The 144,179-nt window shown below is 44.7% G+C and overlaps 3 protein-coding genes and 1 long non-coding RNA gene across 7 annotated transcripts; 2 read left to right on the top strand and 2 right to left on the bottom strand.

Moving 5' to 3' along the window:
* Window positions 1-6,353: 6,353 nt before the first annotated feature.
* TWNK (twinkle mtDNA helicase) lies at window positions 6,354-12,599 on the bottom strand. Its single transcript, XM_079977436.1, has 5 exons — window positions 10,833-12,599; window positions 9,980-10,220; window positions 9,659-9,766; window positions 8,946-9,087; window positions 6,354-8,057 (listed from the first exon to the last, which is right to left on the bottom strand). Exons 1-5 carry the CDS (start codon window positions 12,037-12,039, stop codon window positions 7,716-7,718), a joined length of 2,040 nt encoding a protein of 679 aa, XP_079833562.1. The 5' UTR covers window positions 12,040-12,599; the 3' UTR covers window positions 6,354-7,715.
* Window positions 12,600-12,898: 299 nt separating this feature from the next.
* Window positions 12,899-16,109, top strand: MRPL43 (mitochondrial ribosomal protein L43). The gene is made up of 3 exons (XM_079977522.1): window positions 12,899-13,094; window positions 14,994-15,100; window positions 15,460-16,109. Exons 1-3 carry the CDS (start codon window positions 12,964-12,966, stop codon window positions 15,687-15,689), a joined length of 468 nt encoding a protein of 155 aa, XP_079833648.1. The 5' UTR covers window positions 12,899-12,963; the 3' UTR covers window positions 15,690-16,109.
* A 6,713-nt stretch (window positions 16,110-22,822) lies between these two features.
* Window positions 22,823-125,575, bottom strand: SEMA4G (semaphorin 4G). Of its 4 annotated transcripts, none has more exons than XM_079977424.1 (17): window positions 125,426-125,575; window positions 111,731-111,838; window positions 111,433-111,495; window positions 75,546-75,792; window positions 49,303-49,451; window positions 48,131-48,193; window positions 47,902-48,000; window positions 41,713-41,806; window positions 40,958-41,071; window positions 40,452-40,618; window positions 35,982-36,151; window positions 31,140-31,284; window positions 30,128-30,350; window positions 29,071-29,186; window positions 26,615-26,769; window positions 24,957-25,018; window positions 22,823-23,834 (listed from the first exon to the last, which is right to left on the bottom strand). In XM_079977424.1, the coding sequence occupies exons 4-17, from the start codon at window positions 75,664-75,666 to the stop codon at window positions 22,981-22,983; spliced, it is 2,532 nt and encodes an 843-aa protein (XP_079833550.1). In that variant the 5' UTR covers window positions 75,667-75,792; window positions 111,433-111,495; window positions 111,731-111,838; window positions 125,426-125,575; the 3' UTR covers window positions 22,823-22,980. The 4 variants fall into 4 exon arrangements, with proteins under 4 accessions (XP_079833550.1, XP_079833552.1, XP_079833551.1 ...); XM_079977426.1 differs by lacking the exon at window positions 125,426-125,575 and adding an exon at window positions 124,861-124,936; XM_079977425.1 differs by lacking the exon at window positions 125,426-125,575 and adding an exon at window positions 123,933-124,049.
* LOC307216864 lies at window positions 115,076-141,905 on the top strand. Its single transcript, XR_013839349.1, has 4 exons — window positions 115,076-115,321; window positions 115,825-115,907; window positions 130,590-130,705; window positions 141,729-141,905. It is a non-coding gene; the product is annotated as an uncharacterized lncRNA (long non-coding RNA).
* Window positions 141,906-144,179: the final 2,274 nt, after the last annotated feature.

The raw sequence follows: 144,179 nt of genomic DNA, 5'->3' as shown, positions 1-144,179 counted from the left end.
GTGAACAGACTCTGTCCAGTTGCCTGCACCACCCATTCATTCACACAGTGCCTTCCTCAACTGCTAAGCACTCTTCCCCTACTTCCACAGACCAGTACATGGGCTTGGCAGGAGAGACTTCTCAACGGCTTTGATAGAGGGGAGCAGAGAAGGAAGGGTGGCAAGCTGTCCTTTAAATCAACCCCTCCCTAATAAACCTTTCAATGAGTGGTTAAAGAAAGGATGGAGGTGAGGGGGGAGGGATGATGTTTGGAGTGTGGGAATTAGGGGTGAGAAGAGGAGAAGTGGCGAGGAGAAAGCCAGGCCCAGCTGCTGGGAATATGATCCCCATTCTTAAGCCTCCCACCCGCCCACTCTCTTCTTCTTCCACCCGCCTGGAGATGGACTGCTTGGAACTCAGCTGCCAGTTTTCTGTGAGAAAGGTCCCCATGTATGTGGCTTTGACAACTGGGCAAAGATACAGCTGCTGATTTCTCCCTGCCCAGCGTCTCCCTTTCCCTTCTCTTCCCTCGCAGCAGAGTTTTCTCAGGAAGGAGGGGGACGCAGCAAGCTAAGGATTCCTCCTTTGCCAGAGTAATCCCCCAATCTCTTGGGAAGTAAGGTGGGGAAAACTCCGGCATCAAATGGTTCCACCCTGATTATCTCAGAAGTCCATTTCTGAACCAAAACCAGGGTGCCATTTCTTTATCCAGTGCCATTTGCCTTGGGCAGACCACGCCTGGAGTACTGTGCCCAGTTCTGGAAACCACAATTTAAGAAAGATATTGACGAGCTGGAACATGTGCAGAGGAGGGTGACCAAGATGATCAAGGATCTGGAAACCAAGCCTTATGAGGAAGAGTTGAGGGAATTGGGTATGTTTAGCCTGGAAAAGAGGAGACTGAGAGGAAATATGGTAGCCATCTTCAAATATCTGAAGGACTGTCGCATGGAAGATGGAGCAAGCTTCTTTTCGCCTGCTCCAAAGGGTAGGATCCGAACCAATGGCTTCAAGTTACAGGAAAGGAGATTCTGAGTAAACATCGGGAAGAACTTTCTGATGGTAACAGCTGTTTGACAGTGGAACAGACTCCCTCAGAAGGTGGTTGACTCTCCTTCCTTGGAGGTTTTTAAGCAGAGGTTGGATGGTCATCTGTCATGGATGCTTTAGTTGAGATTCCTGCATTGCAAGGGGTTGGACCAGGTGACCCTTGGGGTCCTTTCCAACTCTGATTCTGTGATTTTATGATTCAGTCCTAAATTCCCAGTAGCCTGACTACCAAGCATCTAGGCACATGGAGATTCTAAAACCCTAAGGCTGGCAACCATGCGCACATCAGTGATCAAATTAAGAAACTTTATAAGGTATAAAGGACGAGGGGGAACAGGCAGAAAGTCAAAACAAAATACAAAATAAACCTGAGCACAGTCTGAACTAACTGTAGCCTAAAAACAACCCTTGTTCAAGTTTACTCTCAAAGAAACAGCAGGGCTGGTCAGCTTGATAAGATTGTCTTGGAACCCTAAAGCTGAAAAGGGAATGGGATTCTCTGGTGTTGAGGGGAACAAGCTGCAGAAAGCAGTCCAGCTTTTTGAAGGGTTTTTTTTTTTGTCAGATAGGCCTCTTTTTTGCATATGAGAAAGCATAACAGGAGACACATGACAATTGTTTAGGGAAATGGTGGGCAGCTCAGGCCCTTTCTTCACATATGTGTCCTGACCTTCTCACATACATATTTTATTAAGAGCTAGAATTCTATGTACATGAGATAATCTGTCCCACATAACTCAGTACTGTTTAAGATTGGACTGCACATTGAGCCATAGGCTTTATAATACTTCAGTTCAAGTTTACATACTAATCAGAACCAAGTCACATCTGGTATCTTGCAAAATTGGTATTGCTTAATCAATGCCTTTAGTAAGGAATTCTGGCTTGATCTAATGCTCAGATCTTGCTTTAAATGCAAAAACAAACCCATGGCTGGGTCAGAATTCTAGAAATGCCTCTACTGGGAAGGTAGCTGTGCTTTAGTGAAACAAACCACCTCATTAACAAGCTGGTTACTGGGAACACTTAACTGTAATCTCCTTGGGATCAAAGGGACTCAAGCAGCATTAATCCAAGGACTCTAGTTTAACTGGTTTGCAGATCAAGCTGCTAGCAGCTATGGCAGATGTGTTTTGGTGTGCTCTTGCTTGTTGTGCAGAAATCTTTGTAGTTTCTGGAGTCCTTCCCATATCTCCCTAAGGACAAGATCCAAGAAACACAAACATTGCACCATCTTATCAACCCATTTTTCACACATTTAACAACCATCACAGTCTGTGACCAGGATAACACCTTTCCTTTCCCCACCATTCTGTTTTCCCAGCAGTTTCTATTGAAGTTAGGTGTCGATAGTCACTGGTGCCTGATCTAAACAGCATGTCTTAAGCTCAGACATTGGACTGGAATGAGATACTTGGGGTGTGTTCACACTTCTGTTTACTGCGGCTCCAGTGCTGGCTTTTTAACACATGTTCACACCGCAATATCCAGAATGTGTTGTGATCCTGGACTTCTTCATGGAATGCTTCCATTTGATGCATTGCTTCTCAAAGCAGCTTCATGCTGGCTTTTCCCCTCAGCATGTGCCTGATCCGTTTCCTTTAAGGGCATGAACACCTCTACAAAAGACTACACATCAGCCAGGCACTGTGCCTAGATGGCACCAAACCTATAAACACACCTGTTTATGGATGAGGTAAGAAATCACACACACTTCCCAATGTGAGCATTTGCAGAAATGAATTAGGCACTGACCAGTGCTGGTGTGAACAGACAGCAAGGGAATGTGTAGCGAAAAAGAACCAACAAAAAAGCATTCACTGCTCTTTAAGGTGTGAATGTGGAGATAGGATTCAAATCCCCACTGAGGCACATAAGCCAAGCCCTGGGTAACCTTGGGTTCTCTCAGCCAAATAAACCTCATAGGGGTACATGGGTGAGGGGCTCCTTGAAGGGTGTGAAAAACATGTTGTAATACAGATGGTCCAATGTTGCACAAATCACTTATTTCCTGACAGATGCAAATGTCTGGTTTGCCCACAGCTTTTGGTTAGGGAGGGTGGAAGCCTGTGATTGAATCATGCTTCAAGAGCAGCTAGCCATAGCAAAGGAAATAGCTTCCAGGCACAGCTCAGCTTCCGATGAGCCCCGTTTGAATTCCAGGCTCCAGCCTTGGTTTCAACTCAAACCACAAATCAAGAGGCAGAAGAGTTTGAAACACACTCAGAGTCTGGTGTGCCGCTCTGTCCAGACTCTTGCAATGTGCAATGTTTGGATTCAAAATATCCCTTGCTGCCAAGTTGAAGGCTAACTGGGAACCGGGCTATTGGGTCATCCTCTCAGAGGAATAGGCCCTGCCCATGGCTCAGTGTCCAGACCCGATTCTCAGCCAGCCCTGGGCCCTTGTTCCTCTGCCTCCTTCCAGTTCCCATCATTCAGTGGCCAAGTTCTTTTCATCCTGCCCTGGTGCTGCCAGAAGCTAATTATTAAAAGCTGCAGTTGCCCAGGTCCCTTTCCATCCCTCTACAGAACAGAGGGGAATGCTCTGACTAGAACTAGGTTGAGGTATGTAGTAAAGAGTCCTTCCAGGATCAGCCACCCTCTGCTGTGGGATAAAACTTTGGAACCTGCAATTGTACAGTCTACTTCATTTCACCAAGATGGCACCCACCATACATTCTGGTCTACAATTCCCATCAGGCCCGGACAGCCTGGTGTTGGCTGGGGCTGATGGGAGTTGTTGTCCAAAACTGCTGTCAGGTACTAGGTTGATAAAGGCCAGTATGGAGGAAGGGAACAAAACCAGCACTTAAAGTTATAGGGAGGAAGCTGGAAGAGTCCCATAATAAAATCCACAAGCCCCCTTCTTCTCCCCGCTGGCCTGTTTTAGACAACCATGTCCTCCCTGTAGCCTTTCTAAGCAGGGGCCATCGCAAAAGATTAGGGACTGGTTCCCTCCTGCAATTCAAACATTGGCATGGAGGGGAAAGAATTGCTGCTAAGGGGAGGGGAGGAACAGTCTAAAACAACCTAGCCACAGAGAAAAAGCATATTACTAGAGAAAGGTTGCACCTTCTCTCTTCACCTGACCTGATCATACCCCCAGGCATGTAGCTTTCTGACACAAATGAGGGCAAGTGTGAGAAAACAGAGGTCTGTGTCAGACCATGAAAACAGACCCGGCACAGCTGTTTGGCAGGGTCTTTGTGCCACCAGGCCCTCGCAGAGAGCCCTAAAGGAAGTTAACTTTCCTCTCATAGCAGTTAGGCCTCGTGCCAGAGACTTGACGGTGCTGATCTGGAGAGGTGCAGGACTGTCCGGCTCCAGCAACGCTTTCCAGGCTTGGCAAAGCAGAGCAACAAAATGGCACAAGAGGCCTTGGGCGCCAGACATTCAACAAAATGCCAAGACTTCCTCTCCAGACCCCACGTAGCTCTACACAAGAAGCGACTGCACCCTTTTATATTTCAGCAACCAGATTGACAGGGATGCCGTTTAATTCAGCAACTCTTCAGTTCAGTCAGTTTATAGTTCTCTTTGGGCTTATGCCTCGAGCAGGGGGGTTCACTGCCACTCATGATAGCCCTGGGATGGGGAATGCGTGATTCTCCTGCTGCTCTTAGAAGGCAACTTCAACCATCCCTGACCATTGGCCAGGCTTCAACAACAACAACAACTGTCCTTTCTGCAGCCTCTTGAATCTTCCACTTGACTGCTCCCTTGAGCAAGCAAGTAGTGAGAGGAGCAAGGAGAAAGAACAATGGTTTGCACACTTCTTATTCTTTTCCTCTGGGAGGCGGTACCAATTGGACCCAAGGGGAAAGGTAAGCAAATAGGCAGTGGCAACCATGCTCATGAATGAGGCACACTGACAGCACTTCGTCCAAACCCACTCACCCACCCCAAAAAGCTAGAATTGGCACTGCTTGGACCCATGAGACAGAACTGAGAGGAAGGGGTAGAGATCACACATTGCATGCATAAGGTCCCAGCTTCAGTCCCCAGGTTCTGCAGGGAGGGCTGGGAAATATTCCTGTCAGTCAGTGCAACAGATCTCTGTTCTCCAGTGCTGGGCCCCAGAGGTTGTTGGGACTACATCAAAGGCAGTGGTCAGCAATGCTGGGAGTTGTAGTCCAACACAACATCTGGGGAACCATGGTTGAAGAAGACTGTAGACCGTACTGAATTATATAGGCTGGAGGTCTGATGCAGTGTAAGGCAGATTCCTAATGTTCCTACAAAGTGCAGGATGGAACTCTTAAATTTCCCCATGCATTTTACCAAAATGATGTCCAACTCAGAGTAGGCAAAAGAGATTAAAGATACAACACAGCCACGTTCATGCAAAAGGAAGTATACTTTTAAAGGTTGATGAAAGTCCATCTAAGAAACACTTGCCTGCCATCCCATTAGTGGGTAATTATGAGCTCTGCATTATAACAAACTATGTGTGGACCTGCTGCTCTTTTCTATTGGCAATGGCATAAATCATCACCTTAACTAACCCTTGATTCACCCTGGTGTCCTCCAGACATTTTGGGCTACAATTCACATCAGCCGCAGTTAGCATAGCCAATGTCAAGGAGTGCTTATAGCCTACAAATTAAGCCCTGAAACACTAAGATCAGATGAAAAGGGTTGCTCTCGCCACTCCCCTACATGTTGTCTCACAAAAACTATTATTCCCAAACACCTCCTGCATCACTTCTGCTGGTCCTTCTATGCTTTCTGAGGTCTGCTCTTATTCAGTGGTTGCTTAAATACAAGGTCAGGTTACTGGAATGGAAAACATGTGAGTAAAGGCTGAAGTAAGCATTTTCATTTGCAGGCAATGCTGATAATTACAGAAGTTCTTAACTAGCTAAAATGCAGGCCCAAAGAAAAAGGGTAGCAGCTGCTGAGCAACATCAGAACAGGACAACCAGGAAAGAGGCTCATGGTGGATTAATATATATATATTTGGGTTGAGTGAGGGATCCTCTTAATTGCAAGAATAAGAACTTGGAAGGTTATGGAAGTTAGTTACCTGTAGATTATAATGATGATGATGATGATGATGATGATGATGATGAAGAGTAGTTGAGCATCTTCAGGGACATTAAATCTAGGGAATCTTAGGCTAGATGATACTGCTAGTAACACCACAAATCGCCTGTTTTAGTGAACTTGCTGCTATACTCTTGTGTCTGCAATTTCAGAGCTCAAAGAAGCATGCCAGTGCTTGGCACGTGATGGAGGTAGTGTGGGTTAGCATGGGAATATTATATAAATCTTCCATTTGAACAGGCTGGCCTCTTGTGGACAGTATAAGGAACAGCACACATTAAGTACAAACTGTACTGTTTTTAATTTAAATAAATGACACAACATCCAACACAATGTCGATTAACCCGTAATTTCTAGAATGCATAGATTATTTCAAATACTGTTAAAAGACAGTGTGTGCATGGCCAAACCAAATCACAGTCAGAATTAGTTTGGATTCCTGCCCCTCCGCCCCGTAAGAGTCATTCAGTTTATTAAAGTCATAAAGGTTGAGGGAACACACTTTTACTTCCATAAGCATTTCAGCTTATGCACTGATCAGAGTCAGTTGTGAGATAGGTTTTCAAAAAGCAGCATTTCTACATGTTTATATCCTAAACAGAGGTATCTCTTGGTGCTAAAACTGAAGTGGACAAAACCCAAACCCACTCAGCCTCAAAACCAGGGAGATCGATCCAAAAGTTTGATAGAACCATGAATGCTTTAGAAAAGGCTTTTTCAACAAAGTTGCTACTTTTCTTAATGACAGCATTTCAACAGCCCCCTTTGGAATACATTAATAGTGTGGTTTTTCCTTCAAGTAATCTCCTCTCCTGAACTCACATTAGGCTAGAACAGTAAAGTCCAGAGCCAGTATGGAACAGGCATATAAGAAATAATTTGAAGGAAGGAAGGGCATTTCAGAGCGATTTACCTTTGTGCCAACCGTTTACTCAACCTCCACAGCTAAGTGCTTTGTCAATCCCCTTTGCCGAACCCATGGCTCATTTAAATCTCAGGATTTGCTGACTCCTCCTCGGCTCAATTTAACCATTCTCACTTTAATTCAAGCCCTGAGATTAGGAGAGAAAGCACAGCTCCTGTTGTAACATTCGCAATTTTAACCAGTGATTTTTGCAATGCATATGGATACAGCATGTCCCCTCTGATCCCATGCCAGGGATCTAACACTTTACTAGGCTGCAGCAAACCATTTTTCTGTATGCATACTAGTGCAAGAAATACACAAAACAACTTGGAAGTACTTTCAATGTTCCTTTTGATATAGTCTTCACTCTTTGAAGCTACTGAGTCCAGGCCAAGGCTAAGCCGAAGATGGCAAAACAAAGCTACTTCCCTGCACTAACAGCACAATCTCCTCTGTGCTGCACAAATGGAGCCACCCAATAGTTGCCTCGGGTGGAACGAGGCCGGTATTAAAGTTTCCTCTCCAAATTATTGCTTGATTAGTAAAATGATACTGGAAATCCTGTGACAACCCCACAGATTTGTCATACATATTTCCAGCACATTATCCCAACGGAAAACAGGCAACCAAGCAGGAAATATCCCACCAGTGCCTTTCTTTGCAGTCCAATGATTATTCCTATGATCAGATGTGAGGCAGTGATTTTGCTGGCTTCCAACCCTTTTCCAAGTCCTACACTCCTCCTCCTCCTCCTCCTGGTTTGATGGGCTCATCAGGAGAGGTCCCTGGGGCAGGAGCTGTGCTGCTGGGGGATTGAGACCTCTGCTTCTTCGAAGCTCCACCGGCACCTGCTGGTTTCTTGGCAGGCACACCATTGTCATCCTTTACCTTCTTCAGCTTGGCTTTGCCTTTGACGGGGGTAGAAAAGGTGAGGGATGCTTTGCTGAACTCCAGGGGAAAGACTCCCACATCCCCATCAAAGCGATTCTTGGAGACCTGTAGATAGCGCTTTCCTGGGCCTGTCACCAGCTTCCTGTCCTGCAGGATCAGCACATTGTCGGCTTCCTGGCTGGCCTGCGCAAGAGACGCAGAAGGAAACTTATTGTTTGAGGGGAGAAGGGGCGGCCATTTTGTACAGCATGGAATGTAACTCAGCAGTATGAGGAGGAGCAGCCTGCAGCTAAAAAAAAGCAGATTTAGAGTACATGCAATATGAATGCAATTGTACTGAATGTGGTGGGTCTTAGGCCAGTCAGGTGATCTTACTACACTTTCCCCAGGTTATCTGCACAGTTTTCCCCGCAAACAATTTGCAACAACTTGAGACATGCAGTATTTTTCTCAGATCCTCCAGCCAGCTAAGGATCAAGAACCACAATGTAGGTATCTTCATTGGATCAAAAATAATGGCACTTCTCTTTAAAAGTGAGAACGATACAATTTAATAAACGAGTAAGCACTTTAATCCCACTGACTGTAACGGGAGAAAATTAAGCACAAGTACATCAAAGGGTGCCAGCTGAAGCCGTCCTACTTCTGTCACTAGGAGTTGCTAGGCAGAAGATGGTTAAATCATCTGACTATGGGTTGTCTAGTTAGAGCACCCCAAATATGCAGAAAAAATGGATTCTTATGGGCCAGACATGGGGAACCTGTGGTTCTCAAGATGCTGTTGGCCACCAACTCCTATCAGCCCCATCCAGGATAACCAGGGGTGATGGAAGTGGTAGCCCAACAACATCTGAAGGTCCACAGGTTACCCATACCCACTATTGCCAGAAGGGATCAAAGGGACAGAGAATTGCATACCAGACTTAGCAATTCCAACAGCCACTATGTTAGGGATACAGAGTGGTGCAATGAACTCTTGATTGTTAAGGATAAAGTACACACACTTTGAACTAAGCTGGAAATATAAGCTCTCCAAAGACCAAATTTGCCCACTTCCACACAAATTCTCACCTTTGCAGACCCAAAAATCGAGGCCGTCTGCAACTCCCTCTCTTCATCTTCTTTCCGGGGGTGAATGACCACGGTGACGTGGCAGCTGTTTTCTGTGGCAAACTTCCGGAAGGCACCCACTATGTAGTCTTGCACAGCTAGCCTAGAATGGCAACATGGTGGAATAAATATACCTTGTAGCAAAAGTAATTACATTAGACACATGAATAGTGAAGTACAAAGAACAAAATTTGAAAAGAAAGGTTACTTGATGTTTACCTGCTAGAGAGGGGAAATGAATATTAGAAGAAGATGAAAAGAAGAACTGCACATTTTCATAGTGAGAGACACTATTTTCCTCTTGAACATGTTCCTATTTATTTATTATGTTTACTGCTTTTTATAAAAAGTCTCAAGGTGACTTACAAGACACTTAAAACACAGTACAACTTTTAAAATCCAAATACAGTACCATAAAATGACCACAAAAAATAAAACATAAAAATGACTAGAAGGCCTAACTGTAGTTACTGTCACTACCAAAAGAATGCTTATCTATGGTTAAGGAAGAAATTCACTCTCAGTCAGGACTACTGTTTGCATGATTACAATTATTTTCATGTCACTATAAATAAGTGACACACTGAGTCATTTTTTAAAGAAGGTAGAGGAGAAATACAGTGTTGTAAAAAAAGAGTCTAGGCCAAAGGATGAATGCATGGGGGAGAGCTTACCTGTCCACATTGAGCTGTTCCTGGCCCATCATGAACTGAAGATTGTCGATGATCACATGACTGATATCATACATGTACACAGCATGCAGCATGGTGTCTATCACTGTCCTGCATGGAAGAGACCATCACAATTACACACACATCTTTCATCATCAGTCCTGAAAAAGGAATGATTGAAATAAGGGTCACACATGGAAATATGAACAGGAATGCGGCCTTAGCATCTGAACAACTAGAACATTGCTTCATGCCCACCACTGCATCACATCAAGAACATTAAGCCATGACATGCAGGAGGGAAGCTGCCACCCTGAACCTTACTTGATATTCTGATGCCCGTGGAAAGTCATGAAGTAGAGCGGAAGATCCTCAAACTTGTCTGCCCACTCGTCATACTTTTCCAGCCGCTCTTCCAGCCTCCCCATGGCAAACTGGGTAAGCATGATCTTGGCCAAGCGCACATTGTTGATCTCAAAGCTGCCCCACAAAGTGTTCACTCCCTGTGTGCAGAGGTCCAAGGCATATTCACTGATGAAGGTTGTCTTCCCACTGCCCGTTGGGCCTGTTCCACAGACAGGATAAAATTAATATGAGGACAGGCTGTTGCAACCTACAGGATAGATGGTTTTCACCTTCCTTGAGTTTTCATGTGTAGACCAACACGCCCTTTCTTCTGAAAGACCACCCACTTCAGATGTAAACAAAAAAAAAAAAAAAAAAAAAAAACAGTTATTTGGTGGGAATAATGGCAATCAGAATTCATGGCAAGTAGTGACATGAAAATTGGCCCAAGGCAGAAAATAGCAAAATATAGGTTAGACTCCTTACATTCCTGAAGGAAAAAATGGACAGCTCAAGAGCCACCAGATTGAGGTAGCCCAACTCTGCAACAAGTCATTGAGCTGGCAAGCAAGCATTACAACAAAAAAGCCAAGAACCACACGGTACTAAAGCATACTGTGATGGCTCAATAAGCCTTTGATTGTAAATGACTTGTGAATGAAAAGTCAGTCAGCTACTGGCAGTATCCTTTGGAGAGACCCCAAGGAAGACATCCAGCTGAGATTTACAAATGAACACTCTTTCTCTCTCACACACACACAAACACATACACACACACACAGAGTGAATGGAGAATGAGAGTTAAAGTGCCACAAACCACATAGCTACTCACCTGTGAATACAGTGAGCTCCCCTTTTCGATGGCCCTTAAGGAGTTTGTTCAGTTCTGGGAAACGAGCCCACTTGACACCTGCCACCTGCTCCACATTGGCCAGCTCCCCGAGCACCTCTTCCCGCAGCTGGCGAAATGAAATGATGGACTTGTGGCCAGCTGGTAGAGCGGAGCGCAGAATCTTGGTGAGGTTCATGCCCTGGGTGAAAGCTTCCAGGGGCTGTAGTTGTTGGTCACTTGGCCGCACCAAAGAACAACGCTTCGGGTTCAGCTTGCGGGCAAAGAGTTTGGCAGCTTCCCAGGAGCGGAGGTCCTCCCCTAACCACAGGGTGATCCGCTTGAACTGTTCTAAGTAGGGGAGAAGGGCTGGTGGGAGGCAGGAAATCCCCCGGGGCAGGGCCAAAGTGGGTAGCCCAGTCACCTGGTGCAGCACCAATGTGTCAAGCTCACGGCCAGTCAGTACAACTTCTGTATCTCGTCGGCTGATCAGAGGCAATCCAAATAGGTTGTGATAGGCCGCAGGGCGAGGTAGGGTGTTCTCCACATAGTGCACCATTTCCCCTTGGCGCTCAACTCCCAGAAGCTTTAACCCCTTCAGGCTGGTGCCACGGGGGCTGAACCAAGGGAAGACCAAGGCCCGCGCTGTCCGCAAGTAACGTACCCCAAACCGTTTGAGTGTGGCATTTGAGACATTGGAAATGCCGAACATAGCCTTGGCCTCCTGCGTCTCCTGCTCATCCAGCAGTTCCCAGAGAGGGAGGGCTCGTTCCCATATATGCATAGCATCTTTCCCATCTTGGTCTCTTTGCCCACTGGCCTCTTCCAGGCCACCCACAGCCATCCCTTTATGTCGCAACTCTACACTGGCCTGGAAGTCTTGCCAGTTACCTTCAGCCAATGAGGCTGTGCACACAAAGCGGCCAGTGGTCTTGTCAATAAAGAGGCTGTAGCTATGGCGGACCTGCTGCTGCTCCTCCACAAAAATACTGGGCACGTGAAGACAACTATAGCCATCATGAAAGGGGATGCCCTGCGCCCTCAGATACTGGCGAATCTCTGTGACTGAAACAGGGGGGATTGGCCCTTCTGGGGACGGAAGCGTCTCTTTCTTGTAAGATCTGCAGGATTTGCTCCCTGCAAGGATCAGCCTGCCCCTAAGGGGCCAGTGGCTTGAAAGACTGAACAAGGAGCGGGTGAGGAACCACATTTTTTCTGTACCAGTGGCAGAAAGATGCCTGCCAAGAGCATCCTCTCAAGACAGTAACCTTCCAGACTGGCACACTAAAAACCTCTGCTGGGAAACCTTCCCCCAAGAGCAACCTCTCCCATATCGAGACTGCCTTATTTCACCTTGCTGTAATACCTCTCCCTCCTAATCACACGAGCGCGCACACTTGCCTTCATTAGAGAAGCAACCCCGTCCTCAACCATCCCCTCCTCTGCCTCGCCGCTTCCCTCCCGGCCACCCCAACCACCTCGCAGGAACTCGCTCGCGGCGCGAGTCCTGCCGCATAACCCCGCTCTGCCTTGCGATGGGCAAAGAGGCGCCAGCCCCAGATTTCAGCCCCCGGCAACCGGCCGCTTTGAAGGAAGCCCCGATCCGATGCAACAAGCAGCACCTGCCCCCAAACTCGACCTCCCCGCCCTCCCTCCCTCCTGTCACCGCGCGATCGGAGAGCTCCGCGCCTGTCTCGGATCGAGCATCATCCTCCCCCCCCCCCACGTGCGGCTGCAGGGAGCGCGCGATCGCCGCGCCCCGGAACAACAACACAACATGAAAACGTCACTTCCGCGCGAGGATCCTGGCCTCAAACGTCGAGCCAGGTATATAGAGATAGGAAACTATAGAGGCGTCATTTCCACGTTAGCACTTGGCGAGTGTATAATAGGGCGGCCGTGGCAAGTTAGGCGCTTCTAAGTGCTCAGACTAACGGTGACCTTTGCTATTTCTACCGGGCAGGCAAAAAAAAGACGGGCGTAAAAAGTGACCGTCAGAGCCTTCGTAGGACTTTCCCATCAGAGTAGCTCTAGGGCGCTAGCGGCCTCCCTGCGTCACTTCCTCCGCTGCTTCTCCTTCCGGTGAGGAGGAGAGGGAGGCGGCCAACCTGCTCCCATCCCGCTTTCATCTGCCATGACCAGCCGAGGCACCCCGAGCCGCTTCCTGGCCAGTGTCTTGAGGAACGGGGTGGGCCGCTACGTGGGGCAGCTGCAGCGCCTCACCTTGACGGTCAGCCGGGATGCGCCGAGCTCGCGGGGCGCCAGGTGGGCTGCTTCCCCCCTCCCCGCAAAGAGGTGCCGGGGCTCTGCCTTCACCGGAGCGCCCTTTGCTGGTCTCCTCCATAGAAGGGCTTCGAGCGGGGCTTGACTCTTCGGCTCTGGGCAACGCGGACGCTGCAGCCTCTCTTTGCAGTCGTGGGCCGTTTTCACCCTGCCCTTCAGCCGAGAGGCTCCCAAAAACTTTTTTTTTTCCCCTGGGGTGACGCAGGGGCACGCATATTCCTAAACATTTGTGAATCTTCGTACAGTACTTTTGTCCGCTTAATGTAGTATTTATTAACCCCGATTTGAACTATAAAAGGGTGATTTGCTTGAGTCAAAATGAGAGTGCCCCTAAACATTTTTTAAAGAAAAAAAAGCACTGTGTAGCACTATTGAGTTCTTATTGACTGACTGATAAGTAAAAATTTATATTGCACATTTATGATAAAGTAAGTATGGTTCAATTTAAAAAGAGACAGTCCCCGCCCCCGCCCCCCCCCATTAAAAGGTAAAATACATGGTGCAAAAAAAGAAAGAGGGAGGAGGAGGGAAGAGGAATAGCCACTGGAATACTGTATTGACTTTCATATCTGAGCCAAGGGGGTCACTGAATTCTTACTTTTTAGGGCCTTGAAATTCAGTTTGAAGTTTCCAGATTAGGATGGGGGGGGGGAATACATGTGTGTCAGTCAGTCGGTCAAGTTTATTGCTTATAGCCAAAGGCTGCTGCAATGTATTCAATGTCATTCAATAAAATATATACTAGTTTGATACAAAACTTTAAACATTTGTATAGTCAAAACATGACCTAATCTGCACAAAACTATAAAAACTCCTTAATATAGAAATCAAAACATTAGACATTTAGTTTTATAGCTCAGAATCAAATAGGTTTTCAAGGCATATGAGAAATTGTGTGTTTTGTGGAAGAGGGTCTTTATACATCAGGTGGCTGGTACAGTGGTACCTTGGGTTACATACTCCACTAACCCAGAAATAGTACCTCGGGTTAAGAACTTTGTTTCAGGATGAGAACAGAAATCACGCCACCACAGCATGGCGGCAGCGGTAGGCCCCATTAGCTAAAGCGGTGCTTCAGGTTAAGAACAGTTTCAGGTTAAGAACGGACCTCCAGAACGAATTAAGTTCTTAACCCCAGGTACCACTGTATTCAGGTAGAAATATTACTGACTCATATTAATAAAGTAATGTCCAAGAGCAATAAAGATTTGACTTGGTTGATGGCTTTGAATATTTTTTTCATTCTTTTGGGTTGTGATTCGCTTGCTTATTAAGAGTATATATTTATGAAACTGAAGTCTTTGGCCTTCATGCATCTCTAGAAAGTGCCCCACTTGCTTTCTATTTCTGGCATACTATAATCTGGTAGTTTTCATCTGTTTTGAAAAATGTTTAAACTGCTTAATGGGGGGGGGACCCTCTAAGCCATGTACATAAAACAATTATCAGTAAAACACAGATAAAATTAGCGAACATTAAAATCGTATATCCCAACTATGTTTTGGGATAGGCCTGTTGAAATAATATTTTTAGCAGGCATTTAAAACACTATAACTAGGGTGCCTGCCTAGTACCATATATTTATGCTACTAATATTTTAAATATTTGGGCTAACTGTTTTAGGTGTGTAGGTGGCTGCCAAAAGGGGATTGCCTGTCCTTTCTGTTCTGAATAATTTTGTATAGAATCACAGAATAGTTAATGAAGAAATATTTACCTGGCCTGCAGTTTATGTAGATTGCAATGCTGCCCAATGGGAATTACTGCAGTTGAAGTCCCCCAATTGCAGGTGGTGGTGGCAGCTTTTCCTGAGCTCTCCTTCAATTGTTCATAAGAACAGTTATTTAAATACCTCAGTGACTCCTTTCTTTTTTGTTCTAGAGAATACATTGAAGAAAAGGTGGTGGACTTTGCCAGGCAGAACCCTGGGATTGTGTTCTACGTTGCTCCAAAGCAGTGCAGGGTCCCTACATTGACTGCTGAATACAGTAAGTATAGAAAATGCAGCTTTGCATTAGAGCCATGTTAACGAGAGATTGGTGTTGGCATTTCCTGTGAAACTTGCTCCTAAAAATCAGCAGGGAGGGTGCACCCTGTCTCAACAAGGCTTCTAAGGCAACCCTCAGCAGCAATTGATGTGTGCTATCTGCTGAAAGAATTACACACCAAGGAGCTGTAAATCAAGCCTTAGTTTGTAACATTCAGGAGTAAGAGGGTGGATGTGTGGATTTATTGAGGTTCATCAACAAAAAATCCTTGGGATTTGGGTATAACTGCCCAGGGAATCTTATTACTCCAAACAGAAAAAGAATTGGTCCACATTTTATCTACCTAATTTTCTTTCTAGTGAATGGAACCGTGAAGGTAGAGTGTTTAACCAGCAAGACAGTGGATGAGATTGCAAAGGTCATCCAGAAGCTGGCAGGCCAGTCTGGCCTGGAGATCATCCATATCCGAAAGCCTTTCCATACAGATAATCCCAGTATCCAAGGCCAGTGGCACCCATTCACAAATAAGCCCAGCAAGCTCAATGTGGAAGCTGTGGGTCAGCAGCTTCTGCAGCCCCCCAAAAACTAAATCTACAATGGTACAAGCTGCCCGGGGCTTTTGTGAGTGGGAATTTCTTGTATCCAGGCCAAGATCATAAAGCTACATTGATATAATTCATCTGGAGGAAGAATATCATCCCTCTCCTGAAAGAAATGGGCTTTGAAAGGATTCCAAACTACTGTATGTTGACATGGGACAGTTTCCTACCTGATTTTTTATCAGCTAAGTCACAGGCCAGCCCAGGTCAATGGTGAACAAGGCCTAGAACTGGATGGGACTGGCTCCTCCTCCTCCTCCTCAAGAGAGTGGCAGAGACTTTAGAGGCAACTGTTCTCTACACCACCAGCTACTTGTGCTGGTAGCTTGTCTTATCCATGTTTTGTGCTGAATGTTATCCTTGGCTAATGCTACTCTTGCTGGAATTGGAAATAAATGGATGGAACTACCTGTAAGGTTCTCTGAGGGCTTTCTTGCTAATGAACATGCCTTGAGTTGCAAATGCTTAAGTCAGTAGAGTACTAATTGTGAATTCCTCTCTTCACTGGAAGCTGCGTTGCCCATGATAATTGTTTCCTAAGCCCTGTTTTAGTGTTCAGCTCAAGCATGGAGGGCTAAATGTTTGTAGATGGCCAAGCCTGCATGTGGCACCTTAACCCGTGGTGTGCCCTGCATGTCAGGCACTCACTCTCCTTCCTCCCCCTGACTTTTGCATGTTTAGTACAAAGGTCTGGAGAGGGCTTCTGATTCCAGTTATAAAATATTTTACAGAAACAGGGACCCTGCCTTGTTAGGAGTTTTGATCTTGCGGAGGCTTCTAGCAATGCTCAGCTGAACATGCCTAGAAGTCCTCTTGAGGTTTTTGAGCTCAGTGAGTGAAGGTCTGAAGGGGTCTTTGAAGGTGGTGCTTGCATTTGTTCAACCTTCCCTCCTCCCTCTACATACCCTGTAGAGGATGGTGCTGAGTTGCTCAGCAAGTCTGAGTACCTTGTCCTTGGCTGCTCCAGATGGAAGGAGGCAAGATGATAGAGGTGTTGATTCCCTACTCTGCTAGCTTTCCTTGGTGCAACATAGTAAGGTTTGGCTCCTCATGCCTTCAGAGGTAGCATCTACACAACTTTAAAAGGAGAGTCATGTACTGTTCTGCTGGAAAGAGTCAGTGTTTCCTGTGCATACAGTACAGAAAGGATTAATTTGTGCTGAAGTAGTGTTACCTTTGACATTCAGCCTGTGGGAACACTACCAAACTTCATTGGCCAGCACAGAAAGAAACAATGAGTTATCTACCCTTCCTTTGAATTAGCAAATGTATAAAAATCTCCCTGTTCACTGGAATTTCATAAGAGTCTGGGCTAGAGGTCTTTTTTGTTGTTGTTCAGATGTAGTGCCAGATATCATCTTATTTGGAGATGCTAGAAATCAAACATCATTTAGCACTGAGCTGCAGTTTGGCTAGGATATTGGAGTTGAAATTCTCATACCTGGTTTCCAAACCATTCCGAAAACACACACACACACACACACACACAGAGAGAGAGAGAGAGAGAGAATTCAGGCAAGTAGAAATCAGCTGGAACTTTTCTCTAAACAAGTCTACATACCATTGTCTACATTGAGTGGCTCAATGTACCATTGTCTACATTGAGTGGCTCCTCCCTTCTATTAAATATAAATTAAAGAGAACCCTTCCTCCTTGTAAAACCCCTGCCATCTCTTAATGGAAAGCACTGGGGAATCTGAATCAATTAATTAGCAATGTTGGCAGCAAAAGAAAAAAAGCATCCGGCAGCTTGGCAGAAGCAAGTTCTCATCTGGTTCCTTTCAGAGATTTTGTCATAGATTATCAACATGCGCCAGAGTCTTGGCAGAAGAAACTACATACATGAAATGGGATTTTTACCTTGGTATAAGGGTAAGAATATGAAGCTGCTTTAAACTGAGTTAGGTCCTTGCTCTGTCTAGCCAAGTTCTGCCTATTGTGATTGCCAGGGGCTTTTGAGAATCCCAGGCAGAGGTATTTTCCGGCCCTTCTACCCCCGATCCAACTGGAGGTGATGAGGATTGAATTCGAGTTTCCCTACACACAAAGCATTTGATTCGTCGTAGAGCTGTGACCTGGCTTCCATAAAGGCCATACCACTAAAAAGAAGAGTTTGCCATCACTTCAGCTCAGTATATTAAACTAGTGTGTAATATGGCCCTACGTACGGCCAGGTCATAATTTTGGGCATGTGCTGCCTTTGTTTACATTCCTTTTGCAGTTTGCTTGCAAAGTATGGGCCTTTTGCAACAGTTCAAGGTGTCTTGGCATTTTCAGCTTCACCAGGTTGTGCAGCGATGGGAAGGATATAACGCTTCTTTGATTAGCAAGGGGAGGAAGCAACCAGCATCTAACTTTTGCTTCCCAGGGACATTGTGGACTTTTGTAACATGCCAGCAAGTGATACTTCTATTTCAGGAACGCCAGTCCAACAGATCTTAAGACTTTGAGTAAAAATTCCTTTTATCGCATTCTGATCAGTTTGAATTTTACATTTCTGTTAAACTGTGTATCAGTCAGGAGGTTTGAGCTGTGCTCTTAAATGCTTTAAACAAGAACTTAAAATGTTTTTTAGAAGAACTTACGTTTCATTAACAGGAGTGGAGATTGGAGCAGGAAAGTGCTTTCAGTTTGGCATGAGCTGCAGTTAATGAGAAAGCTAGGGCAAGAAGCAGACAGAGCAGCATGTAGGCAGACCAGGAATGTTGTTTTGTAAGAACAAATTCTTTTTGCACTTAATGGGTTGGTTCTAGACATTCCCTTCCATGAATGTCTTCTATTAATGGAAGAAATTTGGATCCAGTGGAGCATCCCCTAGTGCAGTTTCCCATGCTGTTCTGGGGGGATCCCTCAACCCTCTAGAACAGATTATGAGAGAGGGTGCAGGGAGAAGGCAGTTAGTAAAAACTGCCTCCCAACTTGCTTTCTCCAGTGCAAGCAGAATTCCACTGAGCGCAAGATTGAACCCAACCTAGATTCTTCATATGCCATGTTTTCAGTCTTCATAAGATGTATGGCAGTGGCAGGACTCTGAACTAGCAGCAAAAAGAAACTGATTGAAAGGGATGAAAATAACTCCTGGATTTTCATTTCTGTTACATTACACTAGTAGATACAGCTTGTATATTTTTTATGTTGTGAACCACACACACACACACACACACACACACACACACATATATGCACGTTCCGTATGCAGGTTTACTTATCAGGTAGTCCTACACTCTTCAATGGGACTTATTTCCAGGATTACATTAGTATTCAAGATTCTGAACAGTGATCAGTAAATTCCTGGCTTGCTTCCTTCTCCTGTTTGAGCCTTGTTTTAATGCCGTTTGCTACTGTCAACAGGCTGGTGCTTGCACAATGGAATTTTCTATTCATCAGCAGCCCTTGTCCCCTGCCCCATGCTCAGAATCTGCCCCCAGAGGGTTGGAAGACCACCTTGGATTTTGAGGGCGTGCAGAGATAGGAAGGGGACATCCCACTGCATGAGCAGAACTCCATACAAGAAGCATTGTCTACAACCCTTACTATATCAAGGGGATTGTCCCTATGCTTGTCTTCTGTCTTGCATGTGGTTTGGTTTCTTTTGATTGGAGAGAAGATTCTTTGTATTGGATGTTTTGACTATAACTATTAAAAATCTCATGCTCGGGTTAAGTAATGAAGGTGTAGAAGAAGTGTGTACCAAACTGTAGCTTTGTATTGTGTGAGAAACATTAATGTAATTAGCAGTCACAAAGACTAGAAACTTGCTTTTATTAAAACTAAAGCAGTTTCTGAAGATGCTGAAACTTTCACTCATAAATTTCTGTTCTTGTATAATCTGAGTGCATTGAAAATGCTCTTGAAACCTTCCTAATAATCACCAGATGGCTTTTTCAGTACCCCCCCCCCCAGTTTGCAAATGACATCAGGTTATTTAGAGTGGTGAAAACCCAAGTAGACTGCAAAGAGCCCTGCAAGGGATCTCTCTAAAAAGGGTGTGATTTGACATCAAAACAGTAAAAAGAGGGTCAATGTACAAGTGTAAAAACAGCTTTTCCCAGCCTGGTGCCGCCAGATGCTGGGTCTCGCAGACCCAACTGAAAATAAAAGTATCTTAATGCCCTTAACACAAAACAGTAGTGTGCACGTACAGTATTTAGAATATTGTGTATAATTTGCATGTCTCACCAAAAAGGATGCTACAAAGCTGGGAAAGGGCAACTCTGAGGATTGAAGGTGGAGAGTTTCCCCCAATCCCATCAGATATGTAAATGAAAACCTTATCATAGATTTCTGCATTGCAGGGGGTAGGACTAGATGACCCTCAAGGTCCCTTCCAACTATAATTCTACGATAGAACCCAAGGCAGAGAAGAGCAGCAACTGTGTTAAGCGTCCATTGGGTTGAAAGCAAGGCTGTGTAAGATGTCATAAATGACATTGCAGCCTGTGGCACTCTCCCTCTAGGTCTGAAATGCATGATATATTTATATTGAGGTCTCCAGTATCAATGCTATGTGAATGACACATAAATTAGATTTCCTAAAGGCTCATAGAAGATCATGAGAAACGATGACAGTGACAAGAACTTCCTTAAGTGCACCACAAATATACCCTTACAAGACTAAACTCTGTGGTATGTAAACTAGTGGTTTTTTTACCCTGTATTGCAGGTGGATTGGGCTAAGAGATTCTACTCCTGCTTCCCTGTCATTTCTCACCCACGGGTCACTCAGACACCAGTGCTTGCCCATGGCAGTGCACAGCCAGACATTGCTGGTTCTTTTGATTAGTCCTTAGGGTACCATTATGAGCTCTATGAAAGAGATTTCTCTAGTCACCCATTAGGAATGGTGCTGCCTTACACAACTGTGAATACAGTGGTACCTCGGTTTTTGAACGTAATCCATTCCAGACAGTTCGACCTCTGAAATGTTTGAAAACCAGGTTTGACTTTAGTGAAGAAAGTGAAATATTTGGGCATTAATATGACAGCAAAAAATGTGAACCTATTTAAAGATAACTATGAAAAAGGTTGGTCAGAAGTGAAAAGAGACTTAGAAACTTGGTCAAATTTGAAGCTTTCCTTGTTGGGTCGAATTGCAGTTATAAAAATGAATGTATTGCCTAGAATGTTGTTTTTGTTTCAAACATTGCAAATTGTGGACAAGATGGATTGTTTCAAGAAGTGGGAGAAAGATATCTCTAGATTTGTCTGGCAGGGCAAGAAGCCCAGAATAAAATTTAAAATATTAACTGATGTAAAGGAAAGGGGGGGACTTGCCCTGCCAGACTTCAAACTTTATTATGAATCAGCAGCATTCTGCTGGTTGAAAGACTGGCTGCTTCTTGAAAACACAGACATTTTGGATTTAGAAGGATTTAACAATGCTTTTGGATGGCATGCATATTTGTGGTACGACAAGGTTAAAGTACATAAAGCATTTAAAAACCATATTGTCAGGAAAGCACTGTTTAATGTTTGGATAAGATATAAAGACCTATTGGAAAATAAAACCCCAAGGTGGTTGTCACCAATGGAAGCGAAAGCTTATAAAAGACTTAATATGGAGTCCAAATGGCCAAAATATTGGGAAATTTTGGTGCAAGAAGGAGACAAATGGAAATTGCAGAGTTTTGAAAAATTAAAAGATAAAGTGCGAGACTGGCTTCATTATCATCAGATAATGGAGGCTTTTAAATTAGATAAGAAAATTGGTTTCCAGGTGGAAAAATCGAAATTAGAAACAGAATTGCTAGAACCTAAAACTAAGATTTTGTCAAAGATGTATAACCTGCTGCTGAAATGGAATACGCAGGATGAAACGGTGAAGTCTGTTATGATTAAATGGGCACAGGATGTTGGACATAATATTATGTTTGCTGACTGGGAACAGTTATGGACCACCGGTTTGACCATGTGGCATGTTCGACTTCTGAGGAGTGTTCAAAAACCGAAGCATTTACTTCCGGGTTTATGGTGTTCGTAAACTGAAATGTTCGTCAATGGAGACATTTGAAAACTGAGGTACCACTGTATAAGGGGATGTCACTCTTACCCCTTACTCCAGTTTGACAAAGCAATAATAATTTCAGATGGGAGAAACCATGATCTAGATTTAGCAAGAGACTCGTGCTAGTTCAGACCAGGAGCAAAACAACTATTCTTGTACATTGGAGAAGGCAAGACTAAACTTTCTAAAGACTATTAAGGTTGTACTGAAACCTGCCCTCTCACCCACTACTCTTGCAGGAGGCCTGTTGCCAGACAGGTGAAATGACAGTGAGACAAACACTTTGCTCTCAGGGCAACAGGAGAGAGTATGGACAAATTGCAATTCAACCTCAGCAGAGGGCACTGTTTTCCTGCAGGTTCACATAAGCAAACAGCAAAGTTTGGATGAAACAGCTCAGTTATTTTGCACCAGCAAGGTGTCATTCAAAAGCTCATGGGCTGTAAGCCATAGTTTAATTTGTTTTTAAAGAAGCTATTGGGCATTAGTTGTGATATACTAAGGTTTCTCCATTCAGCTGCCTAGCCCCTCTAATACCATAACAGAAAGACCATTTGCTATGGGCCAACACTAACAAGTTGTGGACTGTGATTGTGCCCCAAAAACCCCCAAAGGAACTGAAAGCATCTCCTAATGTCATCTAAGGAAAACCCAAACTCTGAAGGATTAACCAATAGCCATCATTTATATCTGATGCTCAGAAAAAAATACCCTTAATTCTATTTATATAGATGTATTTGAAACGTGATTTGAATTTGATGTAATTCGGGTGTAACAAAGAAGTTTTGTTACCTACCTCTTGAAATGGCAGCTGCACTTCCTGTCCCCTCATTATGACTGCTGATGCCCTTCTGGCCGTTGCAACTACTGGTAGGAAACCACCCTCTAACCACCCCACTGTCCAGCCCGACAGCATCATTCCCCACACAAGCCAAGGGCACATTCCGATATACCCCACCCAGACAAACCCAACAGATCGCTGTGGCTCCTGTTTATCGATCATTGTTTTTATATATAAATATAATTCCATTTAAATAAGATCTTTTTTTACAGCAATTGGAAAACAAACCATCAACGCCAACGGAAAAAACAACCACCAAAGAGAGAGAGAGAGAAGGAAATGAGCATGGAGCCTGTGGCTGCTCCGGAGGGCCGGCCGGAGGTAGTTGCTGAGTCGTAACACTGTTTCTCTGCTGGGCTGGGGAGGAGGAATCACAGAGGGCAGTTAGGGGGTTTAGTTCACAGCAAAGTGGGCTCCCTGTGCCCTCCACCCTGCCCTACACGGAGCTCTCGTCCAGCTTTTCTACCAGCTGTGTGTGTTTCCGCTTCTCCAGGATCTTGCTCAGCTCCTCTGTGAAGGAGTTGTAGAGCGGAGAGGTGCACGGCTCCTCATTCTGCCGCAGGAGCATGTAGCTGTTCCCGTTCATCTTGCGCAGCATGCTGGGCAAAGTGGTGATGCCGTTGGTGAACTCGGCAGGGAGCGGAGGAGGGGGCGGTGGTGGTATGGGGAGCGTTTCCTTGGAGGGCGATGGCACGGTGGGGGCTTCCCCGGGGATGATTTGCAGGCAGCCGTCCAGGTAGGTGCCCGGGTCCTCCTCCTCGTCCTCCTCCCCTCCTTTGCCCAGGCAATTGGAAGAGACCGTCTGCAGCTCCACGCTGGGCGCCTGGGGGACCCCCAGGCTGTACTTGCCCCTGCGCTTCTGCAGGCAGGAGACATAGAGCAGCACGACGCTAAGCACTAGGCACAGCCCCCCCAGCAGCGTGATGACGGCAATGTAGATGAACCTCACGTCCCCGTAAGTGGCACTGGCGGCGTGCCAGTACGGGTGTGACACGGTGGATGCCTGCTGTGGCACTCGTTGCTCAGGGAGCACGTTCAGGGTGTAAGCAGCCACCAGGGCCTGGAGGCCGTTCTCCTCCGCGTAGCAGCGGTATTCCCCGCTGTGCTCCGGCTGGGTGTCCGTCACCAGCAGCCCATCTACCCCGAGGCGGAAGCGGCCCTGTCCGTCCTCCGCCAGCACTTTGGTGCCGTTCACCAGCCAGGTCGCCCGGGCCAGGTTGGACATCTGCTCGCAAGGCAGGAGTACGTCATCACCACACAGCACTGTCCGGTTCTTCTGCATGGGTGTGGCTGCAGGAGACACAAACACACATAGTAAGCACCAAATTGCTGCCCTACCTGAGCCGCAACAATTCAGGTGTCAAACTGGAGTGCCAGTTAATACTCTGGAAGAAGCACTCTGGGCTCTCCAGCTGAGGGGGATGGGACACCCAAAGGGTTTGGTGAGGGTTGTTTTATTTTTAAAAGCGAAAGCGCTCCTTAAAAGTACAGATAATAAAGGGAATCTGAGGCCAGGCTCTAAAAAGTTTAGATCCCTTAGTTGGGATAGGCACAGCCCCTATAGTGAGTGGTTAGTATACAGAACTGTCCCATAAAACACCCCTCATTCATGGCTTTCTCTTCCCCCTTTCCCTTACTCCACCCTACTGCAAAAACAATGAGTGTAAGAATAATTTTGATTAAAGAAAAACCCACAATGCAAAGAAATGTATGTTGTCCTACTTAATTTGCACTACTTTGTGTCCATAATCTTGTGGTTTTTCTGTTGTTGTTTTACATAATCCTGTGCTGGAAATATTCTATTACCGTATTTTTCACTCTATAGGACGCACCTTGTTTTAGAGGGGGAGAACGGGGGGGGGGGGATTTCCCCCTCTCTGCGCAGCGCCCCTTCAGCGAAGCGGCAGGAGAAACGGAGCCCCTTCCATTTCTCCTGCCGCTTCGCTGAAGGGGCGCTGCGCAGAGAGGGGAAGAATTTTTTTTTCTTGTTCTCCCCCTCTAAAACAAAGTGCATTCAGTCGCCTTCAGTAAAGGCAACCCGAAGCCTCCGGAGCGCAGCCTTCCCACTGCTCCCAGAGCTTGTTGGGGCTGGCGGGGGAAGCCCGGGTTCTTCTCCCCCCCCCCCCCCGCAGCCCCAGGGACCACACATTCGCTCCAGACATTTCCCCTTAGATTTTAAGAGGAAAAAAGTGTGTCTTATGGAGCGAAAAATACGGTAATTAAGGAAAACAAACTTTTGAGTCTGGATGGGAAGAAGGGAAGCTTGCTCCTCTTGCAAGCAAAGGTTGGAAACAGATGAACAATTCCCCTTAGGAAGGAATCATCATCCATTCTCTCAACCCAAAGCACCAGACCAAGGTAGCAGAGGCAAGGCTCCGTTGGCTTCCAGAAGGGGCAGTATCAGAATCTTACCCTGGGCAGAGTCGTTCGAGCAGCCCACATTGCCATGCACAATGTCCTGGATCAGCAGACTCCTAAGCCAATATAAGCAAAACCTTGATCAGCTGGGAAAAGGCAGCAGCGCAAAGATACTCAATCTCACCGGCATGCAGCACACACCTGATGAAATCTGTGGGCATTAATACACTTGTGGGCAGAATCTTACATGCTCCAGCAGGCACCCCTCCCCAGCATAAGCACCCCAATATGCACAGCTGCACAATATCTAAAACACAAACTGCAGGCTTTGCTGAAACCTCCCGAGTCACCTGCATATGTCACCTCACACAAGGGCACATGCACAGCCAGCAGACAATTCCAGCGACAAAATACAGAGCTCTTCAGCGTGATCCCTTTAATTAGAGTATGGAACTATGGCTGCTCAGCTGTAGCCCAGGTCTTAAAGAGAAGGTATTACTAAGGAAGACCCAATCTGAGTCCAAGTTTGCAGGGGGTTTTTTTTTTTTTGGGGGGGGGGGGACAATGTAAAGCATGTTTATTTAAATAGGCTTTCAGTGAGTTCCTATGGGATTTAGCAACCTATAGGATTTAACTGCCTGCCCTATCTATACATTTATGCTGTGATTCTTGCAATGGATTTATATTTTAGTGTGCACACACTCAAAACTTTCATGGTTGTAAGGCATGTAAATTTTCTGGAATATATTCTTATTACTGTCCGCTGACTACAGCTTCTTAGATATCCTGCAAAATCAGAATCCACTAAACCTAACCCGTTTTGTATGAGACAGAGAGACGCCCTGATATGTTTAAAGCCAAATAACAGGGGTGTCCTGTCAAATGCCCACTTTCAATAGGGAGGGATAGAGTGAAGGAATGTTGTTAAGTCTCAAACAAGCACAAACTAATACTCCATTGATCCAATAAACCTCAATGTAGGATAGGTCTCAATGCAGAAGCACATTAGTGGTGCCTTAACAGAGCCCTGGCTTCACCAAGTATTGGCGAACATTGGTCTTGGATGCAAGCTGTATGCATGCATTACTCATATGTAGGACGTGCCTGAGTACAGACCAGAGTGGGGAGCACATGTTTAACCCACCTCAAGTCTTCTTTAATAGCAGCATTGAGCATGGTCAATGTATGAGCTCCTCCTTGCCTGCAGGGCATCTGCCTGACTGGGACATCCAGGCAACTTGATGTCCCAGTCATGTGGAGTTCCAGCAGGAGCTCACACATTGGCTGCCTTAGTCAGACAAACACACCCAATGGGAAGTTGTTTAAAAACAACAACCAAATATCCAGCATTTGGGGAATGAGCAGGGTAGGTTTAAAAGTATCGCCCTGCTCCAGTTTGTGCACAAGTATACTCCACATGCAAGTACAGTGGTACCTCGGGTTACAGACGCTTCAGATTACAGACTCTGGTAACCCAGTAATAGTACCTCGGGTTAAGAACTTTGCTTCAGGATGAGAACAGAAATCGTGCTCTGGCGGCGCAGCAGCAGCAGCAGGAGGCCCCATTAGCTAAAGTGGTACCTCAGGTTAAGAACCGTTTCAGGTTAAGAACAGACCTCCGGAACGAATTAAGTTCTTAACCCAAGGTACCACTGTAACACGTACACAGTGTTATATACACTTCCAGGTCTTTGTAGTCAGTTTTCAATTACCTGTCCAGCATCTCGGCTACTTCTCTGCAGGTCTCACCATCCCAGCCACAGTATGGGTCTCGGGCCAGGATACAATCAAAGCAGGAGACATAGCGCTTGCAGGAGGAAAATGGTAACTGCAGGATTCCACTCTGAGCCCCCACATAAAGACTCCTCTGCAAAGAGAGAAAAGACAGGACATGCACTCAGGGAAAGGCAGGGAACTGAAACATCCAATTAACTGTTGAAAGGCAATGTAAGGTGCAATGCTTCAAGGCCCAGGTTAATTACTGTATTTTTCCATGTAGAAGACTAGGTTTTTTAACCAAAAAATGAGGTTTAAAATTGGAGATCGTCTAATACATGGGTAGTGCTGAGGGGTGTTTTCTTAATTTGGAGTTCCCAAAAACAGGGAGTGTCTTCTACATGGGGGCATCTTATACACGGAAAAACACAGTATTATTTTTCTTACATTCATATCTTGCCTTTCTTCTGCCATTGTTCCCAGGTAGCCAGTCTTCCAGGTGCTGACTGGACCTACTTCACTTCAGCAAGGTGGTGGCTTTCAGACCATACCTTGGAATAACTTAAAAGGCAGAACTGGAAGCCAGGATTTTTATAGAAGCTGGGCTCAGCTATAGCTGGTACATTCAATATCATGTGTTGGTAACAGGTAGCCTCAGCACCAGTGTTTGACCAGCAGAGGGAAGCAGGGTACCAGAGTAAATCACTGGGGTCACCCTGCAGCCATTTATCCTTCCCAGCTCAAGGCTATCCTACTGCTGTACGTGTTCATCACCTGGTGCGTAGATTTGCTGCCTCTCCAAAGCCACCCTAACATCAGAAAAAGTCTGAGGGCAGAGTTGCATTCCCTGCTGACCACTCAGAGGGAGATGCTTGAAATGAAAGAGAAAGAACAAAGGCCAGGAAAAGTCCCTCCTTGAGTCCCATCTACATTATTTCCCTTTAACAGCAGCATGACATGCAGGCGTTTGCCTGGCTAAGCTTTCCCCACCCTTTTTATCTCCAAGCCAGGAAAAACACAACCATCTAAATATTTGCATGTCTGGCTGATGGTTAATGCAAGGAACTGGGGCAGAGCCAGTAAAAAACAAAAAAGTGGCAGTCCTAGAAAAAGAGCCCACAGAGAAAGCAGGAAGGGTGTTAGCCCATGTGGTACCCTCCATATGTAGCTGCACTGCAACTCCTGTGACCCCCAGCACACGGTCAGTGGTCAAGGATGATGGGAATTGTAGTCTTAACAAGATCCAGAGGAGCCTGCAGAACCACACATGACTGCACATATTATAGTACTAAAATATCATCCCACCTGCGGTACATCGCACAAGTTCCCCTGACAGCTGTACCAGGGAGGCATAAACCTTCACTGTCACACTGAGAAAGGAACTAGGGACTGAGCTACAAATAGGGCTGCTGCTGTTTTGCCTGACGGGAACGGAAGAATTCAACAGATGCAGCATTTGCTAGGATGGAGGTTCTTATCTAGTAATTTTCCCCCCTCCTGCTTGTCATCATAGAGGCACAAAGCATATTGGCTGGAAGACCTGCTCCCTGCCTTGCAAGCCTTTTCCCACCTGGCCTGTGAGGGTGGGGTCTGGATCAGTTGAGACTGCTGAACAGACTCTTGGGCTGGGGTGTTTTGTTGCTGGGGGGGTTGTTGCTGTTGATTTTTGTGTATCTTTATTTTAGACCTTGTGATTTATGTGGAAATTGTTCAGCTTGGTTGTGTATTTTTTGATGTTTTGTTTATTTATGACTTCTTTCATTATGCTGAATTTATGTCGTAAGCCGCCTTGAGCATGGTTTGGATGGTGAAAAGACGGCATGCAAATTATGCATACAGAATTGAATCTGTTAAGTCACAAAAAATGGCAGTCCTTCCTGGGAGCTGGAAAGGGAAGCTTTTAAACTTGTGCAGCTTTGCAAGGAATGTGGAGGAACAAGCTCCAGACTGCTGAGCAAAGGGCTCCAACGAGGCAGGACAGCGCATTACAGGGCCTTTGGACACTGGGTGGGAACCACCTTAGCTACAGGCAAAGCCAAATAAACACCCTCAAGGCATAGTTTTATTGAGGGCTGCCTATTGGCAGAGACAGCACAGAGTCAGAATACATAAGAAAAACACCACCCACGTTCCACAAGCTTATGATTTTTTTTTCCTTCCAAGGTGAAAGGTATAAAGGGGAACCACACCTTGACAGAGCGTTTGCTAATATGGATAGTTCTTTCCTGTTACAGTGGTATGAAGAAAAGGTGACTATCTTACAACTTTGGTAGAGAGAAGTGTGCAGGACATAGGTTAGCAATGAAGTCCAGGCTATCCTGAATTGGTTCCCCAGCTGACATAGGCCTGTTCCCAACATTTGTTTACTGCACCCTTGTTGGTGCTTTGCTTTTTCACAGTGCATGTGTGCCTTCACCAAAAGCATTTGGGTGGGGTCCGAAGCCACATGTACCTGCTTTTTAGAGATGACAAGGTTCTCCACAGGCTGGAGGGCTTTGAAGACCTGGATCTCCTCGATGATGTGGACCATGGAACCAATGACCACAGCCTTGTGAATCCAGCCATTACCTGTTAAAGGGGAGTAAACATTAAAAAGGCAATTTCGAACACAGTCTCATTCTTGACATCAGTCATGCAGGCAAAATTCAATGTGCTAGCCCTGTGTAGGGTCTGGTTGGCAAGTGAGAGGATCTGTCTACTTCCAGATTTACAAGAAGCAGAAATGTGCCTGAACACTGTAGAGCTGGTCTGTGCTGCAAGACAACAGTTTTGTCACTTTTCCTGCTCTTTTCCTCTCCCCAGAATAATGGGATTTGTAGTTCTGAGAGGAGTTCAACTGAATTCTAAACAGGCACATAGTTGTAACTGCCCAAGTTCCATAGTGGAACTTCACTGGTAATCATGAAGCCACCTCTCCCTTTCTCAGAGCAATTTTCCAGAACTGATTTGATGCTGGGGTTTTGTCATCAAAAAAGCATCACTTGGAGTAGAACTTAAGAGGAATATAACCTTTTATGTTCGAGAGAGACAAAAACCTGCAAAGCCTGCCTAAGTGATGGAAAAGGGGCATAGAAGAAGAAATAATCAACCTTTGATTCTCTGTGTCCTTTGAAGAGCAAAAGCCAGAAAAAGCAAGGCTTACCTTGGGGGGCGGGGAGGAAAGCAACCATACCTGTTTACAGGTATGTCTGTTTGCAGCTTAGTAGTGTTAAGCACAACATAGTAGCTGTCAATTAGAACTGAGTGGCACTGGAACAGCTTAGGAAAAGGGAGGCTCTGCAGCATACAGAAACCCCAACTGTTTCGCCTTAAAAAAAACACAGATTCAGCTACACAGGTTTGGAAGGCTTAGAAAGCATAATAGGGTTGCACTCTTTGTCTCCTCTACATTCCGATATAAGGTTGAGAGGGGTGAGAACAACAAGTAACCTCCCTAGATGTGTGTTCTGTCCTAACAGATGAGGACACACAGACACTTAGATATGCACGGGGAATGCAAACGCACCTACCTGTTCCCAAGAAGAGCATGTCATACACTCGCCCATCCAGGGCTCGAACTCTGTCTACAGCTACTTGGGTATAAACCGCATTTTTCTTCACCAACAGGGGGACTCCATCCGCAGGCTTCACCTCTTCATACATCAGTGGATGGAGCTTGATAAAATCCAGCACACCATTGGGCAGGTCCTGGGAGGTGTTGTAGCCATTCTTGCGAGCCCGATTGGTGATGCACTGCAGAGGAGAAATGGGCGTTATTTGCACGCCTAGCTTCAAGATGCTTCTGGTCTTCAGCTCCCATTATCCTTGACCTTTGGCCATGCTAGCTGAGGCTGATGGAAGCTGGGGTCCAACAACAGCTGGAGGACCACAGGTTCTCCACCCCTGCTCTAACAGCTAAAGCATACAAACAAATACCCCTTCTGATACACCAGTTGCCAGGCTTGTTGTATTTCACTCTGCAGGTAACAGACTGAACACAACCCTACATGCAATATACCCTATTCACTCAAACCTAGAATGCCTGTGAAAAGCCTGATTGAAGCATCTTCTACTTTTCTGCTGGTATGGATTATTTTGGGTAGGGGAGCCCTCAGCCTTCACCCGCAATACGAAATGGTGCATATTAGGGATTCTACTTGTCTGTTTTAGTTATGAGCACTCTTGTGTTCCTTAGGAGGAAGAGAGTGCCTCCTGCCTCCTTTATCTGAGACAAGAGGCAAAATACGATGTTATTTATTTATGCTATTCTGTGCATGAGTCACCTAATAAAAAACTGTTCTCTAGGTGACATGCATCCAGACAAATAGATAAAATTAAAATGAACAGTAAAACCATAAATCAGAAAAACCAACACAGCAGTAGATAAAATCTAGCCATAAAGTCTGACGCTGATTAAAACCTCCAGCACCAACCCAACAAAACTCAGGTTCAAAAACCAAAAGCCAGCCATTATTCTGAACTGACTTAAATAGAATATTATCAATGATGTTTAAGGGCTATTAAGTTGGGTAAGTAACTTACTGATCCTGGCCGGGGCACTGGCACCTCCCCAGTGTACTGGGACCACTTGCGGGAGGAGTCCTGGTATTCCATGTAGGTCCCTTCGAAGGCTGCCCGCACTTCAGAGATGTTGTATCGGCAGATGGCAGACACCTCCATGCTCCTCCTGAAAGGCATGGTGACATGGTCATAGCACAGGACCAGAGCCTTCCACTTCTTGCTAATTCCTCTGGGTCCACAGAAACCAGGCATGGGAAACCTGTGGTGCTCCAGATATTGCTGTACTCTTTAACTCTCATCAGCCCCAAGCAGCATGGCCAGTGGGCAGTGATGATGGGAGTTATTCCTTGGGCCACAAGGAATCTGAAGATCATCTGGTTTGACCAACAGGGAACAGGTTTCATGAACTAAACCCAGATGGCTCAACAAAGTCTATGACGCTGCATGTTGGAGGAGAATGTGATAAATCCTGGGTATTGTCACTAGCCCACTTGACTTACAGGAAAATTATTCTCCTGTCCCAGATAAATGGATTAGATAGCACCTAAGATTGGATACGCAGGTGGCGCTGTGGGTTAAAGCCTCAGCGCCTAGGACTTGCCGATCGAAAGGTCGGCGGTTCGAATCCCTGCGGCGGGGTGCGCTCCCGCTGCTCGGTCCCAGCGCCTGCCAACCTAGCAGTTCGAAAGCACCTCCGGGTGCAAGTAGATAAATAGGGACCGCTTACCAGCGGGAAGGTAAACGGCGTTTCCGTGTGCGGCTCTGGCTCGCCAGAGCAGCGATGTCACGCTGGCCACGTGACCCGGAAGTGTCTCCGGACAGCGCTGGCCCCTGGCCTCTTGAGTGAGATGGGCGCACAACCCCAGAGTCTGTCAAGACTGGCCCGTATGGGCAGGGGTACCTTTACCTTTACCTTTAAGATTGGATAAAACCTGGCCCATGAATGAAGCACCCCTGCCCTTCTCTGCAGGAAACATTTCTTGTTTCAGGGACAGGCAGTAGCCTTGAAAAAAAAAGAAAAGGCCACAAGATCACCTGCAAGATCTATCTTGGCTGTGGAGAGTTAGGTCATGACTACAGGGTTCTTAAGTCTAGCAGTTAGCAGCAGTTGTTTCTACTAGTAAGGCAGCATTCTAGCAACCTTTTTCCCAAGTAGTTGGCTGCCCAGGCACTGCCCCTTTATAGCGACTATGCCTAGAACTTTCTAATGCAGGGTTAGACAACCCAAGGCCCGTGGGCTGGATGCGGCCCAATCGCCTTCTCAATCTGGCCTGCAGATGCTCCGGGAATCAGCATGTTTTTACATGAGTAAAATGTGTGCTTTTATTTAAAATTTATCTCTGGGTTATTTGTGGGGCATAGGAATTCATTCATTTCCCCCCCAAAAATATAGTCTGGCCCACCACATGGTCTGAAGGACGGTGGACTGGCCCACAGCTGAAAAAGGTTGCTGACCCCTGCTCTGTTTTGGCAGAATGTGGGTGGAACCAGACTAGCAGCCTTTGGTAAGGGAGAACAAAAGAAGCAGTTCAGGAGGGAGTAGCTGCTAGGCGACGAGTGGAGATAGAGAAACACGCATATGTAAAAGTTTTAAAATGTTTTACACATTTATATTAAAAGTAATTGAACAAGTTATTTTAAAAAGCAGGAGCAGCTGCTGGTACAAACAGTTCTTATATGCCTCACTATAGATCTGGAGTGTCCAGATCCACAAGAGGATGGGGCTCCTGTAAGTTTAATGGTTGTATGGAAGAGGGAGTTTCAGCAGCTACACCTCCTGAATTTCCCTCTTCTAAAGGTAAAGGTAAAGGTACCCCTGCCCGTACGGGCCAGTCTTGACAGACTCTGGGGTTGTGCGCCCATCTCACTTAAGAGGCCAGGGGCCAGCGCTGTCCGGAGACACTTCCGGGTCACGTGGCCAGCGTGACATCGCTGCTCTGGCGAGCCAGAGCCGCACACGGAAACGCCGTTTACCTTCCCGCTGGTAAGCGGTCCCTATTTATCTACTTGCACCCGGAGGTGCTTTCGAACTGCTAGGTTGGCAGGCGCTGGGACCGAGCAGCGGGAGCGCACCCCGCCACAGGGATTCGAACCGCCGACCTTTCGATCGGCAAGTCCTAGGCGCTGAGGCTTTAACCCACAGCGCCAACTGCGTCCCTCTTCTACTCAACAGTTAAAAGCGCAGTTGCTCTGTCCTTCTGTGCATCTGGCCAGCTGATATGCAAGGCACTGTCATCCGCTACCCAAGACTCCACTTGCCTCTGAGAACCTTTGCTTGAGGCAGCCAAAAGCTCTGGTGCCATAAACTGTGCAAAGGTCTGAGTGACAGGGCAACACCTTTAATCCCTTTCACTCTCTGCTGCCAGGCGGAGTTTGGAAGAGTAATCAGTCCCTGCACCAAGATGAAATGGCTCACTTGAGTTCCCTATGCAGAAGGCTTGTGCAGCTCACCCCTTTGTTGGGAGGCTGTATCTGAGCTGCTATTTGACATTTTCTGCAATGCCCCCCAATGCAGTACTGCTCTGAATCATTATGGGCCCAGCTGCTCAGCACTGCATTGCAGTGGTGCTGCCTGGTACTTGCTACCCCATTGCCACTGCTGGGTAGGTCTGCTGGGGCCTGCCAGCTGGCACTCTCACCTTTAAAACCTGGAGCCAGTCCTGGTATTCTGCCTGATTCTGTATCTGAACAAGACTCTCTCTCAGGGTCCCTGCCCTCTCTCTGCAGCTGTATCCCCAGCACTGTTTTATCCTCTCTATAAACCACTTTGAGTATTTTTTAAAAACAATCTAGTGATGTATACATATTATGAAATAAATAAATAACAAATAATTCACACCTGTCCTTGCTACCACTTACTGGCTATCATTGCATCTGTCTTCCTGCTATCCCTCCATGAACTTCCAGCCAGTATTTGGAAAATATTACTTTGCACCTGTGTGGCCTTTCTGCACAAGAGATACTGGACTTGGGGAGTCTGGATTCACCATTAGACAGGGGAAGTCCGCCTGCCCCAGGCAGCAGATTTTGGAGGTACCATTAAACAACAGCAAATTGCTGTCACAATAGCAACATTTTTATCTTCATTCTCAAACACCAAAATATTTTGGGCCATCTCCAACTGGACTCCTTTATCCCTGTCGTGTTAATTCATGCTGATCCTTGCAAATGCTTGCTTCTCCTGCTGGACTTTGTGCTGTATGGTGAGTTCTTAGTTTTGCACTCCTCCCTGGATTTGGCAGTGGTCTCCTTCACACACCCTGCTCTCTGAAATTCTTCTCAGTGCAAAGCCAGATCAAGAGAATAGATTCCGAGTAAGTGGTAGCTTTCGCTTCTCTGACAAATGAGTCAAATGACTTTCTGTCACGAGCAGGATATTCCTGTGTAATCCTGGAGGTTTCCTCATTTCCTGTCATTCTGTGGGGAAGACTGTCTGCCCTGCAAAGCCCCCTGGTTTTCCTTCACCGTCACATAATAGCAACAACCAGCTGCCACTTCTGCCCCAGTTCTGTCTCTTTAACCATTCCCCTGACATCCCCGAAAAGGCCACGTGCAAAATACCCTGTACATTCTCAATAGCCTTTGAGATGTAACGGCCAGTGCTCATTAATAAATGCCTCTGATGTTCAGCTCCCCTCTCATGAGGATGGTAGCTCAGTGGGTGCCATCTTGCTGCCAGTGTGAACCTTCCACTTGATAAATGTTACAAGCACAAAGCTACTAATTAGCTGAGGACAACTTGTTAAAATTCATACTACCATTAAAAACTAACAGGAAATGCAAAAGGCTGGCTATGACTTCAGACTGGGCTCAGTCCACAAGCAGTGAAGTCGCACAGCACCTATTGCTGTGGTTAAAATCCATATGGCGAACAGTTTGGCCCTTGCTCCCAATTAAGCCAAAGTGAGCCCTTCCAGAATGCTAAGCTGACTCCCCTTCCCATCCCACACCACCTCCTGCATATGCAGCTATTATTAATCTATTCTACGGATGCTCACCAATAGGACTTTTGTCTCACAAAGTGCTCAGAGTGTCCCATCTGTTCCTTGCCCTCAGCAAGAAACACTCAGGCAAACTGAATCTGTCACAAGTGCCAAAATACTTACAAGGGCAAGGAGGATTTTGCTGGCAACCAAACTGAAAGCCTCCATCCACCATCACACCACTGACTGGAGCTCAAGTGGGATGAAAGCATCAGTGGACCCCGTCCAGCTTAAAAGCACAGGCAGGCCAGCCTTGGAAACAGAGGGGCGAGCCTCCTGCCTCACTCAGAAGCAGAGGGCAAAAGTATCTGAGAATATAGCAGGTGGTACTAGCAGAGCCAGCACAGTCTTAGCAGCTGAAAGCCTCTTTACTCTGAGGACCAACTGACAATAGCATTCTTTCCATTCAATGCAAGTTGACTTTCCTTTGGTGTCTTTTATGAGGCTTTGAACAGTGTGGCGTATGCTTGCATTGTGCCGCAACAGGCACTGAAAACCTTTCAGAGGTGGGGTGAATCCATACCTGTTGCCTTGGAATACAGAGACTGAACCAATTTGCCCAAGTGAATGCAGATGCTCCCTGGAATGCTGAAATGCACAAGGCCAGGTTCCCTTGCTTGAACAGCCTATCTGCTCTGTTTGTGTCCTGCACCATACTGCAAGTCAAGTTCTGCAATGCAGCAGGCAGGAGATTGAGAACCACATTCAGTACTCAAGGGTACCATGACACGTCCTGCGCTGTGTTCTGTACCATTACCTAATAATCCCTAGCATTTAGTTTGTCTTTTTTGCTGGTGGCAGCACATGGAACTCCATGTATCTTTTCGGAACAGTTACAGTTACTCGAGTACCCAACACACAGTTAGCATGCTTGGCTTACCACTGTGCTGATAAAGTGAATGTTGCATAGAAGACGGTGCTCCTCCAGTCGCCACCATCCAGACTGAAAACATCCTTCAGTACCTCATAGTAAGGAACATAGCAGGCCAACCTTGCTTTCATGAAGGATGTCCATTTCCTCTGGAGAATCTTCTTGCCACCAATATCATTCTGGAATGCAGAAAAAGAAAGAGAGGCAGAGGCTAAAGCCAAGTCCCATTTCAGTTTATATCTGTTAGGCAAAGCCAAGCACAAGGCCAACTCTGATTCCAATACAATGGAAAGGTCCCATTTGAACAGTTTCACCGTGCATGAAAAGCCCATGGACAGTGGGGGAGGGAAGCACAAATGAGCAATCAATAGTTTTGTGGCTCCTTGAAGACCAACTATTTCATTATGGTACAAGTTTTCATGGACTATGTTCTGCTTCATATATTTTATGAAGCGGACTATAGGTCCACAAAAGCTTATGTCATAATAAATGTGTTTGTCTTTGATGTGCCTCAAGGCTCTTTGTTGGTTTTGCTGCAAGAGGTCTACCCCTCTGGAAACTGTGGTCATAAACAAAGGGAATTCTATATGTGAACAGAACGTTCTGCACTAATGTTGGTTTGCTCCAAGCTGGGACCAAGGTCTTCTAGGATGGCTCCAACTCATCTTCAGTTGGAGCTTTACTGAAACAGATCAGCAGCTTCTAAACATTTACATCAAAATCATTTAAATGCACATCACTTGGGAAACTACATGGGTCTGCTTATGGCATCTGAAAACAACCGCCTATTAACAAACCAGGATTGACAACTTAGTTCACTCTAGGAAAGGCTCAATATTTTTTCAAAATTACTGTAAAACGAGCCCCCTGAACATCTCTCAGTGCTATAATAGGGTAACTAATCTGGGCTGATCTTTCTGAAAGCAAGTGTTTCTGCCTCCCTGTGAGTCAAACACAGCAAGACCAGCGTTTGGAGGAGGATTGAGGCTTGATCACCCCTCCCCCCCCCCCGTAGTGACAAAACCCAGCGATCAGAGCACAATGCCAAGGGAGCTTGTGTATTCCGGATAAGACCGTTCTCCTTCCAAGATGCAACTGAAGCCTCAGGCCCTGGAGAAAACAAGCAACACCTGATGCCAAAGACACAGGGCTCTGGGTGTAATGGCGCACATCCCTTTCACAAACGGTTGGCACTAATCTCCCTTGTTGCTTTGTTTCTGTTCGTAAGAACCTGGTTTCCAATTTGATTGTACATAGTTTTAACATCCTGCTGCTGACTCTTGTTTCTGCCTCCCTCCCAGCGCTTTCTCCCTGGGAACATACTTATGTGCAGTAATCAAATAGCCTCTTAACCTTGTGATCAGGCACACATCTCAAGCTCCTTAAATCTCTCGTGGCCAAGCTCACTCTCCAATTCCTCTCTCTCTCTCTCTCTCCCTGCCTGCTCCAATTTGCTGCTGCTGCTGCCCTGGTTACAAGGACTGAGGTATAACCGGCCAAGGTGACTGATGCATAAATTCAGAGCCACAAGCAGAGTCCTGGATGCTCCCAGGGCCCAGAACCATCTGTCAGAACAGCTGAAAGATGGATCCCATGCAGCCTTGTTGACTCTGCCCTGCCCTCACTTAGATGCACTTGGAATACTCTGGCTTTCAAGCCACCGAGGCTTGCATTCATAAGAGGTTGGGGGTGGGCAGCATAGCCTCCGTGGGAACGTGGGTTTCACTGCAGAGCTGGCAGCACCCAGAGGAGAATCAGTGGAAGGACTTCTGCTTTGACAAGCCTCTCTCTCAAAAACCTTGTGAGCACCAACTCCAGTGCTAACTGCCGCAGTCACTAGAGTGATAGGGCTCATTCTGGGGCCAAGGGCACCTTGCCATGAGCACATACAGAAGCCTGTATCACCTCTATCTGAGCTATTTGTGCTCTGGCATCACATGCAGAAGAGATTCAGTGCTCGTCCTTGCAGTATACTGCAGTTGGTTTGGTTAGCCCTTTTCATTTATCACATTTGCATCCCTCCCCCCCCCCAGCCTGCCACCACCCTCAAGGCAAGGGCAAAACTAGGTTTTCTTTCACCCGGGTTTAAGACCCAGTTTGGCACTCCCCATGTGCATTTGTGTATACACACACACACACAAACAAACACACATGCTGAGATCCTCAATGGTGCCCCTCTGGAGGTTTCACCCGGGATAAAAAAATCTAGCTAGCTTCCCCCGCACTGGAGCTATAGCTCTTCTCAAGGAGTGCCCAAGGGACTATTTGGCATTATCCTTGCAACAGCCCTGTGAGATAGGCCAGGTTCAGAGTCAGGGACTCTAAAGTTTTCTGGCTGAGCAGGAAACCTAGGTTTTCTATCCCAAGCACGTGTGTTTCCTCCTAAGTCCCACTGAACTTGGTGAGGCTTATTTCTGGGTAAACATGTTGGGGTTGCTGTATTTTGAAGGGGGGGAGAGACACATTTGCCGACATCTGCTTTTAACTATGGATCGCTATGACGACTCTACCCATGAAAAAGAGGACGTGTCCTGGAAAAAGAGGACATATGGCAACCCTAGTTAGGATCATACTGCAAATCTCCCTGGTCCAAACTCAGCCCTCTGTACAACACTGTCTCTTCCTTTCATTTTGGATGCTTTGTGGCACCTAAGCACCAGTAGCTAGTTTTGCTACAGCAGTGAACAACACAAAGGGGCCATGGACACTACCCATCTCAAGAGACGCAACAGGGTAATCAGGATAGAACAGTAATAGGCTAACAGGGATAATCATGGTTATATTTGCCACAGATAAAACTTGTGAATAAGGCTTTGCAATCTAGAACTTGAGCAATAAAGGGCTTGGCAGCGTGCAAAGGGAATCTACAGGTGGCTGAAGCAAAGCACCAGGTCCTTGCAGGGCTAAAGCTGAGGCTCAAGCCTCCACAGCTACATACTGGGCTGACCAAACTGCACTTCAGCCTGCACCTCTCAAGTTGCTCTCTGCACTGCACCCCATCAGGATCTTGCTTAAGAAGTGGCCCTGCTCCCTTCAGTCAAATATTCAACTCTAGTTTTAACTGAAGATACACACCAGGCCTGAGCATCACCTGCCAGCACATGCAGCATTCAGGTGCAAAAGCAAGCTGCACCTGCTGAATTTCTCTCTTGCGCACAACTATTAAATGTGCAGGAGCCATCTGGTCACCCTACCAGGAAAAAGGGCCTTTGGGTCTTCATTCATTCATTCATAACTTGGATGAGTTACTACCTCTCCCTATAGCCTTTCTTGGGGTACTGATTCATATATATGAGTTGCCTGAGCCTCTTTATACATAATGTCAGAGATGTGGGTTGTGTGCGTAATTCAGATTTTAAATTTTTAACATTTGAGGTAGTCTGTCCCATGCAAGGCTGGCTCTATGTTCAAGATCCCCAGGTGCTATTATCCAATGTTTGGGCACTTGGGCAGCCAAGCACCTGGGATTTTTCTAGTGTTGCTTGATGATACTTATCTGCATAGCTGTCAGGGAACTGCCATCGGAGCCAGAGGGAGAGGGAGGGCTCCAGAGGGATTACGGAGAGCATCCCAGGAGGGAGAGAAGCAGCCCATCTTTTGGGGAAGGAAATCAGTGGAGAAGGAGGGCAGATGGGGGAATCAGCGAGGTGGCTCCATGACTCCTCGCCGGAGACCAGCGGGGAGAGCACGGGTCCTCCGCTGCCCACACGCTCCCTGCGCAGAAGGCTTCCGCGCAGGGAGAGTAGGCGGAGACTAGGCGTCAAAGAGCTTCTTTGCTGGAAGAAGTTCAAGAAACGCCCACTGACGGATTCTGCCAGCGACTGAGACAGCCACGGGTGAGTGGCTGTCCGGACAGAATAGGGTTCACCCAGGTAACCCAGCCAGGTGTGGCGACGACTTACGCACAAGCAACCCCTAGAACCACAGCCTAGTTCTTTTTCTTTGAATGTAGAAAGTCAGCCATGTGTCCCTAAAGGTCCAGTGTATAAACACCACTTCAAGAGTAATGTTTTTGTTTGACCTTTCTGAACTGTTATTTTTTTTAAAGACTGGAAATGACTTGTTCAAAAATTGTTTAGATTTCTATATTGCCAAGCCATGGGAGAGAAGAAAAAGAAAAGACGGGAGGGGGGGAACCTACATATACTTTTGCAAGGGATAAAGCTGTCAAAATAGAACAGGGAGAAACAGCTGGGGGGGAAACCCTTGCCTAGGACTACATCCTTGATACAAAGCTTACCCCCACAATTCCTTTTAACCCAAGATATCAGGATGTCCTGCAAGAGATCTTCCATGACACATCTCATTTGATCCCAAGCTCCCTTTTAAATTAATGACACCATAACTTAGAGGGGCATTTTTAAATGAGGAGAAAGAGTCTCCCCACTACCACCAAGCACTCCTAGATAAAATTCTGAATTAATCCTCCTGGTGCCCTTCAGCACACTCAAGCTTTTTCCAACACACCAATCTCTTTACCTTGCACACTCGAGCCACCCTGGCTACTCTGGGCACTTGTGCCTTGTCAAATACAGAAGTGCTCTCCTCTCCTGCTCTCTCGGTGAAGAAGTAGTAGATCTTGTCATCATCGCCCACAGGGTTGCGCACACTCTCCCTGACCAGCACGGAGGCCACAAACTCAGCATCTGAAAACACCAAGGAGAGAGGGAAAGGGTTGGCACAATATTTAGGGGAGAGCTACCAAAGGAGGCACTAGATGGTGTTCACACAGCAACTCTAAATGATCTCAAGCCTGGGTCTCATGGCTATGGGATAGGCAACAGAGAGGGGAACTAGGAACAAACTGGGTTCAGATCTATCCAGGAGTCAGTTAGGCTCCTTTCTGCAGTGGAATAGGACACGCTCTGGCTTCAGAGTTGGGAAGAGTACTACCACTATCTTACAAACACAAGACTCCCTCCACCTCCAGTGTGGGAAAAGACAAGAGATCCCAGAGGTACTGCTCTGGGATTAGTGGGGCTTACCATTCAACCAGTGCAAGGGGGATTCTTCAGTCTTCAGAATCCTCTGGTGCCTGTTGCGTCGGATGTCTGGCAGGCTGCGGAATTCGTAGCGTGTCGCCGTATATAAACTGCCATCTGCGAGACAATGCAGCAAAAGTAGTAAGGAAAGGCCAGTTTTCTGAATGGTTTTGCTCACGGATGTGTCTGATCAATATCCCTCTAACAAAGCTTGGCCTGAAAGGCTTCTTTCCTTGTTAAGCTAACCCTTCTGCACCTGCTCTAAGCAGGAAGAGCACACCCTTGATAACAACCACACACCCGCTCCCGAGATTTATTGACTTTGGCCATTGTGTGTGCCGGTGCATAATAACTCCCTTACAGAGCTAGGTACCAAGAGAGCATTCGAGGAATAACCAGAGCATCACCTACCCATGACTTCCCTGTCATTTTGTCATGCAGCAGCACCTGGTTGGTTTATGACTCCGGCCACATTTAGAGTGGAAGAGAAGCAACCGCACCATGTGGCTAGAGAGGCCGAGGTGCTGCACAGGCAGGGAGATTACAGCTGCTCTGACATCAAAAAGAGCAAGGAAACTTAAGTGCTGGAAGGGATGGGGGAGATGGAGATGCAGTGGGCCCTCAGGTGATGGATGACGAGCGAGCATGGCCTTCCTCTGGAGCACCACACCTCCACTCAAAGGAGGCACTGCCTGCTTTTCCCACTCCAGCTGGATTCCAAGCCGAACTGTTATATGGAGGAGAAAGCACATACATACCCACAATGAGACCTGTGTAGCCCCGGGCAGGGTCGTAAGGGCATTTTTCCTTCCCTTCCTCAAAGTGAGAGGGCAGTGTGAACTTGTTGGTATCCTGCAGAACACAAAGAGAAGAAACAGATCAACCTCTGGGCAGGGGAGCACAGGATTTGCTTGCATCCATTAAAGTAATCAATACCTCTGATGATCCTTAAGACCAAAGGCCTTCACTTGGAAACAAACAAGTAGGACAGTTCTTTCAGAGGGAAGAGAAGAGACAGGCCTTCAGGACCCGTCAGATCCTGCTCTCCAAAGGTAACAATGGGATGCTCTTTGTGGCAAAGACTCTCATTCCTTCACAACCCTCATTGCCCAAGGGTCTCCCACTGAGCTGAAGTTCCAGTAGTGCTGATTGCTAGGTCTAGGCCACATCCACACCGTACACTTAAAAGCACAGTTGTTTTTTCTCAGCACTTAGTTGACAATTCCGCAGTAATCTTCAGCAGCTTGTCATATAGGTTGGTGGTATTATGCCCAATGTTCAGACGAGAGGTCAAGGTTCAGAGAACAACGGCTTAGCTCAGATGAGCCAACAAACTCAAGGATGAGCTGAGATGTGAATCAGGGACTGCCAGCTCGTAACTCATGCTCTGGGCATTACAACTTGTTGCCATTTTTATATCATTATCTTCACAACAATCTCTTGAGATCACCCACTGGGCTGCCACAGGCATGGAAGTTCAAGGCTTAGCACAGATCTAAAACCGACATCTGCCACTTCCAAAACTTAACGCTGTGCTCTGCATCACACTGATTTAGAAACCTGCATGCGTACCATCACAATGTACACAACAGAATCTGGATGTTTGGTGAAATATTTATTTATATGCCACCTTTCCACAGTGAGCTGTGTCTAAAGTGGCTTACCACAAATACACACTTATCTTAATTCAAAGCACTGAGGTGGTGATAAACTGTGTCCAGTTGCTTCAGTTTCTATTTTGGGCAATCAAACCATCCAATTCTCCACTGAGAATATAAACAGTCCTTTGTTTTATGTGTGTTTCTTTCGTGTTTGATTCCTCCCCCCACCCCATCCCATTTAAGCTGGTGTCAGTGAAGGAAGTGTGTTTACACTGAAACGCAAACACTGATGGGAATGCATCATAGCTTTATTCCAACTTCATGGAAATGTTTTCACTGATCTCTGCCTTTCCTAACTTTCCTAAAATAACTCCAGTAACTCCCTCTGATTATAAAAGGAATCCAAATACCAAGCGCCAAAGAAGAAGCCTGATCCTATGTATGCTTGTTCAGATTTAAAGTCTTGATATCTATGTGACCAATGGAGCAAGTTAAGTGTGCATGTCAGACAACTCCAATTACTGAATCGCCAACTGGCTGCCAGGCGCAATTCAAGGCACTGGTTTTCACCATAAAGCCCTAAATAGATGGGACCAAGATAACTTAAGCACTGCCGCCTCCCACCTGAACCTGCTCAATTTCATCAGTCTTTGGAGGAGATCCTGTTCAATTTTCCATTTGTAGGGTAGCCCTCTGTTGTACAAAACAAGCCAGGGATCAGGTCCAAATCTTATTTCATTTTTTAGTGATTCAGGAGCTTCAGTCAGTTGGATCTGAACTTTTAGCTAAAAGAAGCAGGACCATTTCTTGGATAGGATTCTGATTATACCGTAATTCTTGGCTCTGGGTGTGGTGTGCAGTTCAAAGTGCAAACTAACCTGGGAGAGCAGTCTATACAAACATGGATCCCAATATATAGATGCTGAACTCTGAGCCTCAGCTTAGCGCTGACCCGAGATAAGGCAGGTGAGCACGTAGAACTTCTTGCCTTTCACCAGTCCATGAAGACCTACAGGTTTTGACAGACTGTGTTTGTGTGTGTTTTAGCATCAGTCTGAATCTAATGTTGTTACTGGGTTTTCTTTCTTTTTGGTCTTTCCACTGGCTTTACATTTTGCTGCTGCTTTGGTTTTCTCTTACGTTGTTTTCTTGTTAGAGTTAATCTTTATTTTATTTTTGCTTCTCTGTTGGTCACCATTTGATATTTTTTGAAAAGCAAGATAGATAGCAAAAGAGGATTGTGGTTGATTGTAGCATTCCAACAGCAGAGAGTAGCAGAACCTGCTGCTGGCTAACAAATGGCAACTTTTCCTGCTGTTCATAGAATCCATAGATCAGTCAAAAATGCTGGGCTCTTTTCCAAACAACTTATTTCCAGCAGGAGACTAATGCATTGGAGGGTGCTCAGATGAGAGCACCAGGCACTTGTGGAGGGTTTGTTTGTAAAGAAAAGAGCAGGAATGCAAGGAATTCTTTAACAGTTTTGAGAACAGGTATTATAAAGAAAACCCGTGCTCGGGGAGGGGGGGCGCGGAACAGAGGAAATTATTAAACCATCAGTGATGTATGGTACTGGTGGCTTTTTTAAAAAGTGAACAACTCTACTGGTAAAGCAAAGAACAAGAAAGAAGAGGTGGATGAAGGGGCTGCTAAACAGCAAAGTCTGTGAAGGTAGCTATCCTTCAGGAGCCTCTTATGGCCCAATCAGTATCATAACCGGTAGGCTTTGGGTATGATTCAGAGATAATGGATATAAAAAGGAGGCAGCTTGTGTGGAAAATGTCTTGGCCAGAGCAGATTTTCAACCCTAACTGTTGGATTTAAGCCTTTAGTTAGGCAGAGATGAGGCTAATGCTATCAATGTGTTCTCTTTCAAGCTGCCCGGCTTTGGAAAGGAGACCTCTGGGACAAGCTTCACAAAGCCCAGCTACTTTGAAGAAGCTATTCAAAGGTCACACATGTATCACAGTTTAAGCTGAGGCTGGGGTAGCGCCACTGTAACTGATTCTAACCCAAGTGTATTTTACACAGAGATGCAGGAAGAGAGGCAATTGGGAAGTGAAGCTAAAAATGGCATGCAGAAATGTGGCAAGGCACAAAGATGAGCACAAGATAGATGAGGCTGTCCAGGGCAAGCTCTGGATTATAGAAAATGTTATTAAAATAGAAGATGATCCATCTAAATGACTGTTTGAACAGGTGGCAGGTATCTAGAGGCTGCAAATTGAGGGGGGAGGGGGAACAGCATCTTTGTTAGCCAGTATAGATGATTAGTTCAATGAAGGATGTTACCTCCTTGTTTCTATGACTGCTGCGACTCTGGGGAGCAACATGTTTCGAAGAATGAGGGCTGGTGGGACTCTGACATCCTGCATAAACATGCTGAGGAACTAGTACAGAGAGGTTCTCTAGCCAATGTGATCAATCTAAAGGTGGAATGCTCTCTGCAGAACGGCCAAATTAGACTACAGAATCAATCACAATGTTCTTTGACCAGCATGACCAATAGTTGATGCCACTGGTTTTATAATCTCTCTTCCTGAAAATATGGCCACTCTTTAACTCTGGAAGAGCTAACACTTTATTTCCCAGAGAGATGTTCAATTATCATTTGACAAATTTATCTAAAATATCATGTGTTGGTGTCAATGACAAAAGACTACATTCTTGCTTTCTGATCTTTGACCCTAACACTCAAAACATCACAATAATAGCTACCTGCTGCATTATTGGAATTCTAAGGCTGCATCCTTAAATAAATTTACTTAGGAGTGAGCAGCATTGATCTGTACAAGACTTTGTTCTGAGTAAACTTACAAAGAATTGCATTGTTAAGTGTGGAACGTGAATCAATAATTAAATAAAAAATAAACTCTGGGTGAAAAACAATCATTGGCAAAGCCAAACCTGGACATTCTCCTATTGGTGGTCCAGCCCTGGAAAGTGAAATTTCACTAGGCTCCAACAATTAGTTTTGGAACAAAATAGTAAGCCTTAGCTTTTTGACTCTGCTGCTTTAAGCATGATGCAGGAAACACTATTGGGTGGTAGAGGAAAGTTCAAATAAGTCACTTGCAGTACTGGCAACAGAGCAGAGGTATGAGTTTAAAGTCCTCGATCATCAGAATAAAGTGTTCTGGTGAGTTGCCTAAACTGACAAGGTTCTCCCCACATACATCACTAGTAGGGCGATGTGCCTCAGGTAGGAGGCCTTGCCATCACTGAAAGGGTACAGTTTGCCCCTCTGTTCTTTTTTATTGCTTTCCTTTTATTAATGTCTGTCTTCATAAAATGAGAGGCAAATGCTTGTACACAAATTAACAAACTGCAGACACTTTTTACTAAAGTCCATTCTTGCCCCAAATCCAAAAAAAGGGAGGCAGAAGGAGGAGGCCCGTCATACAGCTCCAAAGCTGTGTGCTTTTGGGTCTGAACATACATAAAGAACCATTTAAAAAAGCTAAAGGATCCCTGACAGTTAAGTCCAGTCACAAACGACTCTGGGGTTGTGGTGCTCCCAAGGCTCAGTGGTTTAGACCACAGCACTACCCGCGTCCCTAAAGAACCATTAAGGTAAAGGTAAAGGTACCCCTGCCCGTACGGGCCAGTCATGTCCGACTCTAGGGTTGCGTGCTCATCTCGCTCTAGAGGCCGTGAGCCGGCGCCGTCCAAAGACACTTCCGGGTCACGGGGCCAGCGTGACGAAGCTGCAGCTGGCGAGCCAGCACCAGCGCAGCACACAGAAATGCCGTTTACCTTCTCGCTATAAAGAGGTCCCTATTTATCTACTTGCACTTAAAAGTGCTTTCAAACTGCTAGGTGGGCAGGAGCTGGGACCGAACGATGGGAGCTCACCCCACCGCGGGGATTCGAACCGCCTACCATACGATCGGCAAGTCCTAGGCACTGAGGTTTTACCCACCCGTGTCCCCAAACCAAAAAACCATTGCATTGCAACAAAAACAAATGCTTCAGGAAAGATGGGTTCTGCTAACTGAGAAACAGCTTCATAATAACACCTCCATTATCACCCCAAATTGCCTGCAAAGCTCTTTAAATGGCTTGCTTATCAAAGCTCCTTTGTGTATCCAGCCGCTAGCTTACATTGATGATGATTTTCTATTATATCTCTAGTATGAATGTGTATCTAGTACAAGTGTGTATTCTTACCCTCCCACCAAGGAGCTCACGATGGTGTATACAAGGAGCCCAGGGTGACCTTTAATCCCTCACAACACTGCCACGAGATCATTAATGAACCACATGGCTGAGTAGGGATTTTAACCCTGGGGCAGGAGTCACCTAACCAGCACTATAAGTGGAAGCCCTGCACAAGGACTTCTGCTTGCACAACAGGGCTTTCTCCCCCACCTCCCTCCATGTGCCCCCAATTGACTCTGGGTCAGGAGAACCCCCACAGCAGCACGCAGGGGGCGGGGCGGTTGTCATTGGCAAAGCTTGCACAGATGAAACAACTGGAAGAGTGCAATGCAGAATTCCACCTGATTTCCCAGGTTCCAGTCCAATATTCTATCCACTATGCCAAACAGCAGGAAAGCATCCCAATGTTAACACATTGAATGTGAATTTAAAGGAAAGAAAGAAAGGGATGCTTATGCTTCTCAGGGTCTGCCTATGATGAAAGACAAGTTGCCACCCCCTTCCCATGTAGAGAAGCAGAGTCGAATGATAGTTGAATCTTATTTCCAGACTTGCGCAGGGCACACACAGTTCTGTCCTCCACAGAGGGGAACAGGGGGAAGGGGCTGCTGTCATAGAAATTTGTATGATTATATATTAAAAACTAATATAGAAATTTAATTAATAAAAAAATAATCAGTGCCCCCACACTAGGCCACCTGAGATGGTTGTCTCATTGCTAATGGTAGGGTTGGCCATTTCCTTTGGTTCTTTATGCGGACAGTATGTTAGCAAACCCATGGGCAAGGCACCTTAAAGGATCAGTCCAGGTTCTTAGGCTTCCCAGAAATCAACAGCCAGCCTTGGAGAACAAAACACCAGGAAAAGAGAGCCTTCCCACAGACCTCCCTCCTTCTGGCAGGCAGTAAAAATTAGTTCTGGTCTTCATGACCTTTCCATTCCTTGGCAGGAATTACTGACACAGGAGCCAGGATTTGGGATTGGTTTGTTGTCCTGGATACCTACCAGTTCCATGTGCAGAAAAGTTAATCTGAGTGATTTTCAGTTGGTTTCTGACTGGCTAATAATATTGCACAGCTTCTGGAACCAAAGGGCATGGCTGACATCTGGCTGTCAGTCAGTTTCAGTGCAAAGAGGGACTCCCAACAAGGCAGTGGAGGAGATTCTTTTGCTTCTTTTACTCACAATGTATGTGCAGAGCGGGTGGAAGGCATATGTGCCACAGGCATACAGGTGGGTTGTGTTCAGCCGTTGCAAAAGCTTGACATGGTTGTAACACTCTGTCTGCAAAAGAGGAAGGGAGGGTGTCATTTGCACAAGAGTCCTGACAATGGCCTGTTCATCAGCTACAGGCACAAACAGGTCAGTAGCAAAGGAACAGAGACAAAAAGGCAGAGACTTATGGAGCACATACCTTGTTGTTTTTGCCCTTTTTTAGGCAGTCTCCCCGCTTCTCAGGAGAGGCTTCCCAATCAATCTACAAAGTTAAACACAAAGCAGGATCATTATTCACTGGGGCATCCCAGCCCAGGAAATAGTGGTGGAGCGTGACATTAAGAAGCAAGCCCCATGAAACTCACAAGAGCTCTTCAAAGTTCACACTTCGCCTTCCCCCAGAATAAGTGGATTTATTTAAGTGCAAAGCGGGGGAGCGCTGCAGATTTTTGTAAACCATTTGCTTTTAAAGGTCCTTGGCTGAAATGAGAACCTGGCTGTTACAAATACCATAAGGAAGCAGCAGGGAGAAAGGGAGAGGGAAGGAGACCAAAAAAGCAAGTGGTTTTCAGTAGAGGGTGGCTGCTGTTTTCATTTTTACATGGCTCGAGAGCTCCCTTCTCATTTTGCATAAAAAACAAGGGCACAGAAAAGAAACTGTACTGAGAATGTTATACCTGGTAAGAGGCACCAGAGACTTCCAGGTACTTTAAAGGACCTTTGTGTACTTCAGCAAAGGCAACCAATATGGTGCCCTCAAGGTGTTGTTAGACTCTAACTCCTAGCAGCCCCAGCCAGTATGACCAAAGGTCAAGGGTAGTGGGAGCTGTAGTTCAGGAACCCATTGGCTACCAGTGAGGGTTGGCCCCAGCCCATTCCACTAACATGGGAGGCAGACAAAAGGGTCCATATCTGTCTATATCTGTTGTGGAAACTAGATTTGATGACAGATGCATCCATTTTTAATGAGGAGGCATTTATCAGTTTTTCAGAACAGATTGTTTTCAGTGTATCTCTTGGTGACTCTAATGTAACAAAGGCTGCATGCAGGCATACATTATTCCAGCAGTGAGTCTGCTGTGGAAATGCACTCATCACATATTTTACACATATGCAATAAGATTCGGGGTGAAATCTAGTCTTCTACTTTAGAGCAGAAATTTTATATGCACAGCACTGATTGGCCATTTGCTGACTCAGTCATGAAGCCATGGTCCCTCCCCAATCAAACCAGATTCTAAAGTTTAAATAAAGAGAAAGCTGTACTTGTTCTTCCTTGAAGGTACATATGTAGCCCTAAATGGCTTTGGAAACCAAAATTTGCAAAGGGAATTAACTGTGAACATGCCAGTGGGATAAAGCTGCACTTACTGTCCGATGGGAGCCATCAGAAACGTTGCTGGAATTTAAGGAGAATATGGCCCCCCTGGCCCCAACATAAAGAATTCCCTTCTCATCCTCTAGCAGGAGGGTAGTGTAGTTCTGGGCATGGCTGCTAAAACGTCTTACAGTGGTCAAATCTACGGAAAGAAACACAGGCTGTTTAAAAAGCAAGACCACAGAGGTTTCTTGGGCACTCCAGATACCCTGGAAGAGGCAGCTGAACTGAAGGCTCACTATTGTGCTGTCCGACATCTGAAAGATTGGAACAGAAAAATGCAAAAGTAAACCAAAATGTGAATCAGGACAGAGTGTGGAAGTTGATCACTTTCAAGGGCGTCCAAAAATGATTTTCAAATATTATCCAATATATGCAGCAACTTTGGAAGGGGGGAAAGCCTTTAAACCTTTCCATGGATCAACATTTAACCCAGAGATTCAAAAGATACAGAGCCTGCTCTTCAGCTCAATTACAGTAAATCAGAGCACTTGGATCTTAAAATGAAGTGCAGAGCCTACTGCATGCTTAATTGGTGGAAAGTCTCGCTGCATACACTGGGGCTTATCCCCAAGTAAGAATGCAAAGGTTTGTAGCCTTAGTCCCACTATTGACGTTAAGAGGGATATGTAGAGGGATCAGCCCATATGTTCTAACTTAACTAGTTTGTGCACCAGGTTGATAATGTTCTTCATTGGGCCAGAAAGGAAAAGATATTGTGAAGCCTCTTGTCATGTAGGCAATTGAAAGCATGGGTGGAGAACACATAGTAATTAATTTGAAATAGTGAAGCTGTCTGATATGGCTCTGAGCTGTTGCTTTAGGAGGATGCAGACCTGCAAGGCACACCAACAGGCAGCACACTTTTAAAAAATATCTCTAGACAGTATACATATTGAAAAGATAGGTACTGTTATGAACCAGTCCCCTATTAGCATTGCAAGCTTTCCCCAGGAGTTCCTTGTCAGATAAGGCAGTTCTCGGTTTTCCCACAGATCCTGAGGTTGCCATAAGAACATAAGAAAAGCCTGCTGGATCAGGCCAATGACCCATCTAGTACAACATCCCAGTCTCACAGTGGCTGATCAGATGCCTGAAGGCACCAGCATTCCTCCTCCACCCACTGCCCGTGGTTTCTAGCAACTGGTATTCAGAAGCATACTGGAAGATAAGGGGGGCATGACCTGCTACTTGGTGTTTCCTCTTCTCTTCATAGAGAAGGTGAATTTTGTTAGCAGAATATTACATTTCTCAAACCCAATGCATTTCAAAATAAGCCAAACAGAATTTTTATAATGCAATGGTTTGAAATTTTAAATGGATTATTACAAAGAAATATATATATACACATATAGGATTATGACAAAGGGATATTGTGGGGGGCCCAAAATCTTAAAACAACATTTAAAGAAACAAACATAACTAACTACCAAAAAGATGTCAGGTTTGAGGTGTTTTTACAGACTTAACAGCTCATTCCCACGCATGCTGACTCAGAAATCCCATTGTGTTTAATGGTGCTTACTCCCCTGGGAGTGTATTTAGGGTTGGCGCCTTGAGCTTACTTGGGAGTCAGTCCTAATCAACTCCATGAGCCTTACATTAGGATAAGCTTGACTAGGATCATGCCATTAACCACAAAAACAAATTAAACAGAGGTTCTAGCTAGCTGCTTAATATAAATCCCTCATATGTTTCAAGTTGTAAATCAAGCTGCCCAAAACTGCACAGCTCTCAATGTTGCCTATGCGGTAGTCATTCCTTTGGCTGGGTCAAAAATTACTGAATGGCTATTCCCTGGATCAACATTATAAATTAATGGATAAAACTGCAAATTGGGCAGTAAATATTTTGAGTACGAGTTCACCTTGCTTAAATTGGAAGTATACTGGCCCAAACCTATTTACAGTACTAGCTTTTTTTTTTAAAAAAAAATACTATTTTATTAAAGCTTTTTCATAATATAGTAAGATAGAAGAAACTAAGGGAAACAAAAACAAAAACAGAGAAAGGAGAAAGAAAAAAGAAAATGCAGAGTCCTCTCTCAAAGGAAGTTAATCCTTGTCTCACCCAGGAAGTGGTGGACCCTCTCACCTCTCACCTGGGAGCTGTCCTTTCTTCTCCCAGTCTTTCACCTGAGGAAGTCTTCCCTTCCCTGCCTCTCACTAAGTAGCCTTCCATCAACCATCTACCCCGTGTGTGTGTGTGTGTGTGTGTGTGTGTGCGCGCGTGCACGCATGCACGCACGCGTGCATGTGTAATCTTTGGACACCAATAACAGCCCAGATCAGAGGACACCGGAGGGGGGGGGGAGGGGGGGAGAGAAGCTGCACCTTTGCTCAAAAACTAAACTCTAATTTTCCTCCATGTTGATTATGGGCATCCTTACTAGATCTCAATGCCTTCAACATGAATCTTTTTTAAAAAACAAAACAAAACAAAACCCGACTGCTGGCTTTTTGTCATCATTGATCCAGTATCTGCTGCATCTCAAGTTCCCATTAAAACTGTTTTAGTGTGCGTGTGATGACATCTGAAACTGCTTTTCATTTGAAAGATTGATTATGCTTATATATCCAGTTCTTACGAACAGCTTCTACTGGTTTCCCATCCGAAGGACACTAGCAATTCTGCAGCCTCAGGTGTTCCCAGGCCACTCACTGGACCCCTGAAGCTGCTCCCTTTTGCATAAGTATGTTTTCTCCCTTGAAGGTGGACTACAAATTCTAAGGTCAATCCTTAGAGCCTTCACAGCCAAAGCAACCCACAAAATAGCAGCACAGCTATCCCTAAGTGGCAGCATATCCTATGCCTATCTACACAGTCCAGTTGAGTTCTGTGGGATTTACTTCTAGGTGAGTAGGCACAGCATTGCAGCCTAGATGTCTTAGCCCACACTATCTGGTCCCTTAGTTTAGACCCCAGAAAACACAAGCATCAAGCTGTCATGTTCTGGGATCCCGGGAGCTGGCCGTCCACCCAAATACCCCAAGTGTAGTCTAAAGCAGGCGAGAACCAAGGTTCAGAGCAGCAAACAAGAACCAAAGATAGGGTTGCCATATTTCAAAAAGTGAAGATCCGGACAGGAACGTTGTTGACGTATGGCAACCCTACCAAAGAGGCAACTATATAGTCCAGGTAAGGCACTTTACACTAGAGTCAAGTGGCTAAACTAAGGAGCTAGTTCTGAGGATAGGGTATTAAAAGGCCTGGTGCTCTGAGACTGACCCATAGAGTCAGCTGACTGGATGTCCAGATTAGCGCTGCAGCCTTGAACTCGAGTCTGCCAGGCTCATTAAAGGAATTGAGCAATGGGGAGCAGGAGGTAAGCTGGAAGCCCTGGTTTGACACACACACACACACGCACACGCACACACACACACACACACACACCTAGACTTCAACTTTATTGCTTGCACACCGTGACCTATTCTGGTTTTTCGTCTCTCTCTGGCTACCTCATGTCCCAAACTCTTCTGTTGTGGGTATCAATCAAGAGTTTGAACAGGCCACGCAGAAGAAATGCTGTCAGAAGTTATGCTCTGTATAACAGTGAAAACTGATTATGGAAGATTCCTTCCAACTTACAAAAGCCCATATTTTTCAAAGGGAATTTCAAGTATACCATGGAAATGCATGTTTTCAGGAGCCGACGTGTGTGGGCGAGTGAATGAAAGGGAAGGTGGATAAACTGAATCAGTATCTGACTGCTTGAGAATGCGAGTCCTCATTCCCTATGGGAGCACTGAAGGAAGCAGAAAACCATATATAAATATACCGAGGCAAACCGTAATACACCCAGAGGAATTTAACCCTAGCCTTGTCCAAGCTGCAGTGAAAAACCAATTGAATTTCCTCCAGTTGTTATTAGAGCACCACGTTTTTATAGCAAAAGCACCCCTTTCAGACAAGTGCCTAAACTCCTACTGAAAACTGATCAATATTGTGTTCCAACCCTTCATATATAGCCTATTAAGTGAAAATTAGAAAGGGGCACATCCACACTATACATTCACAGCACATGGCTTCCCCAAAGCATCTTGGGAATTGTAGTTTACACCTCACAGAGCTCCAGCCCCCTGCACCCTGCATTACAATTCTCAGGGAGTATTTGGGGGAAGCCATGAGCTGTAAATGTCTGGTGTGGACGCTGTGAGCAAATAGTGTTATACACTTTGCCTCGTAACATGTAAGAAAATGCTTCCATACATTCATACAGCCATATCCAGTCATGTCTTCTTCCACACAATCACACTGAGCTAAGGGAGGTAAGACTTGCTTTCCAAACCACAGTCCCTTGAGGGAAGTCAGGGACAAACCAACAATCTTGATTGGGACACAAATGCCTGAGGCAGATAGCTGCCTCGATAGTAAGTGCTATTTATATCCCTTACCTAGAACTGCTCAGGCTGAGTCACCAGAAGGCCAGTTCTGAGCAGGGATGGCAGGCTGGGAGACAGTTTGAGGTCAGGCAGAGTCCTGAGCCCTCCCGCTTTCACAACCATGATTTCCCCTCCCCACTCCTGGTCATTTAAATGCCTGTGGCAGAAGAAGGTGAAAGGCACTTCTGGCTTATCAGTGTTTTCTCTCCCTTGCAAAATGCCAGTGTTTGCTCCTGATTATTAACTAGGCTGCTGTAAAAAGAAGTCACAGCTGTTTGGAGGTTAGAAGGTACCATGTCAAAATAAGAATAATACCACTCAAAATTCAGCTCAGTTGGAGAGGTGCAGCTGGAAAATTGTGTTTATTGTTGTTTATGATGTGAGTGTAGTAAAAATCTGCGAGGGATCACAGGAGCGTGACAATGACAATGCTGTTAGAATGCAAGATCTGCGAGAAGAAAGTGACAGAAATTGAGCATTTTTTTAAAAAAAAATGAAACCCAATTAACATGCAATAACAAGGAGCCAAAGAATCTTATTTGCTGGTTCACATCTGCATAGATATAATTTAATTCTTTTCTATCACTTGATGACTTGCAACCAAATATGTGAACTGATTCCCTTTGAAAACTTCCGTATTGAAGTACTATCTGGGATGGCTCATTCACATAGCTTCATCATCAAATGACACATGTACACATGTGAACTGGCCCTTTGATATTGGTTGGTTTATTACACAAACTTTACTTTTTGTGTGATCTGATTCATAACCCGGGAGGGAAGGGAGCTCAGCAGGAGAAAACAATGTCTTCCAAAAAGTCATCTTGATGCAAAGCATGGGCTTGTGAGCTCCACTTCTTAACATCATTCTTCTATTTGCCAGTATGTTAACAAAGGGCATGCCCCACCCCGCTCCAATTCATTTTGCTGAACTATTTCAGCATTGGTGGAAAGAATCCTTAGCATATGCTGGAAACTGAAAGCAACAGGAGGAGAGGATGAGTATTTGAGCAAAAAATAGCAAATTGTAACAGAGACCACTGCAATATTTGCATTTTCATTCTATATACTATATTCTAGTTTCTTCTGTTAGTCAGCAAACTTTGTCAATCTGTGTCTGCAACTGTTATCTGGAACCTCTAACTTGAACCCACTCCATTCTTTGCTTTGGAAGCCTTATCAGAAGCTGCTGCAGGAGAGGGACTGTGGGCAACACTATGAGAGGAGTGCTTCTAGGACTAAGGTGAACCTGTGAAACTCCCTTCTTACTTTTTCTATTGGATGCAGCATGTTGTTTAAGCAATCTTGTTATACTGATAGTTTTTTATTTTGTATGTTTTTGTTTTGCCATGTTATTCCATCCCATTCCAGGGGTGGAGTTCACTGATCCTCCAGATGTTGTTAGATCTCAACTCCCAACAGCCCCGATCATCATGGCCAATAAGCAGGAATGATGGGAGCTGTAGTCCAGCAACAGGTTTGCCACCCCCGGTGCTCCCAATTATTCAAACAGTGCTCCCAATTATTCAAACTGTGTGATGTTTCTGCCATGTAATCCTAAAGCAGTTCAGGGCCATGTAACTGCAGCTGATCCACTCTTATCTGATGCGTCAGCCGGTGTTTACCACAAAAGGAATTCACAATAGATAAGATTGCACCAGTGTCTTAGTAGTGTTGGTGTGACTCTGGCTTATGTAAAGATTTGTACAATTGTACACTCCCATACTTTTCTCTGTGTATAACTGTACCACCTGAAATTTAGCATTTCACAAATAAAAAAGGGGGGTATTAGAAAAGGAAAACATGACCATAGTTCATCAGATACAGCAGCTTTGAACACTTATTGTTATCAGCATGGGAAGTGTTCGGCCCAAGATTTATTATTTATTTATTTGAATTCTATATTGCCATTCATCTGATAATAGGGCAGTTTACAATATAAAAACACAAAAATATACAGCATAACAAAAAATACACCCCTCGGGTTTAAAAGACCATACAGACAACCCCCCCATTTATGAGTTCAATATGTGCATGAATGTGCACAACCACATCGTGCCAAATCCAGAAATGACCCGAAAATTCACAAAAAGGGGCAGGGTGTTTGCAGGCTTTCTCAATGGTGTTTCAAATATACACGATTCACTGACACACACGATGTAGCTACCACCTGTAATTTATTTAAACCATAAAGATCAGGATTGCAGAACCTATGGTCCTGTAGATGTTGTTGAACTATATCTTCCATCATCCATGATCACAGATTATGTTGACTGCGGCTGATGGGAGTTGGAATCCAATAACATCTGGAGGACCACAGATCCTGATGGATATGTACCCTTTGTGCTGCATCATAGACCATACACTGACACGATTTCCCTTATTACAGGTAATACTCAGTAGATGAAGGGATGAATGTATGTGCAGTATAGACCTGGCCAGCTTGACATGAATCATATACACAGCAAGCAATGACCTCAACTATACAGCAAGTGCGGGCATAACCTAAACTGCCATAGAAAGTATATTTATAAATACTTCATCTCTTCTTGGAAAAAGATGATTTTGCAGAAAGAAAAATAGAGCTTGAGATGTATGGACATATCTCTAGTTTGTCCCATCAAAAGAATGGGCAATTTTCCCAAAAGGTACAGTGGTACCTCGGGTTACAGATGATTCAGGTTACATACGCTTCAGGTTACAGATTCCGCTAACCCAGAAATAGTACCTTGGGTTAAGAACTTTGCTTCAGGAGAACAGAAATCATGTTCTGGCAGTGCAGCAGCAGCAGGAGGCCCATTAGCTAAAGTGGTACCTCAGATTAAGAACAGTTTCAGGTTAAGAATGGACCTCTGGAATGAATTAAGTTCTTAACCCAAGGTACCACCGTAGATGATTGGGAGGGCGGGGGAGAGATAGATTCGAAACTCTCTGAGCTCATCCTGGAACTTTAAGCAAACAATCATTTTATTCAAATAGTATACAACTTATGAAAACACCAGCTCTGTTGATGGGCATGAACAATGGCAGTGAAATTGTACATGAATGAGGCACAAGACAGGGAAGGCAGACCAATCACTTCAAATTGTAAGGTGTTTGCAGAGTTATAAGCCTTAATGACTAAACCTGCCTACGTAGAGCAAATAAATTCCCTGAGCAAAGCTTAAATGTTGGAGTCACCTTCTTGGTGTTGCGGCAGCCCTACCTTGAGGGGGATCAGATCAGTGACAGATGGCAGGTACCTGCCTTTGAAGTGTCATTGCTGTGCCAAAATGCAGAACTGCAGGGTGAGCCTCAGTGGGGGGAACCACAGCCTCCCTACCTTTGAGAGAGAGTTAGCTCCAGCTTTGAGGGAGAATGTGATATTCCCCCCCCCCACCTGTGCTGCCACGAGGAAAGGTGACACTCAAAGCGCTTTGCAAGTGGGAAGCGTTCTGCTAGATGCCCTTTCCAGCCTGTTTCTCAGTCATTTCACACAGTTCTCCTTTCCAAGGTTGCCTGAACTGATCAAATCTGTAGCTCCGGATCATCAGTTCCAGGCCTCTGCAAGACACTCAGGTTGTTAATATTCTTTGAAGGACTTTGTATGCACATAAAGGAGCCCCTCGCAAGAATAGCAGGGTTTTCTAGGAAAATAATCTCCCACTTCTAGGGAGAACAGAAAACCACACAGACTGCATGGAGTCAGTGCCGATTAGAGTTCACACGTGAATGTCAGGATCTGCCCCACAATGAGCATTTGACAGGCAACATTTGTATGGGCATCAGAAAATCTGTACAGAATATACATGCCTGAAAGCATAATGAATAACACTACACATGTACACAGAAAGAATTGCATTTGCTTTGATAACCTTGATCAATTTGTGGGATTTTGCATATTAGTATCTTTGCTACAGAGAACCAGCCATACTGTTGCTGCAACTGTAATATTTATTTATGAATGGATAAAGATTTAAATTGCTTATATGAAATTATTTATAAACAGCAGAAGAGCTATGTGTCGTACTAAAATGTCACTACAGAAGCACTCTTAAAAGATCCAGCTTTATTTTAAGGAGAGAATAAGGAAAGGCAAATGGTCACATGAAAAGTGGTGGTTTTCCTGTCTCCTGAAGCATCTCCCCAAAAGCTGAACAAACTGGGATTTTTTTTATGTACCCAGTTTTAGGAAAAACTGATCCAGTTAACTTTCCCTGATTCTGAAAGGGCTTTTTTTACAAAGGGTCCAGGCTCAGACATAAATGACATTACATAACAAAGGACATTGGTGGAGACTTCATGGTGCATCCCAAGTTCAGTTAATTTAGTGTCGTGCCAAAGGTTGAAACATAGGAGACATAGGGATATCTCTGCCAATACAGATATTTATGGCAAGGTGCTCTCATCCTTGCTGAAATGGGACTTCTTAGGGAATGCAAAAAGGCATTAGATGTATTAGCTATTGGACTGGATTTTGGAATTAATTGGGTCACAGTGTAACCACCTCCTTGTGACTGGATGTACCTCCAGTTTATACCAGCGCAGCCTCACACAATAAGGGCTTCCTGTGATGATCACATGGTATTCTCTCATTATTAGAACAAAGCAAAACCATACACACAATTCTGGACATGTGCAGAGCTCCAGTTGAACCAACCTCCTCTGTAAGAAAGGACAGGCAGAAGCAGCAAAGTATGAGAAGTGGCTGGTTGAATCCGTAATTCAGCTGAACAGTCCACTTATCCTAATCAATGTTTATTCCACACTGCACAGCTAACCTATTCATCAGCATGAGGATAGGGAAGGGTGAAACTAATCCAAATGTCAAGCGGATGAGATCTCCTTAAACAGACAAATGCTGGTAAAATTTATGAGCAGAGAGCTCTGTTCTCAGTACTGGCATCAAAACACAAAGGGGAGTCTTGCCTACCATAGAATCTCTCTTTCCCATGCCCTGAATGCAAGCTTACTTTATTCTGCTGTCCAAGATGGAATGGAAGTGGCATGGAATAAGCCAGACCGGTAGTGGAGTAGCCCTCTAAACAAATGGCTCTCATCCACCTCCTTGGTTCTGGGTGAGATGTTGGGGGCAGGGGAAGATGGCTGCTAGCAGCTGTAGACTGAAAGAATGCAACAGTGTGTGACAAAACAACACCAAAGCATGTGAGCAGTCCAGTTGTCAGTAAAGAGACGTTGAGAAGGGAAACTGTGAATTTTGTGGATTTACAAATGCAAGTATGGCAGGTAAGCACAACATCTCCACTACTCCAATAAAGGCTACCTCCCTGTCCCCAACCTCTGCACTGTGCTATTCAAATGATGTCACTCTTGCCAATTTGAGAACTGCTTCAACTCAAACAGGGCTAAGGCCTCTTCTGCATGCATACAGATACAGAGGCATGCCTAAGGGTTAGATAGGTGGGCCGCCACCAAGGGCACAGACCCAGAGGGATGCAAAAATCACACTTCTCCACTCTGGCTCAGAGCGGTTAGGAGAACTCCACCCGCTTGCCCACTCCTCGGGCCGCTCCTCTGCTGTTCTGGGCAGCCAGGTGAGGTGCAATGGCTCTTCCGGGCACCTTGGCAGAGGAATCTGGTCACAGGCATGGGTCCTGCAGGGCCCCCTCCACAGTTGACTGGTGGTGCTATTAGAAGTGTGAGTGAGGCACCCAGCAGGGCTCAGAGGGAAGAAAGAGGGAGAGAGCGGGCATGAGTTGCAGGAGGAGGAAAAAAGAAAGAAGCCAGAAGGGAAAGCGGTGAGCCAAGGGAGGCAGGCAAGCAGATGGACGGATTGACCAATGGAGAAGGAGGAGGAGGAGAGGTGGAGCAGACCAAACCTGATGCCAATGGCTGCAGAGGAAGTCAATGGCAGAGCACGAAAGGCAACAAGAATAAAGTTTTTTGAGTTTCTGGTACATGGTCTCTCCTGGCTTCAGAGGTACTGATACATTTTCTTGCCAAAGGGGCAAAATGGAGAGGGGGGAGCCTAGGTACGCCTCTGTACAGATAACAAGTATCATGCAACAGATAATGTGTAAATATCAGGAAACCAAGTGCTACCTGTCCTCATATGTGCATAAGGACCACGAGAAACAGTTATTTGCTATAAAAAAGACATCTTGGTACATAAAGCATTCAGCCTGCAGCAGAAGTGAAATCCCAGTTTATCTATCCATTTGCAAATAACCTTGAGCAGGCCCAACTTGGTTTTCTCAAGTGTAAACAGGAAAAATGAACTACTACTACTTCATAAGGCAACTTTGCACATGTGTGGAATAAATATGAAAGGTTATTTGTTTCAGGTTCAGTGCTAGGGTGGAACCTTAACATATTAACTCTGAGATGCCAAAATTCTGGTGTGAGAGTAAGCTCCAAACATATTTAACTTCCACATAAAATATTTAGCACCACAGTGTAATTATTTGATCAATGAAGATTTTTTGGTATTATCTGTCTGATCCAAGAAATCAGATGCTCTGGAAACACAGGGATGGGTGGAAAGACACACACACACACACACACACACACACACACACACGAGAGAGAGAGAGAGAGAGAGAGAGAGAGAGAGAGAGAGAGCGCACCTTCTCTCTGAGGCTCAGTTAAAACTTGCAAAAGAGCAAAATGCTCTGCCCTCTGCCTGCAGCAAAGGAGGAAAATGGCTGCAGGGCAAGTTAAAAGCTCCTGCCATACTGGGAAGCAAGAACAAAGTGAATCAGAAATTACTGAGGATGATGCAGTGCTGTTGGAAAAGGAAGCTTTTAAGAGAACAATCCCAGGACATGAAAGGAGGTTAAGAGAGCTGCTTTCTCCAGTACAGTAGAACAGAGACTTGGTCCTTGATTTAACTGTTTGAACAAAATCTATCACTTATGGAAGTGAGATGCTGAAGCTAAAGCCAGGTTTGATGCAATATTAAGCAACCACAAAATGGCTTGGAGAATGAATCCTATAGGTACATTAATTAATGCAAAATATTTGTTAGATTTGTGCACATGCACAAGTTGCTGGTAAATAATCCTATCCACATATCCAGCCTCAGCTCATGAGATAACCCAGATGCATGCTGTGTCACTTGGGCAGAATATTTTTTTTACATACCTGCACACATGGGATGAGTTTCTGAAGCTTACTGGTAAAGCCAAAATGTCACAGTGGAACTAGCTCAAAGAAAACAGCTTGAAGGTTTTCTTGAAATTTAAATCAGCCCGTCAATACCCTTCTGAAATAGAAACTGTATTTTTTAGATACATAGCCAGAGTTATGAGTGGGATCCTGTTACATGTAAGTCACATTGGGTGTAGAGCCCTGCAGACAGCAGGACTGAACCCCAACTAGCTGAACCCCCCTCTTCCCACTCAATGGATTAACTCTGAGAGATGAGTGGTCCTGCCTACCTGTCAGTCATCTGATCAGCAAGAGTGACCCTGCCTACCAGCGAACATTGGCCCATGCAGTCGAGGGAAATAAAGATCTGTTCCGCCAGGCCAAAAGGAGTCCCAACCCCTCATTTACCACAAACATTTTAGCACTGGCACCTATCAAATTTGTTCTGTCTAGATCAGAAATGGGGAACCTTTCTCAGTCCAAAGGCTGCACTAACTCATGAGCAGCAATTCAGGGGCCACCTGCCAGTGACGGGTGGTGCCCAAAACAAAAGTGGGGGGAGCACCAGATCAGACTTTTACCCATGTACAACAAGCACCTTCCATGCTACACTTCCTTCCAGGTAAGTGAGAGAGTGAGAGAGATTCCATATGGGAACCAATGACTAAGAGGTGCAGCTTGAATTGTAAATATGACTCAGCTGTGCCAGCGGAATAGGATTCTATTATCAATACTTATCATCAACCATTTCTGATCCACTGCAGGGTTGCCATATGTCTGGAATTTCCAGGACATACCCGGAATACTACAGCCAGAAGCAATGTCTGGGTGAAATGTCCAGGAAATTCCCGATGTACGGCAACCAATGTTGGCACCGTCCAAAAGTTCAACAATTCTTTCGGCAAAACTACTTTGGCCCCCCAAAAGCGGTCTGGATTTTCACTTTTTGAAATATGGCAACCCTATCCACTGCATCGTTCATATTAAGCACAGTTTCCATTAAATTGGAGAACCTGTGGCCCTCCCATCAGACCCAGGCAACATGGCCAATGGCCAAGGATAATGGGACTTATAGTCCAGCAACATCCAGAGAACCACCCTCTACTAAATACTTTCCACTGTGGAGCCATGTCCAACACTGCATGTTTTTGAGCCAAAATCTTTCTAGTACTTCCTCATTTTTGTGTGATTAGAGGGAAGAGCGATTACCCACAGCAATCTCCAGTCAAACTGGTTTCATGGCCTCTTGGCTTCTACAATCACAACAATAGAGATTGAAAGAAAAATCTGCCTTTTCTGCCAAGAGCTTTCTCCGTTGGCAACCTTCAGCTTCGAAGCACCATCCTTGCACCAAATGGGAATCTCACAATGTGTTTTACACATCTTAATGTGAGGAAGCATTCTGATGTGACAGCAATTCTATACACTATGTTCCAGCAGTTCACCTTGGACCAGTTTTTCAATTTATCCTTCTCAGCCTTTGCCTCTCTCCTTGTGAAATAAGATCAGCCTTATATTTGGGTAAGGTCAAAGGTGTAGAACATCTGACCAATATAAATTCTCCTGTGCTACACAGTAGAAGAGAACAGCATTTGGATATTATTCTTGCCCCTTTTAACTGGGAAGTGTCTTTAGCCACACTGGGTTCTAGCCTCCGTAGACCAGAGAATACCCTTCTGCTCTGGGTTGGTGGGTACAGTTGTTTTGCTTTGCAGTTTTGCACAGCTCCATTGCCTTCAGCTCCACTCTCTGTCTCCTTTGGGTTGTGCTGCCTTCCCCCAACTCTTGCCAATTCCAGGAAATATGTGCTACTGAGCCCTCAGGGTGTCAGCTTCTACTTAGCATTTAAGACAACTGTGTGAATCTGTACAAGTTAAAATGCTCAGTGAAGCAAGTGTAAGTCTGCATCTGTAAGAACATGCACTTTGGAGACCTGTGTGCTTACCGCCATTTGCCTAGTACGTATGTCCCATTGATTTCTACAAACCTTAGATGCTAGTTTATGCTCTAATAATACAATTACAGTCAGCACCCCTTGTACTGCACAAAATAGGAAACTAGAGTGTGGATGACAGACTAGATTCCAGAGCCTTATAAGCCTAGTGTCTACTTTGAAGCAGCTCTGAATATTGTTTGCTTGCACAGCCTCCTGATGCTTCCATTTCAAGGGAAACAGTTTGGTGTCCAATGAAGGCTGCTTTGAAAGACAGCATAAAAGGATAAATGATTGTACAATGGAGTAAGTCCCAGCCAGGACAACCGTTTTTGTTTGTTTTGCAGGGGGAAAAGACGGGGTGCTTTCAAAAGGGAGAAAGTGGCTCTATTTTCTTGAAAAAAAAAAACAATGACAGAGGATGCTTAGGTCTCAAAGAGAGACAATTCTCTTCCTTTTATGGGAATGAGATCAACATTTAGGAGCCAGAAACAACTGCTTCACACTGCTGGACAGTTCTCCCCAATTTGGATTTTATGCACTAGGTTCACTTGGCTTTGGTTTTTATTTGAAGTGCTAAAACAAAATTAGAGCAAAAAAATCTACATGTCATTGCAAACCTGCCAGAATGTTTTAGTCCACTTCTTATATGTTGTACACAACACCTGCTCTTCTTCTAGATTAAAACCTGTCTATAAATATGGGCATGTTCACACATGAGCACCTCCAGGGGCAAGTGCCAAATACATCATCCCATAGCGGGGTGCATCCATAGCGTCTGGGGATTCAAGGCCTTAGGTCAGGCTAGATACATGGACACCAGAGAGACAATGGAACAACACAACCAGAAGCTCCATCAAGGTATGTCAGAATAAATACACGCACAGAAAGCAGCCTGTCAGCCTCTCTTCCTGCTTCTATTTCCCACAGAGATCAAACAACAAAAGATTATGGCAGAATTCACCCTCTGTACTTCTGAGCCAGCTACTTAGCTTCCATTCACTGTTTATGTTTATAGGAACATCGCTTTGACAAATGGAAGAGGGATGCATTGAAAAGCATGGCCTGTGGAGAGATTTTCCTGTTGCCGCTTCTTTAGAAACGGCAAGAAAAAATGTACTCCCTGAAGGAGGAACATCTCAGCACTAACGGTTCAGAACTCACCCACCATAACAAGGCTCCATCAGCCTTGCTGGCTGTGTTATTTTTTTAAATTTATTTCATGAAATTTACACACCACTTGATTATTTAAAAACCACAAATCAGTTTACAAAAACAAAACAAAAAAAAACGGAGAGGAACTTTTGTGGGCTTGTTTACAATGCTATCATAACTGTTTCCAAAAAGATCACAAAGAAACCAAAAGAAATCAAGGTCTGCCCTGAATCCCACTTTTCACAATGCAGCTGTCTGTCCTGAAGGCTCCAGTCTTGGCCAGGAGTTTTATCAGAGTAGTTTTCCCAAGCGCCAAGGCCTTAACAATAAGCAATGGCTAAATGCTCTGTACAATGACAGCTGTTTCTCAGTTTATCCTCAGCAAGGATGCTGCATTCATCCATCACTCCTGTCGAAAAATGAAACGTTATTTACTAGGTCTGGAGGATGCCTCCATAGCTATGCCCAGTAATCATGCTGGGGAGGTTTAAAGCAGCATGGTATTTTATAATATAGGGTTGCAGGGATACATACTTCATGCACTATTCAAGTCACTGAGAGGGAACAAGATTGTATTAACAGCTGCCTCTCCTTACCAGACCACTCAGTAGTACCAATGTGGATTAGCTCTCTTAGAGGCCCTTAAGTAATTTATTCTTCTTATGACCACAAATTCCTCCTCAAATTTCAGCCACACTAAGATAATGTGGTGGGAAGTTTTCTCAGATTTTATTAAGATAAGGCAACCGATTATGGACTGAACTGATATATCATCCCGTAAAATATGCCTGATTTCACAGTTTTGAGATGAGCATACCCCCAGCTGTTTCATTTTTGTTCCAGTGCAGGGGTAGACAACATGGTGCCCTCCAAATGTTGTGATCTACAGCTCCTATGATCCCTGCCCATTGGCCATGCTGGCCAGAGGTTAATGGGAGTTGTAGACCACAACATCTGGAGAGCACTATGGAAACTACCTGGTTCTGATGCATATCCCAGCTTTCAGTGCTAATTGGCACTCCCAGGGCAGCTTGAAGAAGCATTAAATGACACTGTACACAAACATCTAAAACATCAATAATAGTACAATACAGAACTTCATTCACACAGCTTCTTATAAGGCTCAGACGATTCCTTCCATTGCTGGTGTTACAATTCATGGCTCCCTTGAGCAGCAAAAACCCATTGCTCTCAATAATAACAGAATCAGTTTGCCCGAGACTGGGTGGGAGGCAGTTTCTAGAATCCAGAGAAACAGAATTCAATCTCATACCACAATGCAGGATTGTTTACCACTTGAAATCCCACCTGCCAGGGAATAGAGCCCTTGCTGCCTAGCCAAATTAAGCACATATTCACAGATCATTTTCACAAGCTGATGTTAAAGCAAGTTGATTTTTCCAATATATTTGCCCATCTTTTGAATGGTTCACCATATGGTCGGAGTCATGTGCTGTTTTTCATCTTTTAATTTTTGTCTGATCCTGTCATTGTTATCACTTTTTCATATAAATTATAACACGGAGGAATAATAATAAACTTTACCAAAAATTCCAGATGCTCAGATTATACATAAAGTAGCATATCTGAATTCAGCCCATTTAAAAAAGACCTTTCCAGACTTAAGACGATGCACTGCAGTGATTTGGCCTTAGGCACTCAGTTATGGAGACTAGGTAGAAGTTCACGTCTGCCAGTCTCACAGAAGTGCTGATCTTCTGCTTTTTTCTTTTCTTTTTGAGAGACAAAAACTGTGGGGAAAGGGCAGAATACTGTATAAATGTAATAAAAACTGTCACTATTTGGATTACGTTGAGTCATTCACTAGAGCGATTCAACAGGTGTAATCCACTGCAAGTCTCTCCTTACGAATTAGAATTATTATTTTGAGTAATCAGAGCTGTTTTCTCCTTTGCACCACCCATGGTCCTAATCCCTCTTCTGCTGCTGCAGTATGATTCTGTAGAAACTTAATTTGCAGGTTCCGGGAGATTGAAAAGCAAAACTACCACATTTAAGCTCTGCAATGGGAGGATGTCCTTCAAAGAAAAACATTTCTTACTCTCTCTCGCTCTCTCTCGCAAGAGTTTCAAAGTAGCGGGGGGGGGGAGGGTGATAAACTCTGGGTTAAGAAACCATAAAACAGGTTGTTTTAGAACCTTTTATAAGCTCCATCAGAAACATAAGCTTCAGGCAAGAGCTGCCTGCCACAAGAATTTCTCAAGAGCCCTCCTTCTCTTTACAAGAATGACTGCAAATACTCCAACATGTTCCTACAATTACCTTTTCTATGGCATGGCTGCGTACCTATGGCATGGCTGCGTACATCACCCAAGGACACGTAATGTTTACAAGCACCTTCCTTCTTACAGCAAATATCCGGAAGACTTGCCCCTCTGCACACGCTTCCAGTGAATACCTCGTATGCTAAAGACAGTTTGATATTTAGGCCATCATTTTTCTTGATATTGTATTTAATGCTTGTTTTGAATAGAAAATGGATGTGTACAGGTCTGGATGAGCCAAGCAGTGAGTCCTCTGGTAAAATACATTTTGTCTTCCAATGCTTTCCTCCCAGTCACATACCAACAGACATGCACTACTCAGAGGTGTTACCCCACACATTGCATGCCTGTCAATACCACTGTGAAACAATAACAAGAGGCTTTCTGCTGTGGTGACACGCTGTAGCAGATCCGATTGTAATTGCTTCCTGCATTATGAGTTTAACTGAAAGGCCTAAGGAGTTCAATTCAAACAATATTAATTTTCAATCACTCCTTTTAGCTCTCAGGGGAGTCTGCATCGTGTCTATTTCATGGATGGATGCAGTTCCAGCTGCTAAAATTCATCATTCAGTGACCAGCTACAGCCGTTTATCCTCCTACGAGATCTGAAAGGCAAAGACCCACAAAGGAGCTGTCAAACCACATCAGACTTGGAAAGGGAGCAGGCTCAACTCTCCATTGCTTCCAAAAACTCAAATGAAGAGAGCAGTCCTCTTGCCACAGTGGCTGTCAAAAATAGCAGCAGCAACAACAACAGCACCACCACCACCACCACCAACAACAACAACAGCTGGAAGCAACAAGCTTTGTCAGTATGAGAAGTCAGAAGTCAGAAATCAAAAGTACTATAGCCCTTTCAGGTAATAACTTGAAGAAAAATCATGAAAATCTGGAACACTATTTTGTAATTTGTAGATATACTAATGTTCAATAAACGGCTCCGCTGAAATATAACTTTTAAAAATACAAATATAGATGTACATCCTACAACAGCATGAGGCCACTCTCCCTCACCATCAAGTCCTTAAAAGTTCATGATCTACTATTACCTCAGGAAATTTTTACCTGAATTCATCAAATGCCTCCCTGCATACTGACTATTTATTTTATAAAAATCTAAATGCTTCTGAGAACCGAGGTCACTTTAAAATGTCTGAATTCACGGTAGCAAAACATGGGTTTTGGTGGCCAAAGGAATTTCAGCAACACTGAAATTCAAGCATGATGCAATTTATAATTCTTTATAAATCCCAACAAGTACATTGTGAAGTAATTAGCACAGAAAGCTACAGCGTGTGCTCCATAAAGCAAGAATTTGAGACTGGGCCTCCACACATCTAAAGCTAACAAATCATCCGCTGCACCAAACTTTTACAAATCAAACTGAACCTGAAACATGCAAATATTCAAATGCAAGGCCCTACATGAAACATTTAACCCATAGCAGTGTCCACCCCTGTTGGAAGTCAGTCCTTTAGAAAAGGGCTCTTTTCTCTTTGGACTGGCCATCAGAAACTAGTTAGTTAGTTAACAGATGTAAATATCAGCTAACATGGAGTAAGAAAATGGTATACAATCCAATATAAAAACACAACAAACTACTGAACAATAGTATTTGCCATGGTCAGTAATCTGTCACACTTCAGGGAATGTCCAAGTGAACAAAAAATATTTTGAGCACGTGTTTAAAAGTTGGCATTGTAAATGCTTGCCTTTATAAAATAAGTTTTTGCCAGGGGGCAGGGAGTAAATGCTTGTCTGATACTAATCAGGAGAAAGTTCTACCAAGCAGGTGCTACAGTGCTATACACCCTGCTCCTAACAACTGTGAAGCAGACAGGAGGAGTAAGAGTCACCACCAAGAGTATATCTCCCAATGATCAGAGTGTTCAGGAAGGGACATAAGGAGCAAGACAGTCCTTAACTGGTCCAGAGTCTTTTAGGGCTTCAAAATAAAATAAAATAGCATTATCAACTCATACACCCGTGTCAACACGGGTGTAAAAAAAAGACACAAACGGCACCATTATGCTACATCAGTTCACTTCTTCCCCATTATATTTATGCCACTTCTAAAGTATGCTAACCCCAAGGCTAACTTCATTACTTGTTCTGCAGTGAGCTGATTTCAGGAACAGCTCTACTCTTTGCTTCTCTAAAGCTCAGCTATGAGGCATTCATATTTTTCGGTGCTGAGCACTTCCAAAATCCTCAGCTCGTATGTGCAGATACTGAATTATCAGCTACAATCCTACACACACTTACTTGAAAGTAAGCCTCACTCAGAAGACCTGCTTCTGAATATACGTACAGTACATAGAATTGTGTCAAAAGAAATGCAAAGAGCTGGCAGAGCAGGCAGTTTACAGAGTGAAGTGAGTGGCAGACCAAAGAACCAAAGCCAAATCTCCAAAGTGATGTGTTAATGCTTCATCAGTTATTCTTGACACTGCAAGTAACAAAATCCAGCTCTTTATGCAAATTGGTAACGTATGCAAATACCCTAATCAGGCTAGCTTACTGAAAATGTTGTCCAGGCCATAAAAATATGTTAGAACACTGAAAACTACAGTCTTCAGCTGGGGGAAATGAAGAGGAGAACCTCCTTCTTTTTATGGTTGCAGAGAAAAGCACACGCTCTAACCAGGGGAAACCTCAGCAAGATCTCAGTCTTTAGATTGGAGTGGAGAATCTGTGGCCTTCCAAATGTTGCTGAACTACAGCTCTCATTATCTGTGACCAATGGCCATGCTGACTGGAGCTGATGGGAGTAGGAATTCAACATAACCTATAGGGCCACAGGTCAATCATCCATGCTTTAGATGGTATGATCTATATGCAAGGATTTGATATTAAACCCTCCCTCCACACACGAGTGGTAGAATACCTTAAAGAGGAGGGAGGGGAGAAGAGGTTGACAGAAATTTACTAAAGTTATCAAGATGTCTCAGACAGCTATATGCATGATGGGGCATACAATCCCAGCAAACTAGCTTTATAAACTAGCAGAATCACACAGCAGCAGCAGCAGCAACTACACATTTCTGCCACAACAAGGCATTTTAGATCAAACCAACTTGTTCTCAACAAAAACTAAGCTGCCCCCAGGTTGGTATTTTGATTGTACAAATAATGCCTGTGTCAGGGAAGGTTTAGCTCTTTCTACATGTAAAAAAATATTTCCATAAACAGACTCGGTTAAGCCTCTTCCATTTGGCATTAGGTAACATTTGCAAAATGTTAAACTCGCTAATCCAAATGCCACCTCTACAAGGTAAGGACTGTGGTCTTCTCAGTTTGGCTGCCAGATAGCCATAATGCAATTAGCGATGCTTTGTGGGAAAAGTCTCAGAGAAAAGCCTGCAGGCTGAGTGCCAGTTCCTACTCATGGCTCCTGCGCCAGCTGCAAGACCCCCCACACTGCACCAGGGAATCTGCAGAGAAGCTGAGGGGCCCTAGTTACACAAAGGAAGGAAGGCTGAAAATCAGGCAGTGGGTATGACTACACACCACTTAAAATGAGGGCTTGAAATTGCTGGACCTCTATACCAAACAGGCTGCTGAAGACCAGCCTCCCCAGGGTGTTTTTCATTACACACACACACACACACACACACACAACTTTGATATACACATTTGTGTGAAATGTGTAGGTACGTTCTGCTGTTCCCAGAAAGCTCTGGTGCAGTTTACAGCAAAATGACCATTTCCCATTTGAATTATTGGGATAAGGTGTACACTTTGGTGGAAGAGGGTACTTCATTCCAATTGCCCATCAAGGTAGGCCAGTCATGCAAGAGAACCTTCACATTTTGGCTCCCAAGACTCCCAACAGCCAAATCTTATGAACTTTATGAAGAATTAAAAAACAGAGAAAGGCAAAGGTAAAAACAGAACAGTACTTTAAAAGGAAAGGAAAGTCTGTCCTATTGTAGCTACTTCCAAACAGGCCTCTCATCTAACATAGCAGCATAGATGGTAAGGTTGAGGGACTAAGAACTGTTTGGCATTAGCCATCTTTTTAAACGGTTCTGGCCCAGGTGGACATTGACTGACTGATGGCTGTGGCTAACCAATCAAAAGTCAGCCACACTACTTTTGGAAGTTTGGAGATGGGCTATTGCAGCATTAACTAGCTACCTGCCAGACAGAACCCATTCTGTACTTTGTATATTCAAAGGGAGATGTGACTTCTTTGGGGGGAATGGAGAATAAGATCTTAAATGAGACCTTTGTCATAGGCCATAATTGAGGTGCAATGAATTATTTGTAGCTTAATTTTTTTTAATCATATTTCAATTGTAGCAACTTCCAGTCAAAGATGTTAATCAACAGTAACCTTGCTATCAATAATCTACAGTCCCATGAGTCAAACAATGGGTAGAAGTGAATCAATGGCATATACTGAGCACCTTGTTCAGTAGGTCTTGCTCCTCTGACACAAACAGAGGAAATACAGTGAAGCAAGGCTGCTTGGGAGAGTAGTCTGCTTTAATATGCTAAGCTATTTATTTAATTTGTCTAACAGACTGAATTAAATAAAAACAATGAACTTAAAAGCCATTAATCAGCTAACACCCTCCCACATGAAATATGTTAACAGGCTTTCAGAGCTGCATTTCTCCAAATACTGGCACGGAATGCCTTGCTGTTCCACTGATAAGTATTTCCTTTAGACAGCACTTCATTCCACAGAAATTCCAAATGCTCTCTGGACACTATGGATAGTAGAACACAGTTCATATTTTAGTTGTCCCAATCTATCACAGCAGGTAGTAGTGTGGTAAGAAGGCCCATTCTAATACCTTGACCATTATTGAGGGCACCCATAAGCAAAATATTAACATAGTCACACTACTCCACCCCCATGCTGGCCACTGAACTCCTAGAGCTGGTGGTTCAATCCGGAGCCGCAACAGAGTTCCCACCTCCTCTATGAGCTGAGCAAATCAGCCCCACCACTAATACCCCTAGTTGATACTCATCAAATCTTCTGTACCATTCTGCAAATCTTGTCAGGGCTGGGCGAGAAACTAGCAGCTCAAGCCTAATAATAAAGAGCCAGAGAACAAGCCAAGAATCAAGATCAAAGGGAACACATAAGCACAACAGAACTCGGGTTGTCTTGTTATTTAAGCTAAGTGCCACTGAGACAGGAAGCCCTTGAAAATCTGCACTCATGCAGCTCACCATCTGGAGCAGTGGTCAGCAACTCCTAACAATACAGAACCCAGTGTTCATTGGATTCTGTTTCCATAGATTATTTGTGGCCTGGTGCTTCCTTCCTTCCTTCCACAGAGCTTCAAGCCTTCATTTGCTTCTCCTCTTGTTCCTAAGCAGCAGAAGCACAAGTTTCCAAGCAGCACTAGGATGGATGGATCCCTGTCATCTCCTGGAGTACAATAACTATCCTAAACAGCCACTTGATGGATGACCAACATTGTGACTACCATTGCCGCATGTAGTTACAATAATGACAAAGAATAGCCAATAGCCAGGAACGTGTTAAAGACACCATTACAACTTTAAGAGTCAATTGCTCATCTCTGATGAAGAATGATAACTGTAAATTGTTTAATATGTAAGGCACAGAACTTACCACACCAGTGGGCTGAAAGTGGAGGGTGGAAGGAAGGAAACCATGAGAAATGGATGCTTAATGTTACATTTCCTGTATCACCAACTGTATCATTGGGAAGCGTTTCATTGGGAATGTTTCAAATATCTTTTTAAATCCGCCCCCCCCCATTATTTTATTAGAAAATTTAACAGGAAAAAGGACTCATTGTTTCCTTAAGTGCCACATCCTCTGATAAGGGTCAAAGGAACCCTAACAGCTCAGAGGAGGGATAGGGCAACAATTTTTAAAAAATCTTCAGTGTAGCAATCCTAGATTAATAACATGCTGTTTTTGGGGAAAGAGGCTGTTAATCATCCAGAGCAGCTCCTTAGAGAGGCATCCAATTCTAACTAAAAGCCATTAGAAAATCGAGAACTCACTAGCAGGATTGCCTGATGGTTCACTGCACTAAATCCATGTTTTTCAATATTCAGATCTCTTCTAGTTTGAACTTCCAACCATTTGGACCCTGTCATATGTTTAACTATGTCTTCCCAGACTAATAGCTAACTGAATTGTTATAATTTACCCATGGATCTTACGTCAAAACCTTTAAAAAATGTTTTATGGGTAGCCAGCCAACAACTGAAAAGCAGCAATTTCTGCAAACCAGCACTCTCTCAGCTGACAAATTTAATAGTTCAAATCAAGCTACATATTATAGTGCTCTCTCTCTCTCTCTCACTCACTCACACACACACACACACACACACATTCAGAATCTGAAATCTTAAGAATAACATTTTGCATTCACTGTTTCTACAAACCAGCACAGATGCGCAGAGACGCATATAAGTGCAGAGGAAATAGTCTGCTGAACACTAAGAAAGTAGACACCTCAGTGGTCATGGAATAGGTGGAACTCTGTTCTTTCGCTTTTCCTTACCCTTCTCCAGGGACCTTAGATATGATCTTCAGTTCCTCCACTATTTTAAGCCCTTGCCAAGAATTTCAAAGCCCAAACATTACCATCCCAACACAACCCGGCTGCCCATCTCTGGCAACAGCATGAAAATGTTTCCAATATCTTGGCATCGTTTAAGCTCTAGGACACTGCATGCCAGTACCATCTTGGAAGTGCTAAAGGAGGGGAAGAACGCTAAAGATAATGAGGACTGCAAGAACCGTAGACAAATGGTCCAAAAATATGCAGTCCATAAACTACGGTAAGTCTCTTATTCTTATTCAGCACCTATAGGCAGAGCTTCCTGATCAGGCTTCTGTGAGTGTTCACAGAAATCGTAATAAATTACATAACGTTTTTATTCCAAGTACATGAATTTGTGCTTCCCTTAAATCTGATTCACACACCCCTTCCCATTAAGGAGGGAGCACAGATTATACAAAGCCTTAGCTTTACTAAGCAACTCTGGTGGTGGGATTGATGAATACCACTGTAGAACTGATAAGCTACCCAAGACAGGGGATTTGAGCACAAGGTAACAAAGGCAAACAGAAGGAAATTCTTGACCCCCTTCTCCTGCACTCTCAGAAACGCTTGTGATCATGTGTTCGTAGTGCCTCAGGGTCCCCGGGAAACTGGAGCAGAGGAGATTGCTCCAAGATGCTGATGTAACCAGACATGCATGTTGAGGCGAAAGACAGCAGTGCTGACAGCACCAATCTGGCATATAATAATCAGTGGCAGCTCCCACACGGCTTTCAAAACAGGTTTTCCCTCTCTCCCTCTTCCATAATAGGAAGGCAAGGAAAGAAAGGTGGGACGAAAGGGCAGGAGCCCGGCGGAAGCCTCTCAAAAGTGATTATTTCCTTTGTTGTTCCAAGCATACCACAATGCGAAAATTGCCTGTATGCCACTGTCATCATTATGACACCAAGCTGTGCTCTTTCTACATCAGATAGCCAAGATGGTTCCCTGCAGATGTTGTTGGACTACAGCTCCCATCATCCCTAACCACAGTCTGTGCTGGCTGAAATTTGATGGAGTTGTAATCCAACAAAATCAAGAGGGCACCACTTTGGCATCCCTTGTTCTACACAGTATCAGCAGTCTTGTCATGGTTTTAATTCCACCTGATGTTAACCACCCATGGCATGTACATCTACCTATATTTGCCTTTCATCTTCAGCCTTCTAGCCAATCATAAAGTAATAGACTAAAGCACAACACAAAGTCATTTCCAATCTCCTCTAAATTTGCATTGAAGGACTGAACAGTTGTAAAACCATGGAGGTCTGGAGAGAGAGGCATCCAGTGCCAGTTCCAGGTTTTGCAGGATCCTTGGGAAAGAGGCCTTCAGTAAGACTCCTCCCTGAGTGGACCTTTCTCTTCAGCACTACAAGTGTCCTCTTCCCTGGGGATCAATTTGCACCACTACCCAGGAGATGGAAAGGCAAATGCAACCTACTGCTCCTTCCCCTTGATCCTGTCATTCTTCATACATAGAGGACAGGTCAATCAGTACGGTATCAAAGAGGAAATGGAGCAAGACCATAGGACAGTAGTGGACCTCATGCTGGGATGCGGGTTTTGGCAGGTGCCCAATGATGCCAACTTCTGATTCTAACACTGCAGGCAACCCTAGCAGCAAATCACAATTTTGTCACCTGAATGTGAGATGAGACATCTCAAATCTGATACAAAAAGTAAGAGAGAGCTGTATTATTGCAATATTTGGAAGCAGCTTTTTTAAAAATAAAAATAATCAAATGGAAAATAAAAAAGGGAGAGGTAATGCCCTGATTATTACACACAAACAACTTTTTCAAATGAACTTGAAAGAAGTTTATATAACAGAGCATTCCTTCCTCCTCTCCATCTCTCTTGTAAAGGGTTACATCATCTTCTGCAAGTCTTTAAAGCCAATAGCTTAGCTTCCTACAATCTTCATTTTGTGACAGCACAACTGACAGAAAACGTGCAAAACTACAAAGCCCTCATCACTTGAGTATTAAATCACACGTAAGGCAAATATCTCCAAGAAGCTCCACCAGCAATTCCCAGTCGGCAACATTCAGAAAGCTGTCAAAGAATCAAGAACCGATCAATAAATTCCCTTTATATGCCCACAACAGGTTTTCTCTGCCTTTTCCCAATTGTGTTTGGTTATGGAATAGATAAGCACTGGCCCTGTCAACTCCTAAATGGCCAACTTTCATCCCATTCCCATATAAGAGGAGACTACATAAGGATACCAGACAGCAGACTGCAAAATCTTTGCCACAGATTCTTTTGTATGTCACGGGCATCCACCCCTAACTTTAAGCAATTTTTCCTGCACATTACAGGCTGCACCAGTGCAGTAGAGGGATCTTTCACAGCAATATTTGAAGGCCTGTTTATGGAGAAAGCCTCTGCTAACTTACTTCACGCTAAGATTTGTTTACTAGATCAAGAGGCTCTGGATTAACAAGGGCCCCCCGCCTCCACTTTCAGTATAACTGGCCATGAAAACAATTTCAAAGAAAAACATTTTGAATAGGTAAAACTATGTGGGCTTTACCATTCATAGCAAGTATAGGTTACCCAAAACAGTCGGTGTAATTGCCTTCTTGTGCAAATATACACCAGAGGAGGTTGTCAATACATACATTAGTAACTGTGGAAAGCTGAAATCATGTAAATAAGTGCTCAAAATTCAAACATTGAGATAACAAAGGGAGAGAGAATGGGATTTGCATACCAAGATGTATGCAGCTAAGAAGCATCACCATTTAGGCACATAGATCTCTCTTCTTCATAAACATTGCAAACTTGCCCAGCTAAGTGGTTCATGATAAATAAGGCAAACCTGGAAAGCTTCTTTACCGTTATAGACAATTGTCATTCGGGGTGTGGCATCCAAATCTACAGCAGAGTGTCTGGAGGGATATCCCATTGTAGCAACCACAAAGAGAGCCATCTGATAAAGGGGTACATTCCTTCTCATTCTTCCTGGTTGACAAAGGCTGCTGCCCACTGGGCAACACAGCCCTTTTCTACAAGAAAACCTTGAGATAGTTGGAGAACCTTCCTGCTGAGTTGGTGAGTGTCACTGGAGGCCACAGAGGGATTTCTGAAATGCAAAATAAAAGCTTTTAAAAAACAATAATTGTAATAATCAATTACTTCTTAATAGTGTAAAAGAATTCATAGCTCATAAAATTTATCCCCAAGATTTAGCACTAACTCAAGCCTTCTTCATGTGTTGCTCACTTGTAAATGGAAAGTGTGGCAAAAAGGTCTGCAAAGCCCTCAAAATCACATTGTTCCTCCTGCTTCCACAGTCTCTGGTGCTATGCTGAGCATATGGATCTGCCATTTACCAAGCTAGTATATATATTGTGTATGCTTTTTCCTTTAGATGCTATTGTTGTTACATTAAAAAAAAAACTTCAACTATCCAAAACGATAAAGACAAACCAAGCGTGTAGATGTATCAGAATCTGCTTAACCACAACAGTCTAGGTTCTCTGGTTTTGGCTTTTAAGCATTCCCAGAACTTGGAAGACACAAAATAAGGCTGGTTGCTTTTGCTTGGTTACCCACCATCTCTCAAGTTTGGTTTCTACTGCCCACCATTACTGCATGTTGACTTGTGCCCCAAGCCTCCCACTAAACTCTATATCCCCTCTTCATCCTTCCACTCCTTTTTACCACTACCATTCCCAATCCTGCACCTTTAATATTCGCCAGAGAACTCTGTTGTACTCTTTATTTTTAGTCTATATTTCAGATTTCCCTTCTGCTTCATTTCAGGCAATCAACCGCCAATTGCCAGCTAATGTGTCGCATATGGGAATTGTCTTGGGCCTCTGCATAGTCATTCACGTCAGAGTCATGACAAGATCCTTTAAAAGGCAAAGACTGTTTTCCCTTCCCAAGCTTCGAAAGTTGCTCTCATTAAATCCCAGGGCTACTAACAACTGGCTAAACATTCACACAACTGGATTCTCCAGGGATGCGTTCACACTCTGGACATTGCTCTGCTACAGCAGGCGCAGCATTGCTACTTAGGTTAGCAATTCCTTCTGCATCATTAAATACCATGTATTAAACATTTGGGCCGAAATGTTTCGTGGAGAGAACAAGATGCTATTTGTGATTTATTCTCCATCTTCCTACATTTTATGCAAGGCACTAAAACTCCTAAACACAACAAGCAAAGTGCTTAAATGAGGATATTTTGCATTTTTATGCCTTGCAACATCAGTGGTTTAATTCAAACTCACATAAGTAACAGTTGTTTATTTCATCAAAGATCAATTTCAGGGCAGGGCTTGATCGGCAAACTCCTGTTAAAAATTACCATGTAGCTCAATATTCTATACTAGTTACTAATCCTCTTTTAATAATTGGCATTTTTAGTACAGTATTTAGAACTGATATAGCAAAGCTCTTGGCATACCATATTTTTCGCCCTATAGGACGCACCGGCCCATAGGACGCACCTAGTTTTTTGGGGGGGAAATAAAGAAAAAAAAAATTATTTCCACCCCAGGTGCGGGGCTGGGGCGGGGAAAGCCTGAGCTTCCCCCGACCCCAGCCCCCAGAACAGGCTGCTATCTGCTAGCCGTGGGAGAGCCGCGCGATTTCGCGGGGCTCTCCCATGGCTAGCGGAGCGCTGTGCGAAGGCCGAAGCTTGGGGCGTGCTGAGTTCAGCACGCCCCAAGCTTCTGGGTGCAGGCAAGCTCTCCGCTAGCCGTGGGAGAGCTGCATCTCCCACGGCTAGCGGATAGCTTCCTGAAGCCTGGGGAGCGAGAGGGGTCGGTGCGCACCGACCCCCCTCGCTCTCCAGGCTTCAGCGAAAGCCTGCATTCGCCCCATAGGACGCACACACATTTCCCCTTCATTTTTGGAGAGGAAAAAGTGCGTCCTATAGGGCGAAAAATACGGTACATTATCTCAATAAGCTTTACAATCACTTTGTAAGGTAGGTTGATATTATCCTTTGAGACAGGCTTCAATCCTCTACACGCTTAACCTTGGAGGAGAGGACTGCACTCAGAGAGAGCTTATGGCAAGTTTTGGATTCTCCATCTGAACTATTACGGTATGTCATAGTAGGTGTGGAGACTGGCGATCGTTCTATGGCGTAATTCAGCTTAGGCTGCAAAAGAATTCTAAAGCTGTGTTGTACAATGGCTAGAGAGTGTTAGGTTTGAATGCAGGGCTCCCAATATCAAATCTCCACTAGCTGTCAACCTCACTAGTTGGGCTTTGGACATGTAACAAGGTTGCTTTGGGTGCAAATAATAGTCCTGAGTTCAGAGGAAAGGCAAGATATAAATATAACAAATACATTTCCACTTGCACTCCTTGCCCAACACATATATTCAATAACACAGCTTCTTCCTCTCAGAAAGAAGTTCAAAAAGTTCAAAAATATAAATTAAAAATTAGCTCCAATCTCAGCATGTACAGTACAATGTACTGGATCTACAGTAGTCACTTCTGCAATAAGCTATAGCCTGATCACCGCAGGTACTGACTAACCAGGCTTAAGTAGGAAACAGCAAAGATTTGCTAAATTAATGTTCCCAGACCCATGCTGGAAACCCTACCTGCATAGAGGGTGCCTCCCGCCGCCACATTAAGACTGAGCAGATCATGAATCATCATAAATGGGATGTTGCTAGCTTCATGAGTTCCTGCAGGTTCTGAACACCTGATTAGAACTATGGCAAGAAACCATATGCATCCCAAACCACGGTATGTTTACCTGAGGGAAGATTGCAATTAAGATCCATACCCAGAAGAATGAGGATGTGATACTTTTGTTTCAAGAACAGGACTTCCAATTTAGACAATCCTGGAACAACTAATCAGGTAATTGATATTTATATGCCACTGAAGACCAAAAGGTTGAAGCATGCCTAAGAACTGGAATAGTTATTCCCCGTGTTTACTTCTTCTTTGTCTTCTAACAATTTTTTTAAAAAAAGCATTAAAAAGATTTTGGAATTTTAAATATTTTACTTTTGTTTTTAAACATTTAATTATGCACAAAAAATAGCAAGCAAGATTTTAACATGCTGTTTCAGAATACTACATTATTTCTCAAATCAAAATCAACAAAGACATTTTAACCCCATAAGACTTTTGCAGTGGAGGAAAACCATCTATACTATCCACATTATCAATATGGCCAACACAATTCTGCTTTCTTTCCATGCAAGCACATTGGAGGCACTATCAAACACGATACCTGCAACATTCAAACACCAAATGTGTACATCCACTAATGAAATCTGACCTCTCCAAGGCTAAATGTTGATTCTGTATATAAGAGACAGAAAATTTCCTTACGGAATGTGGCAATAATCCAGAACCATCCTCATGTGATCTTTGCAGAGCGTGCCAATACCCCAATATCAGCATGATGTCAGCTAACATAATCAACACATAGGCACGCAAGCACATCATCTCAGGCACACAATCACTAGAATAAATCACACGCAAGAGTGTTTCTCGACAGCAGTTGTTCAGAGACATATGCTGTATTAATTAAAATGTGTTACAGCAATGTGTTGAAGAACAAGGCAAGCTGTGGAGTAGTCAGCAAATGCCTCCTTTTACTGGTTAAAAAGAAAGTCGCAAGTTTAGTAGGTGAACACTCTTGCTAAAAGAGAAAGTGCAAGACAAGGATGTGTTCTGTTCAGTTCATTTCCTTTGTTATCAGTACTCTCAATTCATGTTCATATATCTGTGCCAAAATAATTTAAAGTTCTGCATGCAAAAAATACAGAACTTTTCAATAAATGTTGCTTGCAGTGTTTTGATGATCTGGATCAGAGGGACTTGTGATGGTTATATGGATTTTTCTACCTTGCAGCTTATGGTTGGATTACAGGGACTCTGAGTCCCTTCCAATGCTATAAATCTGTCTTTTCAGATAGAAAGAAACCTCAAATTTCTCACCTACCCTTTCCTCACCAAGCAGCTACAGTGCTAGGACACCAGAAAGATAGACAAAGGCTTCTCTAAAAGTAATATGTACCGTATTTTTCAGTGTATAACATGCCCCCATGCATAAGACGACCCCTATTTTTTGGGATTGCAACAAAAAAAATTGGGGGTGGGGGGAAATGGCCAAAAGTTGTTGAGCTTTTTGGGGGGGGTGTTCACAGGGAGGTGTTGTCGTTTTCAAAAGTCTGGGGTGGTATTCTAACATGCAGTTCACTTCCAGGTGTCTGAAAAAGTACCATTTACTACACCAGCTCACAAATCTCCCACTTCTGCCCTAGACATTTTTAGGAGGAAGCCGAACAGATTTCCACTGGGAAGAAATCTTCAACACCCATAAGTGAAAAGGGCTACATTGAAAAATGAGTTTCCATAAAAGAGTTTCCATAAGCTTTTGCAAACTTCCCTTTACCACATACAAAGATCTTTCATTTTGAACCTTCACACTGTGGAAAGCCTCTAGTATGGAGGGCAGACATGCTAGCTATAATCACACAATGTGCACTGAACATAATAGCATTGTAGCTATCAGCTGTGTTCAGTACTCCTGTTCAGCAGAGTTACATTATCATATCCACAGGAAATATGGAGCTTCTACAGAAAGAGGAGTATGCTTCATATCCAGGAATACATGCAGCCTCTTAACAGAGGACGTCAATGCGCTTCTTTATGCAGGTGAATTGGAATGGAGTCGGATGGAGACAGAAGCAGAGACATTTTGATATGCATAACTGAACAGTCTGTGCCAGGGTTTAAATTTCATCAGAAATGGTAATGTTAGGCCAGAATATCCCACTGAACCCATATGGAGGTGGGGTGTAATACTAACTTGCCGGTTGTGCCATGGAATTAAATGACACATGGAACGAAGTGGAGTTTTTCCAACAATAAAGCATTTATAATTCACAAGCTGAAAGGTGAGAAATTATGAATAGCTGAGAACTGGAAGAATGTGCAAGTTTTACGATTACATAATAGGCTTGCAAATACTATGACATAGCTGTTTTGCAGAATCTAATAAATCTTATGCATACAGGCAAGGAACCTCACAAGAAAAGCAGATTGCCTTTTTACTATTGGGCTTGTTTCAAATGTTTGCATACATCCATAAGCAAGACATGGGAACTGTATCATTGCTCTAAAACAAGAAGCACATGACAATCAATAGCTTGTAAGACTGAGGAATTTAAGGAGCTAGATAAAATCTGCCATGGATGTCAGCCCGAGTCCTGCGCTGAGTCAGAAGAAGAAGACTTATTTATTTTGTAAAATGTATAGACCACTTGATTGTAGAAACTGGTTTACAAAAAAGAGAAAATAATAAAATTATCACTAAAAAAACCACAACCATAATTTAAAACATAAAAGGTAAAAGTAAAGATACCCCTGCCCGTACGGGCCAGTCTTGACAGACTCTGGGGTTGTGCGCCCATCTCACTTAAGAGGCCAGGGGCCAGCGCTGTCCAGAGACACTTCCGGGTCACGTGGCCAGCGTGACATCGCTGCTCTGGCCAGAGCCAGAGCCGCACACGGAAACGCCGTTTACCTTCCCGCTGGTAAGCGGTCCCTATTTATCTACTTGCACCCGGAGGTGCTTTCGAACTGCTAGGTTGGCAGGCGCTGGGACCGAGCAGCGGGAGCGCACCCCGCCGCAGGGATTCGAACCGCCGACCTTTCGATCGACAAGCCCTAGGCGCTGAGGCTTTAACCCACAGCGCCACCTGCGTCCAATTTAAAACATACAGAAAGTTAAAACCACACCAGAACAGACTAAAACAAATGAAAACTCACACAAACTTTCTAAACATCTGGGTTGTTGTTGTTGTTTAGTCGTTTAGTCGTGTCCGACTCTTCGTGACCCTGTGGACCAGAGCACGCCAGGCACTCCAGTCTTCCACTGCCTCCCGCAGTTTGGTCAAACTCATCTGGGTAGGCTTGACTAAATAAGAAGGTCTTCAGCAGGTGCCAACAGGAATACGGTGAAGGCACTCAATATCAATAGGCAGGGAGTTCCAAAGTGTTGGAACTGCCACAATAAATGATCAAGTTCTTACAGATGCAGGACGGGTATTAAGTGGCACCAACTGAAGCAGTTGAGTAGACACGTATAGGGTAAGGCAATCTCACAGGTAAAGTGGTCCCAGGTTGTTAGGAGCATTATATACTAATGGTCGCAGATCAGAAACCAGTGCAGACCTCTGAGCATAGGCATTATATGCTGAGAAGGCCTCACTCCTGTGAGCAACTCGCTGCAGCATTCTGCACTAACTGCAGCTTCAGGGAAACCCCACACAGAGCACATTGCAGTAATCCAATCTTGAAGTAACCAGTGCATGAACTACTGTGGCCAGGCTCTCCCAGTCTAGCAACGGCTGTAGGTATCAAACCGGTCACAGTTGGTAAAAAGCACATCCAGCCATTGAGGCTACCTGAGCCTTCGGTGACAAGAGCTGGGTCGAGAAGCAACCCCAAACTGCCAACCTGATCCTTCAGGGGGAGTGCATCCCCATTCAGGGTAGGCAATTGGCCAGTTTCTCAGACACAGGAGACACTTACCCAAAGTGCCTCTGCCTTGCCAGGATTCAGACTCAGCTTGTTCTCCCTTATCCATCTCACCACTGTGCCCAGGCAGTGGCCCAGGGACTGCACAGCCTCTTCTGATTCAGATGTTATGGAGAAGTAGCAATGAGTGTCATCAGCATACAGATAGCACCTCACCCCAAATCAACTAATGATCGCACCCAGTGGTTTCATGTAAATGACACTGGCAATAAGAAAAGAATAGAACCAGGCTCTGGATTCTGAACCAGAGGCTAATGGAAAAGAGCATGCAGAACCCAAGTAAGGAGCTTAGCAGGCACTTCTCCCTGAGCCCAATTCACCTGAAGAACCAAATACCTCCTGCTCTACACATGCCTGCCCATTGGCACAAGTATGCCAGGCAAGAAAGACCATCTGCGGCAAGCCATTTAAGAATTCACACTCTTCAGAGAGAGAAGAATATTGGAGGAGCAGGCTAATTGGAGGCACCTGTAAGGTCTCAGTTCTCCAGACTTTGCCAAAAGCTATTTGATTGGAGCTTACCATGGTGCTGCCTTGTATCATGGATCAGGGAGTGCAAAGTTTGCCCATTTAGAGAAACCATAGGTCAATGGTAGAGCACTTGCTTTGCATGCAGAAGGTTCCATGTTCAGTTGCCAGCATCTCCAAGGAGGGCTGGAAGAGAATGTGTCTGGAATATTGGAGAGCAGCTGCCAGTTGGTATAGACAATAAGGAGCTGGATGAACCAGTAACCCGATTCATTATAAGGCAGCTTTCTATGCTTCTTTGTTCTTATTATGAGTCATTTTGCTCATTGTGTTGTTTGCATTTGTGGCGTAAGAAAATAAAACAATAGGGTGAAAAACATGTCAGAGACAGGACCGTCATCCAGTAAATAATTGGCATGAAAAACAAAATCTGAATTAATCCCTAATACAATTTTTCCTCCTTTCCAGTGGAGCCCATGGGAATACTGGGTTTATAGCCACCCCGAATCATAGCTCTGGCCATCTTATCTTTTACTACTTTCCGTTTTTGTTCCAAAGTTTACTGAGGATGGAGCCAAAGTTCACTTCTCTCCCTTTCTACCCACTTCCTAAAACTCCCCATTTGAGAGACTCATTGGCCTTTTGCTAAGTAAAATTCCCCTAAGCTCAGGGGCACAATGTCTACTCATAATTGGCTTTTCACAAGCCATTTCTTATACTACCTTTTGAGGACTAATCACCATCCTGGCATCAGCACTACGTGGTGCTGATGCATCTGCACCTGGAGTGCCACCACGAACATTGGTATCCCTTTTAAAAAGAAATAAAGTTAATGCACCAGTGCTGTGAACCACCAGATGAGACAGCTACTGCCATCTTCATTATCCTCAGCACCTTATCCCATCACAGGTAGGGCCCAGGGCCATGAGAGATAATGAAGGTGCAGCAACTGGCTTCAACAGCCTCGCCCGGCCCTTTTCTTCACAGCACTGTCCCTGGTGCTGCCTGTCTGCCAACACCTGTCCCTTCCAGGGGCTGCCAGAAGGCACTTTGCCTAGGATTCTCTCAAACATGGCAGCTGCCCCAACTGGCTGGTCTACATCACCAGTGGCATGGAGACATTCAGACTTGCCCAACAGTCAATGCTTTTCCAATTAAATGGTGGGACTGAAGTCCCTCAGGGAGTTCAGTTTTCTCTCTGCGTGCTCATATGAACCCAAGATGGGTATTTGTGGTTGCAGCTGCTTCCAGAAAGGAAGATGCAGCCCAGAGAACATATTCTTGACTATCACGAATTCACTGGAAATGGTTGGAAAACAAATGTTTGCTTTCCAAGCATTTCCAGTGAATTCGTGATAGTCAAGAGTATGTTCTCTGGGCTGCCTCTTTCTTGATGGGCTTGTGGTTGGGGACAAAAAGTCTGTACTTTAGTTCAGTCCTGAACTACCTTCTCTCCTTGGATATATGAGGCCCATGGGATTCTACAGTGCACACACCTACTTTTCTCCTTTATTGCATCAATGTGTGTGGATTTAACCCCCCCTCAAGCCTACCCATCCTTAGCCACTTCCCTATTACCAATACAGCACTGTTGTGATTTTGTATCTTAAGTAGGAGGTACTCCCAAACACCACTGAAAAGGCTATAAAAGGAAGCCTGTTGGGGTGGCAGCAGATGGCACTGTTTATGGGAGGTTTCTAATTTTAAACGGGTACCTGCCAAAGGCGAAAGGATGAGGACAAAGCTCCCCGATTCCACCCCACCCATGCCAATTATTGCAAGTCACCTTGGCTCAAATTCGGCTCCAGGGGAGAAGGAAAGCTGCAGGTGGCCACCCTCAGAGACAGCAATTTATGAGGTTTAGCTGTTTTCTAAGAGGAGAAACAAAACAAAAAGCAGCAGAGACTGGGGAAGGAGAAGAATCTATCCAGGAGATTTCCACAACCTCATTACTGTTGGTTGGAGGCTACACACACATTTAGTTATGAGTTATGCAAGTCCGACAGATGCTGGAAGGAACCCACGCAAAGAAGGAAGAGTCATTTCTATTTGACAACTCAGAATATGTTTCAAATCAGATAACAATCATTGCTTTCTGTTTTGCTGTTTTTTGCCAGCTCTAAAAATGCTCTCCCACATGCCTGTTAGCAAAAAATAGCCTCCCTTCATGCCACCAGCTTTCATTAAGCTAGGGTTTGCAGAGTGATGAACATTACTAGATTATCATTAATCAGCACAAAAACAGAGCCAGGCTTTTGTTAAGATTCCTGCTCCATGATTGCAGTCATGGGATTGTTGTCTATCACATGACGGTGCATGTTTTGACTCCACAGTGTGGGAAGTGATGGAGACAAGATGTTTGTGTTGCTGTGTTCCATGAAGTGGGACTATTGTCCTTTGTTCTCTCTCTTTGCTGTCTGATGCTAGAGAGAGAGGGAGCCATGTTGCAGTGTTCCATGTATGTTTATATGTAAATAAAGTAGATTAGCCAAAATGCTGAGTTGCTGAGTCCTGTTACGCAAACTGCGAACACTCCGCGGATCCCTAAGTGTGCCGATGTCTGTTGGCATCAGTCGCTGTGATGTTCGGGCAGAAGAAAGCTTTTGAAGCTCCCGAACGATTGACCAGGAGGGAGAGAACATGCCAGTCTGGCATGTGTCTCTGCCAGGGTCCTACTCAAGAATAGGACGGGCTCCTAACAGCTTTTGCTTCTCTGCTGTCTGCCATTCACAACAGGAGAACATCTGCAAGGCTAGATATGTGGCCATGGTAAGGTAAACATGTTTGTATCATGCAAGCTTTTTTTCTTTGTTTGTTTCATTTAAAATCAGAGGTGCTTGGACAGACACTGGTTGAGATCCCAGAGTTTGCCATTCCACAGAGCTAGATCAGAAACTTCATTTCCTATCTCAGTCTTTCAGGTACCCTGCTTGCTCCAAGAGACACGTGCCGTAGGACAGCGGTGGAAAACCATTTTTCTGCTGAGGTTGCCCACTGCAGTCCTACAGCACAGAGTTTTCAGGACAGACAAAGGAAGTACTTCTTCACACAGTGCATAGTTAAATTATGGAATTTGCTCCCACAGTTAGTAGAGTTGGCCCCCAACTTTGATTGCTTTAAAAGAGGATGAGACAAATCAATGTAGGATAAAGCTATCAATGGCCACTAGCCACAATAGCTGTGTTCTGCCTCCACTGTCAGAGACAGTATGTCTCTGAATACCAGCTGCTGGGAATTGCAGGTGGGCAGAGTGCTGTTGCACTCATGTTCTGCTTGCAAGCTTCCCATAGGCAGCTGGTTGGACAACAGGATGATGTACTGGCTGGGTCACTGGTCTGATCCAGCAGGTTCTTGCTATGTTCTTATAATCACATTTGCTCAGGGGAATCTATCAGGAACAAAAGGCCTGCTATAGGTGTAGCCAGAGCTGTTAATGTGCAGAACTAAAGTCAAAAGTTCTCTGCTTTCACTAAGCTGGGAGAAAGGTTGCCCTGCTTCAACTTTAACCTTGGTACCTCAGATGAGACCTCTGGATCCTGTGCAAGTCTACTCAGCAGTAAGTCACACTGGGATTGATGGGATTACTCTCAGATAAGTAAACCAATGACTTTTTTTTAGCACAACAGACCAATACATCTATTGTTCTGGAAAGCAAAGCTAGGAAAAATAAGGAGAAAATGAGTAAAAATGTGTTTGGAGCCACTTAAAATTAAGTCAGGGGCCAGATGTGACCCCTGGGCTGCAAGTTGCCCAGCTGTGATGTAAGAAGAAACCAGGAAGCTGTGCATTTGTAGCTATGGGAGGTCTTCAAGAGGTGGAGAAAACCACAGAGCAAGGAAGAAGGGAAATATACAATATCCATCACTACACTGAAAACAACTACTTGTGCCCTCTTAATTATATTATGACAAACTCCACACAGAGCTTCTGCCATCATCCAGCCTGCATACTAGAAGTGGAGGATTCAGGAAGCCAGAGACAGCAGAGACTCAAATTAGCCAGTTCATTATTATAATGCAAACAACACCGAAAGGCGTTGCAAATTTGTTGACATGCAGGCTTTAATTAGGTTAGCAGTAATTATGAATATTATTGAATATATGGATCACTCTCATGCACCTTTTCATTCTGCTTTATTTTAATGTTAAAATGTTACAATTAAAGACAAACAAACCAAACAAACCCAAACACTCCTGCAAGAAAAACGACTTCTACAAATATGTTAAGAAATCATAAAGCACTCCATTCCTACGTACAAAGGTGAAAGCAACGTATGCTAATGCTTATATGGCTAATACAAATAACAGACTCAAGAGAAGATCTGAACATGTGTTTCAGTTGTTGCCAATGCAGACACTAGATTTCCCTGTGTGTTTGTTAGGAAATGTGTGGAGGTGCAGGGGATAGAGAGAGAGAGAGAGATGGAGAATTGGCCAACCTTGTATCGCTTAGGGAGGAAACACCTGAAACCTCAATACAACAGCTCTCTAAACTACTGGATTTGGGGTCTCTTCTGTTCTTTACAGGTCCTCAGCTAGAAGAGAGAAAGCAAGTGTAACTACCATAGCTTTATCCTCTTAGTGCAGTCAAGGTCACCCAACCATCCAATGCTTCCTTCTACAAGGGGTGAGACTGGCAGCTTGGAGAGCAGCACAGCAGTAGGAGAGAACAAGCAGGATGGCTGAGCACAGCCCAACCTGAACCCTGACACTATGCAGGGGGAGGGGGGATTTCAATCTCTGCCAAAAATAAATAAATGCCTCTGTGATATAAAAAGGCCCACTCCAAAGTGAACAGAAAGGCGGTGGCAGTGCACTTCAAGATTCAAAAGTCCATCAAAGAGACCTCTGAACTCCTTATAATGTTCTAGCTGGGTGCATTTTAGGAAGTGGAGGAGGAAATATGGACCAAGGTCCAGAAATGGTATTCCAAGACTGTTGCTGGGATCCTTTCTGCAAAGGGCTCTCATACTCTCTAACCAGAGTTGAGGGAACCTTTTCATTCCCAGGGCCTCATTCCCACCTGGGCAACCTTCTGGGGACAACCTTCCACATCCCACCTGTTGGGCAGGGCCAGAAGCAAAAGAAAGTAGAGCAACAAAACTTATCTTTGTACAGTAAAAACCAGAAGTTTCTACATACACCAATACCCTACACACATCTCTCTAACTACCACCCACACAAACAAGAGACATTATCATAGTTCCATGTTACATTCCAGCCAGGCAAAAGCACTCATGGGGGGCACAAAACAGAGCCAGAGGGCTGTAGCCTAGGGATAGGCGACGTGGACCAAGAAGAGGCTGGAGGACAGACAGAGATACCTGGAGGGCCATAATTCAGATCCTAGTTCTGATGTTCTCCATCCCTGCTCTAAACCCAAAAAGAGAAAGAGGAGCAGCAGGAAATATCAACAAAACCTGGTTTCCTCTCACAGGGTCTGTTTTTTATCCATGTGGATTCTTGTAGTCCCTCTAGGCTGATCCATACGTCTAAGAACATGATCCATGTAAAAGGGCAGACTGTGTGTTCTTCAGAAGGGAGAATTTAATGTAGTGCTACATTTCTATTTGAAGCATTTGAACACAGAAGGATGATGCTCAAGAGCAATTGTTGGGGCTGCCCTCACAGATCCCTCTCCTGGCGTTCCCTTTCATCCACTCAAATTCTGCAAAGCAGCAAGACTAGCACTAGAATACTGACAAGCACAATTGTCTGTCGGATGCTCAGTACTCCATTCATCTACCTCCCAAATCTATTACCCGACCTTCTCTTTCCACCAAAGTCAGACACCTGTTTCAAACAAGTCATGTATTGGTTTAAGTTAGCTGATTTCTAAAAGTAGCTGCAGAAAAGATACCTCAGAGCTCATGTACCACCATGACCCCAACTCGAGCTAGGGCTAAAGAAGAACGTTCAGCCTAAAACCACAAATGAATGTTCAAGACTAACCTATCCAGATGATGGCGTCCAAATAACATCATTCAAAGAAACGCTTCCATTTAGGATGCTGCCTTTTCCTCACATTCAACACACAATATATTATTGCTGAGGAAGTGTTATTCTTTCCCCGGCTAGTTGGTGCTATAAATTTCAGTGGGCCATCTGGAATGAGGTTGCAGAAGCATCATGAGCATCTACTGAAATGAAGAACGCCCATGGCACTACCAACGACAAACTTTGCAATTATTCCAACACGTTATAGACCTTAACACCAGCACACAGTCAGCAAAGACGGCATTTGCAGGAAAGTCAAAACTAAGTATGTCAGGGTAGCCAGTGGAGAAGCTCCATCATTTTCACCTATCAAGACAAGAGACTTGACTGGATGCCTGATCTTGCTACACTTTGCCTTGAGGACAGGTAATTTTCAGATCCTGAGAGATGCTCTCTGCCGTCCCCCAGTCCCTTGTATACTGGAACACACCTAATCCAGACTTATAGGGCTGAAGGACATGAGGACCCCCTGCTATACCCCTCCAAGGCCACCTCTATCAGGGAACATAGGAAGTCAGCATCTGAGGCTTTTTAGTTTAAAGAAAAGGTGAGTGAGAGGTGAAGTGACAGACGTGGCATGGATAACGTGAACAGAGCAAAGGTCTTCTCCCTATTTTTTAACACTAGAATCCAGTGGGCATTCAATTAAGCAGGCCGTTGTAAATTTCAGGACAGACAAAACAAGGGCTTGGTCTCTCACTTCAATGCATTCAACCGGGCAATCTTGAACTCTGGAGGTGGGGTGATGGCTGGCTTGCTACTCTCCTTCCTCCATTGGGATATTCAGCAGCAGCTGGGTGGGGATGTTCAGCAGCAGCTGGACAGAGGAGTCTCGCAGCAGACTCTCCAGACCCCTTCCCACCAACAGACTCAATAATTTCTACCCATTCCTCCTCCCCTTCTGACAGATCCTGCCAGGACCACCCCACCTTCTTAAGTCACCACATGCCTCATGACAACTAACCCTGATGGCTATGTTCTCCATTCACTGTTGGGAGGGTGTGCTTCTGAATACCAGTTGAAACTGCAGAAGGGGAGAGTGCTGTTGTGCTCGGATCTTGCTTTCAAATTTCTCATAAGTATCTGGTTGATAAGCATCTTTGAGAACAAGATGCTAGATTAAATGGGCCTCTGGCTTGATCCAGCAGGCTCTTCCTATGTTCTTAAGCTTATTTTTCCATCTGGAACAGTACTCTGACTAGCAGTGGCTTTCTGTGTTCCGAGGCATAGCCCTTTCCCCATTATTTCCTACCTGAAGCTTTTAACTGGAGATGCCATGGATTGAACCTAGGACCTTTGAGATGCACAGTGTATGCTCTACCATGCTCTATATTATGGGTGGACTAAACATTACTCAAAGGCAATAGCACAGGTGTTTTCAGAACTATCCTGAAAATGGTAAGGCCCAAGCCTAACCAGTGCCTAAGCTCTGAAAGAAGGGTGTAAACCCACAACACCAGTCAACAAATGCTCTCCGCAGTAAGACATTAGGGTAAGGTACTTATTTTATGACCTTCTACAGCAAAAGGCCAATTATCCTTATCTTAAAAGTGTTTAACAAGCCACAGATTGGAAAGTGAAGCTTTTGTTTTTGATCCTCTACTTGCCTGGCAGTAGAGATTTATCAATAGCCAAACTGAAAACCAAGGGTAAACACCATGGTTATCGTTACAGATAGGTAGCCGTGTTGGTCTGCCATAGTCAAAACAAAAAAAATTCCTTCCAGTAGCACCTAAAGACCTACTTAGTTGGTCTTTAAGGTGCTACTGGAAGGAATTTTTTTTGTTTTGACCATGGTTATCATCCACCCAAAGTTTGTCCCATTGTCTTCAGCAGGAGGAGTTAAACACATGCTGAAATCACTCTGGTTAGAATCAATGGGGCAGAAAAAGGGCTTCACTTTAGCTGGATCATAACCTATGGCTTTCCATTGCAGTTCAGTGAGCGATAAACAGTACAAAGTGATTTCCTGCCTAAAGCAGTTAAGTCGAAGCCTTCCCTTCAGCAAGCTTCCCCATTATCTGCTCTCTCCCTCTCATGGTGTTGACAGGTATTAATTTTATTTATCATAGCATTTCTATGCCACTTTGTTGTCTAAAGGCCCCTGAAGTGGCTCACAGGAAAATTTTAAATGACAAAATAACGAAAAAACAACAAACAACAAAACTCACAAACACCAAGAACTAACTTACAACAATCCAAAATTGGGGGGGGGGGGTCACAAAAAGCCTGCCAAATGCAATGGTTTATAAAATGCCAGAAAAACAAACATACATGCCGGTATCCCAAGGAAGTATTGCAGCCTAGTCACCACCAAGAAAACCTGTTCAGCCAAGCTGCTGCCTGAAAGCTCTCATCTTGTACCATCGATCAACTTAGCTACTGCTGGCTCAAGACATTTTGCTGCCTGAAGCAGCGCTCAAATCCCCCCCTCCAAACCCAAGGCCAACCCTTTAACTTGTTGCACCAGACACCAATCCCTGCCTTCGTCCCCAGTGCTACATTTAGGCAGGTTGCTTCATTCTGTTGCCCAACAGGGTCAGCTCTCAACCTAACACCAAATAGAAGTGGGATGATGAGCAGAACCTCCTCTGAAGATCTTAACAAGTAGACAAGATCATATGAGAGCAGGCCATCTTCAAACCTCCTTGACCCCAATCAGTTTAAGGCTGTATAACATTTTCTGAGCAGTGGCGACAGTTTGAAAGCAAACATGGCACCTGTTACGCACCTTTTTCTCTCCCTGTGCAAGCTCTGGAAGAAAATTGGTTCTGCAAGCTTCCAAGATGGTCAGATGGCTGTGGAAGGCACCTATTACTGCCTGTCATCACCTTACCCTCCCTCCTTACCCTTGGAGCATGTTTGCAAGTGGTTTTTAAAGCATTATTCCCATTACCTTAATCCCACATGATGTCCAATGGCTACCTCTATATATAGCCCAACCTCTGCCCAGGAATTTTCTGTCATTTAGACCTTCCAGACACTGACCATGAAAATGTGGAGAAACATCAAATTAAACTGAAGGAATGTTCAAGAGACATGCTAAGCCCCTAAGCTGCAAAAGCTCATCTCTGGGGTATCAAGGCCACAATATTGAAATCAAATGCTCTGTAACATAAAGCTTTAGGTGGACTTCTTTGTTTGTCTGCTTTCTTTTGACTTTTTTAAAAAAGTATATTCTTCCTCCTTCCTCTTTCCCCAGTGGCTGGGGACTCCACCTCTATTTTTGCTTCCTGGAAAGACACAGCTAAGTAACCTGTGGCCCTCCATATGTTGCTGGAACTACAACTTCTATTGTCCTTGCTGGGACTACAACTTCTATTGTCCCTGATCACTGGCCACACTGGCTGGGGCTGATGGGAGTTGTAGTCCAACATCACCTGCTGAGATACAGGTTCCCTAACCTTTGGTGCAAGGGCTCTAAGTCTCCTCCAGTCTGCCTTCCCATCTTTAGACATGTGAACTTCCCACATGGCCAGCTAGTATTAAGAAGGATGATTTGCATTTGACCATGAGCTTAATCTACCTAAATATTGCATAGGACCACCACAAGTAGAACAGGATGTTAATGCATAACAGCATCTATGTCATGTACTGGATTTTAAAAGCAGCTGCCTGCATTTCCATTCTGTTCTGTCAGCAGCCAGGTCCCAGTGGTTCCTAAGGTCTTAAAAAGAGGACAGCCAGCCAATTTGTTTTTTTAAGTGTGAAGGAAGCATGCAAATGAATGAATGTATTTGCACAGAAACAAAGCTACACCCACATGGTTTGCAGGAAGAGGAAAAGAGCTATCAAATATAAACGCTGCTTTGCGTATTGTGTGTGGTGTGTGCTAGAGAGAATGCTCTCACAGGAATTCTGCTTGCTCTAGTTTGCTGGTTTGAGGACCGAGGACATTTAGGAGGTTTATTCTACTAGCTAGAGTTTAATGAAGCAAGCATTTGGGGATGTGGTTCACAACATAGTTACCGGCTGGCTCCATCCATCAGTTCCCCAAGTCATCCTGGCTTATCATATGGCAGCACAGAAAGCCACATGCCTGTCAGCAACCACATTACAGGGACGGCATGCTAAGAAGGGTCTAAATATGAGAAGAGCAGGCTGGAGGCTTCTACAGTGGTGCCCCGCAAGACAAACGCCTCGCAAGACGGAAAACCCGCTAGACGAAAGGGTTTTCCGTTTTGGAGGCGCTTCGCAAAACGAATTTCCCTATGGGCTTGCTTCGCAAGACGAAAATGTCTTGCGAGTTCCTGCGGGTTTTTTCCCCTTTTTTCCCCCTTTTCCTAAGCCGCTAAGCCGCTTATCAGCTGATCCGCTGATAAGCCGCTTAACAGCTGATCGCTAAAAGCCGCTAAACCGCTAATAGCGCTAATCCGCTAAACTGTCAATGGGCTTGCTTCGCAAGACGAAAAAACCGCTATACGAAGAGCCTCACGGAACGGATTAATTTCGTCTTGCGAGGCACCACTGTATGCCCTTCTTGGGAAGCAAAAGCAGAAGTTGGGAGTGATGGAGAATCACCTTCCTTAATACTGCTGCCTTCTGGTTTTGAAATGAGCCTGGTCATCAGGACTAGAAATTTGAAAGTAGCAGGAATGCAATAGGCAGGAAGAGGGACGCTTCTGTCTAGACAAATTGCTCAAAAATTTCTACCTTCTTAATAAGGTGCAAACAAGAAACTAAAAAACAGCATCCAGGAAGAAGAGTGCTGAATAGCAACTGATCACAGGATACGGCATGGAATGAGTCATCTCAACAGGCAATTTTATGTAGATGACTGTGCACCCACCCCACCCCCAATATTACATACAATGCAGTACAAAGGACCCTTTTGCCTTGTTTGCAGCAGTATCACATTACTGCTTATAACTCAACTTGAGTAAGCAATTGTGAAAACAAGCTGAAGAAAAAGCTGGCTCACCTGTGAATACACTGGGTGCCCTCAGGCAAGCCGCTTGATCTCAATCTCTCTCTTCCTTCTTTCCCATCCCTCTCCCCACCACCAAACACCCATCTGGAAAACAGAAGCTATGTATCAGCCCTAGAACACAGTATTACTACTTTGCCAGACTTCAAAACAACAAACATTATAAGGTTCTCAAGAGGAACTGTATGTTACTGGATCCAACATCCTGTCTTTCAGCAGCTTAAAATCATGTCTTCTAACATTTTGCAGATAAACAAAAGAGTGTTGCAAGTATACAAAAATGGCCCTAAAGATCTCAGTGGAGCTAATTTCCAAAACTCCTCCACTATTTTATGTTTCAGAAAGGTCTTCTCTGCCTGCTGTACCTATTTATTCTGCAATAGCCTGTCCCAAACTAATTTAAAAGTTGGGGGGGTACTGTTTCTCCATTCGCTTAAAAGCTATTCCAATAATACCACAAGTGCCCTATAATCAGCATTTCGCATCTTAACAGCTGCAGCATGTAAAATGGAGTTTAACACTGCTCCTAAGTGTTGGCATGTATGCATATGGCAGTAGTATCAGACTGCAGCTGCCCTATACTGAGATTTAACATCAAAACCTACAGAATGGTTATTTTATCAATTCACTCTAGCAAAAAAATTAAAGCAACCCCCTGGGCACAACTGTCATGAAATTGAGATTGTCCCTTATACATATAGCTTGCTAGTGCCTGCACTTTAACCTATCCACATCGACACACCTTTGTAACCAAAGCAGGCAAAACCCTGTAATGGATAATCACCCAACTTCCTTGTATATAAAAAGTTTGACACTGGTGAAAACAATAGATAAGGAAGCAGTGCAATATGGCTATGCTTGAGTAACAGCATTTCCGGAAACGTTAACCCAAAAGTCCTTTCACTGCTACCAAAACTCTATGGCATATACAACGTTTCACAAAACTGCCAATTCTTTCTTCCTGTATTCATTTCAATTATCAAATATCAAATAAAAAACGAAAGCATATTTAAAGCACTTCCTTAGGCATGTTCTGCCACACCCCTCATTCTCCTGCAACTGAAAGTTCTGAGGTTACATTTTAACCGGCTTCTTAGAATATCAAGTCTTGTTCCCACACAGGAGAAGCCATTATACCCAAGCAGAGTGTATTCGTCATCTGTAACTGAAGCATCGACAGGTTAATGGTGTGTCGTGTGTGAAGCACATAGGGCGTCTGGATCAGATGATCAAGCAACAGGGAGCAAGGTGAAAGTCAAATGTAAATGTGGATGCTGTGGTGAGATTTGGCTCAAGACCAGAGAGGAAGTGATATCCAGCACACAAACTATAACCAGGAACAGCAGACTGGAACCATGAAGCAGCAAGCCTAGTGGGTTACATACAGCAGATAAATCAGCCTGAACATATTGATATTGAGAATTTTAAAGGTCCCCGGACTGAAGATGAAGCAATATGATCTTGTCCAACAGGGCCTTTGAGCAGGGTTGCCATCCAAGACCACAGTGCTCTTCAGGGCTCAAATGGCTAATATGTCATTAGTCAACCATTCCCAGTTGCAGGCTCACTGAAACCCAGAACCTTTAGCATGGATCAAAACAGGAAAATATTGATTCAAGGCAGGTCCAACCACACTCACCAGCATCCGATTTTAAACAGAACAGCCCTTATGCTGGTATAGCAGGTATTAAATGCCATTTACTGGAACATAATGCTGTTGCCTCATTTCCATGTGCTTGGTTTGGCTTTGATTCAAAAAAATATTATCTCCTCCACGTTGCTTAACTCCATTGTCATCAGAAGAACTGTTGGTTAATTTCAAGCAACTAATGAGAAAAGAGATTCTGAACAGGAGATCACGATTTAGCAAACTAAACGTGGTTCTCGCTTACTCTGGGGGGTTGCTACCTTCAACAAACAAAAACAACAATGTGTAAACCAAACACCTACACCTTGTTCAGACAGGCTTGCTGCAAACAGCCTACCCAGTGGCAAATATTTCTTCTACTATGAAAAGGAACATGGAAACAAGATGCTGAAAGGTTTTAGAAAAGGAACCTAGGAGGGTGGAGGGTGGGGGAGTTCTGAAATAATGAAATGTCCCGTAATGAACGTCCTTTCCACTGGATTTTAGTCAGGCATTACTATATTGCTAAAGATGTCATGCCTTTCATAATGGTCAGGTGCTTTGTCTCACAATTTAGTTTTGTACTGGTGGTCACTCACTCTATGGGCAAGAGTGCACTACAGGAGTCCATCATATTCATGTATGTTTCGTGAGACCATCCCAAAGTACTCCTCTGTAGTCTAAGGGCAAACAAGTATCTGTGCAGCAGATCCAACTCGGTAAAAATCATCTGATACACAACATTTTGGATATGTGCTATGGTGGCTGAGAATGCCAGCTGAAAAGTCCACAAGCCAAATCTCCTCTTGGCATGTACTCGGTGTCTCAGGTGTACGCTTGGTGCCAGCATCCGCCCACACCAATCTTCACCAACCTGGTGTCCTCCAGGTGTTTTGGATTACAGCTTCCCAAGGGAATGGCGGTCCAATGGAGGACACCAAGTTGGCAAAGGCTGCTCTACACTGCAGAAATAATACTTTCCCACATTGCTGAGATATGTGAAGTGCTTTCAGTGCTTAAAGTAAAGGTAAAGGTACCCCTGCCCATACGGGCCAGTCTTGCCAGACTCTAGGGTTGTGCGCTCATCTCACTCTATAGGTCGGGAGCCAGCGCTGTCCACAGACACTTCCGGGTCATGTGGCCAGAGTGACAAGCTGCATCTGGCGAGCCAGTGCAGCACACGGAACGCCGTTTACCTTCCCGCTAGTAAGCGGTCCCTATTTATCTACTTGCACCCGGGGGTGCTTTCGAACTGCTAGGTTGGCAGGCGCTGGGACCGAACGACGGGAGCGCACCCCGCCGCAGGGATTCGAACTGCCGACCAAGCGATCGACAAGTCCTAGGCGCTGAGGTTTTACCCACAGCGCCACCCGCGTCCCTTTCAGTGCTTAGAATGTACTATATTGTTGGCATCTCTTTGTCTCGAGAGACAATGGGGTGCACCTCTGAGGGTGAAGACAAACCACTATGTTAGCAGTGACCTCCCCAAGACACAAGCTTGGGTAGTGTGTATGGATGTCCTGGGCTGCCCAGACAATAAGACCCACCTCCTGGCCTCACATATGTGGTCCAAAGATAAGCAGAGCAATAAGTTTGGCACCAGCTTGGCTGCAGGAGTTGCCAGAAGGAGGCATACAAGACGCCATCCATCCAACCGTCTTAGGTACTCCACTCTGATTTACTCCTTGGCCTTTTATTCTCCCAAAGATATCCCACAAGGTAGCGAAGGTTTAGGATCAGAGTTTTCCTTCTCTTAGATGGTGTGGCCGCTGTCATCTCTAGGAATCACAGCTTCTAAGAGCCACAGGTTCCTGCTGAGTGCAGGATGGGGGTCGAAGGTGGACAAACTACCCCAGAAGAAGCACGATGTGTCCCCCACCAGAGGTAAAACCCCTCCCTCCTAACACCCCATATGCCCTGAACATAATATATAAATGCTACTATAATATACTAGTACAAATATTCTTAAAACATCAGGACTTCCGTCTCCTTCAACTTTAGCTCTTTGCCCAAGGACAAAATGCAGAATACCGTCTGGCTCAAGGCGGCCATTTCCCCACCTCTCCCTGTGTATGCATATGGTCAAAGCAAGATCCAACCTTCACGCAAAACCTACAGTCATTGTTCACTGTGCATAGTACATCTGGGCACTCCAGATGATTAAACAACAACCAATCCAAGCTGGTTGATAGTATACAGTGGATCCTCAGCAAGGTTTGGTCTCACAATGGCCAGGTTCACTCAACATGCTAAGTCAAACTTTAGCTTACTGAAACTGTGTGGGTATGCAGGCTCCATAAGAGGAGCTCATTACTGCTTTGCGCTTTCTGGTCCTTTTTGCTTCTGTGCCACACTAAGCCACGTTTTGACTAGGTATGTTGTCTGAACCAAGGACTTGTGGTTAAGCTCTCTCCTCACTAATCACACACTGTAACCAAGGTTTGTTTTGGTTACAGCTCATGGTGAGAAGACAGTTTAGCTGTGAGCCCCAGTTCAGATGAAACACTAAGTCAAACCTTGGGCTTAGGTCAATGTAGACTAGGATGAAGCAAAGTTGCTATGAGTTCCTCTCTGGGAGCCCACACAGCCGCACTGATCCAAATTTTGTCTGGTTTCTGCAAATCATGCCAATGTGTGCAGAGTGAAAAATGAAAGACTTTTGTGAGGAAACAAAAGGCAATTCTTAAAGCAAGACAGTAACCACCTTCTGAGTTCTTACATGTACAGCTCAACATGAACCAGCCTTTGTTCAACCATTTACGATGCCAGAAACAAGATGAACATGTTTATTGGCAGAACAATCTCCTACAAGAAACAATAACAGTCCCTTCTCAAGCACACAACTGCAAAAAGGCAACAAAAGTGAACTCGTAACCCACATGGCTCCTGCCTGCAATTTAAATATTTCATATAGAGATGATCACCTGGATGAGTCAGCCAAGCACTTGTTTTAGCAAGAAATCCTCTTTGCATTTCTGAGCCAACGGCACATTAAGCAGATCCAACAGCGTCACCTGAAGCTTCCTCCTGGGCTCATCATTTTTAGTGCAAATGTCATGAAAGAGCAGAGAGAACCTGAAAAACTATGTAATTATTCTCTCTGACTTGATGTGACATGTGAGGATCCTGACCTGTCAACACCATGATTTCTAAAATAGGGATGTCACATCCGTATTAAAAGTTCCCAAACTCCATTTTGGAACAGTCAAGCTAGCTTTTTGTACTTGGTATAGGTATTGTATGAACCCACCTGCTCTCATGGAACAGGGATTCCAAATTCAAATGTTACCTAGGTTGCTATTTGTCAGAACTGTGATTCTGCAGAGCACTTAACCAAAACGTCTATGCCAGAGGTGGAGAACATCGTTATTATTCAGTCAGGCCATTGCTCCATCTAGCTCAGTATTTTTTCACATCAATAGTCCTTCAGCTTATCGGACTTGGGGACACCCCCTTTAACTCAAACCTGCATTTGGGGCCCCACAAGTGAATTTTGCATCATATATTAATGTTGCAACTCTCCATAGGTCAAACTGTAGCCCACTAAGGGACCCAACCCACCACTTGAAGACCACTGGCTGGCAGCAGCTTCGTAGAGTTTCAGCCCTACCTACAGATGCCAAGGATTGAATGTGGGACCCTTTAAATGCAAAGCAGATAATCTACCACTGAACTACCACGCTTCCCTTGTGACCCTCCAATATACAGTGGTACCTCGGGTTACGAACTTAATTTGTTCTGGAAGTCCATTCTTAACCCAAAGCAAGCATTCCCTACATAGGCCTCCCACGGCCCCGGAAGCGGATTATGTTTGTATCCCGGGGCAAAGTTCGCAACCCATGGCACCTACTTCTGTGTTTACAGAGTTCATAACCCAAACTGTTCATAAGTAGGATGGTTCGTAATCTGACGTACCACTGTACTGTTGGACTAAAACTTCATCGGCCCCAGCCAGCATAGCCAATATGAGAGTGATGATGTGAGTTGTAGTCTAGCAACATCTGGAGGGCCACAGGTTCCCCATTCCTACTCTACACATCTATCTCATTCATCATCTGACACTGTGAAATCCAGTTATTAGAAAAGCTGCAAGCATCTGGCATCCATATGTGCTGCTCACATGATTCCATTGTCTCATACCTTGCCCAGAACAACAGAGAGCAGTCAGGTTCAGCATGAAAGTTTCATGGTCATAAAAGATATTAAGGAACAGGACATCCAAAAATTAAGGCTGTGTTCACACCATCACTTGCTGCATTTCATGTCAGTTTAATCCCACAGTGTTTAAAATACTCCTGAATATGGCCCTGCTTTCTGCTTCCAAAATTGTGGACTTGTGGCAATCTACTGATCAACAGCAATTTCAATCAAAACCAGAGGTGAGACAGTGAGACAGGATAGTGGAGTAGTGAGGGTGTAGGTTCTGTTAAATAACAACAAAACAGCTAGCTGCATATGGTACTAATTTGGTGCATAGAGCTTTTCACTCAGATAAGAAAGTGGAAAGAGGAGACGATTCCCAGCAAAGACAATGCAAAACCATTTGTGCAAGTTGTATATCTCTTTAATAAGGTGCAAGGATTTGTGTGAACGCACCAGGAATTGAGGGACACAGGTGGCGCTGTGGGTTAAAGCCTCAGCGCCTAGGACTTGCCGATCGAAAGGTCGGCGGTTCGAATCCCTGCGGCGGGGTGCGCTCCCGCTGCTTGGTCCCAGCGCCTGCCAACCTAGCAGTTCGAAAGCACCTCCGAAAGCACCGGGTGCAAGTAGATAAATAGGGACCGCTTACCAGCGGGAAGGTAAACGGCGTTTCCGTGTGCGGCTCTGGCTCGCCAGAGCAGCGATGTCACGCTGGCCACGTGACCCGGAAGTGTCTCCGGACAGCGCTGGCCCCTGGCCTCTTAAGTGAGATGGGCGCACAACCCCAGAGTCTGTCAAGACTGGCCCGTACGGGCAGGGGTACCTTTACCTTTACCTTTACCAGGAATTGAGATACAAAGACTGACAGATCATAAGATATTAAGTGCACCATCACCTCACCTCCTTGTGCTATTTTCTATTATGATCAGTCAGAATGTGCCCTATATAACTTGGAAGGCAGGGGTTAATTATAAAATGCATCTGTGAAGGGGGGCAATGCGCCTTAAATCTGGTCTCATTTGTAAATACCCATTCTTTAACTATATGCATAGTTTAACCAATAAAAAAACAGGTATTTACAAACTATGGCATTCACTGCCACGAGGCTGAACATGTGAAGCTGCCTTATACCGAATCAGATCACTGGACCCATCTAGCTCAGTACTGTCAACAGAGACAAGTAGCAGTCTGCACCTATCTGTGTGCTTAAATGTTCTGTTGTGTTATACCCCTCTGGCAAATAAATATTTGTGTTTTATTAGTTTTTTTTAATTGATACTGTCGCCGGAAATCACCCCCCCCCCATTAACACGTGTTTCACACAAGCACCATACTCACACGCACGCATCTCCCCTCCCTAACCCTAGAGGTGTTCCTTTAGAGGAGTACCCCTCACCCTGCAACAACATCTCTCCGCTGACGTGCAATACTGGAATCTGACTGCCGTGAACTTGACCCACCAGTACATCTACCTAACCGGACCCACAACGGGTGACCTTTGCCGGAAGTTCAGCGGGAATGACAAGGCCATCGGGGAGAGCACCTGTAAGTACACCATTGATATTGCTCTAAACGGCAGGATTACCCTATGGCACCAGGGCAACCCCTCTATTCACCCCAGCTTAATGTCTGCATGGAAACGCGTAATGAGCTTACCTGACTCCTGGAGTCCCTCCCCGGTCTCCCAGTGTTTTTTCCGTACCTTCCTCACTGGCCGCATAGACTCGTGCCTACAGGGGTTGTTCTGGGTTTGTGGCCACCGCGGCTATGTATGGGCCAGCCCCCACTCCCGTGGCACTTGCTACCTCGGACTAATTTTACCTGGAGTTCGGGTCACACAAGATCTACCCCCCGGAAGGAGACGCAATAAGAGGGCGAAGGACTTATCACAACTCTCCGACGTGGCAGGCAATAGTGAAACTTATGGTCGGGCTCTCTTTCCCGCGTATGGAGCCGGCTCCAACCACGTCGACATCCTTAAATTAACGGACATCCTACTAAATTTCATGGAGGAGTCCAATGCCGCTACTCAATCTATCCTGACAGAATTAACGGAAGTCAGGCAGACTGCGATACAGAACCGCCTTGCTTTGGACTACGTTCTCGCCTCGACAGGAGGCATTTGTGCCCTTGTCGGAACCGAGTGCTGCACACACGTATCCGATCAAACCCTTAATATTACTGGACACCTTAATAACATCCATAAATTAACCGACGAGCTTAAAGACATACAACATGAAGGATTGTCAGATACCCAGTTGTGGAGCTGGCTGCCGGGGTCTGGCTGGATAAAACAGCTCCTGGGAAACGGACTTCTGATCCTGATCACTGTAACCATCTGCATTGCTGTCTTTTGCTGTGCAATCCACTGTTTCCCGATGTGCTGTCAAACTTGCAGCTTTTGCCTTCCAACCCTTCACCCACGGTCGACTACCACCTATAGGCCGCCAATACCCGGGACCCAGTCGACCCCCATTGAAATGGGACCCCTAAAGAACTTCCAGAATCTGGACACTAGGTATGACATGTCAAACTTTTATTGATTGTGCGGAGAGAAGGATTGCACGGTTTTTCCTACCTTCGCAATCTTATCTCCGAAGGGGGGAACTGTCGCCGGAAATCACACACCCCCCATTAACACGTGTTTCACACAAGCACCATACTCACACGCACGCATCTCCCCTCCCTAACCCTAGAGGTGTTCCTTTAGAGGGCCATCTCTTAAAAGCCTTCCATAAATAAGGAAGCGCGAACCTGACAGCTTTCTGCTATAGCGCTCCGCATCGCCCTATCTTTATTGCGAGTAGACCGGCCGCCTGAACTTTAGGTCAAACAGCGGCCGCCTCAGCCAATCAACATTGTCGAACAGCGCCCCTTGCGGCAGCCACGCTGGTACTGCAGGCTGCAAGCGTCTTTCCCCTCACCTCTTGACAGCTCTCAATACAATGTTTCCGAGTTCAATTGACCGTGACTGATCTAATCAAAATGTAGCAAGCTACTTCCGAAAGGCAAAAGTACTTTGAACTACAAGGACAATATTCTTTATAAATTCGCCAAAAATCAGTCGTACCTCGGATTTTCATCGGACCACTTTTATTTTACTCCATATTACAAAGGCTATCGAAGGGGGGTGACCTGATGCACGGCAGCCATAATCCTTTGACCGAGCGGTCACGTACTCTGCAGCCCTTCCCAGCTGACATGACCACCTTGATGGCCATCGTGATGGGCTCAGACGTATTCCGCACGGACTCTCACAAAGGACTCTGATCGGATTCCCCTCAGGGGGCAGGAAACTTCGCCCTTCTCTTTTGTTTTTAAAATGACTCATGTGGGAGGGGGAGAGGAGGCTCCGGCCAGGTGTCAGGACACTCGGATTACCTGTGTAACCCCTCCTCTGCTCCTCCCAATTTTAATGTAATCATGATGTAAATATGATGTAATTCTGGGGGTGTAGCTTGGGGGATTAGCAACTAATAAAAGTTATTTTTTTTTATAATAATTTTTATTGCATTTTCCACAAAAAAGAACAAAAAAGCATATTTTCACAAACATTACAAAAAGAAAAATTTTCACAAACATTACAAAAAAAAAGAAAACATAGACAAAAAAAGAAAAAAAAGAAGATTTTGACATAAAAATAAACTCACTTTCCAATTGTAACCTTCAAAACCTTATTTTCCTTACTTCCACCCGCCTCCCGATCTTGTATTCTATGTAATAATTAGTTCAGCAAGCTCAATCTTTGTTCATTTTGATTCTTGGTCCCTCCCTTTGTGCTCTTATTTAACTCAGTCACTAGAACCCCTTCTTTTCCTTTTCAATGTCCTCAACATTCAAAGATTTTACAGTGTTTTTGTAAATAGACTTTAAACTTCTTCCAGTCCTCTTCCACCTGCTCTTCTCCTTGATCTCGAATTCTGCCGGTCATTTCAGCCAGTTCCATATAGTCTATTACTTGCATCTGCCATTCTTCCAGAGTGGGTAGATCTTGTGTCTTCCAATACTTTGCGATGAGTATTCTTGCTGCTGCTGTAGCGTACATAAAGAAAGTTCTGTCCTTCTTTGACACCAATTGGCCGACAATGCCCAGAAGAAAGGCCTCTGGTTTCTTCAAGAAGGTATACTTAAATACCTTTTTCAGTTCATTATATATCATCTCCCAGAAAGCCTTGATCCTTGGGCACGTCCACCAAAGGTGAAAGAATGTCCCTTCAGTTTCTTTACATTTCCAACATTTATTATCGGGCAGATGGTAGATTTTTGCAAGTTTGACTGGGGTCATGTACCACCTATATATCATTTTCATAATATTCTCTCTTAAGGCATTACATGCCGTGAATTTCATACCGGTGGTCCACAACTGTTCCCAGTCAACAAACATAATGTTATGACCAACGTCTTGTGCCCATTTTATCATAGCAGATTTTACCGTTTCATCCTCAGTATTCCACTTCAACAGCAGGTTATACATTCTCGACAATATCTTAGCATTGGGTTCTAACAATTCTGTTTCCAGCTTTGATTTTTCCACCTGGAAACCAATTTTCCTGTCCAAGTGATAGGCCTCTCTTATTTGAAAATAATGTAACCAGTCTCGCACCTTATCCTTAAGTTTCTCATAGCTTTGCAATTTCACTTTATCTCCCTCCTGCTCCAGAATTTCCCAATATTTTGGCCAGTTAGATTCCATATTAAGCTTTTTTAAGGCCTTTGCTTCCATAGGTGAGAGCCACCTAGGGGTTTTATTTTCCAATAAATCTTTGCAGCAACTAATAAAAGTTAGGGTTGTCCTTTGTTCGGGGCTTCCATCTTGCTTCACCTCGTGGGCGGTGGGAGTCCTGTCGCGACAGTCTTTTCCTTAAATAAAGACCGAGCCTACTGGCTGCTGTTTTGCTCTGAATTGCTCTGGTTGGTGTCTTCATTTGTCCAAGAGAGCCCTCGGATTTTCCGGTAACAATACACAAATATACATATGAGATAACCAACATCATATAACCAGCATGCATGAAGGGGTTAATACTAGAGTAAGCTGTCCTGCCAGGGTTAGCCACAGAGCAGCTCCCATGTGAGGAGGTTTGAGCTGGTTGCCGCAGCTCAGACCGCATGGCTGTAACAAGCTTCTATTGAGTTCCTATACCAATAATTTAAGAACTCTAGGGTGACCCCCATTTGTTTTCCTCAAAACTCACAAACTAACCCCTTTTCTCTTCCATGTTAAGAAAGCATAATCTGCTACTATGCTCCATTATGTCTTTTCCTCATTTGTCCGCATTTATACTCCAAACTGTGCATATAACCTGAAGTAAGAAGAAATCTGATAACAAACAGGTTCCTAATGTTCACGTTAAAGAGCCTTGAGACAGGTTGGGCAAAGCTTAGCTCCATACATGAAAAAGAAACTAGGATGATGAAAGAATGCACTTCAACCCAGACATTCTATAGTTGGAAATCATGCCACCTTATTGGTTACAAATGAAGCAAAAGCAGCATTGGGTTTCTAAAAAGCAAATAAGCAGTGAACTCTGTTACCTTTCCTATTTACTCCTCTAGAAAGTGATTGGCTGTAGACAGAACACCCAGCCTGCTCTTGCCTGTAGAGAAAAAACCTCAGAGCAGGCCCTCCCTTATCGCAAAGCAAACACAAATGTTGACTAAAATTTAACCATCGCAGCAGGGCAGAGTCAACAACCTCCTTTTCTGTGAGAGGTATCCAAGAGAAACACAGGCAAGATCAGCAGTGGACACCCTAGCCCTTGTGCTTACCTTTTCCTCATCTAGGGTCTACGAGAAGACAGATGGTGGAATCTGTGTTTTTGTAAAGCTGTAATTACAGCAGTTTCCAAGGTTCTCATTTGTTTGGGATCAGTGCGTAGCTTTTGGTCTGGACAATCAAGCAATTGGCTATAAAGGTCTGGTTAAATTTTTACCCAGAACTGTTGCAATCTTGGGAAGTTAACTCACCCTAGGATTGGATTGGATTGGCAGACCAGTCCTTACTCCTTAGAAATCTTTCATTTTAATGCCAGCAGAGGGGAGTGGAGGGGAGATTATCTGACTACGTAAAAGATTAGAATAAGTCATCCATCAAAGTTCAGTCAAGGGAAAAGCTCATCTTATGATTATAAAATATCGCCCAGGGTGCAGTGACATTTACAGCCACTGTCCACCCCATCCCCCATTAGTATCAGAGTCACAGGAAATTGGATTTGCTCTGCAGGTTACATATGGGTTGCTCCCTGGTAAGATTTAAGGGAAAGGCAAAAGGATAAGGTTCACATACCAATTTAGCCAACTTCAGTCTTTTCATACTCCAGTTTTATTACACATGCAAATCTGCAAACACACATATGCAAAAAATTATATTTCTGAGATCTTCCAAAACTGCTCCAAATTTATTTTCCTCACCTACTATCCTGCCTCATCTTTGGGAATCCATGAAAAGCAGAAAATCAAGATCTATGCTGGCCAACTATATTTATTATACTCAGATATTGGTGGAAGAAAATGGATGAAAATAATCTCAATGGCCAACATATTCCAGCCCAAAAGCAGTAGCCACCAACTAATCTGACCTGCACAAAACACCTGCCTGACTTCTGGAATTCAACAACAATCCCAACAGGCACATAAGCAAAACCTAGGTCAGTCAAGACCCAAAGCAGAATCATATAATCATATAATTGCAGAGTCGTAAGGGACCACAAGGATCATCTAGTCCAACCCCCTGCCATGTAGGAATATTTCACCCAATGTGGGGCTCAAACCCACAACCTGAAGATTAAGAGTCTCATGCTCTGCCAACTGAGCTATCCCAGCTCATATCCCAAAAGCTTGGTATTATAGGCATAGTGTACAACTTCACTCCAGATATCCCACCTCAAGCTGTAAACCATGAGTTGTAAGCATCCATCTGTCTCAGGAGACAATGGAAGAGTAGATCTTTGGGAGTGAAGTCAAACTTCTCTCTGCGCTGCTCCTGACAGTCATTCCTTCTCTGGTCACTGCTGTGGATGCACAACATGACTGTCTGTCTCCAGGCCCTACAATCGTCCGCAAGGGATTCCCATATGGCAGGGTTAATGTTGCCAGCCTTCATGTCATGTGTGGTCACCAATGCTGATGCATGGAGTGCTGGCAACATCCTGATTCAGGTTGCTGGCCTTTGTCAGGCTGATGGTGAGGCCAAACTCCATGGAGGCTTGGGCAAAATGGTTGACAGAGCTCCCACAGAGTGCGCTGTCAAGGCTGCACCAAGGGCAATCAACATCTCTCAGATAAGAACATGCCACACTTTTGTCTTGGCACAGAGATGTGCCAGGTTGAACAGACACCATTGCTCCTTCAATGGAAGCTGATGGCATAGGAGAGCAACAGAGAGCTGGGGTGAGAACACAGTCCTGTTTCATTCCACTCTTTATAGGGAAGGTGTCCAAGGATGAACCATCATACTGGACAGTGACATGCATGATCTCCTGTAAAGACCTGATCATCTTGTTGAGCTGTGTGAAGAGTCCTTTTTTGTTGAACAAGGTCAATGAAAAGGATGTGCAATGGGTGTCTCTGCTCTCAGCATTTCTCCTGCAGCTGGCTCAGTGAGAAAATCATGTTGACTGACCTCCAAACTCTAAAGCCAAATTGTGACTTGGGATAGACCCTGTCAGCAAGTGAGCATAAATCTGTTGAGAACTACTTGGGCAAAGGCTTTCCCCACAGTACTCAGCAGAGAGATGCATGTCTTGTGGCACAGATCCTTCTTCCCAACACTGCAGGTAAATACCATGGAGGTGCATCATAAGGGAGGAAGTGAAGCTGGCTTTCAGCACTTCTATTGGGATTCTGCCCTGTCCTGAGTCTTTACCACACATTTGAGAGTTGATGGAGTTTTTCAGCTCGTCAAGGGAATGTCCCATCCAACTCTTCCAAGACAGGCAGAGTCTGGATGCTGTCAGCTGCTGTGTCAAGAGACCATGTTTTCCTGGTAGAGGCTATTTGCTAATTAAACTCTCAATGTTCTTACCCAGTTGTATCATTTTATACTATTCATGTTTTATTCTCCTTTCTTTTTGCAAGCCACTTTAAACATTTGTTGGAAAAGCAGCGCATCAATGCTCAAAAACAAACCAAATAATGCAGTGCAGGCTAGAGACAAAGCAATGCCAAATGCTTTTATTGTTTCAAGTATCTGACGGGATTTGCTTTTACACTGTCAGATCTCTTGTGAGTACTGAGACAAGGCTTTATTGCCGAGCGTACCAGTTGAGCAAAGGGAGAAAAACACAGTAACAAGCAAAGCAAAGCAGTACCAATGCCCCCAAACAACAGCAGTTTTGGGGGCTGCTTAATGTCTACCAGCTACAACCCTTCAGGCTGCTATAACTTTCTCTGGCCATTCGCGGGAAACACAATGGTTTCCTTTAGCTCCACCAAGACAAGTGGGATGCAACACAAATTTCAGTAGCTGGGAGCAGTTGTTAGGCAAAGACCATTAAGCAAAATCAGAAATGGGGTGGGGGGAAAGACGCTTGCCATGACCAAAGAGCATACCAACACCAGTATTAACTATTGACATGATAAGTTTCAGGGGGCTTGATTACACACTAACCAATTTTGCATTCTCAAATAGTATAAGCAACAGAGGTATGCCAGAATAAGTTAAGGCCAGCCTCACACAGCTGCGTTTTAGACAGAAATTTAATCTGCAACAGTTTTTCCCCTCTTATGGACAGCTTGGATTAAGCATATGCACACTGAAAAGTCCAAGCACTGGAGCAGGATAGCAGGTCCTGATTTGTACCATGCCAAGTCCAGGTTTCCAGATAGTGCTGTTGTTAAGTTGGAATCTGGAATTGCTATACAAAACTATTGAAACAAGACCAAAAGTGATTTTGCATACAAACCCCAGTATGCAAAAGTGGAAGGACATCTAGGATAGATATTTATTTTAAAGGGAAGAACTGCCAACCATGGCAAAAAAAAAGGGCAATTCTCTATCAAATGTTGCCAGAGGGAAAGTTTAACCATGAAATATACAGAATGAGAAAAAGTTCATAAGGAAAGCAGAAACAACAGAAATATTAAGTTACAGATAGGTAGCCGTGTTGGTCTGCCATAGTCAAAACAAAATAAAAAAATTCCTTCCAGTAGCACCTTAAAGACCAACTAAGTTAGTTCTTTGTATGAGCTTTCGTGTGCATGCATCTGAAGAAGTGTGCATGCACACGAAAGCTCATACCAAGAACTAACTTAGTTGGTCTTTAAGGTGCTACTTTTTATTTTGTAGAAATATTAAGGAAACTGGAATTGAATAAAGTCAACGCAAAACCTGCCTTGGGAGATCACTGATGCACACCCACCCCACAAAGCAGAAGGCACAGAATCCAACACCAAAGAGTTCTAGCTTTCATTTAAAAACACAAAACAAGTTTCTAGTCCTTATGGCTTGAAATATGGGCTTTAAAGTAAATAGGCACTGTGGGGTGAAATTTCCAAAGCTAGAGTGGGGCTCAGTAGAATTTCTAGCTGTCAGACAGCAAGATATTAATGGCCTGCTTCACTTGTTTGCCCTTTCTTGCAGATACTCTGTATTTTGTGCACATTTCTTAATTTGCATATTTTATCCTGATTAATGAATTCAGCTCTCTCTTTTTACTGCATAATACCCTGCATATGTGGACAAACAGAAGACAAGACTGAAACTAGCTGAAATGTTAAATGTATGATTTGCCTTTAACTAGTTTTTTTCATTCCAATAAAAGATGCAGCAGGAGAATGGGGGAAATCAAGATCACGACTCAGATGCACAAGAAGAGTTTTTTACCCTCCAGTCATGATCCTGATGCTCCCTTTCCCTAAGTGTTATTAACCCCAGGAAGGAAACTTCCATTATAATTGACCTTACTCAGTCCCACCCAAAGAACATCATGATGCAGTAGCCTTGCTTCAAAGTATCCCAAAAATAGCTATTTATTCCCATACATTTCCATCCCGTTCTTCCCCATAGCCCACCATGGGAGCCCAGAGTAGCTAACAACCCTAATTACAATAATCACAATCAAAAACCCATTTAAAATTACAACAAAATTAAAACCCTGCTTAATGTTAGCTGAAAGAAAAGGGCCACTGAATTTGGGTTCCCAAAGACTAACATTTATGTACTTTCATAACCTCTTACTCCTGCTCAATAGTGTCACATGGAAGGTTAATCTGTATGCTTGCCAAGAAGCAGCATAATAGCACTGGGAACCATTAGCACTGCCTTTTGTACCAGGATGAAGTCTCACAGAGTCTGATAGCTGACATTTCCATGTATCAATGATCTCTGAGTCAGAGTGGAAGTATAAGTATAAAGTGTCCAAAGATTTCTTTGGGCAGACTTCTGTGCATCTAAAATATGCAATCATAGCTCCTTACAAAGGACCGCACAACAGCAGTTGCTGTCTCTTGGTCACAGACAGCTTTCCCTGAATATTGTATTCCAATATCTGAACCATTTATATCCACCAGCAAATAAGCTGGCATGACAGCCCTGACTTCTGAATTACATATGTGATTCTAAATCAAAAACACACATTTACTTGGAAGGAAGCCCCAGTGATTTGACTTCTAACAAACATCAAGCTAGAAATGCATTAGACTTCAAGGCTCATTTAGCCATAAGGATGTTATAATTTTTTTCATCATATAGGCATCCCTCCCTTCCTCCAAGGAGCTCAGTGCAGTAGACATAAGATTATCCTATTTATTGTCACATTACCCCAGAGAGGCAGGGGAGACTGTGATAATGTAGCATAAGGATGGTGTACAGGTGCTAAGATCCATAGGTGCTAAGATCCATAGGTGTGTAAGGGAGCTTGGCAGTAGAGGTCACAGATTCAAGCCTGGAAGAATCAGTCCTCTGATCGATTTCCTAGGCTGCCTTTTGACACTACCCGAACACTTTGGGGGCTTAGTTGCTTTTAACCATGAGAACTAGAAAACCATTTTTATTTAAAATACATAAAAGTCAATATCAAGAAACCCAAGTTCTGTGCCAGATTCTACACAAAATCCCAAGAGTTCCAGGGGCATAGCTGATGGGTATGCTCCAGCCTAGCACATAATGACAAGGTATGGGAGATAATAGGATACCAGCAAGGCAGAGGCTTGTTTAATAATATACATTATTGAGACTTAGGAAGTGGAACCTGCAAGGGCACAATGACACAGTCATCAGAAAGTAGGTCAACCTTTGGCACTGCGTTAGTGAGGTGAAGCAAAATAAGTCTTACATCTCAGCATGAGCTTGACTATAATAGCAACATTCAGAAGTCATTAGAGCATCTAAAATTGAAAACAAATAGTTTTTTTAAAAAAAATCTTACTTCATTTCAGATTTATAATTAATGTTTATATAAGGTACCAAGAGCCAATTATATAAAGCTGACATCAAGGATACTTGTTCTCCTACTCAATAAAGATACTTTGCCATCAGGTTTTTTTCTCACACCAAATACTTATAAAATACTTTACACCAAGATGCATACTAATGCTCTTTTGGATAATAGGCTGTTTCATCATTATCTTGAGCCACTGAGCATTTCAAGAACTCCTTTACCTCCAAATTTCAATGACAATCTCTTTTAACATACCTAACTTTAAAAAAAATCCTAAATTGTGAATCTAACATTACAGGCAGAGCTTTTCCCAACAAAATGGAAATCAAAGCAGCTAACAGATTCAATTGAAGCACTCTGAGCAGCAGAACTTACATGCTTATTTTGGACTAGATCATATCCACTAGTAAAACAGTAAATAAACAAATTCATTGATGCAATATGAAGTACAGAAAATTCTTTAAAACAAGTGCACTGATCTGGATTGAGAATATTATTTTAAAATGACATTACAAATCTGGGAGTTTCTTATCTGCAAAAGTCAGTGTTTCATAACATAACCCTAAGTGGGTAAAATGAGCATTGGAGATTTGGAAAAAAAAACAGTAACAAACAGTTTGGAGATCTGTTTTCTGGTAGAGGCATTAAAACTTACCAACAGACCAGAGCAGATTTCTCAATGGACAGGTGCTAATTTTTCAATGCTTCTAAATTGTTCCTGTATAAGGAAACCAGATTATTAGTGCAACTATCAAAGAGAAGAGGTTCTTTTAAGATCTATTAAACCAAAGCACAGAACCTTATTTTTATAATCATCAGACAACATCCTCTAATTTAGGGATGAAACCCCTTTTTCAGCCACAGGGTCACATTCACTTCTGGACCACAGACCTGAAGTTTCTCACCCCATCTTAAATAGAGAATCTCTTTAAAAATGTACTGAAAATATTTACCTTTCACTCCTTTTCCAGTCCAGGCTCAGGCTTGTATTATACTCCTTGTTGCTCTGATGTTTTTCTTTGTTGTTACCAATTTGTGTTTCAGATTGTTATATGTATTTCCTATTAAAAGAAATAATGATCTGAGACGACTCTGGAGTTCTGTTTGTATATACTTTACATGGCAACATGATTTCTCTCTTTTTTAAAAATAAAACCATTGAGGAATACGAAACAAGGATAAAACAAAAAGAGGCCCAACCACTAATAGCCTAGAAATGCCTATGTAAACTGATGAAGGGTTTTTTTTCTGAAGGCAAGTCAAAACCTGACAACATTATATGTTTAATGGGCCTCTCTTGGAGAGCATTCTGCAACTGGGTTTCTTCCACTGAAAAAAGCCACACTCCACCCTCCAGCAATTCTTAATTCACAGGAACGCTGAACATGGAGAAAATCAGCAGCCTCCAGCACTTGTGAAGGTTCATATGGAAAAAAAAACAGCAAAAAAATCTGGAAAGGAGAGTGAGAGGGAATCCTATCAGCAACACCAAGACCTGTTGCTTCCTGGTACAGAACTCTGACCAGTGAAACTCAGGTGCTTCTTCAACATTTATTCAGGGTGTTTTCCCAATTCCCCCTTAATTCTAAATGCTGTATCTCCACTCAGTCTAACACACAAGCAGGAAGCTGTCAGAAAGTTGGTAAGCACCGGAAATCGTGACATAATTAAATAAGAACGTGGGCTTGCCACAATGAAGTGTACAAAACAGGGTTGCCACCTCCCTCCCCCATGACTGAGGCTTTGAACAGCAGCCTACAAAACTGAAATTTAAAAGGTGAAGCTCTTCCCAGTGTATTAGGGTCATAATGAGAAATACTTCACATGTTGAATTTCTGTCAGCTTATAACAATTAAAAGCTCAGACCTGCAGGGAGGGAGGAAAAGATTAACAATACGCTCTTCAGTTAGTTTAAGGACAGCACACTCCTGGATGGAAAATCCTCTTTTTAAGATCAGCTACATACTAATGCCCCCAATTTAGTCCAAGTAAGGCATGGCACCTGTAAGCAGAGAACTAATGTCACTCATCCCTTCCAACTATCCACTGGCACATGAACATGTGTCAGCCTGTTGCTGTTCACGGCCCAACCCTGAAATGACTCGGGGCCATGAGACGAGTCAGTGGTCAGAAGAGACGCCAGAATAAAGGAGCACTCCAGATCACAGGAAAACCTTGTAGCCAAGCAAGCCCTGGAGGATCCAATGGGCAGCCAATCGGGGTGGGGTACACAGATGTTTTAAGTCAGTTGGGAAGGTCCTTCACCAAAAAGCTTGCTACCACATGGAACCGCTGCTTGCTGATCTGTAATTTGCAACATCAGGTAGAGTGATGGGTCACTGAGCAAATCCTCCACAAAGGCTTTGCAACCACACACTCAGACTGGCTCTGGCCCTATCTACATGCTTGGTTACATACTTGTTGGATTACACCTTCCATAATACCTGATCACTGGCCATACTGGCTGAGGTTGATGGGTGTTGGGAATCCAACAACATCTGGAAGGCATCGTGTTAGCTTCCCCTGACCTGAAGTACCTTGGCAATCTTTTTTTCTTCCCCAAACGGTTGGCTTTAGTATGCATGTCAGGGCTTAATTTGGACTAGCAGATACCAAAGTCTGAGAGAATGAGTAGAATGGATCCATTAATCACGGGATCAAGGATATAGCCACTGTTATGTATGGTGCAGAGGTGATAAAACGGTAAATACACCATTACACGCAAGCAAATAACCATGTGATGACTGCAGTTATCACATGACAAACAGAGTTGCAGTAAGAGCTAGACCGTGGACTTCATTTAAGCTAGACAGTGGACTTCATTCAGGTCCAAAGTTCAGAGAATATCAAACACTATTTCATTTTGTGAAAACTCACCCAGAAAGATGTATATATTATGTTTTCTCTTCTATTTATCAAGAGGTTACCCTTTAACCATTGGAAACCCTAACAAGACAACATTGTGGTTCAAAAGACTACCAGTAATCTGTACCACTAGCTGAAGTCACTGCTGTCAGATCAACCACTCAGAGAATTGAACATTGATAGGACGCTGGGAGGTGGGGAGACTTGCACATAAAAGCTTCTCCTGTTCAGAGAGGGCTTCAGTGCTGTTGGCACTGAAGTCTCAGTAACCGAAACGCATGAAAGACAGTGAGCAAACAACATAAGAGAGAGTGTAATAGCGTAATCAGGATCTCATTTACAGTCTGACTTCAAATGGAATCACGCCCAATTACAATAGATATTCAGTTTTCATAATCAGTTGTTTGCAATTCCAGAACACAAATACTGTGATTTGCATCTTGAGTGATTTGTATTTTGTGGAATCAACAATTTTGGGCCTGCAGGCACATTTGGAAATCTAAGGAACTGATGTGGGCACCATGAAATACCCATTACAGAAAAGAAAATTGGGCAATGCTCAGAACCCGTTTCCCCACCCTACCCCATAACAAATGAAAACCAGACCAAAAATTTTAGAAAACCAGGCAACTCCCTCACAGCAACAAAAAAAGGTCCCAAACCCCCTCATTTAAAAAAAGTAATAAAAGTTTGGAAAAGCAGAAGCTTGTGGCACCTAAGGGAGCCACATTGTGGACCCCTTAAAACGTGCTACACTTTGATACAGAGATGTCATCTTGTACATTAATTACAGTGGTACATCGGGTTAAGAACTTAATTCGTTCTGGAGGTCCGTTCTTAACCTGAAACTGTTCTTAACCTGAGGTTCCACTTTAGCTAATGGGGTCTCCCGCTGCTGCTGCCGCGCTGCCACTGCGCAATTTTTGTTCTCATCCTGAAGCAAAGTTCTTAACCCCAGGTACTATTTCTGGGTTAGCGGAGTCTGTAACCTGAAGCATCTGTAACCTGCGGTACCACTGTACTTCACCTATCTAGAGTCCTCCTTTCAACTAGGTAAAGATATAACTAGCGAAATAAAAAACACAAACGAATACTTGGGGCAGAGTTTCTCTAGACCTCTTTCTGACTGTGTGTTTGCAACAGACCTAATGGTGCTTGAAAGCTGCTAAACTGTGGATCTGAATGGGGTCAACTGACTAGCTAGAGCAGCAGTGAGGAATCTGTGGCCCTCTAGACGCTTTTGGACACCAACTCTCATCAGCCAAAATGGCCAATAGTCAGGACTGGGGGGGGGGAGCACTGGTCCCCTACTCATGAGCTAGAAGATCACCTCACCACGCCTCCAATATTCTTTCGACTTTTAACGTGTGGGTACCTAAGCTGTACAGATGAATATCACCATCAAAGGTGATGTGGTTGGGAAAGATCTCTACCCGAGACCCTGAACAGCTGCTACCACATCTGGTCAACAGTACTGGGCTAAACAGACTAATGGTCTGATTCCTGACATCAGGAGATCTGGAGTGAAGTGTTGTGAACATCCAAGGATGACACCCAGCTCTTTTTTTCTATTCCAACAGAATCAGGAGAGGCAGCTGAGGTGTTAAGACCAATGCTTGGAGCCAATGATGGGCTGGATGTGGGCCAATAAACTGAGGCGTAATTATGAAAAGATAGAGGTATTATGTGTTCCAAATCTGGGAGGTGGGAAGATGGCCTGTGCTGGTCAGAGTTGCACTTCCCTGAAAGGAGCAGGTTCACAGCTTAGGGGTGCTCCCTAAGTTGTTTAAAACTGTTTTTAATATTGTTTTAATTGTTGTAACCAGCCCTGGGACTTTAGGATGAAGGGCAAGTAATTAATAATAAACAAAAATATAACACAGTTCAATAGGTATTAAAGTGTAGGTGGGTTCAGGCATGACCCAAAACCGAGATTCAGCTCAAAAAGGATTTATTGGAACATCAAGAATAAGAACAAGAATGACCAACATGGACACTTGGCCCAGTATATGTACCTTAAGCCAGCCCAGGCAAAACACACACACCACCTGTGATAGGTCACTTTAATCCTGCAATTAGCAAATCACAACACTGGCCCTATCTCAGCAAGGATTGACAGCCTGCCAGCTACAAACAATGTCATTGGACTGTTTTAAAATCCTCTCTGTCTTTTGTTATGCAGATGAAGCTCCTGAGCTACAGGAGGCCTGAAGGCCTAGGCCTGCATTGCATACATACAGCCTACAATGCCTTCATACATAACAGGTATATCATTACTATGTTTGTCCAAAGCTCAACAACTTATTCCTGTTTGTTTAGATACAATTTAGTAGATCTGTCACCAAATTTAGAAAATTGTAAACACTGAGCTGCACTAGTTGCAATTAATTAATCAATTAAATCTACAACACAAACACACTTTCTTTGCTTTGAAGCTGCAGGCATTATCTTAGAAAAGGTGTTCTATATGAGAGAAAGTGGGGAATAACCTGAAGGGGACAGGATAGCCTTAAAAGGCTACAAACCCTTTAAGATGGCAATTGTGCCCTGCAGTTTTTATAAATACTTGCATTAAAAAAATTTTAAAAAATAAAATGAGTCTGCTGCCCAATCAACCAAAGGCATGTTTCCAATTGATTAAAATGTTTGATCAGTTAACCTATCCAATTAAATCAAATAAAGGTTAAAGCCCTACAATGGCATGCATTTGTCAATTATTTCCATCACCGTATATACCATGTAATAGGTTTGAACTATAAACTCCAATCACTTTCCAATATAGATTAACACTTGCAGAGTACTGGATAAATTAGAAAATCTTAGTCTTCAATCCAAAAAAAGAGGGAACAGGTTTAACAACAGTGATCCTGAAGAAGCAGAGACTATTTGGACTTTTATCAATCCTTTGTGCAATGTTTTAAGCTTGCAAGGATCCCAGGAGCAGCCCTGTTAGATTCAGTACAATCAGGTACTATACATAGCTACAAGAGGCCAAGAACACAGTGAAGCAAGTTAGCCCCAAGGACTTGGCATTTTGGAAGGTGGCAGCCAAATGCACATACCACTCATTGAGATTTGTGCTACTGTGTACACTTTTGCAGAATACACATGCCTAATGGCACATCTTGCTCAGCCATGTGGGCTCCTGCTTGCTGTACATGTAGCCATGATTCTACTGCCTAACTAAAAGATCAGGATAGTAATAATAATAATAATAATAATAATTTATTATTTGTACCCCGCCCATCTGGCTGGGTTTCCCCAGCCACTCTGGGCGGCTTCCAACAGAGATGAAAAATACACTGTGTTAGATGTAGGCAAGCGGATAGCACTCTGTCAGGTGTTCAGGCAGCATGTATGGATGCTAAGCCAAAAGTGCAGGAAATCAAATTATGGCTTGCAAACCAGGTATATTTTCTGCTGGCTGTACTGTATATACATCTCTCTCCCTTCCAAACAATTGTGTGGATCAGTTCAAAGTAGGACTCCAGGCTTTAACATTGGTTTGCTTAGTAGATCAACTGACATTTTAGTTGATTACTTGGCAGAGATCCATTTTAAGATACAGGGCAAATTTTAATCAATAGAAGCTAAAATTATGGGAACACTTTATTTGTGGAAGTTAATTTTTGATCTGTTGAGTTACTGTTTACAGTCAGAGAATGAAAAATGATGTATTAGAGATGGCCTCTTCTTTGAACTATAATTGGCAGCTTTTGTTTATTAAAGTGTACATTATCATAGTTTCTTTAATAATGCACAAATACAATTATATTGATCCTTCTATAGTATGTTAATTTAGTTGGACAATTAATCAATGAAAAAGTATTTAATTAGTTGACAGCTCTAGTTCTAAGGCAATCAGCACCCAGCTGAAGTATGTTGGGAGCATACTTTTCCACTCAACCTGAGCACTTTGATGCCAGCGCATTCCAGAAGGAGAAAAACGGATGCTTGAAAGCCTCTCTTGCAATCAGAGTTTGCAGGGCTATATTTCACAATGCAGAACTCTTTATGGCAGAAGTGGCTAAGGTTCTCCACGCAGGAGTTGGGTCAATGCCCTGCAATGTAAAGGCAGCCCTCTCTGCCTTCCAAGTACGGCAACACATGACACTCTGTACAGTGTTTGAGCCATACAGCCTTTGTGTCTGCAGCACTCCACACAAAATCTTGAAGCAGTAAGATTACTTTGAAGTTCCCAGCGACATTTCAGAAAAAGAACTATACTTGAGAAGTCTTATGCAATAACTTGACTGTAGAAGCATGCAATACAGTGCCGTAGGTTTTAACTGTCACTGTCTCTTTTAAAGTCAGGTCACTTATTCCTATTATCTCCCCCCAAGACTAAAGCAGTGCCTAAAGCTTCAAAGGTAGCATTGTTCCATCAAGGCTAGCTTCATATGCTTATAAAAGCCTGATTCCAATAACCATTTGGTTCAAAGCAGATACAAACATCTACAATTCCTTACCCAGTTGGTAAGAATGCATGTGAAGCATCTAAACTTGATCCAAGGCCATATTCATAGAGAATGTAAGAGCATCCTTCCCTAACCTGGTATCCTCCTAATGTTTTGGAATAAAACGCCCATCAGTCCCAGCCAGCAGAGCCATGTTGGAGAAGGCTGGCGTGAAGGATTCTGCATCCCCAAATGGGAAGGGGAATAATACATTACCCCTCTATTTTCAGTAATGTTAAAATCTGGACTATCTGTGGGCTAAGGTCTGTGGGCTAAGGTCTCTGTAAAACGCCCATCAGTCCCAGCCAGCAGAGCCATGTTGGAGAAGGCTGGCGTGAAGGATTCTGCATCCCCAAATGGGAAGGGGAATAATACATTACCCCTCTATTTTCAGTAATGTTAAAATCTGGACTATCTGTGGGCTATGGTCTCTGTTCATTTCAGCTTAACACTGGGGACATTTTCAGTGTACATATTGAAGTTCTCAGACGGGAAGTGCAGAAGAGACCCTATCATTCTCTCCCTGATTAACGCACTCTCTCGTTAATTTTACTTATACAAAAAAGCAACCAAGAATCTACACTTGGAAATCAAGCTCTGCTCCATTTGGCTCACACCACCAATAATCCCATTAAGCCAAAGCTGCAAGTTTACACAGTACCCAGTTCTGCAGCTATATGCTTTCAAGAGCTGACTAAGGTATTTTTACAAGGGGTACCATTGGGGAGAGCAACATACACCCAACCCATCTCAGGACCACCTACATTTCTGTTTACTGCAAGGTAGAAAAGTAATCAAAATCCTTATTCTTAAAATGTGTATATCTTTTTTTCCACAATTCACTCCCCACACTTCTACTGAAACCACTTCCCCAACATGTGCACATTTCGGATTTCTGCAGATCAACCACTTCAAAAATCATTCCCTCCACTGATTCACCATTTTGATTTGTTCATAGTTAGCAACCAGCAGCACAGTTCCACACATATGCACTCAGAACTATGTTCCACTAAGTTCAATGGGACTTACACATAGGTAAGAAAGAGTGTGTACATAGGAATACAGTTTAAATGTGAGATACACCTGGTACCATACAGTGGTACCTCTGGATGCGAACGGGATGCGTTCCGGAGCCCCGTTCGCATCCTGAAGCGAACGCAACCCACGCCTGTGCTTCTGCTCGTGTGCAGGTCGTGATTCGCCACTTCCGCGCATGCACATGACATCATTTTGAGCATCTGCGCATGCGTGAGCGGCGAAACCCGGAAGTAACACACACTGTTACTTCCAGGTCACCGCGGAGCGCAACCCGAAAACACTCAACCTGAAGCTACTTCAACCCGAGGCATGACTGTATTACTTGTGTCAGGGGCTTGCAGCTAAAGCTCAAAGAACCTATGGTAATTTGGATAGGGTTAAGAAAACTGTAGCAAAAACAAAAAAACCTAGCAAGATTGCTGTTTTAGGGGTTGTTTTAAAAGTCTGGAACGGATTAATCCATTTTGCATTACTTTCTATGAGAAAGCACGCCTTGGTTTTAGAACACTTTGGTTTTGGAACAAATTTCCGGAACAGATTAAGTTTGGGAACCAAGGTAACACTGTACTAGCTTGGAATATTCCATACAACACTGTATTTATTTATGTTTGTTTATTTATTAAATTTGTATACTGCCCCTATACCCGTAGATCTCAGGGCAGTTCATAACATAAAGTCACAATATGAAAAACAGAAAATACATAATAAAAACAAAAACAAAGGCTAAGCAATACTCCTCCCTTCCACAACACATTTTAAAAGGGCATCAGATGTCAATCAGCCAAAGGCCTGGTTAAAGAGGAAGCAGGTTGCTCAATATTACTACATACACACATAGCATAATCCAGATACAATAGGGGTTTGAAAAAGCATCTTGCCTAATGCCACTGGGCAAGTTTATAACATAATTAGCAAGGAAAGAATTGCATTTCCCCCGTATCTAAATACTGATACAGTATTTGCCGTTTTCTCCAATATTCACTCAATCCACAACAAAGACAGTACCTTGAAAGACAAGGAAACCAGCACAACCGATGAATATCAGATGCACATTTACAATAATTATGCATTTATTGTGCTATATAAGCCAATTTTGTCTGGAAAGACATGCCATAGTGCCAGTGGAACTTAATTGCATGTGGACTTAAGAGAGAGGTGTTAGAAAGGAAGAGGGGTGAGAAGTCACAAGAACTCAGCATATTTAGGCTGGAGAAAGAGGAGATGACAAAAAGATGAAGGGGTGTGAGAGGAAGGGCAAAGCAATAGAACAGCAGTTTAAGATAAAAATAGGTGCTTTAAACACCTTGAAAACCAGTTGGTCTCCACAGCAACTGCAGGTAACCAGAATTAATGGGCTTAAATTACAGGAAGATAGATTTAGGTTAAATATAATAAAGAAACAAAATAATTGGTGGGCAATTGCACAAATTGGATGCAGACTGAATTATCCATCTCATTAGAGGTTTCTAAACACAGGTTGGGTAAACCTCTATTATGTGTCGAAATCCTTTAGGTGCTACCGACCTTCTTCAAAAAGAAACCTTCTAGTCTGACACAGGGCTTTTCAGACTGCAATACTATGTACACTTATAAGTCTTATTGAACTTAGTGTGACTGGGTAAACAATAAAGTACTGTGCAGTTATAAATAGAGCCTCAGGGCCAAACTAGACAAGATAAAAGAGATCCATCTTTGGTTCACCTATCTGTATTTTAGCCAAAAGCAGCCATGGCGGGAGCCCCATCTCAGCTGGGACCATGTATTTGAGGAAAGAAGTGTTGCCCCCCCTCCCCACCAGTCCAATTTACCTGTGAAATTTTTTTCCTCACTCCCACCCAGCTACTATTTTACCAATGAAAATTATCCACTCATTCGTTCTCCTACAGCTTCTCTCTTATTCTGTTGTTTGGGTGAAAAAGTTGGTCAGTGATATTAGAGGGAGCCAACTGTGCAGTGCTTTTTCCCAATATCAGTGTAGCCAAATAATAAGAGGATATTATTAAGGTTGAGGGAGTTGGGTATGTTTACCCTGGAAAAGAGGACACTTGAGATCAGATATGATAGCCATCTTCAAATATCTAAAGGGCTGTCACATGGAAGATGGAAGAAGCTTGTTTTCTCCTGCTCTGGAGGATAGGACCCAAACCAATATCTTCAAGTTACAGGAAAGGAGATTCTGAGTAAACACTGGGAAGAACTTTCTGATGGTAACAGCCATTTGACAGTGGAACAGACTCCCTCAGAGTCTCCTCCTTCAATGGAGGTTTCTAAGCAGAGGTTGGGTGGCCATCTGTCGTGGATGCTTTAACTGAGATTTCTGTAATGCAGGGAGTTGGACTAGATTACTCTTGGGGTCCCTTTCAACTCTACAATTCTATGATTAGCATTTCCCCAAATGGGCAAGATGGCTCTTCCAAATCTGTTGTTACAGATGTGTTAGGGGCATGGCTGGTAGTCCACTGGTTCAAATAGCCACTCATTCCCCAGGAAGTAAGCCATTCTCTCTCAGTTTCAGCCTCTCCATTTCAGCAATAGAGGGAAAGAACAAGACTGGCTTATTTTACAGCTTGGATGTGGCCCCTTTTTCACTATTAGGGCCACAGTCCTTTCTGGCTGGCCTTTTGGGGCCATGTACCAGAGATGGGTGGTGCCTGAGTTAGAGGTTGACAGAGCAGTTTTACCTTTGTATAGTAAGCTAATTTCTTCACACTCACTTCTCTCTCTAACCTTCACCAATACAAGCAAAAAGCATAATCAGTTCATTACACCTTCTAGCCAGGCAAAAACACACAAGGAGGTTGCAAAGAGTGGGGTAGTTCAGAAGAGTTCTGGGAACTGGGAGGAGTCCCAGGGGCCCGATAGAGAAACCTGGAGGGCTGCATTTGGCCCCTGGGCCTGAGGTCCTCCAATCCTGCTTTCCACAGTTGTTGCAAGGATTCCCTTGTCAAAGGATGTGACCTATATGGAATGGCTCCAATTGCAAAGCAGGTACCGCAGTGCCAGGATTGTCAATCTTTTATTCTTTGCAACTATCAATCTGAAGTCACCTTTTCAAAATGGCACCTTTTATCCCAACAGGACAAAGCCAAACCATGCCTTGCTACTATAAATTCATCAGTCATCACACAGAACTGTCCATTTTCAGGCACATCTCTTAAAAGCAGGATTTTAAAGACTGCATTAAAGCCATTCCTGCAGCTGCCAGAAGTCTTACTTGCTGAGATGCTAAGACAGACTTGCAGTGCCTGGTTCCCAAAGAAAGCCCTGTGAGTAACATAGCTTTTCACTTCCATAGCCCAGAGTAGATGGGCATCAATTATTTTGAGTGCTTCTGGTGGTTTCTTCTTACTACAGCCAGCCAGCCAGCCAAAAGCCACTAAATAAATCACACTACTACTAGAACCCATTACATTTCCAAAAGGGAACATTCAGGTGGATTTGTAAGAAGAAATAATATAAAAATTAAATAGTGCAGCACAAGGGACTCGCTGTGCATTTTGCAAGCTGTTAAGACAAACAGATTCTGCAACGAAAAGGGGTGCTTTCACCCCTCCCCAGACTAAAGAAATTAAAAAGAAAAGAGATATACTGTACGGCATTTTTAAAAATCTACACAGGCCAGAACCTGCAGTGAACTTGGTAAAATGTAGGATCTATTTAACAATGCATTTGGGTAAAAAAAAAAGAAAGAAAGAAAGAAATCAGCATAAAGTTCAAATCCTAATTTAATACATCAGTTCTAGAGACCTTACATTAAAAATAGGAACAGGTTGAGGAAGAAGGGAATCAGCACACATGTAGCAGCCCTTCATACTGTTGGCCATAATAGAGTAGCTTCATTAAGTATTATTATCTCTCAATCTTTCAGAGAAATCTACACTTTTCCTTCCTCCTCAGCTACATTGCAAGTTTTATGCTGGTGTTGGTGAAAGGACTGCAGCACTCTGAATGTCTAGTTCACTACCCCCTCCTCAAAAGCAGCAATGACATACAGAACCTTCTGAGCTAAGACAAAAAATGACTTTGAAGTCCCAATTGATAGAACTAAAGGACTGGCTAAGTCTAGCTCACCAAGCCATTTGAACTGACAAAAACCTCCTGGAACCCAGCAGGTCAAAGGCTACAAATACAGAGAAAGACACAGACTTCTAGCTGTCATTCCAAAATAAAACTTGATCCACCTTAAACACATTTAACCTGGGAGTAAGTCCCATTGAATTTAATAAAACTCACTACTGAGCAGACATACCTAAGATGGTGATGAAGAAGATTTCATAGAAATCATAGAACTGTAGAGTTGGAAGTGACCATGAGGGTAATCTAGTCCAACTCCCCGCAATGCAGGAATCTTTTGCCAATGTGTGGCTCAAACCCACAACCTTGAGATTGAGTCTCATGCTCGACCAACTGAGATAGTGAGAAGGACAATTTGATTCTGTGAACTTCATTGGAAACGTTTAGGGCCATGTCACCAACTGAGAAGCTGGTGACTTCAATATCAGAGTCTTCATAAGATATATTGCACATACAAAACAACTTGCTCCACTCTTAAGGTACCCGAGAGCCAGTTCAGTGTTTTCCTTATTACATTATATCAGTGTGGCAGAAAGAGAACTGTGACAATTACACATTAGTTTGCTTTCACTGGGAATCCACTGCAGCTTCCCACTTAAATTACACACATGATTTTTTACACATGTTCAGCTTTATAGGGGAAATTACATTTATCAAGTGGCCCTCATAGCCATATGTACACATCCCATTTATTGACGCACAGTCCCTTTGGCTGACATACCTTCTATCACCTGAACAAGTTGGTCAGGCTTCCAGATCCCTTGTATTTCAATGGGGCACAAGACTGACTTATTCCACAGGGTGACAGATGCACAGAACACCATTAGGGACATCATTGATTTTGGAAGACCACTTCACAACAGACACCCCACACTGCTCCTTATATTTGACATTTGGGTCATCTGATCCCTCTGCCCATTGCTATGCACACTCCACTTCCCACCATATATTCCCCAGCCCTTAATCAAGGCTTAATCGGCCTCTTCCACAGCCCACTCCTCCCATATATCCAGTAGTCAGGAACCTCCATCGAAATGGCAGCTCAGCACCCTGCTCCACTCCAGAATAGCCTTCTCAATCTAGTATTCCTATCCACTATTCCATAGTTGTTCCTTTAAATCCCACCCCTATGACACAAAATCATTGCCCCAGAGATTGCATAATGTTGTTCTTGCCCCCCCCTCCACCATCTCCACACACACACAAAGTCCTCTCAGGGCAGGACTTTGAGGCAGCTGTTTGGTGCCCCACTCAGCAGATGAGGGCCAGAAATGCAGCAGGGTTGACTTGCCACAAGGATTTCAGTCACATCTTAAGGTGAGAAGGAGTGTAAGTCCATTAAGTCCCAGAGTCTAGAAGAGAATGGCTGCAGACCCCCCCCCCCGACTTCTTCAGCCTACCCTGAACCATTTCCAGTGCCTGTCCTGACCCAGATGAGCCCCTGGGTAGGCGCCAAATCATCCCACATCCTGCCCCACGGATTGCTCCACCACGATGGGCCACTTACCTTACCCCTCTAGCCCAGCCTCCGTATTCTACAACGCCCCCCCCCCCCGCTCCCGATTTCCTTACCAGACGCTTCCACCACTAAACAATCCCGCCTCCCTAAAGCCCCAGCCGATGTTGCAAGCCCGCAGCACGGAGCCCACCTCTTGCAGATTGCCCTCGAGGCACACCTCGCAGCTTCCATCTCCAGCAGCAGCTCCCACCGCCCCAGGCTGGCCCAGATCCTCTCGTCCGCTCCCCACACCTGAGCCTCTCCCCCCTATCCTCTCCCCCCATGCCCTGACCTCCAGAATGCCCCAGCCCCTTTTCTCTCACGATGCCCCAATTGCCCGCCATATCCTGACTCCTCAGAACGCCCCCCACGTACCCCAAAACCTGGTCCAGCGCAGAGCCCCCCCCACTACACATTATATTCCGCCTCGCCGTAAGCCCAAGCTCTCTCTCTCTCTCTCTCTCTCTCTCTCACACACACACACACACACACACCCCTCCTGCGCTTGCAGGCAGCAACGCGCCTTCAGACGACCGTAGCCCTCCAAGCCTCCCGCAGCCGCATATTCCGAGGAGCCCTCTTTGTCCACCGCCTGCTACCCCAGAATGCCCCCCCATTAGACGCCCATTCTCACGCGCACTCTGTCACACACGTATATATACACCATACGGCCTCGTCTCCCCCTCCACGCGCAGCCGCCCCCCTCCGTCTCTCACCTGCGCTCCGGCCGCGGCCCGCGGGTCCCACACGGCTCGCCCGCTCGCGCGCCCGCCAGACACCCCCGGCCCGGATTCGCCTTCCCGCTCGCGGTCCGAGCCGGTGCCGAATGAGCGGCCGCCGCCACCGAGGCCAGAAGCCGCAGCTGGGAAGCGAGCGAGGAAACCCGCGCGAGGCTCTCTGCGCCGCCATCTAGCGGGCTCCTTCAGCAAGGGCCAGCGCGGCTCACCCTGAAACCCTCAGCCAGCCAGGCCAGGGGAAAGGAGGGGGCTTGCGGGGTTGGGGGCAGGGGCTGGGTTCAAAAATAATTGGAATTTTAAAAAGGAACACCGGAACCGGTCTTGAGGGTCAAGATTCGGCCCGGAAAGGTGTGAAGTAATTGAGAACAAAAATAAGAAGGCAGCCCTCTGGGCATGTGCAGAGTGCACATAATCCATATCCCGCAAAAAAAAGCAAAAAAAACCCAGACTCCTGTCTAGGTTGGGGAGCGGGCAGTAATGCCAACCCTGGGTATCCAGGATCCCAAGAGAAAGGGATTTGTGACCCCATAACAGGTACTAGAGAAGCTTCCAAGAGGCATGTCTTGTGTGAACAATTACCAGTATATTATCTAATCCAGCCAATGATTCAGAGTTGCAGATCTAAAACCACTTAAAGCAGATTAGTTCCTCCACTTAGCATATTTTAACGCATTTTGTGTTAAGATGATGAAGCGATGATAGAAGGGCAATTTCCATCCACCCACGTCTTTGCAGAGCATCTTTGCATGGGAATTTTTCGACTTTGCCCCTGGAGGCTAGAAAATTTGCCTAGATAAAGACTCCATATGACCCCACTGAGGAGTCTCTCCTCCAGGTTGTAAATCTGAACAGAAATATGTCATTCCATTCTCTCCCTCAAATACTTAACCCTCAAACAGCATGATCCTATGGGTCCACTTAGGACCTGTTCACACCTAAGTTAATTGTGGATTGTCTACCCCTTGTATGCCAATTAATTCCCCTGTATCCCACAGTTCTTCACTGTATACAACTTCTACCTCACACTTTCCCCCTCTGTAAACCCAAAATTACCTAGTGCTCAGAAAATACAAAAATAAATGTGCACCTCTTATAATGCCACATTTTGAACCATTCCAGGAGAGCTTTCTCTGATTTTTTTATATGTGGGCAGTTCTGATCCATCTCTCCCCTCTCTTCCCACTTCAAAAATGTTAATAAAAGCAGCTTTATTATTATGAATGTTTATTTTTACTATTATTAACAATTACTGTATGTTACACCCACCCAAAAATCAATGTGGTATGATCCAGAATGAGTGATAGAAGCAGGTGAGCGCCAACATCAAAACTTAATCACACTGCTCTTGGGGGATTTGGAAAAGGTGCCAAACAATTTGTATTGATTTTAATAGAATGAGCTCGAAAAAGCAATGGAACAATCAGCTAGGGGGCTTAAATGATCTAACTCCGAGACTGTGCTAAACAATTTGAGAGCTAGGAAGTAAGGATATAAGATGGTAGCGAAAATTAAGAATTGCCATTTTCAGAAACAATTTTGTGAAGAAGTCAAGCACCCAGCTAGATGAAATGACGTTTAAGCATCTTGGAAGCTAGTTGATCACAATTGTGATAACAAGAATTGACTCGTGGCAAACACTTCTAATTTGGCCTGAGAAAATGGTTTCTAAGCTTTAAACTCTTCAGCTAGTGCCACTGATAACCAGGACATTATAAAGGATTCAGGTTGTAATCCAAATCCCAATTACCTGAGGGTAAGACCTATTGAATTCAATACAACTCCCTTCTGAGGGGACATGATTAGGACTGCACTACCTATAATAGATAAAGAGGTGTTTAAACCCTTAATTTTTATTTACCGTATTTTTCTGTGTCTAAGACACCCCCATGTATAAGACACCCCCTATTTTGGGAGACTCCAAATTAAGAAAACACCCCTCAGCACTACCCGTGTAAAAGATGAGCCCCAATTTTAAACCTAATTTTCTAGTTAAAAAACCTAGTCTTATACACAGAAAAGTATGGTATTTATTTTATTAAATTTATATACCGACCTATACCCGGAGGTCTCAGGGTGGTTCACAGAATAAAATAATTTCCCTTGCCTGGGGAAGATGGCATTCCCATAAAACTCTGAACTACACAAAAATATTTTTTAAAATTGTATATTCGTGATGTACTGTTCTATTTTATTTTTTATTTGTAAGAGATGTACTGTGGTGTGTTTTTTTTTGTTCGGTTTCCTTCCTTTTTTTCTTTTTCTAAGTTTTCCTTGTGTGTCTATATTGATTTTAACCCAATAAAGATTGAATTACAATAATGATAATAATAACAACTTCTGAACTACATAGAAACATAGGGAGCTGCCATACTTGCTCAAGTATGATCTCTTTCAGCTTCTGCCTTCTGGAAGAAGGTATAGGTTTATAAAGACCAGGACTAGCCGCCTGAGGAACAGTTTCTACGTCTACGCAAATGCAATTCTGGTTCTAAATGCAGCATAAGGAGTCTCTATAGTATATTGTATTTTAAAATGGGGTTTCAGAGTTTTTAGGGGTTTTTGAATGTCTTATGTAGATTTTCAGTTTCATGGCTCTGTATGGGACAATGACAATAAAGATACCGTATCGTATCAAGCCATTGGTGCACCCAGCACAGCACTGTTGACACTGGCACCATCTCAAAGGTTTCAGGCAGAAGTATTTCCCAGTCCTACCTGGAGTTGCTTGGGATTGAGCCCTGGACCCTCTGCATGAAGAACATACTGTGCATCGGGGGGGCGGGGAGTTTGCAAGGGGTGGGATCCAATGCTCTATCAATTTAGTGTTTTTATTTTATTTGCATTTAGTAACAGCTAATAATACTGAAACTTCAAAGCTTAACTAATATTGTATTTGCAGTTTGCAGCCATTCGTTGGTACTTATGAACTTATGATGCAGAAAATGTATTGTGAAAAAGGTACCATTTTGGAAAATTTTCTGCCCCACATCACCCCAAAGCATGTTCTCTACCACTGAGCTGCAACAATGTTCTCTCTGAATAGTAACTTTGTTTCTATATACTTACAAGATATATTCCTTAGGGATGACATGAATTCAACTTTCATTTGCCCAGGCAATTTTGATGAGACACTATCTGACAGCTTCGGGAAATTATTGCAGGAAAGATCAGTTATCTATACATTATAGTAAGACCAAGGTTATTTGTTGTCTTTGGTACATCAAGGAATTACTTGTGGAAGACTGATTACTGGACCATTGAACAAGTTAGATGTTTTTTACTTGGAGATTCATTTTTCAGGATTTAACTAGATCATATCTGTACTATTAAACTCAATGCCATTAATAATAATACTTAACACTGGTATATTGCATTCAAGCATTCAAAACACTGTGCATGCATTTATCTAGTTGCAATTCTTTCAACCTTTATATCCCCCATATTGAAGAGGATACAGGTTGTGGAGAGAAAAACAAGTTGATAAAGAGAGAGTGATATGCCTAAGGCACAGGTGGAAAGTCTGTGGTCTTCCAGATGTTGCTGGACTACAGCTCTATCATCCCTTAACATTGGACGTGCTAGCTGGAGCTGATGAGAGTTGGAGTCCATCAACATCTGGAGGGAACCATGTTGATTACCCTGACTAAGGGCACCTAGTGAGTTAAGAGTAGAGACAAGACTCAAACAAAGACTCATTGATTCATAGCTCACTGTCTTAGTTATATATGATAACTTAATGGGATTCTCAAACTTTGGAAACACAATGTGGGCAACCCAATCCTACTCATCCTTTAAAAACCAAATAGTAGAGTTCACCACAGTTCTTCTAACCTGGAAATTCCTCAGAATAGCATACTGCAATCAATTTTGGGATTTCCCAGAAGTACCTCTTCTGGAGGCATGTTGAGACAGGGCTGTATCTATGCAACATTAACAATTGGCTCAGAATCTCCCTCCAGGAACAACTTATGAGAGAGTCACAGAAGATGGAATCTTCATTTCAGAAGACAGAATTTCTCTAATAGAAACATGTGGATTTCCCATTGCATATTTTCTTGGCATTACACCAGCAGAATGCCTTGCATGAGGATGCTCTGATCAAGTGCAGGGTTAATCAAAATCCTTGTAGCTGTGGAAGTGAAGAAAGGTGCTCTTAAGGCTGGGACTACTCCCATTAATTTCAATGGAACGTGAAAACTTTCATCATCTTGATTGTAAACAGAAGGTTATCCCATTGCAAGAGACAGGAGTAGGCATAGGATTTTTCACATTTCCCTTCCATTCTTCAAATTTTGCACTGCTGGTGTTCTGCCAGTGATAGTCTCACCCCAAATACATGGTTCCCACTACTGCACCAATAGTTTTTTCCACTATTTCCTCCCCCACAACCAATGTCATGTTGTGCTCCAAGTGTGTGTGAGAGAGTGTTTAACATTGGTCCTAGCCTGCCCAGGTGGCATAACTCAAGATAGATTCCCTCTCAAAATTAACTTTCCAACTAACCTTTATAGGAACCAAATTTAAAAGAAAACTTTTTACATGGGGCACCACTCAGTTGTGAAAGGAAAGACTGATGTCATAACTAATCTGAGCAACTCTCAGTCCAGTCAAGAACCAGTGTGGTGTAGTGGTTAAGAGCGGTAGTCCTGTAATCTGGTGAACTGGGTTCGCGTCTCCACTCCTCCACATGTAGCTGCTGGGTGACCTTGGGCTAGTCACACGTCTCTGAAGTCTCTCAGCCTCACTCACCTCACAGAGGGTTTGTTGTGGGGGAGGAAGGGAAAGGAAATTGTTAGCCGCTTTGAGATTCCTTGCGGTAGTGATAAAGTGGGATATCAAATCCAAACTCTTCTTCTTCTTGTTCCATTTCAACCTCACGTTTGTTGAAGTCTAAACTGATTTGAGTCCTTAACAGTTAAGGGCTGGCTTAACTCATAAGAACATTAAGGAAAGCCCTGCTGGATCAGTCAGGCATGCTGTTCTCACAATGGCCAACCAGATATCTGTAGGAAGTCCACAAACAGGACCTGAGCACTTGTGATTCCCAGCAACTAATATTCAGAGGCTTACTGAACAGTGGCAGTGGAACAAAGTCATTGTGCCTAGTAGCCATTGATAGCCTTATCTTATTATCTGTTATTAGCCTTACAGCAGCTAGCACCCGTGCACCATACAAAGGAAGGAAAAGAGAACCCATCGCCCAGAGGGGGGATACTGGTGTGACTACTTCAACCTGATAGGCTGGATTTGCTTCAGGATGTAAGTATTAGATTCTAAGACAATAGCGTCAGTGAACACAGCACATGTAAGACAAGGCTGCCTATTCAGAGTTGCTATTCCAAACCAAGCCTCTAAAAAAATCATTGTCACCCAAGACTTGTAAACAAGACCTTAATGACAAAGAAAGGCCAGTATAACTAGATTCAAAGGCAATTAGATAAATGCAAGGCCGGTAAACACAACAGCTCGGCTCGTCAAAGTCTGTTTGTCAAGATTGTCAAAGGAATATGCACCACGTGCTCTTCTTAACCTTTGACTGACAGTAACAAAATCAAGTCCACTGGACTTGTCAGACCAAAATCACAGTACAGTCAGCCCCCCTGTCACAGTCTCAGCACTTCCCAATCTGCTGCACAGTGCTTCCTTGGGTTAATAGTTTCCGATTCTCCAATTCCTTGTTTGCACAGAAGATCCAAACACAGCTTAATCAGAAAACATTTAAAAGAGCTAACGTTTACAGGTATGTGTCCATGAACCCCAGAAAAAGCTTGAGTATATCCCATGTCATATATCTCCATGACTGGAGGATTACCTCCTTCAAAATCCACAGTCATTTTATCCAAAATGTGTGATAATCTCAGATGGCAATAGCAAATGCAGAATTGGGGGTTCACACCCCACAATGCCCTTTGGGCCTCCACAAATCAAACTGTTATGTAGTGAAGTTTCACCCTGGGCCAGCAGGGGGATACTGTATATAGTTTTCACTCAGGTCTGTAGATAGTTTTCACTCAGGTCCACGTCAGTTATTTTAGGCGGGAAACGCTGGGCTGTTGTTGCTACAATGTTGACAGCCGGCTGCCTATAAAAGCAGGCCGGCTGAGCTGTTTGCAGTCAGTTCTATTCCAGCTTACAAAATAAAGAGCTACTTGGAGAAATCGCTGTGTCGTCTGCTATGTCAACCCACAACTTAACCCTGGCGACGAGGATGGGATCGATGGACATCAGAGCACAGCCAGATGCGGCCAGCCTCTGAACTGAGCTGAATCACTGAGCTGAATCACAGAGCGAAATCACTGAGCGAAATCACTGGACAGAACCAATTCAGAGCTGACTGTTCTGGCTAAGAGCACTGTGTTCCATCCATCGCCCTACACGCCGGCATCGGAATCATGGCTTCACTTGTGCCTCTACCGCCGTTTGCGCCAGCCTCTGAATCATGGGACTCCTACCTCGCTCGGTTCGACTGCTACCTCCAAGCCAACGAGCTGACAGCAGTATCAAAGGATCGGAAGCGGGGCCTATTCCTCAGCCTCTGTGGGCCTGAGGTGTTTGAGACGGCCCGAGCATTGGTTGCGCCTGAAGCAGTCCAGGCAACACCATGGGACACGATCCAAGAGAAGCTCCGCAACCACTACGCACCAAAGCCGTCCAAGATTGCTGCCCGCCATGCGTTCTACCACCGGAACCAGGCAGAGGGGGAGTCAATCAACAACTACACCACCGCCCTGCGACAGGCTGCAATGCACTGTGAGTTCCGAGACTTAGACGATGCCCTGATGGATCGAATCATCTGCAGGGTCCGGGACATCCATCTGCAACGGCGTCTCCTCGCCAAGCCAGACCTCACGCTACAGAAAGCCATTGAGGAGGCTGTGGCCTCAGAAGCTGCTGAACGCTCCGCCCAGGAGATCCGCAAGTCCAGCAGCCCGCGTCTTGCTAGGGAGACAGTTCCGGTGCATCATGAAGAGGCCAGCAGTGATGAGGCATCCTCCAGTGAAGACGATGATGTGCACCAGACAAAGGAAGTTCCAACAGAAGTCCAAGGGCCAACCGGAATGTGCCGGCTGCGGAGGCAACCATTCCCGTGCCAAGTGTCGATTCAGAGACGCCATCTGTAGGAAGTGTTCCAGAAGGGGCCACATCGCTAAGGTCTGCCAATCGGCTCCGTCTGACACCCCCCCTTCATCGACTCGCAAGTCCAAGTCTTCACTCCAGTCTGCCAAGGAAAGTTGTTTCGCTCTCACCAACTGCCGCTGCCCGTCTGGAACCACGATTGGCCAAACCGACTCGCCTACGCGACGCAAGCTGAACGTCACGGTGCTCATTGAAGGAGCTCCATGTGACATGGAGATCGACACCGGGTCTGCCCTGTCCATCGTGTCATGGAGCACCATCAAAAGACTGGTACCCAGAGTGTCCAAAAGGCAACTCGACTCTCACCGCGTACACCTGAGAGACTACCAGGGAAACGACATTCCCGTGGTAGGCGTTGGCCGGTTCCGGATTGCCTTCAAGGATTTTTCGGGCCTGCTCCGGTTGGTGGTGGTCGAAGGTCAGCGGCCAAGCCTCCTAGGGCTAGACTGGTTTGATGCCCTCGGCCTGGAAGTCACCGGCATCAACTGCATCTCTAACGCAGAGACTGAGGGTCTGGTCAAAGACTTTGCCGAGGTTTTCGACGGCACCTTGGGGCAATATACAGGTACGCCCATCTCCTTTAGCCTTGATCCACAAGTCGCCCCCATCAAGCTAAAGCCACGCCGGGTTCCCTTTGCTCTCAAGGCTAAGGTGGACGAACAACTGGACAAACTGATCGCCCAAGGAGTTTTGGAGCCGGTTGACCACGCCAAGTGGGAAACCCCCATCGTCACGCCTGTCAAGCCAGATGGGTCAGTGAGAATCTGCGCTGACTACAAGTGCACGATCAACAAGGCACTTCAGCAGCACGCTTATCCGGTTCCTGTTGTCCAACACCTGCTGCATTCCCTGGGTGAGGGTAAGGTCTTCGCTAAGCTGGACCTTGCCCAAGCCTATCAACAACTGCCCGTTGATGATGCCACTGCTGAAGCCCAGACAATCGTCACCCACCGGGGGGCATTCCGTTGCCGCCGGTTGCAGTTCGGGGTGAGTGTGGCTCCTGGCATCTTCCAAAGCCTTATGGAGCGTCTCCTGCAAGGGCTTCCAGGCGTGGTACCATATTTTGATGACGTCTTGGTGTCTGCAGACTCACACCAGCAGCTGTTCGAGCGCCTCCGTGCCGTGCTGACCAGGTTCCAAGAGGCTGGGCTCAAGGTAAAGAGGGAAAAGTGCCAGATCGCCGTTCCACAGGTAGAGTTCCTGGGCTATCTTATCGATGCCTCCGGCCTTCACCCGACCACATCCAAGATCCGCGCTATCCAGCAGGCCCCCACCCCAAAGAACAAGACGGAGTTGCAGGCGTTCCTGGGGCTGCTGAACTTTTATAACATGTTCCTGCCCCACAAAGCCACAGTGGCTGAGCCTCTTCACCGACTCCTTAGCACAAAGACGCCTTGGGCCTGGGGTCATCAGGAGACGGCGGCCTTCAACGCGGTCAAGGCTCTCCTTTCATCAGACAGTGTGCTGGTACAGTACAGTGAATCCAGGCCGCTGGTCCTTGCCTGCGACGCCTCACCTTTTGGCATCGGTGCTGTCCTTAGTCGCCGTTTTCCAGACGGAAGAGAAGCACCACTCGCCTACTTTTCCAGGACGCTATCTCCGACGGAACGGAATTACAGCCAGCTCGACAAGGAGGCACTGGCACTTGTGGCTGGAGTGAAGAGGTTCCATGAATACCTCTATGGCAGGACTTTTGACCTCATCACTGACCACAAGCCACTCCTGGGCCTCCTCGCCGGTGATCGTCCAACTCCACCGGTCCTCTCGCCACGCATGCTGTGATGGACTGTTTTCCTGGCTGCCTACCACTATCCATCGCCCCGGGAAATCGATGGACCATGACGACGCCCTCAGCCGTTGCCCTCTTCCAGCATTTGTGGAAGACCTGGCTCCAGCTTCATCGCTCCTTCTGATTGAGGATCTTCCGGCAGCGCCTGTATCGGCTGCCACTGTGGCCTCCGCGTCTGCCCAGGATCGCACCATCAGCCGGGTGCTCAACTGGGTGTGGAGGGGGTGGCCACAAGGGCCTTTTGCATTGGAGTTCCAGCCCTTCGCAACCAGACAACATGAACTCTCAGCTCATCGCGGCTGTCTGCTGTGGGGAGACCGCGTCGTGATTCCCCAGGGACTCCGTCAGCGCGTCCTGGAGGCTCTGCACGTTGGCCACCCGGGAATTGTCAAAATGAAGGCGTTGGCTCGGTGTTACGTCTGGTGGCCTAATATGGACGATGCCATCACTGCTTGGGTGTCCGCCTGTCAAGCGTGCCAAGAGTCGAGGCCTGCACCACCGGCAGCTAAGGGACACACCTGGGAGACGCCAAAGACACCCTGGTCGAGGGTGTACATCGATCTGGCTGGCCCCTTTCACGGCCGGACCTTTATGGTAGTGGTGGACGCCTATTCCAAATGGCTGGAGGTCGCCCTGATGCCCTCCACCACTACCGAAGCCGTCATCCGGGTGCTGCGAGGCCTGTTTGCAACGCATGGGTGTCCTGATGTCCTTGTCTCTGACAACGGACCGCAGTTCACGTCAGGCACGTTTGAGTGGTATCTTTTGGGACTGGGCATCCGCCATGCCCTAACGGCACCCTTTCATCCATCCAGCAACGGAAAGAATGGTGCGCTCGGCAAAAGAGGCACTGGCGCGCCTGGACCGGGGAGACTGGCATGAGCGGGTCGCCGAATACTTGTTCGTGCAACACATCACCCCTCATGCGGCCACAGGGCGGAGTCCTGCTGAACTGCTTATGGGCCGCTGCCTCAGGTCACCGCTCGACCGGCTACACCCGGACTTTGCCGTGGCTGAACCCCCAGGCTGTGCCAACGCGCGACGGTCATTTGTCCCAGGAAACCAGGTCTTTGCCCGGAACTATGTGGGGGACATTCCTTGGGTGCCAGCCACAGTAGTGGGAGTCACTGGACCTCGCTCGTACCAGGTGGCACTCGAAGACGGACGCTTGTGGCGACAGCACATAGACCAGCTTAGGCGCAGGGTTGGGGACTTGGACACTACCGTGGTGCCCCCAACTGCGCTTGCGGCTCAAGAAGAGACACGTACAGATGGCGAGGCCCCACCTACACCTCCCTCGCAAACTGCCAGCGTGGAGCCGAACCAAGCCGCTTCAGAGGGTCTGCCAGACTTACCACAGACTCAGACCATTCCACTTGCGGAGGCTCCACCCACAGCAGCGGATCCAGGGGAGTTGGTTCCAACGCCACCTAGGGTCTCACCACAGCCTCAGCAAGAACTGTGTGGCCCTCTGGACTTGGCTACCAGTCCCCGGCGGTCTGGCAGAGTTTCCAAGCGCCCAACTTATTTAAAGGACTATGTTGTTGGACATGTATCACTGTTGGTCTAAGTATGGGAAATGTAACCGATATGCTTTTGTGCCTAATTGAACCATTACGCGTAGTGCTGTTGTCAGAGCTGCCTCCAGGTCCCAGCTCACAGAGGACCAACGCTAGGCTGTAGTTATGTACAAAAGTCTTTATTGAGATTCAGTCTCCATTTTAAAGCCGCAGCGTGCAGCTCTACGTCCCGACCTTAGACCGGCGAAGTCCTGTCTGAGTCTCCTCCCCCTCCACACCAGTTTAAGACTCTCGCTTTGCTCCACCTCTTCCTAAGTTCCTTTCTCCTCTGGGCCCTCCTGCCCGCTAGGGTCTCATCCTTCCTGGACTCCTCTGACGCTGACCCTGACGATTCTTCCCCCTCCTTCCGGCGGGCTTTAGGACCTGGTTCCCTATCCGGGCTACCTTCTGTGCCGCTCGCCTGTACCTTTGAACTTGGCGCGCGCGCCCAGCCTGCAACTTTCCTCTTAACCGTTAACTCGCTCTCCGATGGAGGCGTGGTCAACCCTGACTCCTCTTCTCTCGCTGGTGGTGCATATGTGGGCTCTGACACCTGGGACTCCTCCCCCCCACTACGCTCTGGTGGGGAAGCTGTTCCTGATTTCCAACTGCTGCTCTGGGAGTCCCCGCTGGCCCCTTGCTTCTGGGGTGTCCCCCTTGGGTCGCCCCTTGCCCTGCCCATCGGCGCCCCCTTCTGTAAATCTTCCGATTCGCTGGAGAGGCTCATGGAATCTATCGGGCTGCTGTCATATTCTCCTACGCTGCCCTCGGATTGCTCCCCCTCGCTTTCCATCTCCTCTCCTCCCTGCGCTCCCGCTGAGTCCCTGACAGCTGTATATAAGGAAACCATTACGATTGTAACTAACGCCTTATCTCGGTGGGGAGGGGTGTTATGTAGTGAAGTTTCACCCTGGGCCAGCAGGGGGATACTGTATATAGTTTTCACTCAGGTCTGTAGATAGTTTTCACTCAGGTCCACGTCAGTTATTTTAGGCGGGAAACGCTGGGCTGTTGTTGCTACAATGTTGACAGCCGGCTGCCTATAAAAGCAGGCCGGCTGAGCTGTTTGCAGTCAGTTCTATTCCAGCTTACAAAATAAAGAGCTACTTGGAGAAATCGCTGTGTCGTCTGCTATGTCAACCCACAACTTAACCCTGGCGACGAGGATGGGATCGATGGACATCAGAGCACAGCCAGATGCGGCCAGCCTCTGAACTGAGCTGAATCACTGAGCTGAATCACAGAGCGAAATCACTGAGCGAAATCACTGGACAGAACCAATTCAGAGCTGACTGTTCTGGCTAAGAGCACTGTGTTCCATCCATCGCCCTACACGCCGGCATCGGAATCATGGCTTCACTTGTGCCTCTACCGCCGTTTGCGCCAGCCTCTGAATCATGGGACTCCTACCTCGCTCGGTTCGACTGCTACCTCCAAGCCAACGAGCTGACAGCAGTATCAAAGGATCGGAAGCGGGGCCTATTCCTCAGCCTCTGTGGGCCTGAGGTGTTTGAGACGGCCCGAGCATTGGTTGCGCCTGAAGCAGTCCAGGCAACACCATGGGACACGATCCAAGAGAAGCTCCGCAACCACTACGCACCAAAGCCGTCCAAGATTGCTGCCCGCCATGCGTTCTACCACCGGAACCAGGCAGAGGGGGAGTCAATCAACAACTACACCACCGCCCTGCGACAGGCTGCAATGCACTGTGAGTTCCGAGACATTCACATATGCAGAACAATGTCCACTATATGACATGGCACTGAATTGTGTCTGGGCTAATTGTAGCTGCACCATTGTGGCTGCAAGGCACTTCAGCATCCTCTCTGCTGCAAGCTGGTATTATGTCCTGGTCCTTCTGATGATTCACAACGTGATATGTGAAAGAGAGTGGGCAAAAGAACCATCAGTGGCCCAGTTTACCCATCACATTAACCATAGCTAAAAATCCATAGTTTATTATTTAATGTGAACATACAGTTTCCGGCGGGGGGGGGGGGGATCTTCTTTGCTGACTCCTGCTGCTGCTGCTGCTGCCACCAGACAACCTATATGTTAAGCATTCATTTAGATTCGCTTATGCAGAGGTTAGATTATATCTGGCCTTTATTGTACATTCATTCTGATTTGTTTTGTATGACAATAATCGTTAATCCTGATTTGCTTGTTTGGTATTTATATGCCTTCCTAAGCCACAAAAGGTTTGTTGTTGCTGTCTTTAAGTGGATTTGTTGGGCTTGGGTGACAAAGCACTTTAATCCACTTTAATTACACAAACCTAAGGTTGTGATATGTACTTGAATCCTTCCCACAGCATGCTGACATTCTGGAAGTGACCCCATCCTGGCTTGTTGTGACATCTGAACCCAAGCTCATGGTTAGTTTTTCTCCAAAACAAACCATGTGCAGTAGACAAGGTTTGGTCTTGTAAAAATATGAAAGAGCCACTAGTTATAGTTATAGCTATATGAAAGAGCCACTAGTTATAGCTTGAGTAGATTGTGGGCTGAGGGAAACAAACCAGGTCTCTGAGTTTAGATATAGTGACAAGTCAGACTCTGGCTTTACTTCCCTGCAGGAGTAGAAATTGCACCCACATGCTGCACATTCACATTAAATCAGTGCTTGTTTTCAACTATGGTTCAATGAGTCACGCAAACTGGGCCACTATTTCACATGAAGGAATCCAGACAGATTGTGCCACATGACAAATAAAATTTAATAGAAAACAAAGAAACTTGTTCAGACACTCCTAAACATTCCCATACACGTCAGAAGTAAGATCAGTGAGTTCATTGTGACTTGCTCTCAAGTGCACATAAGATTGCAGCTTCAGTTTTATTAAACCATTTAAAACAGTGAGCCAGCTCCTCTTTTTACACTCCAGGGCAACATTTTGAATGTAAATTTTTCTTTGGGAGAAGGGAATTATGTTGCTGTTTAAAAGTGTTCAGTGTACAAATAGAGTGTCTCTGAGTATGTCTTCCTATACACATATAAATGTAAGGCTGCCATCAGGCTGCTGTTCACATGGCCATCAGTATGTGACCATGCCAACTCCACTGTGTCAACAGGATGGCAGCCCAGGCAAGTTAATTAACCGAGGAGGGGAGGCGTTTCAGAGAGTGGTTTGGCAAACCTCTCTGAAGTGCCTCCCTGCTCCAATACGTGCAGCTGCAGTGAGGTTTAATGGAGGGAGGGAGCCACTTCAGAACACTGAAGAACCTCCCCTCCTTGATCTGTGAAGGGAAAGGTGAGCAGGTGGATGAGGTGTAAAGGTGGGCTTGCCCAAGAGGAAAATTGGTGCAGTTGGCTAGTGGAGTGAGCCTTTTGTGTGTGTCTATAACTGGTAAGCATGCCATACATACATGCACACTGGTTTTATAGAATACAACATACCATATTGTTACTTCCCCACCACCACCAAGTTAAGACACTTCTTCTTTGGGGACAGAAAGCACTGGAAACTTGTGACATTTAATATACACTCAGTGAGCATGAGAAACACGTGCATTTCTACAAGGCAGCGGATCTGGTAACCAATATCAGATCACCAGAGAGATTCTGCACCCACAAGGCAGCTTTCATCCCACAGCTCTCTGCTTCCTGCTCCTGTCACTGCTTTGCCCCCAATCTGCTTCTTGGATTCCTTTACAAACATACATCAAACACACATCTTCTCCAAACTCTGACAACTCTTGTATTTCAAACATTCCAGAGATCTCTCTGTCTCAGTAAAGTAAACCATCTTCTAACAATTAGCTCCTGTAAAAAGACTTTCAGCCACCCTGGACCATTAACATTCTTTTGTCAGATTTCAGCTGTGATCAGGCGCCACCAAAAGAGGAAAAACTCAAACTGATGGTTCCATCCACAGTAATCAGGCAGCCCTATCACAAGAACAACACGGCATATTATGATTCTTGCTAGAAAAGGTAAGCAGAATTTGATCGTCTCTTGTTAATCTCTTAACTATGGGCAGCATTAAGACTGGTGCATGCACAGCTCTGAACACAGCTATTTCCAAGACTGAAAGGAAATGGGAGATGGCAAAAGGAATGGCACAAAAGGGGCTGGAGGTGTGCATGTGCCTATGAGCTTGTGAGCCCTCATGGTCAAAGAGGGGAAGCAAATACAGCTGTACCTTGGAACTTGAATATAATCCATTCCAGAAGGCTGTTCGACTTCTGAAACGTTCGAGTTCCAAGGCGCAGCTTCCAAATGGCCAACAGCTAGGTTTTTGCACAGTGGAAGTCGCGTCGGACGTTCGTGTTCCGAGGAACGTTCAAAAACCACAGCGCCTACTTCCAGGTTTTCGGTGTTCAGGAGCCGAAACCTTCGAGAATGGAGCCATTCGAGTTCCAAGGTATCACTGTATTAAGATCCTAGCAGGAAGGTCACACACTTTCTTTGGAGCAACAGATGGCAAGGCCTCAGTTGGGCCTAAAAGACAGTATGCAGAGCTGTAAAAAAGACAGTAACAGTTTATCCTAGGTCCATGTGTGCACATTTGATGATCTTAAAGTGACCATCCTAAAAGACCCATATTGTTCAACATCTTTATAAGTGACGTGGATGAAGGAATTGAAGTCTACACTCCTGTCTCCCAGACCTATCTGGAGATGCTACAGACTGAACCCGAGATCTTTTGAATGCAAAGCACATGCTGAGCCACGACCCTTCCCTCAAAGACTGTCTCAGAAAGCTTTACACAAATCCAGCTACACCACTGTCTGGTCCCTATGTTCCTCAGGTCCAGCAGATTACATCAGGAGGGATCCAGCTTGTCCAGAGTGCTCCAAATGAGCCCTCTAAACTCGTATCTTAGTTTTTTTCCACCTCTCTTCCTCCTCCCATTGCTCAGTAATTGCTTTCCAGGTGTGATGCAAAGGTAGATGCATGGGAAAGGATCAGAACTTTATTTGTTCAGACCCGCTGCACTGCTTGAAGACAATACCCAGAAAGCCTTTCATCCTGGCTGCCTCCCGAGTTTGGAACAATGAAACAACAGCTTGGTCCCAAATCCCTCGGCTTGTCAACAGTACCTGCCCCAGAGGGATGACCCACGTTTGCCCTCTCCCTCCTCTCTCTGCATTGGCAGCAGTTAAGTTCAGCAGACTCCTTTTGTAGGAAACACTTAGCTAGGCTCATTCATTATTTCTCTAAGTCACCTCTCGCCTCACACAACTGTAGTACACCCACCCACCCACCCACCTGTTTTTCAGCTGTACTGTAGAACAAGTGGAGGAGAGAACTTTGTTCTGGAATGGCTCCAAGGGTCTGGCCTGTCTCTATTCTGCATGCTCTTTTGTATGCTGCCAAGGAATGGAATTTGGTGGGAAGGTAAACGGTGTTTCCGTGCGCTGCTCTGGTTCACCAGAAGCGGCTTTGTCATGCTGGCCACATGATCCAGAAGCTGTATGCCGGCTCCCTCGGCCAATAAAGCCAGATGAGCGACGCAACCCCAGAGTCGGCCACGACTAGACCTAATGGTCAGGGGTCCCTTTACCTTTACCTAGTAACCATGTGGAGGACTTAACACACAATGAACCACACATGGAGCCACTGAAAAGTATTTTCTCACAACTGTATTCTACATGGCAGGTGTAATATTTTGAAAGCCTTTTACCCGTCTCCATAAGCCCAGCCAAGTACAACATCTTTAAGGCAGCATGACACACATCCCTGGTGACAGACAGCACTGATGTGGATACATGGCACATATTGCACAGGGTCTTCCCAGTGGTGGCTCTCCATTTAGGAGCAATTTATTTTACTTCTTGTCTATCTATCATAGGGAGCCACTACAGAAAAGGCCCATTCTCATATTGCCACCCTCCAAACCTCTTGTGAAGAAGACACATGAAGAAAGGCCTCAGATGATGATCGCAGAGTCCAGGTCGGTTTATAGGGGGAGAGGCGGTCCTGGAAGTAAAACCATTTCTGTTTTACCCAGGCATCTGATGGCTGAAATATGCCATTTCCGGCAACCTTTAAAAGATTAACTGTGAGAGTATATGATTGCTCTTAGATCATTTTAATACGTTTGTAGATGTTTTATATCAATATTATTTTTAACATGTTTTTATTTGTATTGTTTTATTGTTGTGTTTGCTGCCCTGGGCTCCTTTGGGAGGAAGGATGAAATAGACATTTGACAAATGACTACAAATAAACATCATACTAAAACAGATGCAAAATGTAATAAGTTTTAAAATACACTGCAGTGTGGACAGTGCTGCTACAGGGAAGATTTTTCGGCAGCCTCTGTATGAAAGCTATAATGTTCCAATATAGTCTCCAGAAATCCCTGAAATCCTGTGTGAACTTAATCTTCTTTTGAGAGATTGCCTTGGGCACTTGAAAAGGCCCAGCTCACATGGCACATCATTTCCTTCCATTTCCTTCACCATCCTAAATTGTATCACGTTTTTGTTAATGCCGGCTCCCACAGCATGCTAGAAAGCCTGCCAGGGTTCTACCTTCTGCTGTGGTTTGTTTCTGGAATGTAAATTGTTGAAACGTGTATTCGCCTACTTCTTAATCTGCCTTTCCTGCCTGATATTTGTCTAATGTTGTTAATGAGAGTCTGATCCACACAGGAGCCAGCAGAGGTGTGACAGAACTGTGCAGCAAACTATGATCAAACAACTGTTTTGTCAGGTATCTTAGCCTCTATTCTGTCTTGCTAAAAGGGATGCATGAGAATCAGCCCTTGTCCCATTTTGAGACAAGCGAGGAGCTGGCAGACCCTCTAAGTGTTCCTGTTTTCCAGGGACAGTTCCAGATTTAAAGAAACCTGCCCTAATTTCTGATTTGATCCCGGAATGTCCCGCTTTCCAGTCAGATGGGCAGGCTAATAATAATAATAATAATAATAATAATAATAATAATGGAATAGGACATCCCTATTTCCATCAGACAAATGTTGGAGGGTATGCTCTGCAACTCCGAGACCAAGGAGCTAAATCATGGAGCTATTATATCAGCACTTAGTAGCTAGGAACTGTTTTTTAAATGTCTGTAAAAGACCTAACAGTTCCTCCTTTGCCTAGAGCTGCTCAAAGCTGAGAGCATGCATAGGGCTTGCCTCTTCTGCCAAGTTGGCCTGAGAGATGGGAGACCTCAAGCTCTGTATCGACAGGCCTTAGCACTGCTGGTATTCCTGTAGTCCCAGATGGTGGGTGGGTGTGTTCAGAGATGGGATGGATGTAGCAACAAGGAACAGTGGGATCCCAGTATTGGAGCCTCCTTCTGGGAATGCAGCCTCTGCTCGTGAGTCAGGAGGTACTGAGTATGCAGGTTTCCCATAGGGTCCTGCTCTCCCTTCCTCAGTAGAGAAGGTTTCATTGGGGCTGAGGTCTGAATCCTGATGGGCCCTGACAGTCTTGCCTAGTCTGCCAATTGCCAAATCAGCATCTTGTCATTCTGTGGTTCTTGCTTTTCATTATCTTTTCAAATCATTATTCATTATCTCAGTAATAGAAGGGCCATAGCTCAGTGACAGAGCACATGCTTTGCATACAGAAATCTCCAACTTCGCTTTCTGGCATCTCTAAAGAAAATAAATAGGATACCAGGGATGGAGATGGTTAGTGGGTAACCTAGGGGGCCTGATCCCCTGGTCTTTTGCACCAGGGCCTGATCTCCTGCTCCTTTTCCCAAACTGCAGTGCTGGTGAGAACCCATCCACCCACCATCTTAATTTGCCCAGAGGTATCTATACATATAAATAAGTACATGCTAATTTTATGAAAATTTCTGCCCATGCCTTGTGTTGGACACATTTAGTAAAGCAGATCCAGACAGAACAAGCAAATTGTGTCACGTGTCACAGAGGAGTGTGTGGAGAGAGAGAGAGAGAGAGAGAGAGAGAGAACAGAACACATACACACAGCATCAGCCTCAAAAGATACACCACTCTAACAGGGACAGAAGGGAGATTCCTTTCTCAAGCCAAACATAGTGACCAATAGATAGAGCCAGGAACCTCATTTCATTTTCTTAGCCTCCTCCTGTTTTCTTAGCGTGCGTCAGCAAAAGCCTACCTTACACAATATACTGTCTCCAATAAATTAACTTTTCAGAGGTGGGAGAATTCTTTTCCACAGCGGAACCTCCAGTTTGATTAACTGTATCTCCCTCCCTTTATTTCTCAAGAGGTAAAGTTAAGCATTTCTGAGCCAAAATATCCTGTCCTTCCACCCACTTCACTTAAGGAAACAACAAAACAAAAACAAAAAAAACC

Source organism: Podarcis cretensis (assembly GCF_951804945.1).
Source record: "Podarcis cretensis genome assembly, chromosome: 5".
NCBI lineage: Eukaryota > Metazoa > Chordata > Lepidosauria > Squamata > Lacertidae > Podarcis > Podarcis cretensis.
The sequence above is the reverse complement of the archived record's forward strand: the minus strand, read 5'-3'. Positions and strand labels throughout refer to the sequence as shown.

What these genes read in the sequence shown, in the direction of transcription:
- TWNK (XM_079977436.1), bottom strand. Translation starts at nt 12,039, where the DNA reads ATGTGGTTCCTCACCCGCTCCTTGTTCAGTCTTTCAAGCCACTGGCCC. An exon ending in CACGGGCATCAGAATATCAA is followed by an intron (nt 9,767 to 9,979) that starts GTAAGGTTCAGG and finishes TCTTCCATGCAG; the next exon opens with GACAGTGATAGACACCATGC. An exon ending in CGATTTTTGGGTCTGCAAAG is followed by an intron (nt 8,058 to 8,945) that starts GTGAGAATTTGT and finishes TCTCTTGCGCAG; the next exon opens with GCCAGCCAGGAAGCCGACAA.
- MRPL43 (XM_079977522.1), top strand. Translation starts at nt 12,964, where the DNA reads ATGACCAGCCGAGGCACCCCGAGCCGCTTCCTGGCCAGTGTCTTGAGG. An exon ending in CCGAGCTCGCGGGGCGCCAG is followed by an intron (nt 13,095 to 14,993) that starts GTGGGCTGCTTC and finishes TTTTTGTTCTAG; the next exon opens with AGAATACATTGAAGAAAAGG. An exon ending in TACATTGACTGCTGAATACA is followed by an intron (nt 15,101 to 15,459) that starts GTAAGTATAGAA and finishes TTTTCTTTCTAG; the next exon opens with TGAATGGAACCGTGAAGGTA.
- SEMA4G (XM_079977424.1), bottom strand. Translation starts at nt 75,666, where the DNA reads ATGAGAAGGAATGTACCCCTTTATCAGATGGCTCTCTTTGTGGTTGCT. An exon ending in CCCCTTGCACTGGTTGAATG is followed by an intron (nt 40,619 to 40,957) that starts GTAAGCCCCACT and finishes TGGTGTTTTCAG; the next exon opens with ATGCTGAGTTTGTGGCCTCC. An exon ending in TTCACTTTATCAGCACAGTG is followed by an intron (nt 31,285 to 35,981) that starts GTAAGCCAAGCA and finishes CATGCCTTTCAG; the next exon opens with GAGGAGCATGGAGGTGTCTG.